General features: G+C 42.4%; 12 protein-coding genes and 1 long non-coding RNA gene across 29 annotated transcripts in view; 7 read left to right on the top strand and 6 right to left on the bottom strand.

Annotated features, from left to right (window-relative positions):
• Positions 1-3010: 3010 nt before the first annotated feature.
• Positions 3011-5732, top strand: mul3 (mitochondrial E3 ubiquitin protein ligase 3). 4 transcript variants are annotated; one of them, XM_005475948.4, is made up of 5 exons: positions 3011-3121; positions 3543-3667; positions 3743-3830; positions 3918-4038; positions 4116-5732. In XM_005475948.4, exons 2-5 carry the CDS (start codon positions 3551-3553, stop codon positions 4606-4608), a joined length of 819 nt encoding a protein of 272 aa, XP_005476005.1. In that variant the 5' UTR covers positions 3011-3121; positions 3543-3550; the 3' UTR covers positions 4609-5732. The 4 variants fall into 4 exon arrangements, with proteins under 4 accessions (XP_005476005.1, XP_025755906.1, XP_003457463.1 ...); XM_025900121.1 differs by having other exon boundaries at positions 3030-3447; positions 3549-3667; XM_003457415.5 differs by having other exon boundaries at positions 3031-3447.
• Positions 5733-6243: 511 nt separating this feature from the next.
• On the bottom strand, positions 6244-12557 carry eif2b5 (eukaryotic translation initiation factor 2B, subunit 5 epsilon). Its single transcript, XM_003457441.5, has 16 exons — positions 12176-12557; positions 11827-11951; positions 11555-11740; positions 11290-11467; positions 11122-11202; positions 10959-11036; positions 10554-10866; positions 10316-10461; positions 9373-9517; positions 9126-9227; positions 8936-9037; positions 8305-8395; positions 8083-8206; positions 7838-7963; positions 7601-7711; positions 6244-6499 (listed from the first exon to the last, which is right to left on the bottom strand). Exons 1-16 carry the CDS (start codon positions 12332-12334, stop codon positions 6437-6439), a joined length of 2130 nt encoding a protein of 709 aa, XP_003457489.1. The 5' UTR covers positions 12335-12557; the 3' UTR covers positions 6244-6436.
• A 1382-nt stretch (positions 12558-13939) lies between these two features.
• Positions 13940-18267, bottom strand: LOC100690235 (crystallin J1A). Of its 3 annotated transcripts, none has more exons than XM_013265513.3 (10): positions 18111-18267; positions 17427-17493; positions 16564-16740; positions 16072-16170; positions 15906-15998; positions 15669-15825; positions 15165-15280; positions 14868-14945; positions 14578-14717; positions 13940-14494 (listed from the first exon to the last, which is right to left on the bottom strand). In XM_013265513.3, exons 2-10 carry the CDS (start codon positions 17491-17493, stop codon positions 14393-14395), a joined length of 1029 nt encoding a protein of 342 aa, XP_013120967.1. In that variant the 5' UTR covers positions 18111-18267; the 3' UTR covers positions 13940-14392. The 3 variants fall into 3 exon arrangements, with proteins under 3 accessions (XP_013120967.1, XP_005476007.2, XP_025755905.1); XM_005475950.4 differs by having other exon boundaries at positions 18144-18233; XM_025900120.1 differs by lacking the exon at positions 18111-18267 and adding an exon at positions 17759-17782.
• Positions 18268-19698: 1431 nt separating this feature from the next.
• LOC112842731 (uncharacterized) lies at positions 19699-22152 on the top strand. The gene is made up of 3 exons (XR_003214731.1): positions 19699-19826; positions 20245-20302; positions 21504-22152. It is a non-coding gene; the product is annotated as an uncharacterized LOC112842731 (long non-coding RNA).
• A 5300-nt stretch (positions 22153-27452) lies between these two features.
• casq1a (calsequestrin 1a) lies at positions 27453-37081 on the top strand. Its single transcript, XM_003457440.5, has 11 exons — positions 27453-27920; positions 31107-31200; positions 31363-31463; positions 31629-31740; positions 31991-32064; positions 33038-33168; positions 33274-33319; positions 33425-33479; positions 33625-33725; positions 33851-33925; positions 36033-37081. Exons 1-11 carry the CDS (start codon positions 27684-27686, stop codon positions 36390-36392), a joined length of 1386 nt encoding a protein of 461 aa, XP_003457488.1. The 5' UTR covers positions 27453-27683; the 3' UTR covers positions 36393-37081.
• Positions 37082-44193: 7112 nt separating this feature from the next.
• Positions 44194-50913, top strand: si:rp71-1g18.1 (zinc finger protein 629). Its single transcript, XM_005475951.4, has 4 exons — positions 44194-44573; positions 44826-44965; positions 45147-45228; positions 48752-50913. The coding sequence occupies exons 1-4, from the start codon at positions 44330-44332 to the stop codon at positions 49693-49695; spliced, it is 1410 nt and encodes a 469-aa protein (XP_005476008.1). The 5' UTR covers positions 44194-44329; the 3' UTR covers positions 49696-50913.
• A 5425-nt stretch (positions 50914-56338) lies between these two features.
• Positions 56339-60635, top strand: LOC100696759 (E3 ubiquitin/ISG15 ligase TRIM25). Its single transcript, XM_003457439.5, has 8 exons — positions 56339-56492; positions 56664-56937; positions 57052-57369; positions 57663-57755; positions 57844-57925; positions 58015-58104; positions 58434-58490; positions 59137-60635. The coding sequence occupies exons 2-8, from the start codon at positions 56674-56676 to the stop codon at positions 59667-59669; spliced, it is 1437 nt and encodes a 478-aa protein (XP_003457487.1). The 5' UTR covers positions 56339-56492; positions 56664-56673; the 3' UTR covers positions 59670-60635.
• Positions 60636-60653: 18 nt separating this feature from the next.
• Positions 60654-67576, bottom strand: tox4a (TOX high mobility group box family member 4 a). 2 transcript variants are annotated; one of them, XM_005475953.4, is made up of 9 exons: positions 67065-67576; positions 66874-66939; positions 66461-66757; positions 66118-66363; positions 64589-64927; positions 64350-64430; positions 63537-64256; positions 61474-61616; positions 60654-61388 (listed from the first exon to the last, which is right to left on the bottom strand). In XM_005475953.4, exons 1-9 carry the CDS (start codon positions 67167-67169, stop codon positions 61331-61333), a joined length of 2055 nt encoding a protein of 684 aa, XP_005476010.1. In that variant the 5' UTR covers positions 67170-67576; the 3' UTR covers positions 60654-61330. The 2 variants fall into 2 exon arrangements, with proteins under 2 accessions (XP_005476010.1, XP_005476009.1); XM_005475952.4 differs by having other exon boundaries at positions 66461-66760; positions 67065-67575.
• A 1029-nt stretch (positions 67577-68605) lies between these two features.
• chd8 (chromodomain helicase DNA binding protein 8) lies at positions 68606-88684 on the bottom strand. Of its 5 annotated transcripts, none has more exons than XM_013265501.3 (40): positions 88529-88684; positions 86692-87494; positions 86353-86583; positions 85910-86236; positions 84425-84538; positions 83783-84285; positions 83554-83665; positions 82882-83088; positions 82659-82727; positions 82507-82562; positions 82267-82384; positions 82082-82165; positions 81824-81961; positions 81040-81161; positions 80670-80913; positions 80390-80566; positions 79962-80105; positions 79744-79842; positions 79434-79593; positions 78922-79132; positions 78571-78766; positions 78220-78390; positions 77800-78090; positions 77413-77633; positions 77116-77318; positions 75554-75710; positions 75382-75471; positions 75187-75290; positions 74952-75075; positions 74674-74749; positions 74303-74577; positions 73833-74062; positions 73042-73719; positions 72849-72952; positions 72538-72759; positions 72280-72375; positions 72068-72181; positions 71860-71961; positions 71660-71764; positions 70656-71036 (listed from the first exon to the last, which is right to left on the bottom strand). In XM_013265501.3, the coding sequence occupies exons 2-40, from the start codon at positions 87391-87393 to the stop codon at positions 70656-70658; spliced, it is 7758 nt and encodes a 2585-aa protein (XP_013120955.1). In that variant the 5' UTR covers positions 87394-87494; positions 88529-88684. The 5 variants fall into 5 exon arrangements, with proteins under 5 accessions (XP_005476011.1, XP_019203474.1, XP_013120957.1 ...); XM_013265502.3 differs by having other exon boundaries at positions 86353-86580; XM_005475954.4 differs by having other exon boundaries at positions 68606-71036; positions 86353-87494.
• Positions 88685-90279: 1595 nt separating this feature from the next.
• Positions 90280-93011, bottom strand: cbln12 (cerebellin 12). Its single transcript, XM_003457414.5, has 4 exons — positions 92848-93011; positions 91565-92225; positions 91067-91186; positions 90280-90986 (listed from the first exon to the last, which is right to left on the bottom strand). Exons 2-4 carry the CDS (start codon positions 91844-91846, stop codon positions 90789-90791), a joined length of 600 nt encoding a protein of 199 aa, XP_003457462.1. The 5' UTR covers positions 91847-92225; positions 92848-93011; the 3' UTR covers positions 90280-90788.
• A 3949-nt stretch (positions 93012-96960) lies between these two features.
• On the bottom strand, positions 96961-99580 carry trim110 (tripartite motif containing 110). Of its 2 annotated transcripts, none has more exons than XR_003215021.1 (5): positions 99466-99580; positions 98209-98719; positions 98032-98127; positions 97274-97890; positions 96961-97085 (listed from the first exon to the last, which is right to left on the bottom strand). XR_003215021.1 is itself a non-coding variant. In XM_005475955.3 (5 exons), the coding sequence occupies exons 2-5, from the start codon at positions 98695-98697 to the stop codon at positions 97074-97076; spliced, it is 831 nt and encodes a 276-aa protein (XP_005476012.1). In that variant the 5' UTR covers positions 98698-98719; positions 99466-99580; the 3' UTR covers positions 96968-97073. The 2 variants fall into 2 exon arrangements, 1 of the variants encoding a protein (XP_005476012.1); XM_005475955.3 differs by having other exon boundaries at positions 96968-97085; positions 97657-97890.
• A 4901-nt stretch (positions 99581-104481) lies between these two features.
• On the top strand, positions 104482-114332 carry sall2 (spalt-like transcription factor 2). 6 transcript variants are annotated; one of them, XM_005475956.3, is made up of 4 exons: positions 104482-105075; positions 106623-106769; positions 108375-112240; positions 112981-114332. In XM_005475956.3, exons 2-4 carry the CDS (start codon positions 106694-106696, stop codon positions 113281-113283), a joined length of 4245 nt encoding a protein of 1414 aa, XP_005476013.1. In that variant the 5' UTR covers positions 104482-105075; positions 106623-106693; the 3' UTR covers positions 113284-114332. The 6 variants fall into 6 exon arrangements, with proteins under 6 accessions (XP_005476013.1, XP_013120976.1, XP_019203944.1 ...); XM_019348399.2 differs by lacking the exon at positions 104482-105075 and adding an exon at positions 105116-106081; XM_019348400.1 differs by lacking the exon at positions 104482-105075 and adding an exon at positions 106088-106223.
• A 1586-nt stretch (positions 114333-115918) lies between these two features.
• The window catches only part of mmp14b (matrix metallopeptidase 14b (membrane-inserted)), an 11887-nt gene continuing 5909 nt past the window's right edge, over positions 115919-121896 (top strand). Inside the window, exon 1 of the mRNA XM_003457436.5 lies at positions 115919-116520. Within this exon, the coding sequence (XP_003457484.1) occupies positions 116422-116520 (99 nt within the window). The 5' untranslated portion in view covers positions 115919-116421. The remainder of the gene's footprint in view (positions 116521-121896) is intronic.

The following is a 121896-nucleotide window of genomic DNA, read 5'->3' as shown; positions in this document are numbered from 1 at the left end:
CAACAGATTTGAGTTAATGTCACTATATAGTAGAATTATTATCAGTACTAATTGGACACTTTATTAGGTACACCTTACTAGCACTAGGTTGAACTGCCTTCAGAACAGCCTTAATTCTTAATTCTTAAGATTAAAAAAGAAGCTTCAAACATAATGAGAATAAAAAGGATTCTTCTTCTTCTCGTGTGTGTGTGTGTGTGTGTGTGTGTGTATTCTGCATGGCAAATGAGTTGGACCCAGTAAGGCCTTTCCCAGCAAGCTACAACCGATAGAAAAAGTGATTTCTGTGATGGCTGGTGCTAGGGCATCTATTTCAAGACTGCTGCACCTGCACCTGTGCATGTGATATATAACTGTGACTTGTAGCCTGGGTTTAGTTTTTAGTTTTTAAAATCCCCTGGGATTGTCTTATTGTAAATAAATTATTTTATTTGCTACTCTTGACTTATTGCCTACCACCACCCTTTGATTTGTTTAAAAACTCCTCTCCACCTGATGGAAAAGGACCTCCCTCTTCTTTCTCCTTTTCCCTCATTACACATTTTGTCCATATCTACATGATAGAATCACACAATTTCTGCAGATTTAGCTTGAGATCATCTGAGGTTTGTGATATGGTGTGTTATCCTATTTATCCTACCTATCAGAAGATGGGTACACTGTGGTAAAAAAGAGATGAACATGACCAGCAACAATACTCAGGTAGGCTGTGTGCTCTCTTGGTAAATAGGGGCCCAAAGTTTGCCAAGAAAATATCTCCCACACCACAACCAGCAGCCTGAACCACTGATTCAAAGCAGCCTGGATCTGCGTTTTCATGTTGTTTACTCCAAATTCTGACCCTACCATGCAAATGTCATCAGGCAACATTTTTCCAATCCCATGTGAACTGCAGCCTCTGTTTCCTGAGTGGTGTCCGATGTGGTCTTCTGTTGCTGTACCCCATCTGCTTCATGGTTCAACAAGTGTGTTCAGAGATGCTTTTCTTCATACCTCATACTTGGTAAAAGTACAGACAGTCTGTACTTAAGTTGAAGTGTAAATACTACTGTTAAAAAATACTCCACTAAAATTTGAAATATTGATCCATATTTTTTAGTCAAGTAAAAATAAAAAAGTACCGGCATCATTTTGGAGGGTGACTTTGCCTATAAACAGAAAATTGTGTACAGTCAGGGGTTAAACAGGGATTTATCATGTGGGGAACCCTAAAATCGGTTGTAATGGCTCAGTGTGGGAAAAGAAACATAAGTCACAATAAATTCTACTGAGAGCTCCAGCAGATTTTCATAGTTTACAGGCTGTGATGAGCAGACCTGCTGCTCTCTGTGGATGTGCACAACTTCAACCAGATGTGAGCAGATGTTTCATGAGTTGTCCTGGCTGATTTCCATCCTCTACACTGACAGTACACCGTTTACGCTGGCTTTTTTCTAGAAGATATAAAGTTGGTATGAAGGTGGAATTCAGTCAATGGATCTAAGCATCATCAGCTAAAATCTATATGAATCTCTGCTACAGCTCATGTAACCTAACTCTGTTCTTTACTTTAAACCCATCACAGTACAGCAAACTAATCTGTTTATACTGCACTAGCCTCCTGAGGATTTTCATGCAGCCTTTAAATAACACATCAGTCTACCTCCGTTTGTTTTGCAGCAGGTTTCACACCATAAAAAACAGACCTAATGTTGATTTATAAACAAGGAAGACTTAGAGCTTACTTAGTGCCTTACTTATGTAAGCTTAGCTTAAATTTTCCAGTTAATCAAACACCACTGATCAGTCCTTATCTTTAAAACTAACCTCTCTTCTTCCTCTCCTGCCCCCTTTCTTATCTTTCTCCATCTCTGAGTGAAGTTAGCTCTCTGTCTTTTCTCTCCCTGTGAAATACAGCAGCTGCACCTTTAGCTAGCAACACACTGAGACAAACCACACACAAACAGTTTATGTGTTTTCTGATGTTTGCTGATTTCTATGTTGCCCATAGAAATGTTGCATTTGAAATTTGCTGACACTTAAAAAACAAGTAATCAGAAAAAAACTACTCAAGTACAGATACCTGAAAACTAAACTTAAGAACAGTAAGTATTTGTAATTCATTACTTCCCACCTCTGTACCTTGGCTGGTTACAAGTGGTTATTTGAGTTGCTATTTCCTTCTTGTCAACTCGAAACAGTCTGGCCATTCTCCACTGAGGGATCACTGAATATTTGGTCTTTTTCCAAACATTCTCTGTAAACCCTAGAGATGATTATACAGCAAAATCCCAGTAGATCAGCAGTTTATAAAATCCAGAGACCAGGCCTTCTGACAACAGCCACCACGCCACATTCAAAGTACTTAAAACACCTTTCCTCCCCACTCTGATGCTTGGCTTCAACTTCAGCAGGTGATCTTAACTATGTCTGCACACCTAAATCCACTGGGTTGCTGCTATGTGTTTGGCTGATGTTAATGAGCACTTGTACAACTGTACCTAGCAAAATGTAGTTTTAATGACACAGGAGAGCTTTGATAGGTGGATGGCATGTACATCTGATTTTCTTTTTTTTCAAAGCTCTCAACAATAACGATGTAGAACAAAATATAAATCATACAAGCAACAGTAAAAAATGCTCAAAAAATACACAAGTAATAAGTAAATAAAAAAAAATATAAAAAACCTTTCAGTCACAGGTGAAGCTGCTACATGTATCTGTGTACAGCTATAACACTGCGAGGTTTTTTGGACCCCAGGAAGAATAATGCTGTGTTTAACTAATATGATTACATGTAAATTTTCCACGAAGGTTTGAAAAACGTTAAATTTAATAGAATCAAATGAAATTTACCTGATTGGTATAAAGTTTATACCAAGCATACCAATCCTTTGATTTTATATATTTCAGTTTTGTTTTGTTTTTTGTTTTTTTAAGCCTAATAAACTAACCACATATGCCGTGCTGCCACGAAGTGGTCAAACGGCGTGATTGCAAAAAAAATCTGCTCACATTCTATTGGTTAATTAAACGTGACGTAACCCGGTAAAAACGGAAGTGTAGGAGAAGTAACTGACAGCTTTTGTTTTCTGTTCCTTCGGTAGGCAAGTGTGGCTCTTTTACTTGGTAGTTTTAACAGGTAAGCTTTGTGTTACTTCTCCGCAATTTCATGTAATGACAGTGCAGCATTACAAGATATCTATAGGCATAAGGCGAAGGCAGAGACGTCATAAGAGAGAGACATGACAGTCAAGCAGCACTGAACTGAACTCCGTGGAGTAATCCTGTAGCAGCAAAGATGCTGATAAAATGATATCTCGCAGTGGGGCTTTAAAGGGGTTTTAAAACCAAAGTCACCGAACATTTTCAGAGGTTTTGACAGGTGGATCTGTACGTGCTGTTTATTTTTTCTGTGTTGACGAACTTTACGACCTCGAAATAACTTCCCGGACCCGTTTCGTTAAGGTGGGGGTTGCCATGTGCAACAGTGACACTGCTCATCACTGGTTCACTTGAATCTGTTTCCTTTCCACTCAGCTGTGTGTGTTTTCTCCTCACAGCTACAGATATGAGCGACCTTCCCGTGAACCCTCTGGTTCTGATTGGTATCGGGTCCACCTTTGGCTTCTCCGGCCTGTTTTATCACCTGTACAAAGAGAAGAAGAAAGAGTTGAAAGCGCTAAAGGTAAGTGACATGTCTGCTGTAAATCTTACATAAAGTCTGACCTTTATCATTCAAATCAATCGTCTCCATTTTTAGGAAATCCCTGTTTTCAGACCAGATGAAGATTTGGTCAGGGTGCTGAATGCCTCTCCCCACAGGCGGCTCCAGTATGTTGCTGTTGAAGGTAGAAATATGTCAACACACTGAATGAGCTCAGTCCTGGAGAGATAGTTTTAAGAAGACTTATGATTTCCTACATATCTGGTTTAAGGTCAGGTCCAGGCAGATGGGGAGCCTCTGACCAGCCAGTTCATCCCACGATGCTACGGTGTGATTCAGAAGCTTGTTGCAGTGGAGCATTGGCAATACTGGGACTCCAGTGCTGCGAAATGGTGAATACCACTAAATAATACACCACAAATGTCTGTTTATTAATCTTCTGCTCCATTGAGAATGCATTCTCTTACAGGAACTCCCGGACAGGGTACAAAAAAGAGAGCAACAACTCTGTGCCCTTCAGTCTGATCAGCCCAGGCGCCTACATCTCTGATGCAAGTGTGAGGGTGCACAACCCTTTGGAGGCCTCCGGCTGCTTTCTGGAAAGGGTTTATTACAAAATGAGAAATGCTGAGGAGGACCTTGTGAACTCATTGCTGCAAACCGTGGGTGGGGAGAAACCAGTGTCGAAGGAGGAGACGGAGGAGATGCTGCGCGTGGGGACCACCATGACGGGGTTCGGCGAGGTTGTGCTGGAGCGAGGCCAGGTGATGAGGCTACAGGCCCCGAGGGATGGCCGCAAATACATCCTCGTGCCCACTGACTACAATAGCTATTTGAACAGCCACAGGTCGTCAGCCACCATGTGGAAGACGCTGTCTGCCTTTACTGGGATAACTGGAACTGCAGTTCTAGCCTGTGTCATTCATAGCATGATGGATAAACGAGACAAACGATCAAATTAGAGCAGAAGACGAAGGGTTTGGTGCAGGTTTTACTGGTTGCTAAAGTTGTGTTATGCTGACATAATTCTCTTGCATATTTTGAGCAGTTTCCTGTCATGTTCCAAGGCAAGCTTAGGGATTTCCAGTCATGACCATGGGGGTGAAAAATTAGAAACGCTGGTGCGAATTAAACTTTTCTCAATACACATAAACAAAACTGTAAATGTGACAACAGTAAAACAAAAAAAGAAGCCAAATTCATAATAGTTTTGCATCTTAAAATGCATTGGTTTTATATTTTGAAGTAGATCTGCTAAATGAAAATTGTAATAAGTGTTCTCTAGGTTAATTAGATAAAGATTCAGTTCAAAAGCGTGTAAACATGCTTAAAGAGGAGTTAAAGACTGGTTTGGTTTGTTACAGGCAGGCTGAAACCTGTGCGCTACTGTGATTTTTTTTTTTCTTCACTTTTCATGTAACAATTTAATCAAACTTGATGCTTTATTTTTGTCATTAAATTTTATTTTTCTAATTAGTTGAGATTAAAGTAGGTTTAATTTTACTCTTGGGTTGTTAACACACACTGTACATTCAAGCTGTTATTTGTAATCATTTCTAATGATTTTAGTTTATGCTTTACTTTTACTGTTGGTGGATTCCTTATGCAAACGCTGTCCTCTCCTGACCATGAAATCATTCCACCTCCACCATAAAGAGGCTTCAAGTATCTTTAATACAGCTTATGGTCCAAAGTAAAGAGGGGTGTCCTTCCATGCGCCTTTTACATCCTCGCATAGAGTAGCCAAGATGGAAGGAAGCAAGGAAGCATGTTCGCATAAAGAGAAGCATTCTCCGAATATGCCCAGAGAATTAATGAAATGTTTAATTTTTGTCAAACGTTATTAAGCTTGAAATCTTATTGTACTACAATCTCCTACCTCTTGGATTCTTTCCTTCTGCTCTGTTTTTAAAGTGAACAATCAGTTTCATTAACTTAAAAAAAAAAATGCACACAAACTTTAAAATGATTTTAGTTTTGTAACATCAGAGTTTAGAAATGTCTGTTTGATTTTGAGTGACACATGTGGGATTATAATATTACCTTATGCCATGTTATACCCCTAATTAAAGATTGTGAAGTATTATGTAGTTTTAGTTTGCATTATTCTCCTGAATTAGAAGGTGATAACTATTACATTTGTTAAACTGATTTGCATTACATTAGACTGCTGATTTATTGTGAATGGATGATATTGTTTTATGATGCATTATACAGCTGAGTTATAAGAAATACTGTTTTCAGAGAGTTTTGATCTTATTTGTCTGATTAGAAGAGAACAGAACATACCGGAGAGGTTTTCTGCCCCATCTCAGCAGGAGCAGATAAACAGGGAGCCAAGGTCATAGCTTAGGCGCCGTGTGAGAGAAAGAATGTGAATGTTTAAGCTTTTATGACTAGGTGGGGGCCACTAGAGGCTATAAGAGTTTGAGCAATGCTCCACCATTTTGAGATCTGATGCTGTCTGCATGCAGTGTCCCATCTCCCACACGTGTGTTCATTAAAATCATCGTTTGACTCAACCCGGCCGGACCAGTATTGTTATTTTGGTTTTCCTCTTGTATCCATCTCCAATACTTTGAACTCATAACACACACTTGTTTGTTAAAACCCTTTATTCCAAGCAGACCACAGGTCCTTTATTTGGATACTGACATTCACACCAGCCTTTACACGGCGTGGCATAATGTGATTAAAATATGTCCACTTCAGCTGTACAGAGCACGTCCGGATGGTAACTAGATGCAGAAGGGTAAGAGTTGACCTTGTCATAACTTAAACTGCTCCTCATTACTCTCCATCCTCCTCTGAAGACTCCTCAGCCTCTTCCAACCACTGGATGAACTTCTGCAGCTGTTGGAGAGAAACGGATAAATGGTTGTTAGAAACCATGAAACTGCTGCAGAGGCAGTGAATATAAAGCTATATTCACTGCAGAGGCAGTGAATATAAAGCTATACTCGTGCTCAGGTGTGAGTAAATGAGGAGTTTATAGGCTGTTTCTTAAACACAGATACAGCACCCCTTTGTTCTGTTCACTATCAAGATGATCCCACACTGCTTCAATAATGTTAGATGTGGGCTCTGGGGAGGCCAGTCCATGATAATGATAGTGTTTCACTGCATGTTTTTGTCTCCAGGTGTGGATACAGCATAGTCACAGGTGTGTTTTTACTGCTTGGGTAGCGTATTTGGGATCATTATCATGCTGAAAGATGAAGTTGTTGCCTATCAGATGCTACTGTATTAGGAATCAAAATCTGAGAGTACCAATTTTGACAAGATCTCCAACACCACTGGGAGCAATGCATCTCCAAACCATGAATGAGCCTCCACAGTGTAATACAGATGACTGCAGACACTGACTGTTGTACCTCTCTCTTGACCTGCATACATACTATCAACAATGTGAACCAGAAAGTTTCAAATTTGCTTTCATCAGTCTGTAAGATCTGTCACCAATAATTTTCAGAGCACTTCTTGTGTAATTTGCAAACCTCAGACTTGTCTCCCTGTTTCACTTCCTTAAGAGTGGCTTCTTGACAGCCACTCTTCTACTGACACAGGTTCTTATGAGGCTTCATGAACAGTAGATGGATCGACTAAAGGAGGTTGGTGTTAAGTGGCTTAACAGACAAAACAGATTCCTCTGAAAAAGATCAGGTACAAGGACTGGACTAAAAGTGAGTGAAAAAGCAGCCAATGTCCGAAGAAAGACTGAAAGATTTTCAGAAAGCCTGGACAATTAAAATATTACAGGAATGTCTGGCTCTCTTGGAAACAAAATATAAAAAAATTGGGGGTAGCTCAACTGTACATTTGCACAGTACTGTAATTCCTTTCTTTATATATACATAAATTTACACTAAACTTGTTCATAACGTGAATACTGAGCTTAAACTCTGTTGCTGCTCTGTGCTGTCTCCTGTAGACTGTAGTTCACACTGTACTTACCCCTTGGTTTTTGCGGAGCTGTCTGCTTTTGTCACCGGTGGCTCCCTGAGAGAACCAGCGCAGTATCATTTCCTCCTCCAAGATTTCCAGCTCGTACATATTCATGAGAACCTGAGTTACAAACAAATCAGCATATTCATCCTCATCCTAACAGGCTGGATAAAGACACAGCAAACAATTCAAACAATTAATTTTAACAATGCAGTTTTGCACGTATCAGTGCTAATTGCTCCTGACCTTGACCATAGCAGCCCAGTGGCTCTCCTGCTCCAGGAAGTGTTCCTCAAAGGCAGACAGGCAGTCTAGATGGTCCTGTGCTCTCTTCACATAATTCTTAAACACCGGCGCCCATTTCTTCAAAAGCTGACAGCCGCACAAAGAAAAAAGAAGAAAAAAAGAAGGAAAATAATTAAGAGTTTTTCGTTTTTTTTCTGAGCTTCTGTTTTGTCATATTAAAAGTAATAGACCTATATCTTATTCACCGGCAGAAGCAGAGCAACGTATTGTGAAGGGGTGAGATGTGAGCCCTGCTGCTGGAAAGGGTACTCCAGTACCACTCGGGTTAAAATCTGCATCACCTCTTTCAGACTGATATTGTAGGCATACCTGGAAAAGGAGGGGTTGGAGGGGGAGTGGGAAATGTCAAACTAAGCAACAATCACTGCAAAGAGGAGCAACACAGGTGTGAGTCAATTCCCCCTTACTTTAGAGAGTTGATCTCAAGTACGAGGTTGTCACAGCTGATGTTCTCCTCCAAACCTCTCTGCAGGGTCCCGAGCACCTCCATGTGGAAGACTACATAAGGGAAAAAAAATGTATTAGTATTATTATTGGTTTTGCAGTTTGTGTTGTCATTTCGGGCCAGTAGGGGGCAGTATTATAGTTTCACATGCAGGCTAGCTAAATGAGGCATGATCTGATATCGTCGTGTTGGTGTTGTTCCCAGAACATCATACTAAATGTTGTTCCAGGATCAACATTGCAAGTGACCAATCAGAATGCTGTGACGTCATAGTTTTGGGACTTCGGGAAAAACCGCTGTAAAACAAAAAACTGTACTTAGGCTGCGAGAAACCGCCTCTGTCCACCGATCAACGGACCCTGACCCTAATCCTAACCCTAACCCTTTAATAAACGGCAAGCAGAATTGATATTGTCCTTGCAACATTTGAATTTCATAAATGCACGAATGGCTTGGCGCGCAAAAGAATAACGTCACAACATTCTGATTGGTCACTTGCAATGTTGATCCTGGAACAACACTTTCATGATGATCTGGGAACAACACCAACACGACGATATCAGATCATCCCTAAATGAGACATGCCCTCTCACCTTTGACATCGTCCATCTCAGGGGAAGGAATCACCGGGTCATCAGGCCCATCAGTCTCACTATCTTCACTATCACTCTCAGGGTCTGGGTTCAACACCAAGCCTGGGAACACACGAAAAGAAGCATGCTGGGACTTCAGCTGAAGCATCATGGGAAATGCCAGTTCCATGACGATGAACTGCTGCTCTACCCCAGAGACACTGCGACAGCTCCTCTTCCTCTGTGTCATCCAGACTGCTGGCCTTCCAGATGTAGCCTTTTCCTTCTGCTCCAACTTCTGCAGGATTGAAAACTGGAAGACAGGAGAACATTCACATCAAGCAGCTTGATAACATATAAACTGATCTAATACAGACTTAATAAGATAAGATAAGATAAGATAAGATAACCTTTATTAGTCCCACACGTGGGAAATTTGTTTTGTCAATAATACACACCTTTCTGTTTGGTTTTGTCCGATCTATGGCCAACCTCAGCGTCATCACTGAGGAATTCATCGTCATCCTCCTCCTCCTCCTCCTCTGGATGGTGCATAGACACCACGGTGCCTTCTGGTAGAGAGATGTTTGGTCCAATTACCACCTGTAAAACAGTTCATAGAAACATTCAAATATGCAGATACTGCAAATATGACTTCATATCTGATGACGTTTTACAAGACGATCACTGAACGCACGTCCCTGATTTCATGCATTGAACTAAGCACGTGTACCAATAGCTATATATTTGTAGTACTACTGTGGGTAATTACTTCTCTTTTGCAGCAGGAAGGTGCAAAGGAGCAACAGCCAGCAGACTGTGAGCCAAATCTGAAACCCTGTTTCCAGTTGGATTAAGACTAGTAAAATCATTCTCTTTTAGTGTAAATCAAAGCTACTTTTGGACATAAAAAAGAGCACAGAAGACTAAATATGAAGGAAACAGGCAACCAACTGGTTGGCTGAACTTTGCACAGACACTAAAACCAAAATTCTTCTATCAGTATTGCTCAATATCTGACATAGTGTGGCATTGCAGTGGATATATGTCAGATTATTTTTTGCCCATTTGCCCAGATTTGTGGCATCTCTACTAGACTCCAGAGTGTCACAGCTACTACACAAAATCCAGTTAAGAACCAGATATTTGCTGTGGTTATATTTCTGTAATAACAAGCCATTTTAGATCCTTTAAAAGTTTTTGTCAAATCTGCAGATGTTTTCTCTAAAAAAAGAGCAAAAAAATGTCAAGAAAAATGGAAAATTTGCCAGTCTTGATGGCAAAATGCAATATCCTTAAAATCTATGCAAAATTGCTATAACGCCTTTAAAATGCAACATCAATTTGACACCAGAGAGAGTTTGCTTTGCAATTGGATATAAAAGATGATGTGGAGCTTACATCGTATGCTAGAACACACTGTTTCTTAAGAGTCACGCCCTCTTTGACCTCCGCCTTGTCGCAGATGACAGACTGGATGATCTCCACATTACTGGCAATGTGAACATGATTCCAGATGTAGGCATGATCCAGGACTACATTGTCACCTATTGCAGTGAACCAATAAAAGAAAAATGTTAACTACACTTCTATAACTTAAAAATTGAAGCACTTTGAGTGGTGCTGCCAGAGAGTTCACCTATGATGCAGTTGTCACCGATGACACTGTTCGAGATGTAACAGTTGGCACCGATGCTGGTATCGCAGCTGATAAGAACGTTCTCCTCCATCTGGCTGCCATGGCCCAGGCTGACACCAGATGCCCTGTAGACATTGTGGCGAGAGTATGTGCAGCTATGTCCCTCCTGGTCTGTGAAGTTGGCCTCGGGGGTCAGGGGATAGACCCACCGCCGCACGAGGTCAGACGACACTGAGTCATACATTAGAAGGTTCGACACTCGGACACCGTAACCGTCCTTTGTGACATGCACGTGGATCTGGTTGCCCAGAATCTAAACAAAGAAAATGAACAAGGGTCAGAAATGCTCTAAATATTTTTTTGTGCCATTATTCAAATTTCAACATAATAATGCTTCCATAGTACCTCTTCATTGACCAAAAGCCCTCTAACAAAGTCATCTCTAGTTTGGTAGTCAAAATTGTCAGTGAAAAGCTCAGCAACCTAAAAGAAAGGACACCAAAAACAAAAATGTTACTGCAGCCAACAATGACAGTTAAATATTTCCCCTGTGTGGCCCAAAACCGACCTGCGGGGAGCAGATACTGATGTGGCTGTCCAGGAGGTCATGTCTGATTTCAAATTCATCGCTTCCACTGTGGAAAATATTCTGCAAGTAAGACAAAAACTCAAAAAGTCAATCAAACCCCAAAATGCATCAAAGATATAACAGACTGCCAAAGATACAACTGTTTACCATTGGAAACTGTAGCTTCTTGAGCCCTTGTGTCTTCTGATAGTGTAAAATCTGCTGGCTCTTGCTGTCCACGGCCACAATTACATCGTCCTCCTCACAACGAGACCTGTGACCCGGCGACGATTCTTTAAAGATCATGGTCATCACTGAGATGTTCTTGTCCATCTTTCGGCGATGCCTAAAGTGCGCAAAAACTCAGCCTTGTGGAAACACTTAGATCAACACCATTTCTCATGTAGAAAAAGGCTGGCCGGTGGACTTTTACCTGTGCTCCTGCAGAGCCTGGCTGATATCAATATTGGATACCACATCTCCGTAAACCAATACAAAGTCTGAGCGCACCAGGGACTTTGCATCAACATCCCGTAGCACATCCCCAAGGGAGCGGTACAGGTCCGAAGTAATGATGTGGACAGTGTTTGGAGAACTGGGTCGACACCACTTTGATTTCCTGTCAGACACAATATTCATAAGTTTTCATACAGTAAGCCTCAGAAAACAAAAGCTCACACACACAGCAGCAGCAGGGAAACTCACTGCAAGTGCGCCTTGATTTTACTGGCCATCCAGCAGCAGAAGACAAATGTTTCCTGCACTCCAGTAGAAGTGAGGAATTCCAAGGTGTAGTCGATCATGGCAACGTTACCCAGCGGCAGCAGCGCCTGTCATCAATGAAAATGTGACAGTTAACTGGAGCTAAACAATCACGAGACTCGCGTGATTCTCTCATTTTATCAACTACTGTACAGACAGCAACAAGCACGAGTTCAAGTGTCGTTTGATTAAATGCTTTCATCATCCGTGTGAGTGATGCACTGTCACTGTTTACAGCATGGACACAAGCTAGCCTCCATTAGCATTCCGGTTAGCTTAGCTCACTGCCTACCCGCGGCTGGTCTTTGGTCACTGGGAAAAACCTCCGGTTGAAGCTGTCAGCGACTAAAACCGCCTGCAGCGGCTGGTCCTCTTCCTCCTGGTCTCCTGCACCTTTTCTGCCTGAAAGGCCAGACGCCGACCGACTTTGTTTCCCCCCCTTACTAGCCATGTTTGACTCCCAGGTAGTAGGTACTAAACGCTTTCGTCAGACACAGCTACGGCAGCTGCAGCGGGACAATTTTATTAACAGTATTATTGCGCTGGCACGCAAAGTGGCAGACAATCCCCGCGAGAGCGTTTGCGTGAAGAAAATTACAGTTTAAATTTTGTTGGCCACATACACTGCGCCTAGTTTTATCTCATGTTGTCGCACAGGTAAAACCACTGCGTAACAACGCATGTATGATAACAGTGCCAAATCGCAAAGTTGAAACAACACCACTTCCACATATATATATATGTTAGATTTAATGAGCGATCCATCTATGCGTTGTTGGGGGGGGTTTCCTATTCAGTGTACTCACTACATTAACATTACAATTTACAGTTTACAGCGAAAAGCCACAAAGTGTGTGTGTGAAGTATATGTGAAATAAATATAGCACCGCCATCACCGCACCAGGGACATCAGCGCATTTCCTTAATGATTTCAATCAGGCCTGTCCACGGTGCTCACCGCTTCTCGCCCTAAGGTAGCAGAGTTCCGTTGATGGAACCAGATGTACAGCCTACCAGTTCCAGATGCACTAATACACCCTCATAGACCTGATCGGAGAATCAGGTTTTTGAACTGAGTACTGTTTTCTTTTCCAAAAAGAACTTCGAGATTTCGATTAGTCTGACCACAAAACAGTTTTTTACTATGTCTCACTCAATTTCAAAGGAGCTGTGGCCCCAAGAAGACAGCATTTTAACCTATGTTTGTGGATGGTACAGTGAGCTGTGTTCACAGTGATTTCCATGACAGAATCATGCCTGTTTTTATTGCAGTGCCACCGGCTCAGAGCGCAGTCACACAATTCAAGACAGTTTCTTGATCATATTATGAGTTGTAGATGCTGAGATATTCAAAGCCATTGGGATGAAAATTATAATGAAACCGTTTCACAATTTAAAATTGTTTTTTTACATAGTGGTGAACCTCTGCCCACCTTTACTTGAGAAGCTTTGCCTCTCTAAGATGCTCTTTTTATTTCCAGTCCTGTTAATGACCTGTTCCCAGCTAACTTAATTAGTTCCAAAATGTTCCTCTACCCGTTTCTTTTCAGTGCCACCTACTTTTCCAGTCTTTTGTTGTCCTCATGCTTGTGTCATCAAATTTAAAACAACCTTATTTTTGTCTTAAAATGGTACATCCTCTCAGTTTAAACATTTCATGTTCTCTGTGTTCTGTGAATAAAATGTGGGTTTATGCAGTTTGCAAATCAGTGCATTCTGTGTTCAATTACATTTCACACAGCGTCCTGTTTTATTAACTAATTTGGTGTGGTTATAGATTTTGAAAGAGATTACAAAATATTCATCTGGTGTAAATGAAAATCACTCTTGAGCTGCTGAAAGTTTAAAATGACATAAAAGAAAAATGTGACCTCCATGTGGAACATGGAATCTCAGTATACTCATACAATCAGCTCCTGTTAATGTTTTATTAATGTTATGATACTGGCACTGGAAGGCCAAGTGCAGCAGTTTATTACAGCTTCAAAGAAAATTTTCATTCACTACTAAAAGGAAAGACAGATGTGTGAGTTATAAAAGCACACTGTAAAATAAATAAAGGCAGGTATTATTTTTCTTTTTATTGATAGCCTTTACATCTCTGATGTGCTTCCTGCAGTTTATGGGCTCTTGATACAACCTGTGGCTACATAAATGCAGTACTGGATATTGGAAAAATATCATTTGCAATAACTGTGGTGCATGGAGTCTTTTTCTCTAAACTCCTATATTTTGTGTTGGACCACAAATCACACTGTCAGTATGAATAATGCTTAAATGACATATACAGAGCCCAGAAATAGTAGTTACAATAGTAATTCATTTTTATAATAATGATGATCTTTACCATATCTTGTCACAGAACATGTGAACCAACCTGTTTTACTTTAACAGAAACAAAAACATCTGGCTCCTGCCGTCCAAACGTTTAAACAGGAACCATCATTCGCTGTTCTGTCAAAGCTCGACAGTTTGTCACACTGTTCTCTCTAAGCCTTCTTAAAAGGCATTACGCCGACAGGTGTTTGGTTATCTTCTTGGCATGCTCCAACACCAAGTCGTATTGCAGGGTCTTGGACTTCCAGGACTCCGGGATTCCCTCAAGTCCGACCTAGAAGAATGAGAACAGAACATTTAATAAATCAAACTTAAAACATGTGCACGTGAATATATTAGATTAACAGGCAGCCCCACCTGAGCCCCAAGACAGGCTCCTATGAAGGATCCTCTGCTGCAGGTGCATCCCCCGCAGCTCATGGTGTCTTTGACAGCCGTCTCATAGCGAGTGGCTGTCAGGACTCCGTGCAGCGCGGCTTGGAACGCACCCGGCAAACCTGAAACATCAGAGGCAGATGTGAATGGCATGAAGGCATTTTTCCTGGTTTGTCTCACAGCTATCCAAATTACACATAGTGCTCTTATACCACATGTTACTGTTAAGGACTACACTGATGTCAGAGGTTGAGGGAGCTTATCAAAGATACCTCATGCATTTGTGAAGACAGAGGGGATCAGCTTTTGCGGAGTTTTGGATAAATTCTCCTTCACCTGGTGGATGTGTCCTGAAATCAGGCAGAGAGGGTGCAGTAGTGAGTCAAACATAAGATGAGATGTTAACAGAAATACTAAACATAACTCTCTGCATATCTCTTTATCCTATCATCGTTATGTCACATTGGAACTGAACCTTCAGAGAATAAGGTAAAATAAACTCTTTGATCACATGAGTCGGTCTCATGACTTTAACACAGGGAAGGAAATATGCTGCTGGCCTCACGTACCGATGACTGCTTTGTCTAAATCTTGAGGCTGCTTTCTGTTTGGGTCATTAAGCTGATTGAGCACCGCGTCCAAGGCTTTTGGATCTGGACCATTCAGGATGAAATGTTCCAGAAACCTGGGAAAAGAAGTCAGTGTGGAACATTTCCGTTTTATGTTTTTCTTTATACATCTTTGTAGAACAGTATTAAATATGCGTTCTGATTTTGCCTCACTACAGAGAAAGATGTAATCAACCATGCAGCCAAACTGGAACGATCTTTAGAGACAATCAGCTTTCATGTGGCTGATCAGTTTATTAAAATGTGAAACGTGTTCTCTTCCCTATTTTTATACTCTCTGCTCCAAATACTTCTTATTATGCCCAATTTTAATTACCAGATCTAATAGTCTATTGTGGTTTCCAGGTTAAAAACAAAGTTGTTATTAATAACCCTTAATTAGCCAATTCTCACATCCAATATGTGTAAACAAGTGAAACTGGTGTGCCTGGAAGATGTCCTGACCTCGCTGCTGCTAGAGTCTCCGCCACACATTCATCATTGTTCTGGGTGACACGGATGGCCTGTTCCACCTTCTCCAGCATGTCAGGCTGTCCTGCATAAAAAGCCACTATAGGAGCCAGTTTGGCTATTCCATCAATCTGACAGTCGTTCTCACAGCCTGAAGGAAAGCAGCACAGGTTTAGGTTAGAGATATTTCTCTTCATAATGTCAAGCTGTGAATAAGTTCAGAAACTTTACCCGTCTCCTCTTTGCCTGCATCCACATTCTTCAGGAAGCTCTTTAAACTTGCATGTCTCCACGGCCCATCGATGGGCAGCTGAGGTCTTGGCCCTGCACAAGTCCAAATTGCATATTTTGTCAAAAAGGTAACGGACCTCAGGGATATCTCCAAGATTTCTCTTACCTCCCCTCTCTCTGTAAGGATCATTGACGGGCGTGTCATACTCTGATCCTGGCCCAAAAACTTTCAGTGTGCGCTGCTTCAGGTCATCAACGTTTAGACCTGGTCAGAGAGATCAGGCATCTTAGACAGTGTGTGAAAATTCCCTACACACTGCACGAACCCAGTCCCTGCATGCAGAATATGTGGATCTAGAGTAACGTGTAATATTTCTTTGAGGACAGCCCACTTTCTTATATTTTCCTTATATCACTTGTAAAGATATGAGGCAATTTCATGGGTCCAGTTGTAGTTAATCCCTTTATGTTGGACCAAGTGCTACTTCTGGTAGAATTTAAAGCAAATCCATCCATAACTTTATCAATAATTCTATTGACAACAAACTGAATCAACTGCATAACTTCGCTTGCTGTAAATAGTAGTAATCTGAAACCTACTATGACCTCTAGAAATGTAAGTTTAGTTTAATTTTAGTGATAAAGTCAGCAGCACTACCTCCACATTCAGACAGGGACTCCAGCAGGACATATGCCTGGTCTCCATAGCAACTCTGCTTGCCAGTCTCCCTCCTGTAAAAAGGGTTAGCGGACTCAGGGTGGAATTCCGGGTTTGGATTCAGAGCCAGGATCCCCTTTAACTTCTGGAGGTCGTACACCCAGTGGAGAGGCTGTGCTGCAAGAGACAAGATAATTACACTCTGAACCTTGACATTACTCAAAACCTAAGGAGATGTGTTAAAAATAAGAAAGGACTGAAAATCCACTTCCACTCGTACAACCTGAAGATCTGTGTACTCAACTCAAACCAGGAAGCTCTCACCTCAGCTGAAAGATACCTGCTAACCTTATGACAGCTCAAAAGTTATAGTCTTGACAGTTTTGACAGGCAACAGAGTTTATCAATCTCTCACATTGTTGTGGAAGAAATCTGCCCCACTCTTCTTTACAACATTGATTTAGTTCATTGATGTCTGTTTTCATTTATGCACAGCTCTCTTAAGGTCCCATAATCGAATTGCAATCAGGGTGAGGTCTGGACTTTGACTGGCCCATCGCAACACGTTGATTCTTTTATTTTTCCAGCGATTTTTTTTTTTTTAAAGAGATTTGCTGCTGTCCTTGGATCATTGTCTTGTTGCATGATCCAGTTTTGAGGTGCCTGAGGTGCTCACACTTGTGATGATCAATTAATCAGGTGCACCACTAAACTAACCCTGCCATGGAAGTAGTATGGTGGTATTGAGTGTTTCACAGGACGGCATTTTAGTCCCCTATAAAGACTGTCTTTCCAGTTATTTAACACAAGCATGATTACTTTCATAGATCATCAATGTAAAATTAGTGTGACACTATTAATACCTGCAGCATCTGCCACTGCTGATCCCACGATGGCTCCTATTGCCCTGTTAGCCAGAGCTGAAGCCATCTGCAAAAATGTACAAAGAATTAAATACATTCAAAAAAAAGAAATTTTAAATAAAATGAACAGTTAATTTCATTATTTTGGAAGAGTGGACTGTTTAAATTTTTTTAAATTAACAACTCTTAAAATTAACATTTTCTGTTTCCCGCTTTTGTAATGTGGCTAAAAATTATTTTCTATTGCTCACTATTTTATAATGACAAACCATTATTCCGTTATTCAAAAGCTTGAGCTTTGAGCAAACATAAGAGAGTTAGTGACCGCTCACAGGGAATTTCTTTCATTATATTTCCCAGCAGTCGGTTTTCTATGGAAGAAATATAGTATCATCAACTCTCCAGCTGATAAGCGGTCATATCGATTTCATCTGCCCTCGACTACCTTTCCTAATCACCTGACAAATCGAGCACAGCTTGGCGGAGCTTTCACCAACTTGTAGCCTGCTAAATGATTAGAAGCTTGGCAGCTACTCACAGAAATATAGCACTGTTTGTACTCGTTCAAGCTACAGCCAGGACCCTAGCAACCACAACAGCAGAGTGCTAGCTAACATACTCTTAGCTAGCATAAACTAGCGAGTTGTTTAGGCATAAATAAAGGTTCACAAAGAAAAGTCTGACCTTAGCCCCTGTTTACTGTAGTCCACAGCGTACCGTAATTCGTTTAAAGTCTTTTACACCAGCAGTACGTTCACCACAACACACTCTGATTATGAAACTTGTTACGAAAACTTCGGCACCGCCCACAATGAAATGTCTCAATAACCCGGGCCCTCCTCCTGCGGACTGAATGGAGATAATGTGGAGATTGCAAAAATGAAATAAAACATTTCTTTTTAGTGTAACAGTAATAATTCAATTCAATTCAATTCAATTTTATTTATATAGCGCCAAATCACAACAAAAGTCGCCTCAAGGCGCTTTATATTGTACAGTAGATAGCACAATAATAAATACAGAGAAAAACCCAACAATCATATGACCCCCTATGAGCAAGCACTTTGGCGACAGTGGGAAGGAAAAACTCCCTTTTAACAGGAAGAAACCTCCGGCAGAACCAGGCTCAGGGAGGGGCGGCCATCTGCTGCGACCGGTTGGGGTGAAAGAAGGAAAACAGGATGAAAGACATGCTGTGGAAGAGAGACAGAGATTAATAACAGATATGATTCGATGCAGAGAGGTCTATTAGCACATAGTGAGTGAGAAAGGTGACTGGAAGGGAAAAACTCAATGCATCATGGGAATCCCCGGCAGCCTACGTCTATTGCAGCATAACTAAGGGAGGATTCAGGGTCACCTGGTCCAGCCCTAACTATATGCTTTAGCAAAAAGGAAAGTTTTAAGCCTAATCTTGAAAGTAGAGATAGTGTCTGTCTCCCGAATCCAAACTGGAAGTTGGTTCCACAGAAGAGGGGCCTGAAAACTGAAGGCTCTGCCTCCCATTCTACTTTTAAATACTCTAGGAACAACAAGTAGGCCTGCAGTGCAAGAGCGAAGTGCTCTAATAGGGTGATATGGTACTACAAGGTCATTAAGATAAGATGGGGCCTGATTATTTAAGACCTTGTATGTGAGGAGCAGGATTTTGAAATCAATTCTGGATTTAACAGGAAGCCAATGAAGGGAAGCCAAAACAGGAGAAATATGCTCTCTCTTTCTAGTCCCTGTCAGTACTCTTGCTGCAGCATTTTGGATTAGCTGAAGGCTTCTCAGCGAGTTTTTAGGACTTCCTGATAATAGTGAATTACAGTAGTCCAGCCTGGAAGTAATAAATGCATGAACTAGTTTTTCAGCATCACTCTGAGACAGGATATTTCTAATTTTAGAGATGTTGCGCAAATGGAAGAAAGCAGTCTTACATATTTGTTTAATATGTGCATTGAAGGACATGTCCTGGTCAAAAATGACTCCAAGGTTTCTCACAGTGTTACTGGAGGCCAAGGTAATGCCATCCAGAGTAAGAATCTGCTTAGATACCATATTTCTAAGATTTTCAGGGCCGAGTACAATAACCTCAGTTTTATCTGAATTAAGAAGCAGAAAGTTAGCGGCCATCCAGGTCTTTATGTCTTTAAGACATTCCTGCAGTTTAACTAATTGGTGTGTGTTACCTGGCTTCATGGATAGATAGAGCTGCGTGTCATCTGCATAGCAGTGAAAATTTATGCTATGTCTTCTAATGATGTTGCCTAGGGGATTGTGCTAATTGTGCTGCATATTAGAGAGAATGTATAGAGAAGGTCAGAAGGAGTTGCACTGTGTCATTGTGGACCCAGAGAAAGCGTATGAGAGGAACTGTGGTCCTGCATGAGGAAGTCAGGAGTAAAAGAGAGGAGTGTGAGGGCGATGAAAGACACGAATGATGACAGCAGGAGCTACTGGTAGAAGGTTCAAGCGTGATGTGTCATTACATAAGGAGCCCTGAGCCCCTTCTTGTTTGCAGTGGTGATGGACAGACTCCTGGTCTGGCAGGAGTCTTGATAGTCTATGATGATTTTTCAGATGACACTGTAATCTGAGGTGGAGGTAGGTGCTCTAGAGAGAAGAGGCATGAAGGTCAATAAAAACCAGACAGAATACATGTGTATTTTGTACAGGTGTTTGGCCAAACTTTGTGGTTTTAATGCTTTTTAAAAAACCATTAATTCACCAGTTCATAAAAATGAAGATGGATAACTGAAATTCATAATGACAATTCATAATGGTCTTTTTGCATTTAATGATAGTTTTTCAATGTGCTTTTCACTGTTATCAGAGCCGATGTTGTGCCAAAAAGGGATCGCTGTCCAAAAAGTGATTTACGGTATTTAAAGGTATGAAGTATTAGTCTTTGAAGAACACAGGTCTTTACCATTAGGCTTCCTGCTGTTGTGTAATGAAAAATTCTGAGTGCAAGTGTAACCCAGGTTATTTTCCGAAGTATGAGATTTGTGATCATTTGGCCTCCATTGAACGCATCACAGTGCCGTGAGCATAGGAGGCTAATGGTGTGTTCTTCCAAGCTAGCTGACTTACTACTGGTGTAAAAGACTTTAAACAAATTACAGTGCTATATATCTGTGTGTAGCTACCAAGCTTCTAATCATTTAGCATTATACAGTCGTTGGGTTATACCCAGGCAAAAAATGTGTTCTCATTTGTGCCCAAGATGAATGTTCACTGCAATTTAAAGGTTTTGCAGGTTTTAGAACACATTTAAATAGTTCTCATAGTACTTCTGGAGATGATACATGTAATGTTCAAAATGCACATCAGTCAGCTGTTACTGAACGTGGATCCCAGTTCAAATTAATGTGGGAGTGCAACATGATTCAAAGAGAAGCGAATCATCTGCTTTATACGAGCAAGTTTCAGTAAATGACACTTTCATTTATGTACCTCTTTTGAAAGAGTTGATTTTCAAAAATGCATAAGTTTCACAACACATGAATAAACCAGCTACTGTATGTGTGAGGCTTTATGTGATGGCAGATGTTACAGACATCAACCATTAGTCTCAAAATCCAATGGCGCACTGCAAATTTAAGTTTTTCATGAGGACTTTGAAACATCAAATCCCCCTAGAGTCTTAACAAAGCCTCCAGAAGCTTGGATGTCTGGATGTGTGCAATTTACCACCAAGTCTGAATTCCTCATTGATGAACATCCATCTCATTTCTTTGTTTCATTCCCAAAATGCAAAGAAACATGGCACTGACAAAATACTCGCTCCATTTGCTGATGATGTTGGGTATTAGAAAACCGTGGTATGAAAGTGTCATTGACTGAACAACTTGTCTATGGCACGATTGCACAAGTAACTGGTGATAACTGAGGTTTGAACTCAATTCTTGGTTATGATGAATCATTCTCTAATTTTATAACTTCGCAAGTAATTTTAGTTGTTCCACTGGCAGAATTCTTTTACTTACAACAAACCAGAAACAAACTGAAGTAAGGGTTTTCATAATGTTCAGGTGTAATATGACATCAGATATGCAGCTTTTGTTCTTGATGTTTGTTTTTCAATCTTAGGTTCATCTCCATCGTCTGCAGAGCAGAGGACCGGGTCAACACAGGTGCACTGCACTGTGAGCTATTCCAAACTCCTACAATCCTTCCATGGCACAAGAAAGACTGAGTGGACTGGCAGTAATTAGTATTAACAACAAAGTTGGCCATCACATTTCTTGCAATGATGTAATAAATGATTTTGCCTCCAGAAAAGCTGGGAAACAAAGGTGTTAAGATGGAGTGTTGAGGAAAAACAAAAAGGTCAAATGTTTGGAGTCCAATCATTCATTTTGAAACTGTAGCTCTCACAGCTCAGGACAAGCAGACACCTGATGACCACTGAATGGAAGTGAAACAAGAATTCATAATTATGTTTGTGTCTCATGAACACATGATGATAAAACTCTGCATATGCAGTCAGGAGACTGATGACCTGTGAAATGAGCTGTTAGAATTGTGCAGATATCTGTAAACATTATATGTAGCAAAACTTCTGGCCTACAGGAAATGACGACATCGGATATCAAAACAAGAAATCTGTCATATGATAAAAATGAACAAGTTGGGTTTCCAACTTTAAAACATCTTCGTGTCTGCTGCACTTTAACTCAAGATTAATCCCATTAAATGTATGAGAACCTTTAATCACATCCTCTCTGTAGTGAAATAGCTGATGACTCGTTAAACCTTTCCATGTATTTTATCCACAGTGAAAAATATTCACTTTGCTGGACTCCAAAATCACATGTGTTCAATTCATTTCATTAGACACTAGCAGTACTATTAAACTGGACCTCGTCATTATCATAGAGCATTAAATGTGAAACAAAGTCATAGCATAACAATCTATATATGTAAGATGTGTTTGCCTGAATCATGCACCACAAACAGAAAGAGGACATGTGAGCTGCTGTCTGAGTATCAATGCAAATACACACCAGAAATAGTTCAGTAAATACAAATTTAATAAGCGAAAGCTGGTGAGAGGGCCTTTAACGTTTCCCTTTGGATCATCCATCCATCCATCCATCCATCCATCCATCCATCCATCCATCCATCCATCCATCCAGCTCCTTCTGTTTATCCAATTCAAGGTTGGAGCCATCCCAGCTGTTACGGGGCCAGAGGCGGGGGTACAACCTGGACAGGTGGCCAGTCTAACACAGAGAAACAGACAAACAACCACACTCACATTCAACCTAACTGCATCTCTCTGGACTGTGGGATGAAGCCAGAGTACCACAAAGGGAACCACCACAAAGGCACCAGGCCTAGTGACACTGCTAGTGTCTAATGAAATGAATTGAACACATGTGATTTTGGGGTCCAGCAAAAGTGAATATTTTTCACTGTGGATAAAATACATGGAAAGGTTTAATGAGTCATCAGCTATGTCTGTGAAGGTTCTCAGTCATCCAGGTCATCGTAGTCTAAGGAGCTTGGAAAGAAAAGCATCTGGACTTCTTTAGGTTGCTTGAAGACGTTTCACCTCTCATCCGAGAAGCTTCTTCAGTTCTAGGGTAAAATGGTGGAGAGTCCCAGATTTAAACTCTGTGGGAGTGTCCCCCCAAAGAGGGACAAAAGGACCCCCTGATGATCCTCTACCTAATCACATGAGCCAAGGTGTGAAAACGGGTGTGGGTCACAATCAGCCAGGGTTTCGGGTGAGCTCATTGTGAAACCTGGCCCCACCCTATCATGTGATTTCCTGAGGTCAGATGGCCCAGGGTGTGAGTGGGCGTTAAGGCGTCTGGGAAGGGATCTCAAAACTGGATTATAGATGGCAGACAGTTGGTGTCGTAAGCCACCGCCTCTGTTCAAAGATGGTCGCTCACAGTGGACATAAATGGCTTCTTTCACTCCTCTTTCAAACCATTTGTGGATGACAAATCAAAAGATTTAATCCTAGGTCCCTTGTCCACGTGTTTCATGGAAAGACTAAGAAAAACTTACACTTGATCAGTTATTGATATTTACTGTTCCTCATTGATGGTGTTACACACTACTTAAAAATTCAGCTGGAAGTGTGGCCTGGTGTTGACTTACACTTATTCAAAGTGATGAAGCACCAACAGATACTGAATGTCACAGGCTGAAACACCTCAACTGCTTTATTATTTCTAGTTTTAAATAAACTGTAAGAGTATTGTGCAACAATGAAGTACTACAAAAAATAGAAATACAACAAAAACCCCTTAAATAAAACAGTACCTAGTTAATGTTTTAAGTGAAAATAAATGAAAATCTACAAAACAAAGTATTAAATAAAATAAAAAATATCAGAGAAATGTTTAAATATTGTAAATTCATAGAGGTAGGTGAAACAAGGGAACATGATTTATAAATCAAATCCAAAGTTGAATGATTTGTTCTTAAAACTATGTAAAACTGTGTAAACACTTGGGTAAAAATAGGAAGAACTACAGTTTCAAAATGAATGATTGGACTCCAAACATTTGACCTTTTTGTTTTTCCTCAACACTCCATCTTAACACCTTTGTTTCCCAGCTTTTCTGGAGGCAAAATCATTTATTACATCATTGCAAGAAATGTGATGGCCAACTTTGTTGTTAATACTAATTACTGCCAGTCCACTCAGTCTTTCTTGTGCCATGGAAGGATTGTAGGAGTTTGGAATAGCTCACAGTGCAGTGCACCTGTGTTGACTGTTAACTTAAATTTGCAGTGCGCCATTGGATTTTGAGACTAATGGTTGATGTCTGTAACATCTGCCATCACATAAAGCCTCACACATACAGTAGCTGGTTTATTCATGTGTTGTGAAACTTATGCATTTTTGAAAATCAACTCTTTCAAAAGAGGTACATAAATGAAAGTGTCATTTACTGAAACTTGCTCGTATAAAGCAGATGATTCGCTTCTCTTTGAATCATGTTGCACTCCCAAATTAATTTGAACTGGGATCCACGTTCAGTAACATCTGACTGATGTGCATTTTGAACATTACATGTATCATCTCCAGAAGTACTATGAGAACTATTTAAATGTGTTCTAAAACCTGCAAAACCTTTAAACTGCAGTGAACATTCATCTTGGGCACAAATGAGAACACATTTTTTGCCTGGGTATAACCCAATGACTGTATAATGCTAAATGATTAGAAGCTTGGTAGCTACACACAGATATATAGCACTGTAATTTGTTTAAAGTCTTTTACACCAGCAGTACGTTCACCACGACACACTTTGATTCCGAAACTTGTTACGAAAACTTCGGCACCGCCCACAATGAAATGTCTCAATAACCCGGGTCCTCCTCCTGCAGACTGAATGGAGATTATGTGGAGATTGCAAAAATGAAATAAAACATTTCTTTTTAGTGTAACAGTAATAATTGTGCTGCATATTAGAGAGAATGTATAGAGAAGGTCAGGAGTTGCACTGTGTCATTGTGGACCCAGAAGGAGGGTATGAGAGGAACTGTGGTCCTGCATGAGGAAGTCAGGAGTAAAAGAGAAGAGTGTGAGGGCGATGAAAGACACGAATGATGACAGCAAGACAGTGGTGAGGTCTGTGGTAGCAGCTACTGGTAGAAGGTTCAAGCGTGATGTGTCATTACATAAGGGGCCCTGAGCCCCTTCTTGTTTGCAGTGGTGATGGACAAATGAGGAAATGAGGATCACAGGTTAAGGGTGAGTTTGGGGCAGATGATCTGCTGTGGTGACCTCTAACAGGAACAGTCAAAGGAAAGAGATTAAATATTCTTAGGGTTTGAGGAATCTATCCAGAAACTGGAAGCTGCAGACTCTACAGTACACAATCTGTAGTTACAGTAGATCAGAGAGTGCCATCTCCTGGTCAGCAGCGGTAACTTCTACAGACATGAAGAAACTGGATGAACGTCATTCTCCCTCTGTCAAAATATTACATTATTAGTATTAGAAGTGTTCTATTACAAATTAGCCTGCAATCGTGGGTATAAATGCAAATAAGCAAATAATAATTCTGAAAAAGAAAAAAACATCAGCTAGCTATTGTTTGGACTGCAAACCAAATAAACAACAAGTAAAAGTCTTTATTTAACCAGATTCCAGGAGACCTGCAGAGACCAGAAGAAGCTTAATTATTTAGCAGTATGTCTAAAGTCCATGAGACAGTGTATTATACACATCAGTTCTACAGTAGATAAACTAGAGGTTTAAAAACTTACAAGTTATAAGCTTTTGATTGCATATGTGTGTCATAAAATGAATAGTAGTATGAATTTAACAATCTTGCATGTGTGTCCTGTCCATCAAAGGATAAATGATCCATAAAATAGAGAACTAAATGATAGCAAATTGGTTTTGCTTTTTTGAGCATACCTTAATCCAGGATTGGGCAATTCATTTTCCCAAGGGGCTCTATGAGAAACTGGAACACACAGGCACAGCACCACAGTTCCAGTTTCTCATGTGGCCCCTTGGGAAAATTAATATTCCAACCCTGCCTTAATCAGTGCTGGCACAGTTCATGCTCTTATCACCATTGTCAATAAAAGACTGAAAGTGATATCACTGACTGAATTATGGCCAGAGGAGTGAGATGCTGATAGCAGAGGTGCAGAGATTGTGGATGAAGAACTTAATGACAGTTATGTGCTATAAAGCAAAGTAGTTTGTAGGCTGAGTTGACACTAGTAACCATAAGCATACAGCACATTTTATGCCTCTGTTCACAGGTGTGGATTTGGAGTAGGGCCCACAAAATTAGTTGAGATCTAAGCAGGACACCTGCTTAGATCTCAACTTAATGTGCTCAAACATTAGAGGCACCCATTGCGCTTCTCATTCAATCAAGCCACGCATGCTCGAGCTGACTGTCACTTTTTCACGTTTAGGGCTATTAATGTAATCAGGACTTCAAACTGTTATGCAAGCTGTCGCTGCATGGTTTGCGAAGGAAGCACACTTGAAACCAACTCTCGCATATCATTTTATTAGGTGTTTACAGTAACACAGCCGACCACAGTTCAGCTCGATGTTCTACAGTTAAGCCACACGCAGACGCGCATGGTGCACCTTCTAAACCGTTTGATTAGACAAAAAAAAATGTCTGCGTTAATGCTGTAAGCTTGCATGTCTTGTTACAGAAAAGAGGGGGTGTGTTACCTAAGTGTGAGTGTTGAGCGCTGGATGAAGTATTACGATAGCCTGTATTTATTTATAGCTTACCTCTTCCCTTTCAATTCGTAAAGTAATATGACAGGCAACCATCTCAAGCATACATGCAAACGCTGCACAGGACACATGTGTTCAGTGTGTATCAGTGTCAGATTCACAAAGATTCCAATAAAGCTTCCACATGCATGCCCAGCCCCTGTAAAATGCTATGTTTCACTTTCTTCTTGAGTCAGGGCTAAGTGACACCTGTGCACCGCCCTCTCCTCTCCTCTCCTCTCTCTCTCGCTCCAGCGTCATGTCCCCGAGTGACCCAGCTCCACATTCTAGCACTGCACGGGTGCCAGCAGCAGCAAATTAGACACCAGCACCCCCTCCTGATATGTACTTCTCTGTCCTACATCCATTATTTTTAGCTGGGATCCAAGCCTTCATCTTCACTTAATAAGGGAAAAGAATCCCTCATATTTGTACCCACCCCTAAATCCATCATATCAAAGTTCTTCTTCATCTGGCACAAAACGGACACACTCACACACCTATGTCCTATTCTATATGACGCCTTCTTTCTTTGCTCACATACCTTCTCCTTCCATCTCCACAACTGTCTGTGTATGTTCTGTGTTGCATGCGGAGAGCAAGTTGGTCATCTCCCCCTCACTCCACCCTCTTTAACTGGTTCCTAACATACACTCAAGCACACGCACACACACACATACACACACACACACACACACACACACACACACACACACACACACACACACACACACAGAAAGCTGTCACCCCAGCAACTGCCCCAGCCCTGCCTCATCTTCTCTATGCTTAATTACGTGCCACATAGGACCACGGTCACACCTATGTCAGACTAAGCCCAACCCCTCTTGCACCCTGAGCCCACTGCCAGTTGCCCATGTGGGGTTTTTAATAAGGTGGATGCAGGAGGCTGTCTTGCTCTCTTCTGGGTGACGCGGATTGGAAGGGGTTCTCCATACTTTCACCAAACTTTTTTTTTTCTAATATTTTTCGCCCCTTTCATTTACTTTCTAAAACTGTAAATACATCCACATTAGAGAGGAGCCATGAAGTGGACCTGGGTGCTTGTAGTAGTCTTGCTGTCTTTTGGGAGCATTTCACTGGGCAAGGACAGCTTGGACTTCCCTGAGTACGATGGCAAGGACCGCGTTCATGACCTCAACGCCAAGAACTATAAGTCCGTGATGAAGAAGTATGACATTATGGTGGTGTACTACCATGACCATCCCGGATCCAGCCGCGCCGCCCAGAGACAGTTCGAGATCGAGGAGTTGGCCCTTGAGGTGGGTTAAGATAAGAACTGTGGATAGATGGTGATGAGGAAGCTGTAATATTGGTACTTTATTCATGAGCACACAGATGCTTTCAGCATATTTGAAACTGCTGTTAAGACTTCTCACTTAGGTCTGCAGATTCAAAATCATGCAGATGTAAAATATGTGGTGCTTGTGCTGGTTTACCAGTTTTAACATAATGGATAAGTTCATAAAATACATTCTTTTTGCAGCAAAAGTCTAACTGTGGTTTAAAAAAATGGACAGAATAAAGTCCTCTCCTGTCAGTGACGTACACAGAGGAAGTTATTATGGAGAAAAGGAGATAAGGCGGTAGAAAATAGCTTTGCTGGATTCAGAAGTGCTGAGAAGTGAAGTCCCAAAAATGTGTCACAAGCCTACGGTGTGTCGTCATGTCGACCACCCCGAGGCAAAGAGCTGAGCTGTGAGGACCCAAGGTATCATTTATTTTGGCAAAGGCTGAGCCTGTGTAGAGGATGTGTGTCTGTTTGTGTGTGTCTTTGTGTGCTACTGTGTGTGAGGCAAGCAGTTGATGCACTTAACACTCCCCCATCTGATTGCTCATCAGGCCTCACGCCAGCCTGGTTCACATTCCCTATAAAAACACACTGCATCCTTTTCCACACAAACCTTTCACTTGTTTACCATAAGTAAAATGTAACCACATCCCATTTCCCAAGAAAAGTTCGATTTGTCACTTCAAGCAGCTGACTCCATGTTTGCAGACATGCTGATTATTTATACAGAGAGCAAAATTCATTTTTACACTATAACGATCACAGACACAATGCAGAACTAAGAGGTCCTCAGAGAGCATTTGAAGACACACTTGATATTGTTTAAAGAAGCAGTTATTTGAGAACTGCACTGAACATTGCAGTTCTGAGAAACCGGGTTGATTTCTGATTCATGGCCTGCACTAGATCACGTAGCAACAGTATTTTATGGCATTTGGCATAGCTAATGTACAGTGTAATGTCAAGACTGCTACCCCATATGCTAGTTGCATTATTGTAATTTGCAAGCCTGGTTTGTTGACTCCTGTTTAATTTTTTATTTTTTTTAATGACAACTCAAGGTCAAAAAGGATCATATAAGGAACTCTTAACAGCCCCTAAAAATAAAAATTGTGACAAATATTCTAAGTTTGCCTAAACAAATATAGCAGAAATTGTGTGCAACAGATCTCATCAGTAACCAAATCTCATGTGAACAAGACAAATGAAAAAGGATGAAGGGCTAAAAAAAAACTAGTAATGAATAGCAGTAATGAGGAAAATATAATTAACAAATCAGACAGAAAGAGCGGGAGAGTGAGCGATACGAGAGAGGCTGCTCTCTCACATCAAGACCCTCTGGTGTCTGCGTATAGGGCACTGTTGCTCAGCCTTGGGGCTCCAGGCCAGCGCTTGAGGTACTGGCTCCAGTAGTGCCAGCTCAGCTCTGCGCTGTGATTGACACTTGCAGTACTGTACTTGTCAGCGGATCCCAGAGTACTGAGCATCAATGCCATCTCACCAAAATAGTCCCTGGGGCTGGTGTGGCTTCTGGCGCTATATTTATCCTGAGCTGCTTTTGTGGTGGGTTCAGCTCCGATGGCTTGTGTTTCTCCTTCTGAATGTATTATGATTTACATTTAATGAAGCTTTATTTATAGTAAGAGGCAACTGCAAAAGGTGCAAACATTTCAGAGGTCAAGGAGCCCTGTGGGGGTTAGTGAAAGTCAAATGAAACATGACATTGTGATGGTGATAATTAAGTGCTTTCATCCATGCCATTTGAACTTGGTTGATTTTGTTATTAAAGTGACCTCTCAGGTCTGTTACGAATGCTTTGTCAAGGGAGGTGCTGTAGACCAATGTAAGGAAAAGCACCTGCATTCTCCAGACAGATTGCAGGTGCTTTTACACTTAGACACTGATTGGCATACATGAAGGTGTACATGTCTTTCTTTGTTAATCTTCTCATCAAAATGAGCAGATACAGTCAGGTGCTGCACCAGCAGAATATCACTGCAGTTCGTAACATCTCAGCCAAGAACAAAAACTGAAAGAAATGTACAGCTGCAGTGCACGCAGACATGAAGCTATGACATCCCACCCCAGATACTGAGCTTGCTGGTTTAACTTTACATGTAGTCGGGGAGGTTCAATTACTCTGACCAAATGATCTCATCCATGTCACATCAAATACACATTCAGAACACCCAAGCTCCACAACCAACTTTGCATGTTTCAGATTAGGAGGAGCAGGCAGACACAGTTTGCTTTTGCTTTACATACTTTAACTGAAAGAAATTTTCAAAAGAAATGTATCTAGGTAAAAATAATAATTTGCTTTATTCAAATGGACATTTGGTGAAATTCACTACTAGGTACTACCAAAAAAAAAATGTACATATATATTTTTTAAATATGTTTATGTAAATATGTTTATAGACTAAATATAGCCTGTAAATATATGCAACAAAGTAAATGTGATATATACAAGCATGAAGCATTAATCCCTTTTGCCTGTAGGAAGTTTTATTTTAGTCTGTGTAAATGCCAAAAGGGCACAGTCTGCAAAAAGGTATAGTGCAATGAAGGGAATAAGTGTGTGTGATGTGTAACTTAAAACTAAGCTACAAAATTTAAACTGTTTCACTGTGCCCCACTCATCTGAAACTCCAGTCAGGTTAAAAGAAATTCAGAGAATTATCTGCACAACAAACTGCAGGACAGCCTGGTTGGTCTAACTATTTATGCCAGTAAAGCAGCTGCTCAAGATTTCTGACACCAGTGTGCATGTATGTGCGCGCGTGTGTGTCTGCGAGAGTTTGTGTGCACTGTTTACCCTTCAAATGCACTGAGACAGCTCTCAAACCACTTCCTCGATGCAGCTGAGCTGCAAGTGTGACACTGTCATTGGTGGACCCAACTGTCAGTCACGAGGTTCAAGTTTCATACAGATTTAGAAAGTGCATAAGCGGCGCTCTGAAAAGCAGGCTTTTATGGTAATGAAACTACTGAGTGAGACAACTTTGTCAAAAGGTGTAAATAATAGTGTAGGCGTGTAATAGTGTAGCCTTCCAAATGAGTAAAACACACTTGCACAGCCCTGTATCCCACCACCCCACCCTTTTTTGTGTTGAACTAACAAATTGTTTAATTATTTATGTGCAATGTTTTACAGCTTGCAGCCCAGGTCCTGGATGAGTTTGACGATGAAGATATTGGAGTTGGTCTCATTGATGCAAAGCACGACAAGGCTGTTGCAAAGAAATTAGGTAAATACAGCTGCAGGCAGTTGGTACATGGCTTATTGTGCAAAAATCAGACTAGCCAAACTATCACAGTTAAGTTACTGTAACACAAGTTAGCGAAAATATAATCTGAGCTAACCTGTCCAAAAGCCGCGTGGTTAAACACAAAATGTTCTTTCCCCTTAGGCCTTGACGAGTCTGACAGCATCTTCGTCTTCACAGAGGATGAAGTCATAGAATACGATGGCGAGCTTGCAGCTGACACTCTTGTGGAGTTCATCTATGATGTTCGTGAGGATATAATCTCCCAGTTAATAGCCTGCCTTATTTTAGCAATAAAAACTCTCTAAATACTCATTTTGCTTCCTTTGAAGATGACCCACAGAGCTTTATTTCAGTTTATTCTCCTCTCTGTTATCTCTGTTGTCTCTCCCTTTTCTCCTCTTCCACAGGTTCTCGAGGACCCTGTTGAAATAATTGACAATAGTAAGGAACTAAAAGGCTTTAAAAACATCGAAGAGGACATCAAATTGGTGGGCTACTTTAAGAGTCACAAGTCAGAACGTAAGAATCCTGTGATGCTGTGATGGCATGAGAACCTGTATTGTTTTTAGATAATTCCACATCAAGCAAATTAAACAGCATCCTAACTCTAGGAATATTATCAGAATGTTTTCATTACAGTTGCTACTATTTGATTTAAGTGAGCACACAAAAACACCAGTAATGATGAGAACAAGAAGTCTACATTCTTAGATATTTCATACATGGAGCAATCTACTGAAATAACTTGATGGATGCCTTTAAATTTCAGATTTTGAGGCTTTTGCTGATGCTGCTGAAGAGTTCCATCCACACATCCTGTTCTATGCCACATTCAATCCCAAGGTGAGTAATCAAAGTAAGTTACTTGAGGCAACTATGTGATTAGTCTAGTTTCAGCTTTAGTAATAGTACAACTGGTAAAGCTAAAGAGTCTTTTGAGCACTATGGATATGGGGATTGTTTTTGTAATGATGATCAGACTCCAAAATTTAACTAAAACATAGAAAGATTAAAAATGAATTTCTTGGAAGCTGTATATTTGCTTGCTTGTTTTAATGAGCTGAAAACATTTTTTAAAAAGCAAAAAAAAAAAAAAAATGTAGCAGAGGGCCCAAGATTGAACTGTGAGGAACTCCATATTTTATGTATCCAGTTTTTATGTGCAACTGTAAATACAAAAGCTTACTAAAAAATATTTTAAACAAGAATTTTAGATGCATCTTAAATTGCATTGTTTTGAAGATTAAAGTTATGCTTACATTATTATTTGTCTATCATGTGATCATCACACAAGAAATAAAAACACTGTGTGATTACCAGTATTTGTGAAGCTGTAATTGTAATACCGTTGAATCAGGGGGAGAGCCTTTCCAAGGTATCCTTAATCAATTCATTCAAGTTAGTGAGGCCTAAGTGATCTTTCATATATCTAAATATCAGACAGATCTTCCACTAAGATGTTAAGTATATGTTAAGTAAAGCATTTTACACTGTTGTTTCTCCTCCACCCATCGTACACTCACAGATCAGTGGTGGTGAAAAGCGCAGAGTAAGGTACTAGCTGAACTGCTAAATGGAGTGACTTAGGCTTGCAGTGTTTTGCTCAAGTACATTTTAACATATGGATTGAACCATCAACCCTGCAATTAGTCACAAACCTTGACTAACTTACTAAAAACAAATATACAAAAAAACAAAAAACAAAGTTAATAACACTTTTCTTTTTTCTTAAGCAAAAACAAATAATAAATAATACACCATTAGTATATCCTTTATTGTCAGATGAGGCTTTGAGTTCTTTGGCCCTGTCTTACAGGTCGCCAAGGCTCTGGACCTGAAGCTCAATGAGGTGGACTTCTATGAACCATTTATGGATGAACCAGTTGTTGTCCCAGGAAAACCTTACTCTGAGGAGGAACTGGTGAAATTCATTGAAGATCACGACAGGTAAGTCCTATTTTTGCCACATTGGAAGGATCTTAAGAGCTACAAGCTTCATGATCTGAGTTCCAAGTAAAGGGCATTAAGATTTGAGTAATCTTTGCTTGTTAGACCAACCCTGAGGAAGCTGCAGCCCCACAACATGTACGAGATCTGGGTGAGAAATGTTAAACTTGAATTATATTTCCTAGACATAACTTTAATAAGATTGCAACCTACTGTTTTACAGTTTCCCTGAAATTCCGGCCTTTTTTTCCCACAGGAAGATGATGTTGATGGTGAACATATTATTGCCTTTGCAGAGGAGTCTGACCCAGGTGAAGGAATCTTAAATGAAGTATAAAAACATATCTATGAGCATCTGTAATGACAGTTATTTCTGATCATCCTGTAATGCTGTTTAGTTTTTGTTATTTAGATAGCTGTTTAGCTTAGACTGCGATGTGCTTCTCCACTACTCAGACGGTTTCGAGTTCCTGGAGATTCTAAAGCAAGTTGCCGAGGATAACACTGACAACCCCGACCTCAGCATTGTCTGGATCGACCCTGATGACTTCCCTCTGGTAACAATATGAAGCACTGTAATATGCTCTTTAGAAACAAGAGGCTGTGATGCACTCTGCACAGTTTTACTGACAGCAGTTGGGTTGATAACAGCAACTAATCTTTTGCTTACTTTCCCCTGCAGCTCCTGCCACACTGGGAAAAGACTTTTGGAATTGACCTGTCACACCCACAGATTGGTGTTGTTGAAGCTGATGATGTAAGTAATATTTTGAGTATGAACTTTCTTTATACACGCTGTTAAAAGAAAAATCCTAGAAAAACAGTAATATTCCGGCAGCTGGGGCGCCAAAATAATACCAGAAAATAACAGAAAATAACTTTCTCAAAAAAATACTGTTATTTTCAGTAATGACAATACAGTTTGTTGCCCTAATTTTACATGGGATTTTGCCTTTTTTAAGTGCTTTTAAACATTAAATTAGGAACATTTTAATGTGATTAAACAATGAAATTACCTATAAACAAGGTCAATGAACGTGGCAATATGAATAATAATACTTAAATGTACAGAAATATACAGTTAACAGTTGGTTTAAATAATAATGGATTGCATGCCCTGGGACAGAGGCAAGGCTATAGTTCACTATAGTACGATAGGCTATCGTACTATCCGCCCCTCTGGCCATCACCAGTAGGCGAAGTGTCTTGACCAAGGACACAACAACCGAGAGTGTCCGAGCCGGGGCTCGAACCGGCAACCTTCTGATTACAAGGCGAACTGCCAACGCTTGAGCCACGATCGCCCTAAATAGCAATAATAGTAATAATTATTTGATGTTAAAAAAGTTTATAAGAATCATTTTATATATTTTTCCATAGCATTACATTTGAATTTAACAGTTCAATCTTTAAAATAACGGACACATATTTGTGAAATCATGATACATTTGTGAATGTATTTTAACAATCTAAATATGCATATGTACAGACAAATACATTTAAAAAAACAAGAAAATTATGTTTTATTACATTACAGTGATTTTACGTTAATTTACATTTGAAATGTGAAATCACAGTCTATTTATGTAAATTTAATGATATTCTAGAAGAACAGAACAAAACTGTGAAATACACAGTAAAATACTTTTATATTACGACTTTTTCTTACAGTGCAGCACCAAATTACAATAGCCATCGCCTATTATTATAGGTGCTTTATATTGTAAGTTAACGACCCTACAGTAATATAGAGAAAACCCCAACAATCAAACAACCCCCTATGAGCAAGCACTTGGCAACAGTGGGAAGAAAAAACTCCCTTTTAACAGGAAGAAACTTCCAACACAAACAGGCTAGGGGAAGGGCAGCCATCTGCCATGACCAATGAGGAGAGATGAGTTATTAATTATTGAACTTGCTCATTTTCAATTTAATATTTTTATTCTTGGACTCTAGGTCATCCTTATGTCAGATACACTTTAACTATGAACTTTCTCAGTTAATGGTGTATCTGATACAAGCTATTTTAGTTTCATTTTTGGAAAGGTTAGTATTTATTGAACCTTTTGACATAAAAAAATGTATCCATTTATTGCTTTAAAATGTTTATTGACGTTTTTTGTGGGAGAAAATTACAATGATGATGAAAACTTACAAAAACTCGCGTATCAAATATGGTGCACTTGGCATTAAGGCCACCAACCTAAGCTTACTTTGTTTGGCTCTCACAAAGTGAAAGACCTGAGAGCCAGCGGGAGGGGTTGTGGTCAGAGTCAGTGGTATCTGTCTCAGATAACCAAATAAGCAAATCCTCTCTTTGACATCACACAGAGCCAAGACTAGAAAAAAATGTCTGAAACTGAGGGTTTGGAGCAGTATGAAGCTGAGATTTTGGCTTACATGGATTACAATGGTCATTTTTATTGTTAGTGTCCACTGTGGCACACCACTGACGGACCTGACCATATAGTTCGCTCAGTACACTTTTTAATTGGTTGCTGGTTCTTTCTACACACGGCCACAGCTTTTCAGCTGTGTCCCACACACACACAACAACCCCACCCTCAGGTCCCGGCTCGTGTTATGCAGGGGAGGCGTGATGAACTGATGGAGCTCTGGTGTGTCAGCCTCCCCTGCAGCCGCACCACAAACCACGCCCAGCCACATCCACTAATGTAATAGCTTACACTTGACAGAAAAAAGGAAAGCATATGGCCATGATTCATTCAATCTTAGGCTCATCGTGTCTTTAAAGGTACCCTGAAAGACAGTGTTCCACTGGACCGTAAAACCACTGGTTCGCAGACTTTCACCTTTTCAAAGAATCCACAACAAAGCAGTTATTGTTGGGTTTTTGCTCCCAGGCTGACAGCGTGTGGCTGGACATGGATGACGGTGAGGACCTGCCCTCTGCAGATGAGCTGGAGGACTGGCTCGAGGATGTTCTGTCAGGTGAAATCGATCCTGATGATGATGACGATGATGATGACGATGATGACGACGATGATGATGACGACGATGATGACGACGATGACGACGATGACGATGATGACGACGACGATGATGACGACGATGATGATGATGACGATGACGACGATGATGACGATGATGACGACGATGACGACGACGATGATGATGATGACGACGATGACGACGACGATGATGATGATGACGACGACGATGACGATGATGACGATGACGACGACGACGATGATGATTATTAAACAATTAAGTCATAAATTACTTTTCCAGTCTGACCAATGCAGTTTCAAGACTCAGCGTCACTAACTCTGTCATATCATCCTTTCTTGAAACTAGTTCTTACTTTGAACTCGTCAGTTCATGTTGATATCTCATCTTCTCATCACCCTCCCTCTGCATCACATCAGAACATTATTCCAGTAATCATTTGACCCTCTCACCTCCATATCCTCTAATCCTCCATGTAACAAAGTACTAAGATGCCACAGTGCCTTTATCCCCACATGTAACAATAAAAAAAAATGATTTGAAACCTTGCAATCTACTTCTATTGATTTTTATACTATTAAAGTGTTTATTTTCCTAATACTGGAAGGGTTGCATTGTTTTATGCATTATGTCTGAATCCATCTATGGAGTCTGTTGCGGTCTGAATGTGTATTATTTATGTTCACTTATTTTCTTGTTTTCCCCACAACCGAAACGACTGAGGTCAGATCCAAGGGTGCTAACAAGCTTTTGTTACAGGTCTTGAATATCACCAGCCTACTCTGTAAAATCAATGTAATGCTGTACACTGAATGTGCTGTACATCATATGGATGTTTTCTACGATGATGAATTATGACAACAGCCATATTCTATTTTTGTAACAAGAGGAATTTAACGTACTGTGAAGTCTTAAATAAATGACAGCTTGGACGGAAACCTCACTACTGTATAGTTTTTAAAGATGTGTATGTGTGTGCATGTGTGAAATATACACGATAGCAAGTCATGAATTCTCATCAAAAAACAATCTGAGGAGTTCTTCATCTCATCAAGTGTGCTAAGACTAAATAGGTACAAAGCAGGCAGAAATCACTTTCAGCACTTAAAGCTACTTTGTGTAAGAAAAAGGACATGTCTTCAGCCTCACCCAGTGTTAAAATATTACTAAAGAAGATACATTTTTGATACTTGCCACTTCATTAGGTACACTTCGATGTTGACATGATAGCATCATGCAGTTGCTGCGGATTTGTTGGCTGCACATCCATGATCCAAATCTACCACTCCTCTACATTGCAGAGGTGCTCTATTGGACTGAAATCTAGTGACTGTGGCCATTTGAGTACAATGAACTCACTGTCATGTTCAAAGAACCAGTTTGAAATGACCTGAGCTTTGTGACATGGCACATTATTCTCGAAGCAACCTTCAGATGAGTACACTGTGGTCATAATATGGTCACCAACAATACTCAGGTAGGTTGTCGTGTTTAAATGATTCTCAGCTGGTACCAAGCGGCAGAAATTTTGCCATGATAATACCAGACCTCCCTCTCTCCAGCCACCTCCTCCAGCTTGTCAAGCCAAGAGATATAATCTCTCCAGTGTGCACTGGGTCTACCCCGGGGCCTCCTCCTGGTGGGACATGCCCGGAACACCTCACCCAGGAGGCACCCAGGAGGCATCCTTATCAGATGCCCAAACCACCTCAACTGGCTCCTTCTGATGTGGAGGAGCAGCGGCTCTACTCTGAGTCCTTCCTGGATGGCCGAACCTCTCACCCTATCTCTAAGGGAGAGGCCAGCCACCCTTCGGAGGAAGCTCATTTCTGCCTTCGAATGGATCAAATGGCCCGTAGCAATGGGCCAGACACCCCATACTCCCGAAGCACCTCCCACAGGACACTCCGAGGGACACGGTGGAATACCTTCTCCAAGTCCACAAAACACATGTAGACTGGTTGGGCAATCTCCCATGCACCCTCAAGTATCCTTGAGAGGACAAAGAGCTGGTCCAGTTTTCCACAACCAGGACTAAAAACCGCATTGTTCCTCCTGTATCCGAGGTTTGTATAACGGACGGACTCTCCTTTCCAGCACCCTGGCTGAGACTTTCCCAGGGAGGCTGAGGATTGTGATCCCCCTAGAGTTGGAACACACCCTCCAGTCTCCCTTCTTAAAGCTGGGAACCACCACCCAGTCTACCAATCCAGAGGTACACCCCTGATCTCGTGTTCAGATCCAAGAGGTCGTTCCTTCCAATCACACCCCTCCAGCTCTCACTATCATTGCCCACATAAGCGTTGAAATCTCCCAGTAGGACAACAGAGTCCCCAGGCGGAGCACCCTCAAGCACCCTGCCCGGGGACTCCAAGAAGGCTGGGTACTCTGAACCGTCACTCGGAGCATAAGCACAGACGACAGTCAGGACCCATTCCCCAACCCCAAAGGCGCAGGGAACAAATCCTAATCCTAGGGAACAGGCAGCAAGCCGAGGGGATACTAGGATACCCAGCCCAGCCTGCCGCCTCTCACCAAGGGCAACTCCAGACTGAGACAGAGTCCCTCCCCTCTCCAGGAGACTGGTTCCAGAGCCCAAGCAGTGCATTGAGGTGACCCCAACTATATCTAGTGGGTACCTCTCGACCTCAAGCACTAACTCGGGCTCCTTCCCCACCAGAGAGGTGACATTTCATGTCCCAATTGCTAGTCTTGGTACCCGGGGATCGGTCTGCCAGGGCCTCCGCTTCTGGCCCCGGTAACCCTATCCCAGGCAGGGTGAACTGTTCCCTTGATGTTCTACTCATAGGGCTCTTCGTCTGGTCCCTCACCCAGGACCAGGACACAGCCCCTGGGATCCCTGGGACACACAAACACCTCCACCACAATAAGGTAGCGATTTGCAGAGGTGGGATAGAAAAATATTTTGGGGGAATTCAAAGGGTTGAGGGGATTAAATTTTCTTTGAGGATTTTCAGCTTGATTCTCTGTGGGAATATTAGAGGTCAAGCCACTGAAAAGATATCCCCAGTGATGAAGAGGTAGACTTCCATCCATCCATCCATCCATTCGCTTCCGCTTATCCTTTCCAGGGTCGCGGGGGACGCTGGAGCCTATCCCAGCTGTCATAGGGCGAGAGGCGGGGTACACCCTGGACAGGTCGCCAGTCTGTCGCAGGGCCAACACACAGGGACAGACAAGAGGTAGACTTGATAAGTTTAAATATATTGATGGATTCTATTTTGGCCCCTTTTTTTTTGTATTTCCTATTTCCTGTGCTTCTGTGAAGAGTCAGTGTAAACTAGAAAAAGCTTTTTTCAAGAATGAAAACATAGCGTTACTCTGGGATGGTGGCTGTACTAAAAGATAAAACCAGAGTGAATTATGTTTATGATAAGCACTAATTACTGTCAGGGTCCTGGGTCTGAGCGACCCAGGGACCCTGAGCAGTTTTGGACTAATATTATAATATATGTATTTTGTATTGCTGTCCCTTGTTCTCCCTGCATATGTGTGTGTGGGTGGGTGTGGCCCTGGCAGGTGATTGGCCACACCTGAAGACCATGTCACACCTGCAGCTGATCAGGCCTCGTCGGAGGAGCTACTTGAGAGTGTGGTGGAGCTCTCTCCGACGCTGGATCATTGCGTGGCTTCACGTTAGTCTCTCGACCAGTTCTTAGTTTGAGTCTCCTGCATTATTGTGTGTCTGACAGCTGCCTCTCTCTTATGTCCCCAGGAGTAGCGAGAGACGAGAGGGCAGCAAGCACGGGGTGCTCATCACGGAGAAGCGGAGACAGGAGCACTAACACCGGGAAGAGGACACGTCACGGGAGTCGGGAGAGCACGGGATTTATTGTCATGTTTTTCCATCAATGTAAATAAACACACTGCTTGTACTAAGAGCACCGTGCCTGGGTCCTCCATTCCCCATATCCCCACGGTCTGCCATGTCAAACCGTGACAGAATGATCCAGCCAGACATGGACCCAGTAGTCTCTGAGGAGAGGCTCAGGAGGAAGGTAATGGACAACGTTTACAGACTCTGTGAGTTATGGTGGGAGAAGCCCGCGGAAGGGTTGCGTCATGCCGTGGAGAGGCGGCTGCAGGAGACGCTGTTTAAATTCCCCTGGCTGGCGGACTCCCTTAATTCAGTAGTCCTGGACTTCCTGCTTTCTACCCTCTACCTCCACTCTCCTATTCAGGCTGCCCACCAGCTCGGCGAGCTGGGGGATTCGCAGCCTGACACGCCGGCCCCGACGTCTACCCGGAAACGACGTTCGCGCCGCCAGCGTTCCTCACCGCAGCCTAATCCACGGACATCTCAAGAGCCGGCTGTGGTGAGTAGTACGGACAATTTTCCATTTCCCTCACCATTTGTGTTTGTGTCTGCAGTGGACAAGCCGACAGCGCAGGTAACATCACCTCGGTCAGAGGTCTCCATACCACTCGCGGCTTCACCATCTGCCGTGGCTGTTCCACCATCCTCTCATCTGCCTGCAACCACCTTTCTGCCATCTTCTTCACCACCTGCTACGACGTCGCCCAGACCTGCTCGGCCCGAGCCGGAGGAGCTAGCACTGCCCGAGCAGGAGCTCAGCGTGCCGGAGGAGCTGGCGCTGCCCGAGCAGGAGCTCAGCGAGCAGGAGCCGGAGCTGGAGCAGCTCAGCGAGCAGGAGCTGGGGCTCAGTGGGCCAGAGGAGCTTGCGCCGCCTGACCAGGACCTCAGTGAGCCGAAGCTGGAGGTCAGCGAGCCGGAGGGATCTCCACATCTAGCGCGTCCTCCACGCCATCCACGTCCAGTGCGTCCACGTCAGCAACCAGCGCGTTACACTGCTGCTCGCTGTTGCTCATCGGAGCAGCGTCGTTGCCGTCGGACCCGGGGCAGGCCGCCGGAGGAGCAGCGCCGCCGCCGCCGCCACTGGACCCAGGGCAAGCCGCCGGAGGGGCAGCAGCGCCTCCGCCGCCGCCACTGGACCCGGGCCAAGCCGCCGGAGGGGCAGCGGTGCCACCGCCACTGGATCAGTGGCAGGCCCCCAGAACCGTTTCGCCGCTGCTGCTGGACCCGTGGCCGCCCGCCGGAGCTGCAGCGCTTCCACCAAGGGGTTAGAGGTAGGCCACCTGAACTGTTTTGCCGCCACTGCCTAACCCACAGCAGGTCCCGCTGGTCTTGCCGTGCTCCGGGTCGGCCTCCAGAACTGTGTTTGCTGCCACTGGACCGGGGGTTGGACTATCGAACTGTGTTTTTCTTTTGTTGTTTTGTGGTGGCTGTTTGACGGAGAGGTTTTGGGGCCCTCCGTCCTGGACCCCCCGTCGCCCGCCCTGGGTTGGTTGTACTGTGATTTTTTGGTTTTTGTGTGTTTGTTTTAGGGTCGTCGGGAGCCGACCCTTAGAGGGGGGGTACTGTCAGGGTCCTGGGTCTGAGCGACCCAGGGACCCTGAGCAGTTTTGGACTAATATTATAATATATGTATTTTGTATTGCTGTCCCTCGTTCTCCCTGCATATGTGTGTGTGGGTGGGTGTGGCCCTGGCAGGTGATTGGCCACACCTGAAGACCATGTCACACCTGCAGCTGATCAGGCCTCGTCAGAGGAGCTACTTGAGAGTGTGGTGGAGCTCTCTCCGATGCTGGATCATTGCGTGGCTTCACGTTAGTCTCTCGACCAGTTCTTAGTTTGAGTCTCCTGCATTATTGTGTGTCTGACAGCTGCCTCTCTCTCAGGAGTAGCGAGAGACGAGAGGGCAGCAAGCACGGGGTGCTCATCACGGAGAAGCGGAGACAGGAGCACTAACACTGGGAAGAGGACACGTCACGGGAGTCGGGAGAGCACGGGATTTATTGTCATGTTTTTCCATCAATGTAAATAAACACACTGCTTGTACTAAGAGCACCGCGCCTGGGTCCTCCATTCCCCATATCCCCACGGTCTGCCATGTCAAACCGTGACAATTACACTGTGGTAGCGAACCAGAAACATTGCCATAATATTTTAATACTCCAGCCTACCTGTTTGTGCAAGGGCAGAAGGTCTTTAAGAGCTTACACCCTGTGTATCCTGTTTTGACTGGTGGGAGGGATGAAGGTGGGACAGGAAAATTACTTTTTTATATATATATGAGAGTCCTGGGTGTGTCTAAAAGCTGTAATAAAACTCTGAAACACAACTGTTTTCCCAGAATTTAGTTTATTTCTGAAATTCCCCTTACAGGAACAGCATGGAGAGCCACTTTAAAACTATAAGCTCTAAGCCACAATGTTATAACCACCTACCTATCAATGTTAAGGTCCCTAAAGTGCAGTGAATCCTTTGGATCAGGCTTATTTTGTCACATCCCACAGAAGCAGAATCAGGTCAGAACCTGAGGAGTTTTGAGGCATGGGTGAACACTTCCTGCTCCTTTTCGGGTTCCTCGAGCCATTCCTAAACAGTTATTGTCTTGTGTTAGTATGCAGTATCCTGTTGCCAGAAGCCACATTGCCACAGTGAATGTTGACCTTTTAGTGGCTTTAATCTTGTGGCTGATCAGTGTATATATTAGAGTTGTTCTGAAGCTGATTATGGATAGTCACTTTATTAAACACCATCAAAAAGAAGAAGCAAGAAGGTTGGACATAATCCAGGATGAAGTTTTGAGATGTGATGTACTGACAAAGCTGTTCCAGAATTCTTTCTTTCTAAGTTTTATTTAACTAAGTAAAATTTTGGTTATCAAAACCGACCATTATCTGTCAATCACCTCTCTTGTGTCTGAGCTTAGCTCATGGAAACAGTATATGCAAATCATATTAACAAGTAAGGCAATGTTGAGATTCAAAATAAAAATGAAATTGAATATGGACACAAAAAACAGAAAAGGGTGGGATAACTAGGGAAAATGCGGAACATTTAATGTAGAATTCAAACGAATGAGAGGAATACAGAACATTAGCTTTGATTATGAATAGATATACCAGGGGAATACTGCAGTATTTTCACATTACATCCGCAAAAAAGGAAGATACTCAGATATTTTTAGGGGAAATCACATACAGTTTTCCCCAATTGTTTACACACATTTCCTGAAAGCATGCCTCATATTGTCAGAACTCTACACACAAATAAAAAAACCACACACACAAAACGGGCAAAACCCTTCAATTCTCCTGTAAATGAAACGCTACATTCAAAACGATGTAATTTCTTGTCAAAATGGCATTTTGTTTTCAAATGACACACACAAACCATCACATGAATAGACATTTATAAGAACCAGTTGAACACTGATGTGCTTAATGTAAAACACTATGAGAACTTCTTCTCCAGCTGACTTGCTGTAAGCCTTTTTTTGTTCAGAGTATGATTACTGTACAGTACTGTAATTTATACAGTGTTGGGAGTATGCATCAATTGTGGGATTGTGTGGGACTTACTTGCATATAGTTGTATAGCAATTCTTTGATTCGTTCTGAATTGCGTTCAAATGGCACCCTGGTTCATCCTCAGATTATTTCTGTGCAAGAGACGGTCCAGTGTTGATAAGATGACTCTATCAATATTTTGAAATATGTTGTTGTCTTCTATTATTTTTCTTTATATTTGCTGTACTGTTATGACGTTTTTTTTTTTCTAGAAACCATGTTTATGATTCTGTCTCCTGTTCAGGAGACCACCTCATGTTGGTAAGCTTTCAGCTCTGCAATACAAACAGTATACTGTAAAATACTGTGAATAGGCCTACTATGTAGGAATACAAAGTAGGAGTACATTTCCCAAATACGTGAAACATACTTTACAGTATTTTCTGGTTTTTTAAAAAGTGTGTTTTAAAAAAGCAGGAATCGTGCTTGCAGTTTAGCAGAATTGGTTCAGGGGATTAGTGCATCAGTTACATGTTGTAGCCATTGTGTTTGAAGTACAAGTAATTGTGTGTAAACAATTGGGAAAAACTGTAACTTAGATTATAGAAGTAGGGCTTCGACAGTAACCACGCTAATCCACAAGGTGGCGGTAATGCACCTTAAACGTCTTTGCCGGCTGCCAATTAGCAAACAGAAAGAAGAGGAAGGCCGTCCCTTTGGCCACTCCTCCCCCACTAGTAGACACGCCTCTTCCCTCTGCAAACCATGTGGCTATATGGTTGGTAAATAAATACTTCTTCTAAATTTTAACTTCCTTTACGGTGTGAACTTCTGCACGGCAGGAACAGGCAGCATGTCGACGGTGGTCGTGAGCCTCCAGGCGCAGGTGGAGTCGGTGCTAGGCTCGCTGGTTAAAGCGGCCTCGGTGGAGTTGATCAAACTGTTCGAGAGCAGATACCGAGCATCCGAGGTGGACCTGGGCCGCGGTGAGGACGGGAAGGGAAGTGAAACCTCGGATGTTTTATCGAGCGGGGACACAAAACGGAGCATCGGAGTGCAAGTGGGCGACAGCGCAGAGGAGCCGTCGCTGTTTAACGGTTCGTGTTTCTGAGGCTTTAAACGCTACTTCCTGTTTGTGTCCACAGCTCTGCTGCAGCTCCTGGTGCACGAGTGGGGCTTTAAGCTCCAGTTACAAAAAAAAAAAAAAACGTTTGAAAGTTATTCTAACAGAGTTCTGTGACGTCGATTAAGAAATAGTTTGATGCATGTTTGGATATCACCAAGCAATCTTGCACGAAGCTGAAGTGTAGTTGCCAGCGTTAACCCTCCCTCCCCCCTCTACTCCGTAGGGCTCACTTTTGTCTCGGATAGCGATTATGTGAGGGAGTGCAAGGAGGTGGTGATGGAGGGTTGCCTCATTCCGCCAGAAATCCTCTTGGCTGAAGATAATGGGCCTGCTGACCCCGAGTGGTCATCCCTGAAGGATCCGGTCAGTGAGAATTTACAGGGGCTGTAAATCACCTGTGGAATGAAGAACAGGCACTTTATGAAGCCTTGTCTGCTTTTCTCTGTTGCCCGTTTTTTTTTTTTTATTACTGCGACGCTTCAGGTCTGTATTGCACTTGCCATGATGCATGCATGCAAATGTGTCTTGTTACTTCTTTTATCAGGTTGTGGATATGGTGGAGTTGCGCGTCCATGGAGCAGAGTCTCCATCTGACTGTGGTGCTCAGACAGAAGTTGATTTGCATGGTAAGAACTACGTGTTACACTGACACAGTGGAAGCATAAACACATTATGAATGCTAGATACACACCATGCATACTACATAAAAAAAGACAGATTAAACAGAATGCTCTGGGACCAACATGGAGTCAGTGTACAATTGATCTGGTTGCATAACTCATTTGTTTAGTTTAGTTTAGTTTTTTGTTGTTTTTTTAATCTTGAAAAGGGGCAAGGGACATGGGGCTAGCTTCTGAATGTGCGAAGACCCCAAAATGCTGTAAAATGATTCATAAATAATTGATGCAAAGTAGAATGGGCAGTATTCTGATCTGCCCTGTGTACAGTTCTGTTTGGAAATGACCCATTCATCATAAGCAGGGGCGATTTTAGCCCATTTTTGGGGGTGCTTCAGCACCCCCAAAATGAATCAAAGCACCCCCAAAGATTTCTTACTTTTTTTGACAATATTTGCTGTTTGTGCGACACACTGCTAAAAATATAAAAAGCATACAGTGCTTGGTTGAGACATAACATTTTAACAACAAAAGTATAGATACCCCCCTCCCTCCCAAAATGGTTTGTTCCAGCTCAGCTAGTCTGGCTCTAGCGCCGTTGCGTTGCTGTCAGAGCGATAGTGGCTGAGACGCAGCGGAGCGGATGTGTTAGTGCCTGGCTTAAAACAGGACATGTTAGCTGCATTTAACCTTCAGTTACTCTTTATATAGTTAGGTAGGAGTCAGGCCATGTTTCTTTTTAGCTGAAAAACATTACACCCAGGTAACCTGCAGTGTTGAAAACTTGTTTTCCGGCGATGTTTGCTACCCTACAATCCGTCCTGCTCTGTAGTAAAATCAGCGACATCTGACCGTCCTGTTGCTCCCATTGAAATGTATACAGCCTATTTAAAATCTAAAACTTAAAATTGTCCCTAGCCTACTGTTGTTACCACTGTCCTGTTTTAAATGGATACTAACTAGCTAACTGACCGAATGCTCATTAACCTTATAACAACTGTTGTGTGTGTGTGTGTGTGTGTGTGTGTTTGTACAGAGAGACAGCCAGGTTCATAATAGATAAAAGGAAGTTTTTTCAAAAAAAGGAGCCACATTCAGGTAAAAGTGTAAGATCAAATGATCCGTCAATCAAGAATAATGTTGGATTAGTATTTCAATATTTAAATCTTTTATTAGATGTTCATGTGGTTTGGTTATTTTCCTTTTGGTTGAAAGTAAACTGAGAGAGGACTTTTTGTTAGTGATCTTAATAGTATTTTTTCATATTAATGTAATTTTTCATCTAATTGAATACAATCTATTTGTGTATGATTGTCAGTCCAAAGAGGGAGAGAGGAAAGAGGGGAATGTGAGGAGAAAGTACAAGGTCAGGAAGAACCAGGTAAGAAAACAGACAGGGAACAGTGACAGGCAAAACAAACTGTTAAACTGGCAAAGAGAAAAAACCTGATTTTACTCACACAATCAGGAAGTTGTGTTCTCCCTATATTAAAGCTGCTATACAGAATCTGCAAAACAAACTGGGTTGAAACACTTTTGACCCTCTTTAACAACATTCCAACATAACATTATCATTGATTGGGGAGATTAAAATTAATGATATATTTTTATGTGGTTCAGCCACAACTCTACTAAAACCTCAGCCAGTAATAGGTAGGCTAACCTTTGGACCGTCCAGTTGTCTGTATGACTGCTGCAGTACGTGCACCACATTTGTGCACTATCAGAAAGTGCCAAACAGCCCTGGTGGAGTGAGGAGCTGTAAAGAGACGCAGAGTGCTCTGTTTATATTCTAAAAATGTTTTAAGCTGGCTTGTTTCAAAGATTCTGTACTGCAGCTTTAAATGTTTTCCAAAAGCACACATACACTTATCAGTGTTTCTCAAACTTTTTACAGTGTGTACCACCTGATAAAAATGTCAAGTCTCCCAAGTACCACTATGAAAGCATGAACCCGATTAAATATTACAACACAAAATTAGTATTATTAAATTAGTAAATTTAGTATCTGCAGTAAAGATTTTTATTTGTAATAATTTATTCTGTTTTGGGAGTGTTTTTTTTATGTATCTGTATTATATTATACATACACATTAAAAGTGAATCTCTGTCCAAAAAATGCACTCAGTTTACTTTTTACTCACTATGAGCATCATTCATTATCCTCCCCCAGTAATTAAGGTTAGGATATGTATTTTTTTTTTATTCCAATCCATTCTTCTTTTGCAGCATTTAAATAACCTTTATCTTTGATTTGATGGTTTTGTTACAGACTTTTCAAAAAAGTGTTTTGCTTTTCTTTCACAAATATGGGGATTAAATTGTGTTAAAATGTACAAAACAGTGATGTCATGTTTTGAGACGAGGACCCAGGCACAGAGAGACTTGTTGAATTTAAGAATCATATGATTTAAGAAAGAAATTTGCAGACTTGCACAGAGATGGTAAAATTATGATGACTGATAACGGAGACGAAGACAACAGACGATAAGGACAGGGAGGAACAGGGTTTAAATGCACCAAGGAGACAGTCATAGAGAACTCGGGACAACTGGAGACATTTAAGGATGCAGGGACTCACAGACACAGGGAAGATGTCTCATCGTGACGAATAAAGTTTATCTTGCCTGGCTGGGCAGCTCTCTGGGTGCTCAGATGTTAAGTGTCATCAGTAAAGCTGTGGCTTTTTGCTCCCTCAGACCAGTAAACCGCAACATTGAGAAACCTGTGTGTTTTCCTCTATGATGCAGGATGTGTATCGCACGCAAGTTGTAATGCGGCGTTATTCTTGCAGATATCGTTTTTTAGCACCACGCAATAGTTTAATAATGTGGTGGACCAAGTTAGGCTTAGGCTAAATGCTTTTTTTATACACAGAGTAGCAATACAAAAGTTTGACTCAATTTTATTTATACAGCACCAAATCACAACAACTGTTGCCTCAAGGTGCTTTATATTGTAAGGTAGACCTTACAATAGTACAACAGTGTATAATGAGAGTGTGCTGTGCTAACACTTGGAAATGCTTTGTTGTGTTGCTGCCATCTGGTGCTAACAGCAGCGATACTTGACCATTTCACTTCACAGCTACATGAATTAGCAAGAACACTAGCTCCGCTCGTCACTGATTGCACTCTGTCGCCTGTCTTTAATAATTACTGTGGTTAAAGTTTGATAAATTTCAGACCTTCGTGCTTCCATCAGTACACTGTACTGCAACGTTTGACTGCCAGTGTCACGCTGTTGCATTTTGTGAGCATTTTTAAATTTTATGGTTTCAAATAATGTCAAATTCTTCAGTTGTGAAGATTATTTAACATACAAAAACAAGGTGTGGACACGTGTAATGACAGTGTTTTAAATACTGTATCTGCCCCTGTTATTTGATGGTTCCTGTTCTATTATTTTGCATGCATAGCAGCCACTGAGAGATGCAGAGCCATTTTGTAAGAGAGTGAAGGGGTTTGGGAAGCTTCATGAAAGGATGGTGAAAATGTTCAGTGTCATTAAAGATGCATGTGATCTGTTTCAGTCTCCACAGAGACACGGACAGAGACGCCAGCTGAGCAGAGGCCTCTTGTAATTCAGCCTGACACGAACAACTCTGCTTCTGGGGAGAAGGTGAAGTTTGTTTGCCCGCTGATCCTTAAGCTGGAGTCTCCAACACCCAAAGTTGATAAATCAGAGAAGCCTGCTCAAGCCGAGCCTCAGCAGGCCAGTGTCAGCACAGCTAAAGGCACTGCCTATAGTCCATCCCCATCTGATGGCGCTGCGACTCCTGCACAGATTGGAGTGTGGGAGTGGGTCCACTCTCAGAAGGAAGCAAAGAACCATCTCCAGATGAAATTGAAACTCACATCTCCAGATCCAAAGCTGCTGCGTCCCTGCGCAGTGCAGCTGGTAAATGTTCTCACGATGCCTGAATCAGAGATTCAGGGCGACACTGCCAAAGCTCACAGCGTTGACCTCAATAACGGTTGGCCTGTGCCGAAAGATCTCCGCCGTCATCAAGGTCTTCACACCGGCCATCGCCTGTGCTGCTTCACCAGATGCGCAAATGACATTTGGCGCCTCCAAACGGTCATCAGCCGCTCCCGAGATGGATACTCTTGCAGCATCTGCGGGAAAACATTCAGCCGGAGGAAGATCCTCCGGCGGCACAAGCGCTTCCACACCGGAGAAAAGCCGTACTCGTGTTCTGTGTGCTCTAAAACGTTTGCCCTGCGAAAGAGTCTCCGCCGCCACTCGAGGTTCCACACGGGGGAGAGGCCACACACCTGCACGCAGTGCGGTAAAAGCTTTCGGCTGCGAGACAACCTAAAAGCGCACTTGAGGTTTCACACCGGAGAGAAGCCTTTCAGCTGTGCCACGTGCGGCAAGACGTTCAGGATCATGAGGAATCTAGAGAAGCACAAACTGAGCCACTGTGAATTCTTCGTTCCTTCATTCAGAACGATCGCCGGCTTGAAGCTGTAGGAACAACTGTGAGCGGCTGGCTGCTGCTGCTGCCGCACGGATGTCTACCTCACACTAAAAACACTATAAACGAAGCTGTCCCGAGAAACTTAAAGAAGAGAAGTGAAGTCATAAGAGTGCTTATGTTGATTGTTTATTTGGAGTCGTCCTAAAATGACTTGGGTTGTAATTGGATCTTAGGAGCTTGAGAAAAGAAGGCAGCTGGACTTCTTTAAGTTTGGAAAGACGTTTCTCATCCAAGAAGATGTCCCAGGTATTGAAACCATAGTGGGGGTTGTCGTGGGTCATTAAGGGTGAAACCACCTCCCAGGGCCAGTAACCCCACTATGGTTTGAAATACCTGAGGCTCTCCACCTTCTTGTTTCTGAAACCAAATCATCTTTTTGGATGAGAAACATCTTTCCAAACTTAAAGAAGTCCAGCTGCCTTTTTTTTTTTTTCTTTTTCTGTCCAACCTCCTATGACGACCATGACCCGAATGACTGAGAACCTACACAGACATGTTGTGGTTGGCTGTTGACATTTTTTTTTTGGCGGGGGGGTGTCTTGTACTACTAATTTTTTTTTTTTTCTTTTTTTTCTTTTTTTTACTGTAATTTGTGTGTTTAGTTCATGCCATAGTTTTACTTTTTGTGATTGTGGGTTATTAATGGGGCTGCGAGACTGCGAGAGTACTACTACACATGTTTTGGCATTAAACCTCCTGAGAAACGCACGATCAAACTGCAGGGAAACCCACCCACCACTGCACAGTTCACCAGCTTACAAATGCTCTGGTGCTCCTCGGAGATGGACATTTTATAAATATCTTGAAACACAGCATTAATGGGTAGACCTTTGGAAAGCCTAGGGTTCTCCACCTCAACATTTCCTGTTAAATGATGTGCTTTTATACACTCTTACCTTTTATATAGTTGTTTTTCAAGTCTATGTTTTTGTTTTTTACTTAACACTTATGTCACTTATTACTGACTCTTTGACTTTGTAGCACGTTACTATCATTCGTTGTCTGTAGATGTCTTGCTCTCCATGACCTGTATGTTTCATGGTGACTTTAAGTTAAAACGTAAGAAATATGCTCTCGTCTTCATTTGACAGACGAGTTGTTTTCTTTTTTTTTAACTACATGTGCATTGAATAACATCTTGCTTTCAGTGTTTTTAATAAGTTTTTCTGATGAAGATTTGTCTCTTGTATCAATAAAAAAAAAAAAGTTTATTTTGTCTGTGCAGATCAAAGCCTTTGTGATATTCAATTCAATTCAATTTTATTTATATAGCGCCAAATCACAACAAAAGTCGCCTCAAGGCGCTTTATATTGTACAGTAGATAGCACAATAATAAATACAGAGAAAAACCCAACAATCATATGACCCCCTATCAGCAAGCACTTTGGCGACAGTGGGAAGGAAAAACTCCCTTTTAACAGGAAGAAACCTCCGGCAGAACCAGGCTCAGGGAGGGGCGGCCATCTGCTGCGACCGGTTGGGGTGAGAGAAGGAAGACAGGATAAAGACATGCTGTGGAAGAGAGACAGAGATTAATAACAGATATGATTCGATGCAGAGAGGTCTATTAACACATAGTGAGTGAGAAAGGTGACTGGAAGGGAAAAACTCAATGCATCATGGGAATCCCCGGCAGCCTACGTCTATTGCAGCATAACTAAGGGAGGATTCAGGGTCACCTGGTCCAGCCCTAACTATATGCTTTAGCAAAAAGGAAAGTTTTAAGCCTAATCTTGAAAGTAGAGATAGTGTCTGTCTCCCGAATCCAAACTGGAAGCTGGTTCCACAGAAGAGGGGCCTGAAAACTGAAGGCTCTCCCTCCCATTCTACTTTTAAATACTCTAGGGACAACAAGTAGGCCTGCAGAGCGAGAGCGAAGTGCTCTAATAGGGTGATATGGTACTACAAGGTCATTAAGATAAGATGGGGCCTGATTATTAAGACCTTGTATGTGAGGAGCAGGATTTTGAATTCAGTTCTGGATTTAACAGGAAGCCAATGAAGGGAAGCCAAAACAGGAGAAATATGCTCTCTCTTTCTAGTCCCTGTCAGTACTCTTGCTGCAGCATTTTGGATCAGCTGAAGGCTTTTCAGCGAGTTTTTAGGACATCCTGATAATAAAGAATTACAGTAGTCCAGCCTGGAAGTAATGAATGCATGAACTAGTTTTTCAGCGTCACTCTGAGACAGGATATTTCTAATTTTAGAGATGTTGCGCAAATGGAAGAAAGCAGTCTTACATATTTGTTTAATATGTGCGTTAAAGGACATGTCCTGGTCAAAAATGACTCCAAGGTTCCTCACAGCATTACTGGAGGCCAAGGTAATGCCATCCAGAGTAAGAATCTGCTTAGATACCATATTTCTAAGATTTTCAGGGCCGAGTACAATAACCTCAGTTTTATCTGAATTAAGAAGCAGAAAGTTAGCGGCCATCCAGGTCTTTATGTCTTTAAGACATTCCTGCAGTTTAACTAATTGGTGTGTGTTACCTGGCTTCATGGATAGATAGAGCTGCGTGTCATCTGCATAGCAGTGAAAATTTATGCTATGTCTTCTAATGATGCTGCCTAAGGGAAGCATGTATAATGTAAATAGAATTGGTCCTAGCACTGAACCCTGTGGAACACCATAATTGACCTTAGTGTGTGAAGAGGACTCTCCATTTACATGTACAAATTGGAGTCTATTAGATAGATATGATACAAACCACTGCAGCGCAGTACCTGTAATACCTACAGCATGTTCTAATCGCTCTAATAGGATATTATGGTCAACAGTATCAAATGCAGCACTGAGGTCTAGCAGGACAAGCACAGAGATGAGTCCACTGTCAGAGGCCATAAGAAGATCATTTGTAACCTTCACTAAAGCTGTTTCTGTGCTGTGATGAGCTCTGAAACCTGACTGAAACGCTTCAAATAAGCCATTCCTCTGCAGATGATCAGTTAGCTGTTTGACAACTACTCTTTCAAGGATTTTTGATATGAAAGGAAGGTTGGAGATTGGCCTATAATTAGCTAAGACAGCTGGGTCTAGAGATGGCTTTTTAAGTAAAGGTTTAACTACAGCCAGCTTGAAGGCCTGTGGTACATAGCCGATTATTAGAGATAGGTTGATCATATTTAAGATCGAAGAATTCATTAATGGCAGGACTTCTTTGAGCAGTTTTGTAGGAATGGGGCCTAAAAGACACGTTGATGGTTTGGAGGAAGTAATTATTGAAGTTAACTCAGAAAGATCAATTGGAGAAAAAGAGTCTAACTTAACATTGATGGTACTAAAAGTAGCTGTAGACGATATTACATCTGTGGGATGATTATTGGTAATTTTTTCTCTAATGATAAAAATTTTATTTGTGAAGAAGTTCATGAAGTCATTACTAGTTAACGTTAAAGGGATTGTTGGCTCAGTAGAGCTCTGACTGTTTGTCAGCCTGGCTACAGTGCTGAAGAGAAACCTGGGGTTGTTCTTATTTTCTTCAATCAGTGACGAATAGTAAGATGTTCTGGCTTTGCGGAGGGCTTTCTTATAAAGCAGCAAACTATTTCTCCAGGCTAAATGATGATCCTCTAAATTTGTGACACGCCATTTCCTCTCCAGCTTACGAGTTATCTGCTTTAGGCTACGTGTTTGAGAATTATACCATGGAGTCAGGTACTTCGGATTTGAGGCCTTAGTTTTCACAGGAGCTACAGTATCCAGAGTCGTACATAGTGAGGAGGTAAAATTATTAACAAGATAATCGACCTCTGTTGGAGTAGCGTTCAGGTAGCTGCTCTGCTCTATGTTGGTACAGGGCATTGAAGATGATAACAGTGGGTGGATTATATTCTTAAACTTAGTTACAGCACTTTCAGAAAGACATCTACTTTGATAAAGTCTACTCTCCACTGCTGTGTAATCAATTATTGTAAATGTAAATGTTATCAGGAAATGATCAGACAGCAGAGGGTTTTCAGGAAACACTGTTAAATGTTCAGTTTCTATGCCATATGTTAAAACAAGATTGTGATTAAAGTGGTGGGTGGGTTCTTTTACATTTTTGAGAGAAGCCAATTGAGTCTAATAACAGATTAAATGCCATGTTGAGGCTGTCATTTTTAGCATCTACATGGATGTTAAAATCACCCACAATAATTATTTTATCTGAGCTGAGCACTAAATCAGATAAAAAGTCTGAGAAATCAGAGAGAAACTCTGTGTAAGGTCCAGGTGGACGAGATGATAACAAGTAAGACTGGTTTCTGAGTTTTACAGCTGGGGTGGACGAGGCTAAGCATCAGGCTTTCAAATGAGTTAAAAGTCTGTCTTGGTCTTTCGTTGATTAATAGGCTGGTGTGAAAAATTGCTACCACACCGCCCCCTCGGCCTGTGCTTCGAGGTTTCTGGTAGTTAGAATGACTCGGGGGTGTTGATTCATTTAAACTAACATACTCATCCTGCTGCAACCAGGTTTCTGTAAGGCAGAGTAAATCGATTTGTTGATCAATTATTAAGTCATGTACTAACAGAGACTTGGAGGAGAGAGACCTAATATTTAATAATCCACATTTCACTGTTTTACTCTTTGGTTCAGATGTGGATACTGTATTGTTCTTTCTTTGTGATTTTTTACGTTTAAGTTGTTTATTGCTGGTTTTTGGTTTGTTTTTTGTCTGTTTGGGAGCTGACACAGTCTCAATGGAGATGGGTTTTTGGGGGGGTAGCAGGAGGAGAGAAGCTGCAGAGAGGCGTGTAAGACTGCAACTCTGCTTCCTGGTCCCAACTCTGGATAGTCATATTTTGGGGGGTTTAATAAATTGGTCCATATTTCTAGAAATGAGAGCTGCTCCATCCAAAGTGGGATGGATGCCGTCTCTCCTAACAAGACCAGGTTTCCTCCAGAAGGTTTGCCAATTATCTATGAAGCCCACATCGTTTCTGGGACACCACTCAGACAGCCAGCAATTTAAGGAGAACATGTGGCTAAACATGTCACTCCTGGTCTGATTGGGGATAGCAGGCAATGAGGTTTTTAGATGGCAGTGGAGGAACTCTTGTTTGTATAATTAATTTAAGTCAGCCACATTGGAGGGGTTTTGAGTATGAACAGCCTGTTTAAGGTCAAAACATTGCAAACTGATGCTTTTCAATATTTGGGTCATTCAGAGGTGGACTTGCTGATGTGTTTTTTTTGGTAGAGAGCAAAATTCATTGTTTCATTAATTACAGCAAAGCAGCCCCAGACCGTCACACTACCACCACCATGTTTGATTGTTGGTATGATGTTATCTTTATGATGTGCTGTGCTGGTTTTATGTTAGATGTAACTAACATAGGGACTTAAACCTTCCAAAACGTCTTTTGTCAGTCCACAGAATATTTTGCCGTTGACAGATGTAAGACGATCCTTTGTGTTCTTTTTAGTCAGCAGTGGTTTTCTCTCCAATGGATACCATTTTTGCCCAGTCTGTTTCTTATTGTTGCATCATGAACACTGACCTTCACTGACACTGTAATTCTTTCATCACCCACAATCAGTCATGACACATGGTCGCCCTCCCTGAGCCCGGATCTGCTGGAGGTTTCTTCCTGTTAAATTTGAGTTTTTCTTTCCCACTGTTGCCAGGTGCTTGCTCATAGGGTTTTGTTTTTTATTGTTGAGGTCTCTATTATCTCAGGGTCTTTACCTTATAATATGAAGTGCCGTAAGGTGACCTGTGATTTGACACTACATAAATAGAATAGAATGGAGCTCGCAGTGAAAGTGAGGTTTGCAGTTATTTTTGTGTTTTTTGTGACCACCTGGACAAGGCATTGATGTGTTTTTGGAGTAATTTTGGAAAGCCAGCCACTCCCAGGAAGGTTCACCACTGTTCCAAGTTTTCTCCATTTGTGGATAATGTCTCTCCCCTGATTCACTGGAGTCCCAAAGCATTAGAAACAGCTTTGTAACCCTTTCCAGACTTATTGTCACTGAGTTTGCTTCTCAGAAAAAAAGAGAAAAAAAATCAGAAAGTGTGAAATTTCTTTTTTTCTTATCTCAGTTATTTATAAGACACTTTTAGGTCACAGGGTTATTACATGACTCGGAGAGGATATCTGCGTGTTTAACCGGCATGTTCTCTACAGAGTTCCTCTGAAAACAACTGAAATTTCCCTGACAGCGGAGGACAAGCGCTGACATGAAAACCAGACGAGTAGAACAAAGTGGAGGGATGACATGGCTTTCAAAGAAAGCAGCAGGACCCTGTCCTTCAGTGTGCACGGTTTTAATCTAAATATATACTCCCTTTTATTAATCAATTAGAGGTAACGTGAAATTACCTATGACCACTATTTCAGTTCATTCAGCGGGTTTAGTGAGTAAAATGTACCATTTTCTTCATTTTCTTGTTCGTGCTTTTTTTCTTCCCACTAAGTGTAACTGAGCTCATGGACATGTCGGTAATTAATTGAGTCAGCACAACTGACTGATGCTTTTAGTTTGACTGGGTTAATTATCTGAAAAGTGTAAAAACACAGTGGTAGTGCCGCTTACAAGTTGGCGATAAGCACGCACAGTACCTGGAAATATTTTACTGACATTTTAAAATCTAGCAATGACATTAACAGAGTGTAACTCGGTATTTTAAAAAATAAGGCTACGTTGACGCAACCGGAAGCACGTAACGAATAGTCCACCTAAGCCCCGCCCACCAGGAACATGAAACATAACACTGAGGTGCTTTCACTTTTAGGAATGTATGTAGCGAAGACAGAAAACGAATAATACCGACAAGCCTGCGACAGCTTTTGGATAACGAGGTAGGGATTAAATCTTCGTGTGCCTTCATGCTGAGGTTGATGGTTTATTCAAAACAAACTCAACAGGAAGTGTTTAGACCCACAGTAGTGTGACGCTGGAAAAAGTTTGCATGTCACGCCTTCCTTCTTGCTCTTTCCACGCTCGCTGTCACTCTTATTTTTTCTTTTCAGAGATTCAAGGATGGAAGATGCAGAGGAAAGCCGGATGGTGGAGATGCTCATGTGTCCAGTGTGCCGGGACATATTCAAGGATCCTCGGCAGCTGCCCTGTGGACACAGCATGTGTATGACCTGCCTGGAAGGCCTGATGGCTCACTCCTCAGACTCAGACGTCCCCTTCAAGTGCCCAGACTGTAGGGAGCATTTTAGTCAGGTTGTTACAGTGCAGAAGAGCTACGCGCTGGCCAGGATAGCAGAGGACTTCAGGCTGAGCAGGAGGACCAGGGTACCCACTAGATGCACTTTTTAAAATCTGTTTGCCAGTCTTAAAAAGTGTAAACCACTCTGCGTGACTGCAATACATCATTCTTCATGTCAATATCTGACATTTTCTCCCCAGGAAAAGCAGACAAAATGTGTGTACTGCGACTACTGCCCAGAGAAAAACATCTTGGCTGTCAAGACATGTACGAAGTGTGAGGTGTCGCTGTGCAAAGAGCACGTCAAGGACCACCAGGAGCTGCCGGTGTTCACTGGGCACCCTCTGGTGGGACCGCTGAGCGACCTCGCAGAGAGGAGGTGCCCACAGCATGAGGATGAGGTGCTGAGGTACAACTGCAAGTCATCCAGACGCTACATCTGCAGCATTTGCACACTGGAGGGCAAGCAGCTTAACGTGGCCACTGAGGCCTCCACTGTCCTACGGAGACAGCTGACGGTGAGTTTAATTACCATCCATGTTGCACAATCAGGTCATCTTGATTCATTTATTCATTGACCTCTTAAAATCCACCTGGTCACGGGCAACCAGTCTGGGGTTAGGGGTAGGATCATTTCCAGCCAGACAGCTGTACTGTTAAAATGAATGTATGAGACTAACAACTTCATATCTACAAATATATCTGTTTAATACGTGAGTAAAACAAAATGAAAATCTGAATCACAGCCTAAGACTGATTGCTATTTATAGATGTTAAGGCAATTTAAGGTAATATTGTGTGCATTCAACAGGAATACATGGACCAGCACTTTAAAATGCTCATGGATCAAATCACAGAATCCAGCAACACTGTAAGAAAACTGCAAGAAGACATTCATCATAACGTGAGTCCTGTTTCCTGACATCTTAATATCTCATTTCAGGGTGTTTACAGTTTGTTCCCGTGGCTAATGTCCTTTTCTTTGAACCCAGAAACAGAAAATGAACCCCGCTAGCTCCATCAACGGTGTCACCATAGTCCTGCTTTTTCTCTGGTTCATAGTTCTCTATTACGGTAATAGAACCCCGAGCCCCTTGTTCTTGTGTTTCTTTTGTGTCTATGTGTAAATTCACTCACGTCCATCTTTTCTTTCTTTCAACCAGCCTACAACTTCTCTGTGGAGAACCAGACACTAACAGAAGCGCTGGACGAGCAACAGAACCGCGTGCATGACATCTATTCCACCATCGCAGGTAATGAGGGTTCAAGTGTGCAATTTATGCAGTGCAAATCTTTCTTTGTCAGCCCTGCATTGTTTGCTGGGTGCTAATCTAGAAGCTACCCCTGCTTCCAGTCTTTATACTAAGCCAGGCTAACTTTCTTCTGAGTGTAAAGTATCTTTTTTATGTATCACAGCAGCTTTCATATCCATCTACTGGCTCCTTAAAGTCAAAACGTTCATGTCTGTGTGGTAATGCAGAGCTGAACAAATCTTTTATCTGCTTTTTTGTAAACTATAATTACTAAACTCTAATTCTGTTCCACTCAGAAGTCTGAATGACATTTATGTATCCCTCCATAGAAAGTTTGGTTTATCATCCCATGAAAAGCTACAGACCTAAAGAAACAGAAGATCAAGGTAGGACTCGTATGAGGTTATTTTTTTGGTAGCATTTGCGTGTGTGTGATTCTTTCTGTTTAACTTGATGGCTCGAAAAGTTTTGAATGAATTCTGATAAAGCTTTGCAGGGGTGTACAATTTGTTTGGCTTGCATCCATCAAGGTTTTCAGGGTCAACTTACTGATTTATTGGATGAAAATTGACAAAATGTGTTATAACTTAGAAACTATGGATCTTACAAGTGTGGTGTGTATTGTCAAGATATATAAAGTACCATATAATGGTTTATTAAAGTCATTCAATTCAGTTTCACTTATATGGTGCTAAATCACAACAACTGTCACATTTGACCTCTGATCTCACTTTTACATTTGCATTGTATTGCTTGTGTTGAGACAACTGTCAGTGTGGCAGAAGGAGGAGAAACATGAATATTGGGATTGAGTGATTGAAAGTAAGACTGCAACATTTATTGAACAAAAAACAAGATTGAGAATTAGAGGGAAAAGGGCAGGTAGGTCATTTGGTGACTTCCTAATGGTTAGCTAGCTTTAGCTACAAAGCCAAGGTAATTGCTAAGTCTTAATAGACTTTGATTTTAAAACAGGTGTAGCAACAAAACACTGTATGTAAATTTACTTATAGTCGTGTGTCTGTTTGTCAGGAGCTGTCATGTTGGACCTCGACACTGTCAATCACGTCCTTGGAGTCTCTGCTGATCTCAAAACAGCTGAGAGAGTGAAGGCAAAGCTGGATTATCCCAACAGTAACAGCCGTTTCGATGAAGCCCCGCAGGTCCTCTCCTCCCAGTGCTTCTCCTCTGGTGTCCATGTCTGGGAGGTGGAGGCTGAGGGGCACTGGGACATCGCTGTATCCTACAAGAGCATCCAACGAAAGTGCAAGGAAACCAGTGCCTTCGGAAACAACACCGAGTCCTGGAGTCTTGTGCACAAAGGCAAAGGGAACCTGTTTGCCTGCCATAACAAAACCAAAACTCCTGTATCTCGTGCCTTGCAGAGCAGCCGAATAGCAGTGGTGGTTAATTTTGAGGAGGGCAGCATCTCATTCAGCGCTGTAGATTCCACTGTCACACAGCTGCACGAATTCAAGGCTGAACTGAGGCAGCCAGTGTGTCTGGGTTTGGGGCTTCATCACGTGGATCCACCCAGCCGAGCGTCCATTGTCAAAGCTTCCTGAATAATACCGCACACTGTCCCAACATTCAGACAACACTGTGTGCAAACTGCCTCCAGTTCAGTGGCCTAAACCAAAGAGAAGATGCCTCAAAGCCAAATCACACCTCAGGAATTTATTTTTATATGACATGTAAATTATGTTAAATATTTGATTTTCTGGTTGTAGATACTTATTTTTAATATAAATCTTGTTACAAGTCTTGAATAGCTTCCAGATATAAAAATTGAAAGAATTTTAACAACTGACAATTCATGGTGCCACTTTTGCAACAAATATGCACCATAACCCCATCACAATTTTAAGTACTGGATTATCGCTATATTTAAAAATACACAAAATTAAAACAAAAAAAGCTGCAAGAACATGATTGAAAACCTTTGAACTGATTACTTGTAAAATGCAGTTTGATCGATATCTGAGAGATATAGGGGAACCAGAATAGATGACTTCTTAGAAACCTGCAAGAAATCCATAAGAGTTTCGATCTCAGCTTTCACTTGCCATGTCAGCTCACATTTGACGTGACTGAACATGCACGATGAAGAGTTTTGCAGCTTTTGTTGAGAAAATGAGCTCAAAACAACCTGAATCTGTAACCTTTTCTGAATAAAAGCCATGACAGGATAACTGTGAAAGCCAAAGTGTAGTTTGTCTTGGCACAATTAGATCAGAGCGAAAAGTCAACACAAGCTAGAACAGTCAACTTAGGGCAACAGCACCAAAAACTGCATGTGCGTCTAAGTCAGCTGTGTATTTTTGCCTGCTCCCTTTAGGGGTGGCCACAGCAGATCACCTGCCTCCATCTCATCCTGTCCCTAGCATCCTCACCTGTCACACCACATCCATGAAGCTCCTCTGAGGTCTTCCTCTTTTCCTCCTGCTCTGCAGCCATGGTGTGTAATTTACAAGCAGGAGAGTTAAATGTTCCTAAATAAAAGCCTTTGTACGCTGGAATTGGGGGGAAAATATGGACAGAAACAGAGGTTTGAGCAATTTGTCTCATTTATTAACAAAACATGGAGATAGACAGTTGTTCAAGAATGCTCAGATTATTTTTGAAGAAAAAAAAAAAAAAGGCAACAATCAGCCTGGAAGGCCACTGTCCTCCGTACAAAACAGGTTATACAGTGATACAAACATTTTCTGCTAACAAAACAAGATTCCATTCAGTTACAGTTTCTCTCTCTTCATACAAAAGGAATTAAACACTTAAAAATGCCAAACCATTGATTTTAAACCTTGATGTAGAAAATCAGTGAGCACCGAACGAGTTGTTTTTGTCCTCTTTTGATCGTCAACAACTTGTAATAAACAACTAGAAACTAAGAGAGAGAATATTATTGTCTTGACCATATCTCACACTAGCTGCCGTAAGGCCCCTTGGTGCCTCACTAAAAATGGCACACATACTCATATCATTACACATTTATCTACACTGCATACATGCCTTTAGTATCAAGGTTAACACTACTGTGCTGTGCCATTACAGCAATACCAGCTGTCCTGAAAAACAACTGTCAGACCTATGCTTCGTGTACAAATCATGAAATGTGAAATGTATTTCTCTAACGCACCAGTTCTGCATCCACCCTACAGCTATCAACACATGTTCCTTACGAAAATGAAGAAGTCTGTTGATGTGATGGACAGCAGCAGCTGTGTTACTTCACTGTTCCCATGTTCTGATTCTTTATCGAGCACCACGCCTTAAATACATCTCTGAAAGACAGAAAATATCATGTAAAAGAAAGTTTCTCTACATGTTGCTGAAAACAAAACAACTTCAGCTTTCACCTCTACACACCTGCAGTGAGTGGCCACACATTCATTACTGCAGTATTCTTTGTCCCAGTCTTCACTCTCTACTGCTGGGTTGTTGCAGCCTGCCCTTACGCACACAGTCTTCACTGCAACGGCGTCCCGCGACGCACTCACCTCCATCTCCTCCTGAAGAAAAAAGGGGATTAATATCAGCAGATTGTACGCAGGTCTAGGTTTGCCACAGCTGTTTTTTCTCCATGTTATAATATGTTAAAAACAGAAGTGAGAATATATCTTTAATTTTGTTGGTTTTCTAAAGAAAACTCTTGTGTCAAAGTCAGCAAACTCGCTGATATACACTACCAGTCAAAAGTTTGGACACATGTTCTCATTTAATGGTTCTTCTTTCTTTTCATGACTATTTACATTGTAGATTCTCTCTGAAGGCATCAAAAACTATGAATGAACACAGGATGCTGTGGTAGCCATGCTGGTCTAGTTTTGAATAAATCCCCAACAGAGTCGCCAGCAAAGCACCCCCACACCATCACACCTCCTCCTCCATGCTTCAAGGTGGAAACCATGCATGTAGAAACCATCCATTCACCTTTTCTGCATCGTGGGCGGAACCAACGATCTTAGATTTGGACTCATCAGACCAAAGCACAGATTTCCTCTGGTCTAATGCCCATTCCTTGTGTTTCTTGGCCCACACAAATCTCTTCTGCTTGTTGCTTTTCCTTAATAGTGGTTTCTTAGCAGCTGTCTAATCATAAAGGCCTGATTTGCACAATCTCCTCTGAACAGTTGATGTAGAGATGCGTCTGCTACTGGAGCTCTGTGTGCCATTTATCTGGGCTCTAATCTGAGGTGATGTTAACTTCACTGGCTGGTGACTCGGATGAATTTATCCTCAGCAGCAGAGGTGACTCTTGCTATTCCTTTCCTGGGGCGGTCCTCATTTTAGCCAGTTTCATCGTAGCACTTGATGGTTTTTGCGCCTGAACTTGGAGAGCCATTCATAGTTTTAGCAATTTTCCGGACTGACTGACCTTCAGTTCTTAAAGTAATGATGTACTGTCGTTTCTCTTTACTTAGCTGATTGGTTCTTGCCATAATATGAATTCTAACAGTTGTCAAATAGGGCTGTCAGCTGTGTACCAAACTGACTTCTGCACAACACAACTGATGATCCCAACCCCATTAAAAAGGCAAGAAACTCCACAAATAAACCCCAATAAGGCACACCTGTGAATTGAAAACCATCTCAGGTGACTGCATCATGAAGCTCATTGAGAGAGGGCCAAGGGTTTGTCAACAAAGCAAAGGGTGGCTACTTTAAGAAATATAAAATATAAGACATATTTAGAGTTATTTATCATTTTTTCTTTGCTTCATAATTCCATATATCTTGCTTCATACATTTGATGTAGATAAATACACCCCCCGACCAATTTTATGAAATTACTCAAGCAATGCAAATCTGCATAGACTGATAAATCAAACAGGAATTTGTACTTTCCCCAAGTTGTGTGTGCTGTATTACTGAGGAGGTCAAACACAAGGTGAAAATCAGCAAACAGTTGTTGAAGAGTCTTCCACTGTTCTCCAAATATTGAGGGGAACGCTCCATTATTTACATTTTTTATTCATTCGTTTAAAAATATGTCCAACTCAAATTCTGTGTGAAACATTGCAGAGTTTTAAATATTTTTGGAAATTCCTGCATTTTGTCGGGTATTTCTATCAATTTGTAACAATAATAATAATAATAATGATAATAATAATAATAATGATAATGGATATTTAGATAGATATTTAACCAGAGTAAAGAAATGTAAAAACTTATGATGCCATTTCTGTTTGCAAAACAATAGGCAGAATAAATGAACAGAATATTTGAATAATTAGAATATTTGATATTAAAACATTAATTACAGTATTTGTTGTTCATTCCAATGAACTATACTCACTGAAGGGATATTATACCCTTAAAAACTGAAACATATCTGTTAATTAAATCAACACAAATTAGTCGGATGTGCTAACACCTGTAAAAGAGGATAACCCCCAAGTTTACTGAACCTTAAAAAGAACTAGCTTTACCTCTTCTGAAGGCAGCACTTCTGTAACATCGTCGTCGTCGTCGTCTGCATGGCCTGACGTCTCAGCAGAATCCTCCTCTTGCAGCAGTGACACGACAGGTGGAGCCTGGGCAGATGTGGTTTCAGTAGATGATGAGGCTGCTGTGCTGGGGACAATAATTGGCAGTGCCTGTTTGCCCTGAATGGGGGCAGGAACTATTTTTATCTGAAGTGGAGGAGGCGGTGTAGCTGTGACGGACACAGGATGGCCTGGTGTTCCCTCGCGGGGTTTGGCCTGTAAAGGTGGGGGCGCTGGTGCCATCTGCTGGAGCCGGGGTGGCGGCGGGGCATTCTGCATCTGCAGCAATGGAGGCGGCTGACGCGAGGCGTTCGATACCACGAGGGTAGGCTGCAAGGCACGGACCCCTCCAGGCAACACGGTCACCACCTGCCCGCCGCCCTGCAGAATGTGCTTGGGGATTATGATCTTGGTGATGGTCTGGGTCGGGGCGACTGAAGCTGCTGGAGCAGAAACTTTGTTTGCCCCCGTGCGGGAACGTGTGGTCACCTCTGGGACGTCCAGGATGATGTTGGAGGCACAGATGTTAGTAATGGTGTTCTCTTCCATGGTGCTGTTTGCCACACGGGTTCCCTGGTGACCAGCAGAGGGAAGGGCAGCAGGAATCGAGTTAACCACAGGTGGAGGTGGCGAGGGGGCAGTTTCCATCTCCTCGGTAACAGGCTAGAATGAGGCCATATTAAACACACGAGAAAAGTAAGTCGCAAGAAGCACAGCAATGGACTGGTTTTCTTTCAGAGGACAACATGACGTTACCTGTGAGAGCTGGTTGGCTCTGTAAGCTGCAAGCGCTTTCAAATACTCTTTTTTGGCTGCTTCTGTCTTTCTCTTGTACACCTTATAAAAAAGAAAAAAGTTTGCTTGTGTTATAATGATGCATTTTTTTCTAAAATATTATTATTATGCTGACATGCTAAAAAGGAATCACTTTAAAAGGGGGGATTCTACATATTCCTTCTTTGTTTGTCAGTAAAGGCATAACTATACGCACACACCTGTTTCTGTTCCTCAGCCAGGCTGTCCCACATGGAGGCCACGATCTTCGATACCTCTCCGAAAGAAGCATTGGGGTTCTGGCCTTTAATTGCTGCCTGGGTGTCTCTAAAGAAGAGCGCGTAAGCTGAAACCGGCTTTTGGGGCTCATTGGGGTCTTTCTTCTTCCTTCCTTTTTTCGCTCCAGCAACCACATTCGCTGATGCTAGTGTGGCAGGTTTACCCCCACCCCTCCGGGCTGTAGCAGGAGAAATGGATGATGGAGGAGCCGGGTGAGACGAAATGTTGGGGAGACCAGAGGAAGAGGAGAGAGACAACGGAGAGTCCACCAGAACACTCTTCTGAGAAGGGAGAGATTCGGTTGGAGAGACGGGAGAGCACGCATTAGCTTCATCATCTCCAACACAGCAGTGACTGTTATTCACAGTGTAGGTAAATTTTCCACCTTCTCCCAATTTCTTCATGTAACTCTTACTAAATGTACTATGTCAGATGTTCAAAGAAATTAAGCGATAAATGTATGTCAAGAAAAAAAACCTACATCACTGAAGCTAAGGAGTAATTGCCAGCCCCCAAACTTATGAGCGAAATGTGGCACATTAAGCATCAACAACAGCAATCAAATGCTTTCAATAACTACAGATCAGTCTGACATTGTTACTCTTCTTTGCATGATTGCATTATTGAAGCCACATTGGAGAGTCTGTCAGTCTGAGCTGCTCTTCTCAGGTCAGAAACTAACTGTGGGTATTGTTCCTGTGTGAAACCAGCATATTATTTTCAATCTTAAAGAAAATCAGATGGGGTTTGGTCAGGTTAAAAGTAAATTGGAAAAAAATATATTAGTCATGTGATTTCCTTCCTCTTTGGTGCTAAAAGAGGCCACCCAAACATGTGCGATACCAATGGAAAGCCCAGGATGTCCTCTATTTAGTATATCAGGACTTAAATGGGGGCTGAAATAAGTCAAAAGATACAGACCAAAAACTGAGGAGATAAATGATTGGGCTGGTTCTCAGGAGGATATAACAAGCCTCTCTGGCAGATGAACTTCTCTTATGTATGGTCTTTTTGCAAAGTTGTGAAGCCATAGCATCATTAAAAGGTGATCGGTTCATTCCAAGAATGGTCCTGGAGCAGTACTGATTATGATGTTTATGTTACCAACAGGCCAAGATCAGATTTTGCACCACCTTCTTATCCTGGAGTGCTACTAGCAAGATCTCCTTCTGGAAACAGATTAATCAAGTGCTAGCCAGGCCTGGGTGTTTTTATTCTAGCTGCAACCAATTATCTCAATATCCTTTTGTTTAATAGGACTTATTAATGGGACACTTTTTGTTCTTTTAAACTGGACTTAGTGTTTAATCAAGTTACCTTGTTTGATTTTGTGTTAAGATAAACACAAAATTTTATATGTTTACTTCACTGTAAAAGTTGGATTATAACTAGTATGCAAATAGTTTGTAATCTAAACTACAGTTCCAATAATACACTGGTGTTGCAAAACGATACAGGTGTTTCTTATTACCTTGAAGTCATCCATGTCCTCGTCCTGTAAGGAACCTGCTGGGGATGGTGTTGCTGACAGAGGCTGCTTGGGCGCCTCTGAAGGGTGGCCAATGTTTTCACCTCCCAGACCCAGTGAAAGCTCAGACTGGTTAATAGTAGTAAGGTGACCACTTCCCAAAAGACTATGACCAATGTCACAGAGCTGAACATCAATGGTCATGGGGGAAGAACTGCTGAAATGTGAACCACCAGAGTTGCCCAGTTCCTGTGGAGAAATTAGAACACACAAAATACTGTAAATAAACCTTTACAGCATTCAACAAACAGTATCGTGTGTGCGAGTTCACAGGTAAGGTACTTACCAGGGCTGAAGAGCTCATCAGGGCTCCTCCTCCTGACTGGCCCATTCCCCCGAGGCTCTGCTGCTCCAGGCTTTGAGAGCCAGAGTTTACAAAGGTGGAAGCAAAAGAAGGGTCATTGGCTTCTACCACAAGGTTGCTAACAAGGCTACGGGAGCCCGAAGGTCCCCCGGTTCCCTCTGACCCATCTGACAGCTCAAAGTGGGCCACCGCATCACCGATGCCCAGCGATGGATCTGGATCAAGGGAAATCGGGGGGATCTCGAAAACTTCATCCCCCAGACTAGGAGTATGAAATGTCTGCTGTATGTGCAAGAGAAGAGGTAATGAGTTAGTAATTAATGGAGTGACGAAGGTTCGGTATAACCAAAACGTGTGACACTGTACCATCATGCAGTTTCATGCAACCCACTCACCTCTGAAGACAAAAAGGGGTGTCCTGCTCCACTGATGGTGAGATAACTGTCACTGCCTTCCGAAAACTTAAAAAACAAACAAACAAACAAACAAGCAAAAAAAAACCCCACAGATAGTTAGCTCCAAACTGGCGGTTCGATACCGTTACTCCAATAAACCTTTCATTAAAACACCGGTGTCGGTAAGTTACCTTATTTCCTTGGGAGTATCCACCATATGCTTGGGGGTCCAAAAACTCTGAGTCAACATTTTGAGCACAACCGTCCGAGAGCTCAGAGTAGAAATTGAGGTCCATTGTGAAATAAATTATTAGGTAAAACTACCGCACACACTGTTCAATTTGTTTAAAATGGGATATTTCTTTTAAACTCACACCAATTTAGAGCAGCTAAGCGTGTGGTAACTAAAGGTGCTAGCCGCTAGCTAGCTAAACACTGCTGGCTAACATCACGTTGAGTTCGAAGAGATGTACCTTCGTCGTGAAGCCCGGGGGAAACTAGGATAAGGGGAGTGATTCAAGGTTCGTAGGAACCAAAAACTCGCATATTAGTTAAATATTATGTGTTATATTGTAGCCTCGCAAGGCAGAGTTTACCGGAGGCCCAAAACACACCCATTCAAACACCGGAGACCTACTGCTACTGCTTTGACTAGCGCCCCCTCCTAACCGACAGCAGTATGTCGTGCTAGATTCACGGGCCGTGGGAAAAATTGTAACTGTCACGTGTAGCCGTGCCTGTGTTTTGTGTTTTGTTTTGTTTTGTTGCAACTTGACAGCTATGAACGAATACCACATGAGCTTGTTCAGAAAACGAAAGTAGAACAGGTGTTTCGCTTTTTTTTGTTCTGCTTATAGATTTTTTGGCCTAGAGGAAAGCACTCAAATGTCCAATGTCCATATTTCTATACTTGCATGGAGTCTTTACCCATACCTCACACCCGATGTCCCTCCTCAGACTTGTCCAATATAAAAATGATATATCAGGATTATTATAAGGTAGTATTTTGTAGGTATTACATGTAGTGATTTAAAATTAGTTCAAAAGTCACAACCAATGATCCACTTCAGTTTCTCCCACAAAACGCTACGTCCAGATGAACAGATTCAACTTTTGGAGATTTACTTTCCTGGATGATTGAGAATGCATCAAGATACTTTAGTGCTTGTTTGCTTTCATTTTATTGGCTCGGTTGTAATAATTCATGAGCCCTTTATTTCATGTGTGTATTTCACCTTTCTTTACAAATTTAGAAAAAGACCAATTCAGACTGAAATCATCACAAATGTAAAATTTGTCTAAAACAAATGCATGTATCCCAATCTTATTTTTAGAGATGCAATTGTCTGCTCTAAACACAAAACCTACATTTACTTTCTTGGTGCTATTGCTCATCTTTAAGCTTTTGTGAATATCAATATACTTCTCAGTTCTAGCCTACTTATAAAACCATGGTACATATTCCAACATAATGGACAGTAAAAACAACTGAGAAATGCAGAAAGTTTTAATCACCCCTCACCTATTTTGTAGTTTTTCTCCAAGTCAGCAGCAACAACTTGAAAGATCCCCATTAACCACTTTAAACATTACTGGCGTTGGCTAAACTTATGTGATTTCTATACGCAAAAAATATGTCCATAAAGCAGCTAATCAAATTTGGATATTTGCTTGATTCCAAGTTCTTTTATGGTGGTGTGAGTCATAGAGGTGGGAATCACCAGACAGCCCACAATATGATATCACATGTAATTCAGGATACAATATTGCAGTTAACATTTTGCAATACGCCAAGTGTTGCGCTAACATATATTGCAATCTATCACTTTTTTTGAAATTGCAAATTATGTCCTCAAAGTTAAACTTTGTCAATATCTATTTTATCCACTAGGATAAATTTCAGTTATTTTTTTTGACTGTCAAACATTCCAACACTGTCACTAAAACCGGCCATAAACGTTGCCATAAGCCAGACTCAGCCTGCAGTTAGAGTGGTAATTACATGCAATCTGTTTCTGACAATACAGCAATTATCTGTGAGAAATCAAGGAAATATTACAGTTGTCGTCTAAATAGACAGAAATTCACATTTAACCACTACATTTGTACTCAGCAACCTTTGTTTTATAGGAATATAACCAGCTGAGTTGAGCTTGTTGACAAAGACCCATTCAGACTGATGGCAACACGTTGGCAATCAGTCTGCATTTTTAAATCAAACAGTAATTATGTGCAATCCTTTAACAATCTGAGTGTGACAGCAGCCAGTGCAAGTCACACTGTGACTGTTTGCATAAAAGTTGCATCCTATCAGGCGAGATGAGGCCTCGTTTGTAATGTTCCCAGAGTATTTTAATGTATTTTACAAAACATTCCCGTATTGATACAATATTACGATACCACGCTGTATCGACTCTTTTCCCCTCCACCAGTGAATAGTGTGTACAATAACACTACGGGGACCAAAAACAAAACTTAACCATTAATCTCGCTTCCCACCACTATCAGCATTTACTGAATGTAATTATTCCCCTTTTAGCGAAGGATTTTAATGAACCAATTTTATCAAATCCGAGTTATTTCTCAGGCTTCCTGTCCCAACTTAAGGCTTTCAGCAGGATTTCCTCACGCTGCTCTGTTATGTAAACCTGAATCGCAGCCCAATCCTCAGAAACACCTGTATCCTAAAAACACAGTAAGCTCAAGTTGCACCAAATATAGTGTTCGCACATCCGTGTTACATCATTATTTTCACACATTTAGCCTCAGAGAACTCGAGACAGAGTAAACTTCACAATAAATACTACTTTAGTTTCCAATATAGCTTAATAACTGCATAACATATCTCGGTTCACGGAAAACGGGAATAATTGGAGCTCTTATGCATCATCGTCTGCTGTAATCAGGGCATGACTATTAAACAGTTCAGGAGGACATTATGTGTACAGACAGCAATCTTCCTTATTGCTTCAGCTGAGTGGAAATCGCAATAACACACACAAACGTGCTTTCACTGTAGATTGCTGTTATTCATATCACAGATACAGTCAGGTCATAAAACAAGAATAGTAACTCAATGCCGTCATCTTTGCACCATAGTACACAATTGACCAGCTCTACATTGTACAATACACCCATCCTCCTATTACTTTTCAGTAACTAATAACGCCACTTTCCCCTCTCCCTCCCTCCCTCTCTACCCCTAACCCTCCCATAGAGTGAAAACACTAACAGTACATCCATAAACTGGATCCCCTTTAAAGTTCACAGACTCGTCTGGACAGAACGAGATCCAGGGGAGATTGTGGGATCTGGCTCTGTTCAGTACACGTCCAGTTTCATGTAGCGCTAGAGGACCAGCTTTGAGGTTCTTAGATAAGAAAAGTGTATCTGTACAGCAGGGGTCCCCTTTTGGTCACGGTTGGGAATGTGATGGGAATTCATAGGCTTTAGGAGGAAGTGGAGGACAATGACCAGTTGACAGGTAAGAAAGCTCAGCTTTTTGCCGTTTTATCAGAGGTTAGAGAGGAAGATTGAGGAGAATAAGGACTGGACACGATTGTGTTGGGAAAAAAACAAAAAATAAATTGATGGGTGCAAATCTGCTCCTCATATGGAAAAAAATCCTATGTAAAACAAATGAAAAGATGTAGCAACAAATAAACCCCGAAACAAATTAATCCATAATTTGATACATAATGGTAAAAATAAATGATTAGGAATAACATGATTTGTTTTGGAAAAGGGGACTAAGTCAGATGTGTTTGGAGAGGAGGGTTCAGTCAATCCTCTGAGCTTGATGAGGAGTCAGAGTCTTTCTGTGCTATGATAACATCGTCCAATAGCGCTTCCTGATCCGAGCTGTCATAGTCCCCTTGGGAAAGGCTGTCTCCTCCTTCCATTTTAACATCAAAGTCTGGACTGGTGAGGAAGTGATGAGAGGACTCCAGGTCCTCCTCATCCATCATGTAGGCTCCATCTGACACCAGAGTCTCCTCTTCAACTCCGTCCAGGTTGGGGTCTTCGGGGGTAGGCTCTGGAGTGTGGTGGTGGTGGTGGTGGTGGTGATGGTGGTGGTGGTGATGATGACGGCGACGGCTTTTCTTCGGGATCTCCGAGTGCTCTGTTAGCAGTCGGTGGAACAGGGTCTCCGGCAGAAAGCCCTGTGAGAAAAAGCAAAGAATCAATATTATCTGAATTAATACGAATAATCCATCGAGTCAGCACAAAATCAGAGTGAAAAATTATCTGATACATTGAAATTTATCATACAACTGTTGTGAGAGGCAATTTACTGCCATCTGGGTCATGATCTGACGCCGTCATTTGTGCTTAACCATAGCATCAAGATCAGTTTTAAGCACAGCACCGCTGCATATCCACACCTGCAAGTGTGGTGCAAAAGCTTTGGCTTTGTCCTGAAGGTGGTCAGCAAAATCAAATGTGTATGCTTTAGCCTTAGACTGCTTTATTTCCGACAAGCTGTGCCTGTGTTGCTAGTAGATGACTCGCACTCTCTGGTTTGCTCATTTGCAGTGCTCTGCATGGATTACATTTTTTATTACTGTAACAAAATGACTGAATTAGTCTTCATAAATTGGCACAATGAGCACAGAGCTTTCCACCTCCATTGGTGCCTCTTTGCAATTGCAGCATCACACTAATATGCCCTACTTTGTTATGAATAATTAATAATGAAGTCTACCCAATGATGTATTAGAATTATCAATAAAGATGTCATCTAATCACAAGAGTCATGTAAAATTATAGCATCTTTAATACATACAGAATTCCGAACTGTTTCGGACCACTCCGGTGCTACAGCGTTGTCGGGATTCTCCTCCAGATATTCTCTCAGGTCTTGCAACATTGGACAGAAAGCAGCTCCAACCTACAGAGAAACATTTAAATGCTTGTTAGCGTGGGGCAGCATAAAGCCTAAACATAAACATCTCCAGTCTACGCTTGTGTGCAACTGCGCCCCACCTTCTTTCCTGTCCTCATGTTGATGAGTTTGACCTTTTCACTGCCTGTGATGGCTTTATCTGCCCTCCTCCTTCTCTTCCTCTTGCTCCGGTTCACAAGAAGCTGAAGAAACGAGATATGATGAAACATAGTCCCGTACCCGTTTCGCTACAAACTATCACCAGGGTTTGTTTATGAACCAGGACATGAATAAGAGTCATGAATTTACCTCCAGCATGTCTCCCTCCACTTCGTAATCTGGGTTTTCCTTCAGCCACGTGGGCGGGTCCCTGCGACGAGGCATCCGCTCCAACGGATCGTGGAGTCCATCCATGTCAGAAAACTAAAAGAAAGGAAGAGATATGATGATAAAATTATCAAGTGATATCAAACACAGCTTGATTTCTGTTGCAGAGGAACATGTAAACCTGACTCTTGTACCTCTTGCTCCTTGCGCTTCTTCCGGCCACTGGCTTCTCCCCCTGACCCATTGGGCATCAAGGCCTGCTTGGAGAATGTGAGCTTCAGACCCTCCTCCTGGCAGAGTGAGAGGAGGGGGTTTATATTTTTAGTCACAGACTACACATCACAGTCAACAATATTTTAGCAGACATGCATTAACAGACTCCTTCAGGTAAGCTGAACAGAATTTGCCAGTGTATCCCTACAACAATTCAAATTTCTCAACCTTATTCTCACCTTGAGGAGTTTTACAGTAAATTCGCCATCTTCTCCATCTGCCCCTGGGACGGCAGGCATGATGGGGGGTTTACGCATCACCCGCGTGTAAGCCATCTCATCTCCCACCAGCTCCGAGTTCGGGTTGAGCTGAGCTTCAGACACGTAACGCCGGCCCGAGGGCCACTGACCGGTCAGCACGAGCGTGCACAAACTGTCCAGGCGGTTGATCAACACACGGTCCTGCAACAAAAATAATCCCATGAGTGAGTCTTTTACCGTGACAAAACCCCACACACTGTTGTAGTTTCACACATGTATAGATAAATTACCTTGGGCCAGTCAACTCTGAGAGGATCAGGAGGAGGAATGCCATCCTGAGACATAGTCATGGAGAGTAAACTATTATCTTCATCCACATCACACACCTTCATTCCTGTATAGATGGAAAAGAGTAACTTAGCACACAGATCATTTTCATCTTCTGCCCCACTCAGCATTTTTTCTTTTAAACTACCAGCTCACCTCCTTCTACCTCCGCCTCACTCTCTCCACTATCATCGCTGCTACTTGATCGATCTGAGGACGACGAGCCCGAATCAGAGTCTGAATCCGAGTCAGACGCTCCCTCCCCCTTCCTTCCCCCTTCCGTTTTCTCTGCCCGCACCTTGCTCCTCTTGAAGCTCCAGCCCTGACCTCGCATTTTGCCGTCATGGTGACTCAAGGGCGTACTCTGCAATCCAGCGCCGATTTCACCTGCAAGCAACCCAATATTCTCATCGGTTCCCTCCTGCTTCACCCCAAGCATGTGCTCCTCAGTCTTGGGCTGGCTGAGTGTCATGATGGGTGGTGCCTGGGGTGGTGGAGGTGGAGGAGGGGGTGGTGGAGGAGGTGGGGCCTGCTGGTTCTGGATGAACTCTTCGCGGGCCTGGCTGAAAGTGAACTGTGGGTCTGCGAAGATGGAGAGCTCAGTGCGGCTGACGCCGTGCAGTGATGCGCCCAGCATTAGCTGGCGATCGTGCTCTCGAATATTCCACCAAGCAGGGAGCTCGGAGGTGGGTGGAGCCAGAGCGAGACGTTCCTCCAGGCAGGGGTGAGGGAGGACTCGCTCACGAAGGCGACGCAGGAGGCTGATACGGTAAAGAGTACGGGAAGCGCGTTCTTCAGTGATGGGAGCCACAGTCTGGGTAACCTCTGCTGGATCTGAGTAAGGTGAGAGTGAAATATGTTAAATTAAGTGTTAGATATGGTAGGACACTGACTACAGGAGGAGAGAAAAAAAAGAAGAGGCCAAGCATCAATCAATTAGTAATTACCTTCACGGCCTGGGCGCAAGTGGCACACCCTCCGGCACATGGCAACAAAGGAACGGAAGTATCGACTGAGGCTCTCATCGGTTTTTTTATCTAGACGGGCAAAAGTACGGAAACGGGTCCAGTCAAATTCTGGCTCTCCTCCTTCAGGAAGACCGGGCTCCTTTTTAATTTTCTCCACACCGAAAGTTGACACCACGCGGTAGAAATCACATTCTTCCCTACGTGTCCACCTGGAAGAAACAGAAGAGAAAGGGGTCAGGATGACGACGGCATTTTGTATAACCGATTCTGAACTAAAATGGAAAATACTTAAATCTCTTTACGTGTTCATAATGTGATACGGTAACTCAGCATTTCACCTGTAAAAGGTAATATTTCCAAAATCTTAAGCAAGATTTACAAAATAGTGATTTGGTGGGATTAAAGCTTTTACTACTGTGTGTTGAGACAGTAATATAGCAGCAGTATACCTTTGCTGTCGCTCCTGCCGTGCAATTTCCTTCAGCTTGCTGGCCTGTTCGCACCGCCTGCGCCTGCGGTCACCCTTCGCTTCAGCTTCAATCTTCAGCTGCTCTTGTCTGTAGCTGCGCTGGTAAGCTGTGATCAACCGCCGCAGCCGTGCTGTGAGCGATGAGCTTGAGGGCCATTCGCAGACACCGCTATGGCTAGCTGAATTTTCTATGATCACTGGTGGAGGTGCCTTATCTTCCACAGAAATCTCCTCGTCCACATTCATGGACTCGGGCTGGAGGACAAAATAAAAATTTGTTAGTGCCATCATCCAAATCTATGACATTAGAACAGTGCTGCCACATCCAAATGTGACGGGTCTGATATGTACCTCCTCAAAAAGATCTTTGGTGTGTCTTGATGCAGGCTTAAACTCTGGGTCTTCCGAGTACTTATCGTAGTCACCCCTGCATTTAAAAAAAAAAAAGGAAGAAAAGAAAGTAAACAATGCAATTATGCAGTGATCTAATTTAACTTAAAGACAGACATTTGAAACTTTCAAAACTGACAGAAATGTGAAACTGAAAGCTCACAGTTAATTTGAAAATCTGCTACAAATCTATAAGCAAATAACTTCTAAAATCGGCCCAGTTTGCCAACGACACTCACTCGTCTCCCAGTTCAGCATCACCAGTGTGCTGCTCGGCATCAATGGCCTTGTCGTCAGGCCGGCCGACTCTCTCCAGGAAGCAGAGGCAAGGATCAGCGCGCATGGTGGTGTACATCTCATAACCTAAGAGCAGGGAAAAGTCGAGGCTGTTAAACGCTAAATCTTAGACCACCACCACAGAGCAAGAACTGAGCCTGTCTTTAAACCACAATAAGATCCTCACACTGAACCCACCGTGCTTGAATACACCAGCCAGCAGTGAGCGGTCTGCGTCAGAGTCCCACCATCCTGCAGGCACCTCTTGCTGCTCCATCTCAGGCATCCAGATATCAACATCCCTGTGAAGAAAAAGAAAACAACGTATGGTATATGGCCAGGACTGGGTGCTGTTTGTGTTTGTGTGCGCACTTGTCTATATATATTAGATACCTGATATCAGCTCCTTTCAGGACAGAATCAGAATGTTCACCAATAACTTCCTGTTTCAGGTAGTATAGCATACGCACCCTCAGCAACACCCTGACAAGGGAGAATAGAGGTTTATATCCATGGTAAATAATCTATACAAATATACATACACACAGCTGACTGGTTCACTAACTTGTTGCACTGATGTTTGAGGTGCTTGCGGTAGCTGTCATCAAGCAGCAGGGTATCAGGGTTGTACTTGCGGATCCACTCCACCTTCTGAACATCAAATGTACTCTGGGCTTTTACCCTCTTGCCCTTTCTGCCTCTTGGGACAGGAATAGAAAGGCCTAGACACAAAAAAAAGAATAAATATTGCTATTCAGCTTTGACACAGATTAACAGATTACACAGTTAGGTCCATAAATATGTGGACAGAGAACATTTTTCTAAATTTGGTTCTGTTCATTACCACATGAAACAACTCAGATGCAGGTGAAGCGCACCTGAGTTGTAGTTTAGCTTTAATTCAGTGGGCTGAACAAAAAGATTGCATAAAAATGTGAGGAGCTAAAGCATTTTTTTAATAACACAATCCCTTCATTTCAGTAAAAAGTACTGGGCAAGTTAAATAATTGGAAATAAAATGTTCATTTCTAATACTTGGTTGAAAACCCTTTGTTAGCAATGACAGCCTGAAGTCTTGAACTCATGGACATGACCAGATGCTGGGTGTCCTCCGTTTTAATACTCCTCCAGGCCTTTACTGCAGCAGCTTTCAGTTGCTGTTTGTTTGTTTGCTTTCTGTCTCAAGTTTAGTCTTCAACAAGTGAAACGCATGTTCAATTGGGTTGAGGCCAGGTGAGTGACTTGTCCATTCAAGAACATTCCACTTCTTTGCTTTAATAAACTCCTGGGTTGCTTTGGCTGTATGTTTTGGTTAATTGTCCACCTATATTATAAAATGCCACACAATTAATTTGACTGCATTTAGCTGGATTTGAGCGGACAGTAAGTCTTTGAACACCTCAGCATTCATTCAGCTACTTTGTCCTGTGTCACATCATTAATAAACACTAGTGTCCCTGACTTGGGTATTGACATACCTACCACCTGAAGAGTGTTGTTCTCTTGGTTTAATGTGGTGAAGCCATTTCTCTTTACCATGGATATGATTCTGCGATCATCCACCACTGTTGTCTTCCGTGGACGTCCAGGTCTTTTTGCGTACCTGAGCTCACCAGCGCCTTCTTTCTCAGGATGTACCAAACTGTAGAATTTTCTATTTGTAATATTGTATCAACTTCTGATGTTTTCCCCCCCCCCGCAGCTTAAGAATGGTTCATTTCTCCTGCACGGAGAGCTTCTTTGACTTCATGTTGTCTGTTCACAGCAAAATCTTCCAAATGCAAGCACCACACCTCAAATCGGCTCCAGGCCTTTTATCTGCTTAACTGATAATGATTTAATGAAGGAGTTGCCCAAACCTACTCCTGAAACAGTCTTTGAGTCAATTGTCCAATTACTTTTTGTCCCTTTAAAAAGAGGGTGCATGTTAAGGAGCCAAACTCCTAAACCCTTGTGGATACCCTCAAATGAAAGTTCAGCCTACACATTATATCCATTATATACTATAACTGGAATATGTTTCAATAAACGGGTAAAAAACAAAAAACAAAACCTGTGTCAGTGTTCAAATATCTATGCACCTAACTGTATGAGGGATAAATGGGAATGCTAAGTGCAGCTCCATACCCGAGTGGTTGAGTAGCGTTTGTGGTTCACGCCCATTCTCTGGTGGCGTGATGAGCTCCCAGATGAAACTCTTGATGTTCTCATCTCCACGATAGTGAAGCAGACAGAAGACCAGAATAACGCGACAGATCGTCTCCACATCACGCTCGCTCAGACGCCGCTTACACCTGGCATGGGATAAGATGTCCCTCCAGCGACCCCAACTGAAAAAGACGAACACAGGTAGAAGAGTGAAAATAAAAGACAAATCCAATTAAAAAGGAAAAAATATTTATACAGGAAATGCACTCTTCGCACCCATAGACGAGAAGGTGTTTCTCCACCCGGAAACAGTCAGTGCGGCCGTAACCACCTCCGCTGTGGCGGTCAGACCGCCGAGAAGCACGTGAGTGCCTGGAATTGGAAGGTGGGTACTCTTCATCACTGTCTAGATCGGACAGGTCTCCACCTTCACCTCGTAGACTGGAGAACTGACGGGTCTGCTTGCGAACTCTTGGAGTGTCGATCACAAGAGTGTTCTGTGAAGGGAAACACATTATATTAAGATGAACACTATAAACAAATCAAACTTGGTGTATGAGAGGATAGGTGCTTTTAAATAAATCTAATACAAATTGACACCATTTAGCTTTACAATTCTCATATGAATTTCTTTACCAAAAGAATAAAACAGCATAGCTTTACCTTCCTATTGATTGTGTCCATGTCTATGTCTGCTTTCTTGGCCCACTTCTGCCAGAACTCAGGGTCATCGAGGGCGATGTCAGTACGGTTCTCAGAGGCCACAAAGCTGGCTTTGGAGAAAGTGGAACCTTTTCCCTCACTCTCAATGGTGATGGTAGTGGCTCTTCGCTGAAGGATCTGGTCAATATCTTCCTCACAGAACCGACTACCCTCGTCGTTCTCATCCATGATGGCAGCATAGGCCCCCTTCCTAAGCAGATCTTCTATCTCCTTCTTGGAGAACTGTTGGATCTGTCGAAAGACATTTACAAGTTACCCAGACTGGATTTCAAAAGGCTAGTTTTGAAAAAGAAATGTACAAAATATACTACAACTGATCAATAATGTGGCACGGCAGTCTGAGTCTGTGACTTTTCTCACCCCATTGACGTTGCTGTCTTTGTTGCCACTCATGCTTTGCAGGACTGCACGGTCTAGACCTAGTTTCAGACTTGCTTTATCAAGCATCTCCCGCTCATAGGAATTTCTAGTGATGAGTCGGTAGACTTTGACAGCCTTTGACTGGCCAATACGATGACATCGGGCTTGGGCCTAAAATAGCCATTTAAAAAAAACAAAAACAAACAAACAAACAAAGGGGTCAAGAGAGCAGAACTTGCACAAAAATGAGGAGACAGTACAAAGTTTGAACAGTTTGCTTAAAAGTAAGCACAAAATATTTTAAGATTGTTTGATCTTTTGTTTATATTCATGCCACTTTATGTCTTGTACCTGCAGGTCATTTTGAGGGTTCCAGTCAGAGTCAAATATAACACAAGTGTCAGCAGCAGTTAGGTTAATACCCAGGCCACCAGCGCGGGTACACAGCAGGAAGACAAAGCGGTCTGAGTCAGGTTTGCTGAAACGATCGATGGCAGCCTGTCGCAAGTTCCCACGCACTCTACCATCAATTCGCTCATAAAGGTATCTGTAAAAACAAATTACATTAACCTACCACACAGCATTCTGCAAGCACTAAAAAAATATTTCAAAAAGGTTTTTAATGATGGCTGACTTAGCATGCATTTAACTTTTATTTATCATTTTAGAAAAACTGCAACATATACATTGCGGCCATCATACCTCTTGTTGATGAGGTAGTCCTCCAGAATGTCTAAGCAGCGCACCATCTGGGAGAAGATGAGCACTTTGTGGCCACCAGCCTTGAGGCGAGGCAGCAGCTTGTCCAGTAGCACCAGCTTTCCGGCCGACCGAATCAGAGCCTGCAAATGGAAGTCAGGGGCCAGGGGGTCGTACACCTCCCGCAACTCTGCTACGATCTTCTCCTCCGCACCTGAACATAACAACGAGAACATATTGATTTTAAATAAATATGGTACCTGCTGGCAAAACCTGCAGTGCTGCTGCTGTATTTTAGAAACATCACATGCTAACAATATCTGCCAAATATATATTGATTATATGAACTACATGGCACAATTTATGTGCTATGAGCCTGAATGTACCAAAGGTACAAAGAGCTAAAAAACTTCGACCTAATGTTGTTTATCAATGCCAGAGGATAAACTCTGATAAACAAGCTGTCTCCACTAGAGGGGAAAAAAAAACAAAACTCGTTAAGAGTCATGTAATACCATTGATGAGGTAGGGGTGGTTGCAGCACTTGCGGAGCTCCATCATAGTGTTGAGCAGATTGGGGACATTGCTGTTACTGCTTGCTCCTAAACTGAGGAAACTGAAGTTTCTCTCCAGAATGGCCCGGTAGTACTTCTTCTGGATATCTGTCAGTTCAACCTGAGAGGAAAAAATTGCACGTTATGCTTTTTCCCCCCTTTAAGCTCACCAGTGATGATATGGCAACCATCGAGATCCTTTTTTTTTTTTTGGGGGGGGGGGGTCTTGTGAAAAGAAACTGTCTTGCATTAAGATTTTATTCCATCTAACCTCAATGATGGTCTCCTGTTTGGGTGCCAAGTTCTTCTCAACATCCTCCTTGAGCCTTCGAAGCATCATGGGTTTCAAGATTGCTTGTAGCTTCTGAACCTAAAGGACCAAAACAAATAATCTGCTCAATAGCGGGCAAGAGAGCAGGTGCGTATATGTAACAATGACAAACAGAATAGGGTTATCGATGCTAACGCCAATATTTAGGCACGTCGCACCTGTTCCTCTGTTTTCAAGTCTCCAAAGTCTCTGAGAAATTCAGTTTCAGAGGGGAACTGGGCAGGCTCCAGGAAATGAAGCAGACTAAAGAGCTCCTCCACAGTGTTTTGGAGGGGAGTGCCAGTCAACAACACTTTGTGTTCCTGAAAGAAACCACAAGACACAAAATGTGAGATGGAAGAAAAAAGAAGGGCGAGTTTAAAACCGTGTGGTGATAAACCAGGGACGGTGCAGAAGCAACAAGATCCCCCCAAAAAACGGATTAGCTGAAGTCTGAAAGTTTTTTAAAACCATTTGGGGTGCAAATGAAAACAATTTAAATTTAATTAAAACTGTGCTGGGCACCATTATGTCAGTATTCCTGTTATTCTCTGCACATCTGATTAGATCTAGAGCTACAAAGCAACATAAGCTGTGGTCCACTCACCAGGTCCAGCATCTTTAAACTATCCAAAAGCTTGCAATTACGATTTTTGAGACGGTGAGCCTCGTCAATGATGACGCAACGCCAGGCGATCTCCCTCAACTCTGGGCAGTCAGATAGCACCATCTCAAAGGTTGTGATGAGAGCATCGAACTTGTACGCACCCGGGATTAAATGCTCCTGCACACAAAATCATGATTTTCATTATACATGTTATGAATATATTACAAAAAAAACACACACACACAAAAAAATTGCTGGCGATCATAACCAATAACTCTACCTTATCATCTTTGCAGTACATCTCATACTGCTGTATCATCTGTCGGCTGGCCAGGCTGCCGTGATAGACGATGGCATTCATGTTGGTCCACGTAGAGAACTCCCGCTCCCAGTTGGTGATGGTGGAGAGGGGAGCAATGACCAGAAATGGGCCCTGGACACCAGCAGCATAAACCTCAGATAGGAGTGCAATAGACTGGATGGTCTTCCCCAGACCCATCTCATCTGCCAGGATACAGTTCTGCCTAAAATAAAGAAACATCGTTTGAGTGCAAAACGCGGTGGTATGTTCACACTGTCTGAAACTAGTTTGAAGGTTAAAATATGTTTCTGACCATGGTGTTAAGCAAAAGAGTGTGTGGGATAAATACCTGTTGTACCAGTTGAAGAGCAGCCAGTTGACTCCTTCCAGCTGATACTCTCTGAGTGTGTTACCATTCTTGTACTCTCTGGTCTCCTCCAGCTTTTTCCAAGAACTGGCAGGAGGCCGTGCCTAAATAGAAGAGAGAAGAGAAAAAATAGATGGAAAACTCACAAGAAACATTGTTGTTCCTTTACATAAGTTCTCATTTTTTCCATTAAGCCAAGTTTTGAAGGAAGGAAGGAGATAAAGGTAAAAAAAAAGAAATTCAAAGAAGCATTTCTGCATCTTGATGCAGAGAAGATTAATTCTGTTGGACCAACTGAGGATTTTCTAAAGTTTGGTTCACAGTGAATGGTAACCTGCACTGAAAATGCAGAGAAGTAGCTTTGATTTGTGCACTGGGGGTTGTGTCAGTTTGTTTCTGTTACACATAAAGCGTCTCTCTAAACTGTTTACGTTAAACATTTAACAGAGAAACACAGGGATAAACTTAAAGTTACATCTTCCTCCCACCATTGTTTAATTTAAGTGTAGTTTGGGATTCTAAAACACGGATGCTGGATACACATCTTCATCCAAGCCAGCATCTTCACAATCACGTGCTCTTCCACATTTTACAGTCACCAATACTATTTCTGGGCTTATGGCCTGACAATTTCACGTCAGTGGCTGTGATCATCACTGTAATATTGTGTTCAACAGAATACATGGTTGTACTATCAGACGCCACAACATAATGCCTCCAACATTACACACAGATATATTTCTATATCTTTTACATGACTGCTCACCGCTCTCTTAAGGCGAGGTTGTCTGTTTTGGATCTTGCCGAATTCTTCAACCTTGCCTTCGTCCACATCCTCCTTCAGCTCCCAAGTAGCATCTTCATATGGCAGAGAGCACCACTTCACCAAGTAGTAGATAACAGGCTGACAGGACGAGAGAGAATGGGAATTAACACAAGTAATTTGCAATTTTGCAAAGGGAGGTCAAAAGAACCATGTCCAAAATTAGGCCACATAGCCAAAGGTTAATGCCTCATCTCTCACCTCGCCGTTGTCCTTGTCCACACTGTGGGACACATCCAGGATCCTGTCCACCTCCACGTAGTCTGGATTAAAAGGCTCCTCGTCCTAAAGAAAACAATAGCATTAGCCACAGACAGCATGAGGATAAGTGCATCTAACTGAGATACACCCGAACTGACAGGTTTCAGCGTGTGCTTCCCGCTCACCTCCTGGAACAAATGCCTCATCTGAGCTTGCTTGGTCTTGAACCTCTTAATCTTTTGATGGATCCTCTTGTCTTTCTCCAGCTGCTCCAAAGTGGCCCACTCGCAGTGCAAGTATGAACTGAAAACCAGAGTGTGCAGTTGTACTCATTTTTACTCACTCACCCATCTCCTCAAGCAATAAAAAAAAAAAAAGTGTCACGTGCCAGAGTCAAAGATGCTCAGAGAGACACTGCAACTTACTAGTTTTTGTATTTCACAAAGAATTCTTCAATATTTGTATACTGGCCTGGAGACACCTTAAAAATAAAAGAGCAAATTTGAAGCCATCATGCCCGCAACAACTTAAATTACATTAAGTAATTTAATCATTATAATTAATTAAGTGAACATACTTCCTTCTTGGTTAATCTCAGGGAGAGAATTTTGTCTACAATGGCAGCATCTTCTTCACTTGGGTTTTCCTGTAAAATATATACATGTAAAAAACTTACACTACAAACATCACAAATAGCCATACATATATGTGAATAAAAACAAACAAACAGCCCAAAATACACACAACTAGCATCCGTCTCATCGTGACAATAAGAAGAAATGGTATTGTTCCACACTCACCACAAAGAACTGCATACTGGGCAATCCATCACCATCCAGCTCCACTTCCTGTTTGAGCTGCACTGGTGCCCCACTGCTGATGGAAGCCACAGCTGCCGCGGTTGTAGTAACATCTACATCTTCCTGCTCGTCCTCATCATCCGTTATCTTGATATCTAGATCCTCGGTGTACTTCTTTCTCTTCACCACACGATTGGAGCGTCTCTTCTGATGAGAGAGGGGCGCAATTTAAACGTGTATTCTGTGCAGCAGGATCCGAGTGTCATTAGACAGTTTTTATTCAGAATTCATTATATTTCTGTGGTATCTTGACTTATATGCCCCCTTTTTCCAAATCGGTTCATAACTGGGACGTCCCAGCACATAACTGGATGTGTGTCAACCACCTGAGTCAGGAAGGGAGGCTACTCATCTGCAACTACCAGGTGGTTTTATTAGGACAAGTCTTTACTGTGGAAGTACTCCACATATTCCTAATCTTCTGTTTATTTTATGTGGCAATTATTATCACAAAGACATCAAATCAGAGCAATGTACTGTCAACAATTGCTACCAACAAACCGTACGATTATGAAGTGTTCACAGTGGGGCAAAAAAAAGAAAAAAAAGGATGGCTCAACACTATTTGTTGTGTCTAGTTGTATGATTTTATGAGCATGCATGTGCTTGTACCGTAATCATGTCATCTTCCAGCGCAGCAGGTGACGCAGGACTCAACTCCCCGTCAGAGTGGTCTGAGGACGCATTTCTCTTTCTTTTCTTTGCTCCAACTAGAGTAATAGTACTGTAGGATGGGGGTGGGGGTGGGGGGTGGGGGTTAAATATGGTTTTCTTCAAAGCTGCATTTCTAAATGTACAGAAATAAGCTGTGCATTTAAATGAGACATCTTCATTTGCTTACTTTGCCTTAGCTTTGCTTTTGCTCTTGTTCGCAGCACTGGGTATTACTGTGCCTCCCGCCACTATAGTTGTTCCCCCTGGTGCCTTGACTTTTCCCTTTTTGTCAGGCCCTCCTGCGGTTTTGGGTGCCGTTCCTCCAGACACAGGGCTTTTCTTCTTACTTCCTCCACTGCTGGTTTTCTTCTTAGCACTTGACACCACCGTCACGGTACCCCCCATTTCTGGGGAAGACTGCGTAGCTGGAAGCTCATCCTGGTTAAGGACTCTGGGTAGGTTCTTCTCACCACGAGCTTTGGCCCGAGCTATAGCCTCAGCCACTATACGGTTAGCTTTCTCTTGCTTGCAGAGAATCTCCACTCGCCGCACAGAGGCAGGCTCTCCAGGCGCCTTGGTAATGCGGATGGCCTGGGATGGAGTGGTAGTTGTAGAAGACGGTCCTGCTGCTGAAGTGTTGATGACCTTCACAACAGAGACGGTGCCGCCAGTGGATGAGGCTGCACTTGTCTGAGTTAAAGAGAAGGTTAAAAATACATTACATTTTTACAAAATTAAAATACATTTTTCTCTGTAATTTCTCTGAGTTCACAATAAAAGCCCCACTTTAACGTAGAGAATAAATGAAATCTGCAGATTAGAGGTCTACCTGTGGCTGCAGAAGCATTTTGAGTGGTACTGCCACTCGCTGCCCTCCTTGGCCTTGGGATATTTGCAACACCTGAGGGCCGCCGGTATTCCCAGCTCCTGAAACCAGCTGGTACTGCGCACATGAACGAGACACATCAAGTTACAGATTGATCAGACTGATTTAAAAACAAACAAACAAACTGAGTATTAGATTAAAAGAAAACATAACAAGGCACTTCCTAAAAATTAAGATGTTTTTAAATGTAAGTTTCCGAGAATAAGTTGTATTAACAAGTTTTTAAAACTGGATGGCATACGAATTGTAAAAGCAACCTCTAGCACATGGATGAGACTTCCTTCTGACTCCAAAATTTGCTTTAAGCTAGGTGGTGTTTCCCACCCATACAGACTTTGAGTGGGCTACATCATAAATACACGCACACACGCCTGAAAAATAAAAATAAATAAACAATGCCTTTATGTTATCAGTTTACTAGTAGACAGTTTGCTCTGTCTTATTGTGAAAGTTCAAATGCTTGAGATAAACTAGCATGAGTCCTTCCTGTTTCATGGTTTGCCTGTTGGGTTGCTACTGTAGTGATCGTTCACAGTGCCACGCACGCACGCACGCACGCACACGCACACACAGCAAAGGTATTTCAAAATTTTGCTGTCATGTTGCTTTAAACTGGTTTAAAAAAACTCAAAACAAACAAAAATAAAAAACCCACAATGACCATGTAAAATTGCTAATAACTTGACAGAAAGACGAACACATTGATTAGACACAGATTAGACACACATGTGTGTCTAATCTGATTATTTGGAGTAATAATAAACTTAACATTCCTATTAAAAGACCTAAATTTGCTGGTTTTTCAACCTGAAGCCATTAAATATCACATAACAAAGACATGGGGAGAATGTCAATATATTTAAAATGCAACGTCCTTTATCTCCAAGCTTGCCAGTCCCTCCACATCACATACCACAAAGTGCATTTCAAAACAATCAATGCTCTTCAGCTGTTCAGAGAAACTACCTCTGAATACTAACTGATACCGGTCAGTGGAGCCAAGATGGTGATTAATCTGGTCTGATCTGTCCTGGCTAAAAGACATTTCCAAAGCCAAGGTGTTTTGCCTTGTCACCTCATATTACACAGAACATTACATTTGTACATCTGAAGCACTGTGTATTCTGGTACACATGTTGAACTAAAATATTAGTTACACAGTGACACCTTTGAGGAGGAGCAAACTTTCACAGATTTCAGGACTATAGTACTTGGGAATGGTGGAAATTAAAAGCAGACCGGTATTCAAGATGATGGGCAAGGAAACAACAACAACAACAAAAAGACCTTCAAGGCCCCACTTACTTGAAACAACAGAAATTAAGAGCAATTTGAATGATTTTCCCAAAAACATGCCATCAAAACTCAAACTTATTAACACTGTTAAACAAGCAGAGACCTCTAACTCCTACAGCACTCGTTTCTCACCTTAACACCACCTTGCTGATTGGGCTGTTGTTGCACCTGTAGCTGAATTGTGAGAACTTTGGGCTGCCCTCCAGCCTGGCCTGCAGCTCGTGCCTGGGTCAGGGCTGCTAGCTGGCTCCCCTGGAGCACCAGTTTTCCCCCGGGGAGCTGACCCAGAACCAGTTTAGTTGGGGCCTGGGTCTGCTGAGGTTGGCCTCCTTGTGCCGTCTGAACTTGCTGGACTTGGGTGACCTGCTGTTGGGCTGCAACAGCTTGACCTGCTTGAGTTGCAGAGCCAGCCTGGGAGGGCTGCTGAAGAACCAAGGTGATGCGTTTCGCTTCTCCACCCTAGAATGAGAAATGCAGAAGGACATTTATAACTGAACTAATTAAAAAACATGAAATCAGCAGTTATCCTGATGGTATAACAAATGTCACCTGGTGACACTTTGTAGTCTGCTTACCTGCGTCTGGGCCTGCATAGCTGGCTGGAGCTGCACTTGGCCCTGTGCCTGGACCTGGATCTGAGCTGCCTGGGGTTGGACTTGGATCTGAGCAGCTTGGTTTTGGAGCTGCACTTGGCCCTGTGCCTGGACCTGAATCTGGGCAGCCTGGGGTTGGACTTGGCCTTGAGTTATCTGTGCTGTTGCTGGAATCTGCACTTGAACTGGCTGGCCTTGTGTCTGCTGCACCTGCTGGGGCATGGACGTGAGCAACACCTGTTTCACTGGTCCATTAGGAGACTGCAGCAGCCTCTGCACTCCTGCACCACCCACCTTCACTTGTGTTTGTCCTGGGCCTACCTGATTCAAGACTGTTCCGCCCTGCAGGATGGACATGCCGGGTTTGAGTGGTGTGCCAGACACTACACGGATGACCTTTCCACCAGTCTGACCCGTGGCTCCTGATACAGTCTGTAGCACCTGTGCTTGACCCTGGGGACCTTTGAGAATGACAATTTTGCCACCAGCCTGTTGCGTAATGGCAGCTAACTGCTGGGGAGTAAGCTGGTGGGTTATCTGTGTGAGCTGCTGGGTGGTGGCGGTGGTTGTAGATGGAGAGCTAGAAACAGTCAGAGGCGAGCTCAACAGGACAGTGCTACTGGTGGCCCCACTGGCATTGCTGGCAATTGGTATGGTGGTCTGGGCCTGTATCTGATTCACAGTATCAGTAGGAGTAGGGGCAGGGCCAGGAGCAGGGGTCATAGGAGGCGCTACAGCTATGGAAATGGTCTGAGGAGTTGCCACTTGCACTGGCTGCTGTGTGGGGACTTGAACAGGGGCTGGATCCGGAACGGCTGGAGCTTCTACAGGAACACAGAGGCTCGTGTTAGATGCGAGCTCAGGAGCAGGCTCAGACTCTGGTGTTGGATCCACCTGGCCCAGAGCGAGCTTGAACGCTTCCTCAACCGGGTCCGAGGAGCCCTGAGAAAAGGAGTCGTCCTGTAGGGCATCCAAGTTAAACAGGGGTGTGTCCTCAAAGAGGTCCATAATGGGATCTGCCATCTTGCCCACTCCACACAGGGAGATGGGCACAATGTTAAAAAGACTCCGAGATGGAAACTAAATAGTTGTTGTCCAGTTCTTCTCAATTTTTAGATAATCAGCTGTGAAGGGAAAGGAAACAACAGTTAGACACAATTTTCTTACTGACTTTGTTCAAAGAAATGCTGCACTATTTATTACAGCATAACGTCTCTCAGACCTGTGAAGTGACGGCTCCAATGGTTAGTACAAGGGTTCTTAAGTTAAGGAGGGGGGAAGCAAAGAAATATACTCATTGTACTTTTTTATTTTGGTTTTCTGGTGGATATGAAGATCATAATTAGTGGAAATCTCTTAAGGGTTAAAAGGACATGAACAGTTTACTAAAACAAGGATCACTTTATGTAAACACGCTTTTATTTATCTTAGTGGCTGTGGTGGAAATTATCCGGTTAGTACTGTTAATGGACCGCATAAAAAAATAAAATAAAATAAAATAATGTTAGAAGGATGTAGCAGCTTGTAAACTAGAGACGAAACATTAAAAGTATAGTTTTTGAATTCATCCTCCAACTCGTGGCCACACCGTCCAGAAACGCTTTCAAAGTGAAATTAAAAGCTTTGAAAACACAAAAACAGTGCTCGTCGGCTTAAGTGTTAACATATAAAGAGAAAGTACGCAGATAACATTTAGTGAATGAAAATAGCGAGCAGTGAAGTCATACGATTAGGTCAGTGATGCTGGAAAGACAGGATGCTTTCCTCTCAGGTCGTATTGCAGTCTTTCTCACAAAACCGTCGGCTAGCATTAGCTTCTACCGCTACAAAAATGTGCCTGTTACAAAGGCGTGTGTGGCACCGTAAACACATTCAGACTCAAAAACACGATGAATTGTGTCCTCTTCGCCGTTAGTTCGCTTTCCAGTCATTTACTATCAACCATTCAGTCCACCGGACTCCTTCAATATCATCAACAAACCGGACCAAACCAAAGCAACGTGCCACAATAACCATTGCCCGTCAACGTTCAGACACAGGTTAGGCCGCATTGCTGTTTCGGCTGGCCTGCGTCTATTTTCGGCAAAAATACGTGAAAATAACCATCATATCTACTGCCCCAACTCTCACAGTAATAATTTCAGGGTGCTAAATTTACCTTTGCGTCGACACACATGGCTTTCTGAGTCTCACAACACTGTACGATTACAGGAAACGGCCAGGAGAGAGCAGGAACTAACATTCTTGCCAGAGAAAGCTCAGAAAGCGTGCCCCTCTGGTGCCGTGAAACGATCATTGGTTAGCCTCCTCCCGAGCCGGCAGCATACGGCAATTTCATTGGCTCGACTAGCTGTCCATCAGACGTACTGCCGCTACCGGGCGGGATGAGAGTCATAGTTTGGTTGAAGTAACACTAAATGCGGCCTAGTTGGGATCGTTTGGCTCGGTGATCTTCAACATTGCTGTCTCGCTGTTGTAGATGCTCGAAATAGGAAGCGCAGCAGTTTTAGAGCTGGCTGGAAAAAAATAGACATTGTTTTAATAAACTGAAGTGTTCATGGACTGCACGGTCAAAAGACCTGTTTGTTAATGGCACACCATCAATTTTTTTCAGCGGTTTATTACACTGGCCATAGCCCAGAAATCAGCTTACATCATTAAATGAATGAAGACCTGTTGTCATATCGGTCTGTTAGTTTCTAGATATATATAACCAGACGACGAGGGCGTATTATATATTTCCCAAGGTTACTGGTACACCTGGAACATTAATATTAGCTTCCTCTGGGTATTAATGTAATGGTCTGGCGCTTTCATAAGCGATTCAGTTTTTTTTAAATTAAGCTTTGGTGCCCTCTAGTGGCCTAACATTAAAATATAATTACTAGCTTTCAGTCTGTTATGTATGCAGTTTTCAGGGCACTGGGACAGAAAAGGGCTCTTATTACCCCAGATTCCTTTTTTTTTCTTTTTCTTTTTTTTGTCAGTTTCCTTAATCACAAATTAATTAGACCATATAAGTGTAAACTAAGCTTAAATAATCTCATACTTAGATTTCTACATAGGGCCCTCTGAGGTCAGATCACAGGAATGCCACACAGATACAATTATATTTGAGTGGAGCAAATCTTGAAGTAAATGAATTGCCAATGGCTTTGAAGACAGTTTGTTGTATTTGCAGGTCCTTGTGGGGCTGGGGGCACAACGGAGGTTATCCACTCTACGTGGCTGAAGAGTGAACCAATCAGTACAGTGGCCTTTAGGTGTAAAGTATAAAAAAGAAAAGCACTTTAACATTTGCGCAAACACTGCAAGATTTCATTGTGTTTTCTGAGATTTATTTAGAAAGGCCATTATTTCCTGCATAGGACTTGAGGTTAATATTATAAGAGATTCTTCATTGGGAGCATTAATATGACAGCGTGAATTAATATCTAGGCTTTTTCCATTTTTATGAATTTTTTACTCATCATCTTAATTTCATAAATGTATAATTCTGTTAACGCAAGGATGAAAATGACAAAGGAAGTCAGAGAGAGAGAGAGAGAGATGGTGGGCATGAACCACGGAAGCGTAAGTGACTACATGTGACAGCACACCACACTTTATCCATGGCAGCCCTGCAGAGATGAGCTTGCCTGTTCGACAGAGCCTCCATCTGTCTGCGGCCCTGTAAGGAGCATCCACCGTACACCACACTTCATACCGGGTCCCACGCTGGTCCCTTCGGTCCATGCCAACGCCAACTCTGCTGGTGGGATCTATATTTACAAACAGCTGCCATGGCATTGGGTAGGGTACAATGGAAGGGATGCCTTGTATAAGCAGATTAAACCGTCGCAGTCTTGGTGATTCATCAGATATTGTCTGAAAGCATTCCTGCTTGCATACTCAAAGTGAAATACTGAGCCAGATTTAGACTATTTTATTTGGTCTTTGATAGAAATTTCTTTGTAAATAAACATTTGTTGCATTATACTAACAGGCATATAGGGGAACACCAGTCATACAGCACACAAGAATAAAGAGATTTTTTCAAACATTGACAGGATGGCATGTGGAGCACAGCAGTGTTGAAACACTTAAGAACAGAAGCTTTTAGGTACTCTAGCACAGAAGCCCACGTTTTAAATGGCTACTTTAGAATTTTGCCACAAAGTATCTCCTATAACAAGCATTTAGACATTAAAAAACACCCAAAACAAAACAGAGCAAATGAATTCCTCAGAGAAATTGTTTGACGTCTACTCTCATTTTCTTTTTGGTCCATTTGAACAATCATCTCATTTTTGCATAAAAGCCATCTTTTCATGCACTATATAAGGTTACAGATTGAAGCCTTTCTTTTTCCCCACCACCTCTTCCCCTTTTTTCTCTTAATCATTCTCACTTTGCAGCGCTTCAACCCTCTATCTTTCTCACAAGGGGAAAACCAGGAAGCCTGAGAATGTGGAGTACTTCCAGCCTCCCATCAGGTTGCCTCTCTCCAGTCTGAGGTAGGCCTTGTCGCCCTTCTCCATAATCACCAGGCCGGCATTGGTGGCGGCTTCTCTGGTCACGTCCTGGTCCCCAGCGAAAGCTGAAATCATTGGCCAGCCGTTCACCATCAGGCTAACCTAAGAGATGGGAACCAGCGAGATTAAGAGAGTGATCCACTGGAACGACAGCTATAAGTCTCAGAGTCGAGTGGGCGTACCTGAATAGTTTGTCTATTGTAGGCCTTCACCACATGGAAGTTGAAGCTGTACACCCCCCTCCTTGGTGCCAGGAACACACTACTTTCTTGGTCAAAATGAGTGCCCACGTTAACCAAAATCTGAGAGGACAGCAGGAAAAAGAGGGGGGATGATAAAGTCACGACATGGGTCATTCTTTTCATCTGTTCAGATCGCTTACTTCCAAACTACTGAGACCTATTTTCATACATCCCTCCCTCCCCCTAAAATGTCCATGGACATGCAGCTTGTGCAGCATAATACAACCATGTTGTCATTATGTGGCTTCACTACAGGTTCAAAAGTTTAGCAATCAGCTCATTATCACACCCAGTGGGAGAAGACACCTGACCAATGATAGCACAGAGGCTTTTGTGTGTGTTAATTTGCCCATTCTGTACTGTAAAGAGTAAACCTATCACAATTTGCCACAGTATGTTACAAATGGGCATAATAAACACAGATATCTGATAACTCACATTATCAAAGTAGATGATCATGGTGCGGTTGCTCATGTCTGTCGGCTCGTGGTTAGTCTGGCGGCTGGCGGAGAAGGCCACCCGACCCGAGCCAGAGCGCACCGACATGCCCAGGGCGTTTCCGGCAGGCTCGGACGAAGGCGTGGAGTCACACACTACCAAACATTTCCCCTCGAGGATGATGGGCTCTGTGTCATTCTGGCCCCTGGATCCCAAAGGTCCCCACAACAGGAGCATGCCCAGGAGGAGCAGGATGTCAGGGTGGACTGACCCGAGGTGCATGACTGAACCTGAGATTTTTTTTTTTTTAACTCAAATATCTCTAATTTCTAAGGACAATAGTCACTCTGGGCAATCTGCAGAATAAATAGACATGCTATGGCTAAAGAAACACTCTATATCAGAACAGAAAGAGAAAGAAAACCTGTTTTTCTTTTAAATTTAGTCTATGTTTTTCAGGCAGTTTTAACTCAGATTGGTTTGCTGGTCATATCTGTCAGTCTTTTCTTTCAAGTTTCCCCCTTTTTGACCCCCACACAAATCCCCAAATCTCTTCAGTGTCCTTTGTGCTGTGTCAACAGGGTCCAGAATGACACTCAGAAAAAAAATCTCTTGATATTTTCAAGTTGATGTCGTCAGCAAAAAATAAGCAGAGATGTAGCTGAGGAAGGGAAGAGAGGGAGAGACAGAAAAAAGATAAGGGGCGGAACGGTGAGTGAAGATCCAAGTCCGGGCTGAAGACGAGGATGGAAAAGGTGTGGAAGAGAGGGAAAAAAAAAAGATGAGGTAAGACTTTGGAGAGGTGACAGGGGGAGGATGTAGGACCCAGAGGGAAAGCAGAGAGAGAGAGATGGGGAACAACTCCACTGAGTGACCATCTGTCTGCCACACACACTCGCTCTTTCTCCCACTTGTGCCTCTTGTTGCGCACACTCATACACGCTGCAGCCGCACGTACACACGTTCATCTTCTCTGCAGGTTCGAAAGACTTTCTGTTGGTTCAGCTCACTGAAATGAGTAAAATGCAAAGCCCCCTGCCTCCAATGCCATTTCAAAGTGTAGCATTTTTGAAATAACATCCATTCATCTCTGCAAAATCAGCAACAGGGTGAAAACGTTTCCTTCTAAGCTTCAACAAAGTTATTCAGAGACAAATGCAACATGCTTCCTCATTCAAGGTATTACACAATTCATTGTGCTATTCATCAAAAGTGACTAAACATGATCTGACTACAAAATTATGAGATTATGAAAATAATAAAAGTAATAAACAGAAGATCACCTGTTCCCGTGCAAAGGATTGTGTATTCCATATCTGAAGGACTGAAATATCCTTGTTGTTCCGCTCCTCTGTCACATTAATTCACAGCATGGCTGATCGCAACCAAGATAGAGACTGCTCTCATCTCTCTGTCTATCTCCCTGTTCCTTCCCTTCTCTCTCTCTATCTCTCTCCCTCCTTTCCATCTGCTTCGTTCTCACCCTTTATGCTGCATCCGCCCACTCACCTTTACAGTAATATAAAAGATAAATAAGTGTGAGCAGCTTCAAAGAGCAAAGTTAGAAAGTGAGTGGCAGTTGTTTTCTCCTCTTTTTCCCCCTGTAATTCCCAAACAAAACATCGATCTCCTCACAAGAATCAAAAGATCCTTCGCTATCTTCAAGACAGCGAGATTTATTTCCAGGTCTTTATGCATGTGGTAAATAGAGCTGGATTCCTGGATCCGCAGCACCGTTTGATCCATAAAGATGCTGCTTTTGTGCTTTTCTTTGATCATGCACTAAATGTCTAGACACTCCTAGATACAGACAGGAAATCACAAACCAGAGGTAGAGCTTCAGGGATGTTTAAGAAAGGCTGGAGTGAGAAAAAGGCTCAAGTTTATCTTATTAATATCAGCCAAACAAATTTCCAGCTTTTCTACAACTACATTACTTTATACACAACAGTCATCCTTATTTCTAATCACTGTGGAATCAAAGTGCTGAACAATGTTGCAGCCTGATCTAAAGCTAATTTGTATCTTTTTTAAAGGGGACCTAATATGCTTTTCCTTGTTTTCTGTCACATCCATTGCTACAAGGCTGGATTATTAAAAATGACTAAAGTTTCAAACAATGACACCAACATATGTGCGTCTATACAGTACAGTTCAACATATAATATAAAAATATTTAGTTGAAAATGAACATAATTGGTCCCCTTTAAAATGAGCCTTTCCATCTAGTGTTTAGGGAAGTATCAAATTCCCTTTGAGTGTCTTCTGGAAATGTTTTCACATGTCAGCTGATCGCAGCTTTAGAAGACACAGTTTTGTCTCTTTGGTGAGGAAGAGGTAAAGCTCTGTTTTAGAGCAGGGAGCAGAGAAACAGCAGCTCATGGCAAAGGCTCCAACAGAGGTTTATGTAAGTTACACAGACGGGAAAAAACAACAGCACTTTATTTTGGAATGGCCAAAACAGCACAGAGTTCATCATCATCATCCTCCCGGCTGTCCTTCTCATCACATCAGACTTTAACAATAGTGATCCGACTGTTGAGCTCAGCTTTGTAGAGACCAAAGCCCAGGCACACCGGCTGAGTAAAGGTGGTGGAGAAAGTGTGGAGGTGGATCAGGTTGTTAGACGGTCCCACCTCTGAGTAGGTGATGGTGCCTGAGCTGTAGTCCACGGCTACAGCAACGCGGTTCCCAGTCATTTGGTATGTGAGGCGGGTCTTCCTGCGGTTGTGCCAGGCGGCTAGCTTTTTGTCGTGCTGCTGTGTCAAGCTCCATGAAACCTACAAGGGGTTTAATCAAGGAAGATGTTGTTATGTCAGCTGAAACTTTACTATCAAACAATTACTGATGTGGGGAAAATTGATCTGGCGATAATTTTAGTAACTGATTTATATTTTAAATTGAGCACAAATCACTGCAGCGTTCCAAGGAAGTATTGGCTTTATCTTTAATTGCATGTGGTTGACAAGGACATGTATCACTGTAAATGTTCTCATCCTTCTGCAAAATATGCTTTGATCACTGACGGTTAAATCAGGGCAGTGATTTTAGGAAAAAACCTAAACATAAAATTAAACGTACACATAAGAATAGACGAGGAAAGAATAGAACTGGAATACAATTGTTGAACTGCTTTAGTGCACCAGAGGAAAATAGAAAGAAGGTTCACTTTTGACTGAATGAATGATGTGGTGTTCAAAGCAAAAAATCATCTTTTTCACTGATGCCAAACAGACTGAGAGATGTCAGGGACAGACATCAAACAGAGGCTCCTGCTCATTCTATTAGTTAGCAAAGAAAACACAAAATCTAACACTGGAATGAGCGTGATCAACCACTGTGGCTCTGCGGCACACGTGTACCTTGTTGTTCCCAAATGCATTGCCTTCTTTGCCCTTTCGTCCAATACTTCGGTAGCAGACGCCCACATCCCAGAATCCCTCGGCTTCCAGCTCCCAGTAGTGAGTCCCAGAGGAGAAGGTCTGGACGGTGAGGACCTGCGGCCAGTGGTCGAAACGTTCGGGATGAGCAGCGCAGGGCAGGCGGTTTTTAACTCGTGTAACTGAGCGCAGGTCATCTGAGATGCTCAACAGAGGATGAGCTGTGTTTGTGTCCAGACTCAAGGGACTGGTTACTGTAAGGAGAGAGAAAAATCTTAGTTACTTTCCTCGTAGTACTTAAACTTGTTCGCCCGTTTCTATGGAGCAAAACAGAACTTTTAAAATGCAAAACAGAGATTTATAAATGTATGCTTTTGAGCCACACCTACATCCTCAATTGCTGTCAGCTTCATTTTGTCCCCACTGCGTTACATCTGAATAAATATATTTAAACTTAAGCATTACAAACATGATGCTTCCAACTTCATTACCCAAAGAAGAAAATTCAGGTCATTAAACTCGTGCTTTTTAACATAAACATCATCTGCTATTTATTCAACACATTCATAGATGGTTAATCATGGTTTTAACTCCATTGATGATGCTTTCTTTATTTAGCTCAATGCAAACATATTCAGAGTTGAACTGACTCTGATTTGCTATTCTGGACTCAAAACTGAGTTTCTCTTCTCGGGATTAGAGGTCAGCATTAGACTCAGAGTTTGTTAAACAGATTGCTGGTGTATTCAGCTTCATGTCTCTACCTTTGTATTTGTCTGTGCTCCTCTGTTCTCTGCCTTTGTTGATCACTATGTTTGTCTTCCTGTTTTTAGTGCCAGCTTAGATTTTGTGTCCTTATTTGGGATTTTGTTGTCTGCTGCTTTTGAATTTGCGTAGACTCTTGTAAGTTACCAGCAGCATCTTATTAAAGCTTTTGTTTTGTTTGCTCAAGCTGTCAGTCTCTGAGTGTCGGCAAGTGTGTCCTCCAGTGAACCATAGAAACCAACTGAGAAATATTTGCAAATGACATCTACGTGTTAATGAAAGCACCCACAAACACATTCTTTAGGTTTTATCAGACATGAACTCCAAACAATGTCAAGAAAAATCAGGTCCAAAGTTGTGCTTTCTTACACGGAGCACACAACAGGAGATCATCTCACTGGCTCGCTGTGAGTTCATAGGGCAATCACCTGCACTGCTCTTACCTGGACCCAATGTGGAACACTGCACATGAACTTATATACTACAGAGGTGTTACATAGTTACATACATAGAAAACTGCTTACAGTCCTTCATCATACCAAAGATGCCATTGGTCCTATCTATCTATCTATCTATCTATCTATCTATCTATCTATCTATCTATCTATCTATCTATCTATCTATCTATCTATCTATCTATTCAGTATCTTGCCCAGTATCTAATAGTGTGGGCAATATTTTCTTGGTACACTTTGGGCCCCTTAATACCAACTAATGCTACTTTTGGCTGTTCTCTTGCTACAGCAGGTAGCACTGGATGTTTGGCTTGGTAGATTGTTAAGGGGGACGCAACCTCAGAGGGATGTAACTCTGCCTGGAATTGAAAGGATCAGGGACCTTTCACTTCTAAGTTGAATATGTAAATGACTGCACTCTGGAGCCTCAGCTTAAGACCAACTGAGCATTATTTAAACACCACAGCGTTCCTGAATATTGTTGCTGGTCATGTCTACTCCTTTATGGCCACGTTTTATGATGTCTGCTTACAGCAGGATGACGTACCATGTCACTCAGAACTTAGATCATCTCAAACTGGTTTCTTGAACATTACACTGGAATTCAAATGGCCTCCACAGTCACCAGATCTCAGTCCAGCAGAGCACCTCTGACATGTGGGTTAAGCTCTGAAGTTCAACAAGAAAGCTAACAAGCTTCATTCCCCAAAATGTCTAGCTATTTCTTTAAAATCATTAGCGGGGCAGGTAAGTGTCACGCATTCATTCCACTCACAGAGTTCCCTTTTGAGTTCACTGAGACAGCGGAGGGTAGCAGTGATGAACTCGCGGTACTTGCTCTCGATGTCCTCCAGAATGTGCTTCCTGTCTGCGCTGATGGGATCAGGGATGTAAAGTGGACTGTTCAGCTCAGCTAATAACCTACAAATCAAAAGCACAAATGAAATAACACCTTTATTATTTTGTGTCTTTCATTGTTTCTCTATCTTTCTTTTCTCTCAAGCTTCCAGTATAAAAATACTCCCTAACATGACAACCCCAACACACATCAACATAACACAGCTCAGGACGAGTCCTAATACAGTCTGACTAGTTTGTTCTGGACTTACTTTGTGTCATCTGACTGAAAGGCCTGCGAAAAGAAAAGTCAAGGACAGCTGAGAAAAATGCACCAACAGAATGAAAAGCAGCTGTCTGTGTGAATGCGCTCAGGTAGAGTTTTTCTATAAATTCCTACATTTCTACATTTTCGCATTTTCAAATTCCCCTAATATGTAGCCATGCCAAATGTGTGATCTGCTGTGAAGCTTCACTCTCCGGCCACTGTGAATATATGTACAGTATTGCAGCATATTCTGCGGTCGCACAACAGTTAATCTCCCAATCAGAGATTGGACTGGATCGTTACTGGAAACTGGTGCATCCTGTCTTAAGCCATAATTTAGTTTCGTTTGCATGACCTAGTTCTCGAAAAACCTAATGCTGCACTCACCCAGATGAGCAGGAAAGGATCTGTCTCTGACAGCAATAAGGCCAGATAGTGCTGGATTCTTAGGGTCTGGTGCATGTGGTCCCTCACTTTGAAGCAGTCTTCATGGACACGATCCATGACCTGCCGCCTCTCCCTCTTGGTGATGTCTCTCAGTGCCACCACTAGCTTGTTGACCTGGACCTGCAGGTCTGAGCCCAGCTGCTCCACCTGGGCATCGTCCTGCCTCAGAGAGTCCTGGAACCAATGAGGACAGAATACTGGATTGCTGGCAGATCAGTGATTGAGACACAATCAAACCACATGACCTGTGATTTTGGTACAAACAGCTTTGTGAGTCATTAGATTTCCTTTGCACAGATAAATATGTGGACTCACTGCCATGGTGGAATCGATGTTCTCATGCTCTTTGAGGATTCGCTCTCCATCTTTCAGTTTTTCCTCTGCTTTTATAAGCAGTGTCTGAAGAATGACCTGTAAAATCACCCAGTAGGTATTACAGCAACCACACGTTAACATAAAAACATACATTAATTGATTATCCATCCAGCACACCTTCAGATCGTCCTCCACGTGCCTCAGTGCTTTCACTTTGTGCTGAGCGTGGCCTCCTTCCAGCAGACAGTCGCCACACACGTACACTCTCTCGTCAGCACAGTAGTAGCGGAACAGCTCTGTGTGCGCAGGGCACCTTCGCTGGGACAGATCGCCCAGCGGATCCACCAAAAGGTGGGTGCTAAACACCGGTCTCTCAAGATGAGGCCGGAGATGTTCGGCACACAGCGACACTTCACACCTCAGGCAGGTCTTAACTGCCAACGGCGGTTGTCCTTTCTCTGCCTCGGGAGGGCAGCAGTCGCACAGCACTTCACCGTGCTCCTCCTGACACTGGGGACAGGTGAAGCGACCTTTTCCTTCACCCTGGCTGCTCCAGGCCTCCCGGACACAGGCAGGACAGAAGCTGTGACCACAGGGCAGGGGCTGGGATTGGCTGAAGGTGTCTCGGCACACAGAACAGGTCAGCTCTTCATCCATGGAGCCCATCGTGACAAGGATACTATAAACACTGGTTTCATACAACAGGACGAAAACAAATAAGCACATTGATTAAGTGGCAAACACACAAAACGTACAAATATCAACAACTGTACACACTAACATGTTTGTGTGATGTACAAGAAAGACTAAGACAAGACAGAACCACACACAAGACACAGGCAGCACTGAAATGGTGACAAGCTGGGAATGCTTGTTTCACTCCAACTGTGCACTCAGACTAGTAATCCTGTCTACTGGGCTTTTGCCTACTGTGCTCTATGAATAGATACTTCACAAAGTAAGCAGTTTTACTGAGAAAACATGCTGAAAGTGTACAAAAATATCAGAAAGGCCTCATCCACTTTTGTCAGGGAATATATCAGCACAACTAAAAGTGCTAGAAATGACATAGAATACCACAAAACCCTTCTTTCTTTCTTTTTTACAATAATATAAACTATCAGATATTTAAAACATTATCAAATGAAACAAAGCAATTAATCAAATAAATCTAGGTGTAATATATAGTGGTTCCTTTTCTTTAAAATAATAGCAAAGGTGTTGTAACACTGACTGTAGACGAGCATTAACTGCACTTAGACTCAAGCTGTTGCAGTGGAGGGATCAGGAGATCATCTGAGACAGATGGCTGGCTCAGTTTCCTTCACATGTGCTCTTCTTTTCTGCATTTCCCCCAAAACTTTAATGATTTAACTAACAACTATGTATCATTAGAAATCACAAAAAAAACCCCTCAGAAGTGTCATTCCTTACCCGTTAGTTTCCTAGTGTTTGCAGACTAAAGCCATCTGTGAGTGCGTGAGCTGTGTGCGATCAGACTGCCGATTGGAGGCTAATCCCGACAGATTCACTGCACTCAGAGAGGTCAGCTGATCCTGAGATGGGAGGAAGGGCAACAGTGGATGGAGTGGGGCAGGGAAATTGATTAGGTAACTCTGAAGACGCAAGGTTTAGGGTTAGATCTTACATCATGTCCCTGCACAATTTAAAACATGTCAGCGTCGCAGCAGCTATAAAGGCTTTCCTCTCTAGCTGTCCTACACCATGTGTGTCCCACATGTCGAATGCTTTCCATACGCTTGTTTTTTGTCATTCAGAAGCATGACTGCAGCTTTCAATGAGCTTTGCTTTACCTGACTTTGTCGGGCCAGTGAACTTATAACTGAGGTTTGTATAAGAGAGTAGTATTTGCCCAACACAATTAAAACTATCAACGTGAACCATTCAGTCAGTGATACTGGGGACAAAGCAACAATATATGCAGCAAGCTCAGAAGGGCGAGGTATTTACCTCTATATTTAATTTTTCATTTTGTTTTAAGGAATACAAATATATGTGTGTTATTTGCTCTTAAACACAGGTCTTCAGCTTTACATAAAGTAATTTTGTTTTCTTTCTGCCAACATTTCCATGCACAGATATGAGAAAGAAGACCTTGGGGTTTTTTTCTTTTCTTCCCCAAGCCTTTTTTTACATTTAAAAACACAACCTTCAGAATATTCAGTATAAAATTGGATTGGGTTGGATTTCGGCAGGTTGAAATGTGCGCACAAAGATGCGGTGCACAAGGCTGTACACAGAAAAGCAAATAATCACAGAACTTTTGTCAAGGGAACATTTTTGCAATTTTTCTCCTGGCATCTCTCATGAGAAATCTAAACATTTGGAGGAAGCATCCTTTATTGAGATCTTACTCTAATTTTCATGCTTTAACAGACACCTCTAAGACGTGTGAACTTACAAGAGCTGATGACATCCATTATTTTTTCATTATATTAAAGGTTCAAAATTTCAAAGACCTGCCACATCCATTCAAGAAACACGAGCCACAGTCAGATACAAAAGCCAATTAGCTCCTGAAATATTCAGATGTTGTTGTTTTTTTTAATGACAATGTAACTTCATAGAATTAGGCATGAAGCTAAAAGTTAATAAATAACAAGAAAACCTCTTTTGTTATTTATTAATTGACTTAACAGTATGAGTAATTTGAAAGTATAATATCCTGGACTCTTCAATCAGTAATGTTGCCTAAGGTCATAGGATGTTTTGGGTCTTAAAACCATCAGATGGGTGATAATGATCGTGCCCATGTGGTGCTACCATAACTGCGACTATTCTCTGGACCCGTGGTTAAAACAAATTCTGGCCTCAGTGATATCCAGCATGTAGTAGGTTCTGAGCAGCAGAGGCCTTAAACCGACCCTAATAAGTCTGGGTTCTCTGCTGCGGCTTGCCAGGCTTCCATGGTTGCCGGGATGGATAGTGTGTCTCTCAGGCTGCAAACACTTTTCCTTCACTTGTTTGTGGTTTGAAACTGGCTGTAGGTGTGAATGTGAGCCTGAATGGTTGTCTATCTAGTGGGTTAGCCTTGTGATAGACTGGTGGCCCATTGGGGTGTACCCTGCTTTTCATCCACTGCCAGGTAGGATAATTTTCAGCACCCTGGAAAAGTGGTTTGGATGGATGGATGGATGGATGGATGGATGGATGGATGGATGGATGGATGGATGGATGGATGGATGGATGGATGGATGGATGGATGGATGGATGGATCATAAAGGGCTCTTTATTCACTAGACTCTTAAGAGTAAAGTGGTGCATCCAAAACTCACTTTTTTAACGTAAGTCTCAATGACAAGGCAAGAGGATCAGAGTGAGGTTGTTAGAGTAGTCAAGCATAATCCCTGAACTATGGTAGCACTCATTGTCTCTTTACCTTTATTTGAGTAAGGACATGTAGGTATTTACGAGGTCCAGCCAGACCACCATTGTCCCATTTTCCTTCTTTTTGGAGAGTGGTATGAATGTAATGGTGTCAGGACGATGCTCAATCGGGCCCCTAACAACAATAAAAACAAATATCTTCCCCTTAACACTGAGTACTGCGCTCACTTTACAAACTAAGGTAAAATGCAATCTAGATAACAGGAAGTGATGTGAGCAACACAAGGCACTGTGTAGCAAATGAAATTTGATGATTCTATTTTTCAACTTTGTATCATTCAACACACTGGAACAGTGAATGCCTGCAGTTGTTGAACTAGAAAAATGAAATATTTGCAGCACGTGCAACACTGTCATTGTTATAAATGTAAGCTGTACAGGTGTGGACGTTCGCTACCACAGGTTGCAACCAAGCAGAGAACCGTCATTAACGAGCTTCATTAGAATAGATAGAATAGAATAATCATTTAATTGTCCCACAGGGGGAAATTTGGTTGTACAGACAATTACAGACAAGAAGAAAATAATCACACTGACTAATAATCTAATCCTCCTCGTGTGTGTTTTTAATACCAACATGTTTTCTAGCTGTGGACAAGTGGAGGAAAGAAAACTCAGCAGATATTCACATTGCCCTTCCGTTGTGACCACTAACAGCTATCGTGTACGGTATGTCTTTTGTTGAGTTTGATTTCCAGAATTTATTCCTGCTCCACAGCCAAATATGCATACAATAACACTTAACATAATTCCCAATATTCATTTTGTATTTAAGTTTTTATGAAAGGCTTTGTATGTTTCCATTGAAAAGGATAAACCACGGATGCACAGGTGAGTAATTCAATAAAAGAAATGGACCCTCTTTATAAGTTTGTACAATAGATCCTCAGCTTGTGTTTTGTCACTTAAACCTAAATCATATCACAGCTGTACTTACTAGACTTTTATGGATATTTCTCCTAGTATTTAGTTAATTTCTTGGTGTAATAGTAGGATTTTGACTCTGCAGATAACTCATTTGTTTTGGGGGGATTTTTTTGGATTTTCTCAGGCGTCACACTCTGCAACATGTGAGATGCACTGCCTGAAAGCTTCATGGCCTGCCATGCTTGCTTGTGTCTAATAAAAAAAGAAGACATAGCAGTTCTGATCTTTGCCATAAAACTGCTCCTGTCAGATGTCATTCAGGTCAGGACCACAACTGTCTTCATCATAAGCAGAATTTTTAATAGCGCACACTGGTCTGACCTCCAGTTTGGTTTTCATGCTACTGATTTCTGCAGAGAAGTATTTCCATGGCCTGCCCAGTGTGGGACTGCACAAAAACTGCAATGGTATCCACCCTCATCTCATTTTCCACTTGGATATTCACTGGCCTACTTGACTCTGGATTATGTCTTTTTGACCAAATTAGTTTCTAGTTGTCACCGTCCTCTGTTATCTGCCTTGCAGGCTTATTTGTAGCCAGATAGAGAGTCTTTGACAGAAGTGAAGCCATAGGGGGTTATAGGTTTGGTGGTGGCAGCAGACACAATTTTGTTCTTTGCCTACCATTTCACAATCTACTACTACTCTCACAAAGGGGACACAGCCTCAGAATCAATAGGCTATGTGAATGATTCCTCTGGTGGTTTGACCTGCACTCCAGTCACCTTTCACCTCTCACAGACTTTGTAATCTATATTACGATGATGCTACGATGCTACCACCACCATGGTTCACTGTAGGGATGGTATTGGCCAATTGATGAGCAGTGCTTGGTTTCCTCCACACACGAGGCTTGTGTAACTAATGTCCTTCTACCCCAGTTGCTCAGACTGGCCAGGCAGCCAGCTCTATGAAGAGTCCTGCTGGTTCCCAACGTCTTCCATTTACAGATGATAGAGGCCACAGTGCTCACTGGGACCTCCTGTTGCAGATCTACCCTTCCCCAAATCTTTGCCTCAATACAATCCTGTCTTGAAGATCCACAGACAAGTCTCTGGACGTCATGGTTCAGATTGAGCTCTGACGTGCACTGTCAACTATGGGACCTTGTATAGATGTGTGCCTTTCCATTGTCCAATCAACTGAGTTTACCACAGGTAGACTTGTAGAAACTGACAGAAGATCAGTGGAAACAGGATGCACCTGAACTCAATTTTGAGTGTTTGTTTGTTTTTGTTTTGTTTTTTTGTTTTTTTTAAATACATATGCAAGAATTTCAAGCCAGTTACTTTCACTTTCTTACTACGGAGTATTGTGTGTAGAGTTTTGAGTTGGATTTTCTTGCATTCCTTTTACTGACCACTTTGGTAGTTAATGTTATGTTTAAAGAGATATTCTAAACTCGTTCAGTATCTAATTACGTAGTACCGGTATTCTTTTTTAACACGCCACTCATTTTTGTCTTTGAGAGACACCTAGTGGCTTTATTGCTGTAGCACACAAACCACCGCACCTGTCTGCTTATAGGGAGATATTCTTATGAGTTCAGATAAGACAAAAATCAATATCATGACAGTAATACTAATAAAAAATGAGGCTGCTGGCACAACAGACATCATTAGCTGACAAAATAAGTGTTGTATTGCACAAAGAAACTCACAGCAGAAGCTTTTCACACTGTTTAGCGTTACTACAAGCGGTGCATGAACAGACCGGGGAATTATTCATATTTTCTCATAGGGGTCACCAAAGAAAGATAAATTACCTGTAAATACTCTGGAGGAGACTAGAATTTTTCTTTATATCATCACTTACTTCTACGGATTTTCACATTATTGTCTCCAAAATGAACGAAATATAATGATAGAGTGGCTCAAGTGGGCTGCTCACTTTTTCTTTTCTTTTCTTTTTTTTTTTTTTTGATAATTCAATACAACATTAGTCTGTGGACTACATCTACAGAGATATCTAACCTTTAAAAAGAAAAAAAAGAAATCATTATTAATATGAGTCAATAGTGGTTGTTATTTTCATCAATGGGAACCTCTGTCACCCGCACAAATCTTAAATCCTACATGGATTCATGTCTGGATCAGAGGTGTGCGCGCTCCCGGGCCTGCACTCCTATGTGACATGCACACTGAGAGCCAATGTGGAGGTAACCGTGGTCACAGTTTTCCTAAGGACCGTCTGGCGGCGAGGGCCATTAATTATAAGAGACAGGGAGACAGACACCGAGCCAGCTTAGCAGACAGACAGACAGCACCGCAGCTAGCGCAGACAGGCCGGACAGGAGCAGGCCCCGACAAATACAAAGAGGGGAGGAAGAGCGGCACGTAATCTACGGCTAAGGGGGGAAAAAAACATAATCCTCCCCTTGTAGCGAGCAGGCTACGGCTATCTGCACCGGTCCTGCTTTCGCTCCTGACCCTGGACTCTGGGTGAACACACTCAGGCATAATAACCCTTTGTCATAAGAGAAAGAACGCGGTTTTCTACGGAGATAAATAATTGAAAAAAATGCGGCTGTGTGACTGCGCATCCCTGGCAGTGAATAGGAAAATGCTGCGCCAGTGTCCCGGCTGAGAGACGGAGCCGATCTTTCCCAACACAAGCTCCCCGGCTTCCCCACTCTCTCTCCCTCTCTCTCTCTCTCTCTCTCCTGTCATTACACAATATCGCTGCCAAAAATTCATCGTTTCGAACATGGTAAGTTTTCTTTGTGTTATATTTAACGGGCTTGTGTCGGCGACGCGCGGCCTGTGGGGGAAATGCACATCCGGGACTGCATTTTCTTTTCCGGAGAAGTCATAATATTTATGAATCATAACTTGTTATGATGTAGGAACGCGCGTGGCGTGCAACAGGTCGCCGTACAGTAGCGGGGACGCGCATCTCAGGGCCAGATTTTGAGCTTGGTTTCCAAACACTGGTGCCCACATACACATACAGCGCGCGCGTTCAGCCTTTGTATACGCGATCAAACTGGCGAGATGGCACGAAAATCATACTAATATTAAGAAGAATAAGAAGGCCTTGTTGGAATGATGATAATATCATCCCAGGTTAAAAGGGATGAGATTATCCGCTTCGACTGTTTGTCTGCTATTAGAGTTATGGCTTCATTCTCTTTTACAAAACACCAGCGATTACACAATGACGCGTAGGTTATTAGCCAAATGATTTCCTTTTTAATCCCTACAATATTCCGAAATCACTGCCTGGTTTGGACAGAGAGCCTTTTGCCCAATATAATATTGCTGTTAAGAACGTCAGACTAATGGATGGTTATCACTCGTATTAATTACTGATTTAGAATTTTGGCTCCATTATTATTCTGCCCAAGCCCCAGTAAGAGAGGGAAGAAGGTGGATGCTCTTGGGTGGGGGACTGTCACGGGGCCCAAGTGGAAAATGTATTTTTCTCCTCACCATGGCTGTTTTTTTCCAACTCCACGTGCTAAGCAGCCGTGATAAGGTTTAAAAAGGGAGCATTGTGTCTCCAGTCAGTGGCCTTATGTGTTGGAGAGGCTCGGAGAGGGTGATGTTCACTCAGCTGCGCTCCCTCGACGTCATTGTTGCAAATTTCACCTGATTTCAGGCACTCTGTTTCACCGAGCTCACGCGGGAGGCTGTTTGTGGAGGCGTCGGGAGGGGGGAACACAGCCCACGCACACTTTGAAGTGTCGGTGTTCGACAAGACGCCCCGTGACAGGGTGCGTTTGATTTATAGTCTCGGGAAGCAAGATTTTAGCGGATATGAATTTCTTCCTTCCTTGCGCTCTATTACCTTTTACTCGTTTTAATAATCGACAGCTCGGGGAGGACTCATAATGTGACGAACTTGTGCGTAAATGTGTAAGGGTTTACCGAACAGAAGCAGTGGACTCTCGGCTCAAAAGATGGGGTGTTCACTCGCCATTTGAATGCAAAGTAGTGGATGAACAAGTGAGCTGTGTGTATGCGTGTGTGGGAGTGTGTGTGTGTCTGTGTGTGTCCAGAGAAGGAGGGCCAACGCCGTGTTTTCAGAACAGAAAGACTTGTTGAGAGAAACTGTCACACATGCCTTTTTGGTTCTTGTATTCCCCCCTCTTCTCCACAATGCCACCAACGTGGAGCCACTTTATTAAGTCTAATCGAACCGGATCACCCGGTGTCAGATTTTTGGAAGCCATGCTGTAGTTTGTCTTTATTTATTTAATTCTTTTTTTTCTTTCATTTTTTTGTCTAAGTAATTTAGTTACCTGCTTTTTTCAGTGCGCAGGGAGACAGAGTAAAAGTTGTGTGTTGGCCAATGCGCCCCTGCGTCGGTCCCATCCTGTTGAAGCATGTCCCGTCGGAAACAGAAACGACCCCAGCAGCTTATGAGCCCGACCCTGGGTGCCTGTCGGAAACTTGAGCATGGTGAGACATAGACTATATAAATCAATAGAACAATGATCAATAATAACTAAGACGATATTCACATTGGATGCCGTAGTATAGAAGACGTAACCTTTTCTTAGCATGTGGTTTGTGCCTTTTAATAGTGGACAAGTGCAAGTACATAAAAGTGTAGTGCTTATTTAGGAGGTATATTTACAGTTTGAATTAAAATGACTATTATCTCCTTTGGGACTTCAAATATGTTTTTATTGTTTATATTTTAAGTTTTGTTGACTGAGATGTAATCATTTACCCTTAATCAGCCTTTAATTAATTCAGTTTAAGTGTTTAAATTGAGTTCATTTGCGCTAAAAGTTTAACCAAAGTTAAATGTGCATGTTATAGCGGTGTGCTAAGAAAATGGCTTGCTGGAATAATTTGAGTGCAGACGCTTTAATTCCTTCTGTGCAGGTTTCAGCCTTAAGCTGCTTCCTTGGCCCCATTAAACCCAAGTATCTTCCCTCCTCTCACACTGCCAGTTTCAAAGACACAGACCACCCACATTTCAGAAAAACACAATAAATCGAAAGCAGTATCACTGAAAAACAATGCAAGGTGAATCTGAAGGCGTGTGCTACGAAAAGGATTAGGGTTTGAAGCAAAGACATGAGCACGAGAAGGTCAAGGAAAAGGAAACTTTGTGGGGCACTGTATAAGGTGTTCTAACTGCAACAGCCCATTGTCCCCATTCAGCTTTGTTGCTAGCCACTGAAGCATGAACATACCCACGAAGACGTGTATGTGAAGGCGCGCGTGTGTGTCTGTACACACAGTTGTGTGTATTTGTGTTCGCTTGTCCACTTCAGTTACAGGAATAGGGACCCCATTGTGTCACAAAATTGTAGCTGTTGAGCTAACAGCAGGAAGTTCTGTATGCATTTGGGTGCACGTGAGTATACAAAGTGTTACCTTTTTTCTACCTGTGTGTCATGAATTGACAGGTAAGCTTTGTGTTTTGCAAGTTCAGGCTGAGTTTGCTTGCAGAACATATTTGCTGAGTCGTCATGTCTGTCATGGCCTTTTTGTTTTGTTTGCACGACAAACTCTTCCTCTGGCTGGCCTATCAGGAATGGGACCCCCAACTGTTTAAAGTCAGTTTTACTAGCCAGTCAGATACCCTGCAAAGTGTTTAGTACTTGACTAAGAACTAGCTCTTGACACCCCTACTGGGCCAATGGGGGATGGGCTCTTCAGTAAGACAGACTGAATGGAGGAAAAAAGAAAGAAAAAAAGCCATAGATGAAAGAGTGCCTTAGGATGCGTCTTATTTTTTATTAGGGAAGTGGAGGTGGGGAGAGTAGAGTCCATTGTCTTGTGTGTGTTTCCCTGGAAACAAGGTGGTCTCCTCTGCGGGTGAGTAGTATATTCTGAGTGCATGTGTGTGTTTGTGTGCAAGCATGTGTGTCTGTGTGCAGACAGCAGTAAAGAAGCAGCACAAAGAGAACAGGAGAAAACATTTAGTTTAGTTGGCTGGAAATTAACCCTTGAGGCTAAAAGTCACCTCCTACAGACCATTTAATTTTTTCATTCCCTTCACGTTAAGTAGCCACCTAAATTTCTTTTCCTTTTTTTCAATACCTGCAGATGACACCTCGGCACTGAAGTCACACTTCTTTTCATTTATCACGGATTCTACTTTGTGCTCTTTGTCTTCTCCTCAAAGCTCCCAGCTGCCCCTTACGCTCTGTTCATCTCTCAAGGGCTCTCAGATCGCCTCTCAACTTACTGAGGGTCAATCACTACCTTGTTCACCGATAAAGCCGCACCAGCAGCCTCTCAAAGACCTACAGCCCTCCCTTTCATCAGACTTCCCTTACTCCCCTCTCGCATCCCACATACAATTCTCACCTGGCTTTAAGTTGTTTGCCAGCAATTCCGCAGCTTTTGTAAGTGCTGTTACGTACCCTCCTAGAAGCTCACAAATGGCCTCTCCCAAGCTGGGACTATCAGCCACCACCACAACCTCTTCCTCCTCCTCCTCCTCCTCTGCTTCTCTATGTCCTCCACCACACCCTGGAAGCCCCAGTCGTGTGCCCGAAGGCCCTCCGAGTCCTGTTACACCTACCCCAAGCCCTGGAGTGTCATCTGCCTCGGGCGCACCTTCTAGGACCCAGCTGAGCATAGCTTTGATCCTGGAGGAGCTTCGGGTGTTGCAGCAAAGACAAATTCACCAGATGCAGATAACAGAGGAGATCTGTAGACAGGTCCTACGCCTTGGTGGAGCCTCCTATAGCATAGACGCACCTGCCCAACATCTTCTCCCTTCTGTGTCTCAGCTCTGCCTGGAAGGCAGTAAAAGGGCATCTAGTCCAATAACCCAGCCAACTGCATCTCAGCCTTCCACCTCTATGGCTCCTCTTCTAGCATGCTTCTCCTCCCTGCTTCCCTCCCAAGCAGTCAACAAGCCCACACAGCAATGCACCTCCTTGTCTCAAATCCTGCAGCCTCACAAGGTGCAGATGGAGGAAACAGGTGGGGCAGCTGGTGCTCATGGATTCACAAGGGTGAGCTCTCGCTCATCAGCTCCCTTGAATTCTTCCTCTGTTGCCACCACAGTGGCTTCCTCCACCTATCCACTAGCACTGTCATTAGCTCTACCCAGTCGGTATCTTCATGAGAAGTCTCCAAATACTACTTCAGTGAGCGGGCACAGTGGTCTCTCCTTCCTTAACACACCGCTCCCCACATCAGTACCTATAGTCCCAAACTCACAACATGCTCTGCAATCTGCTTCTAATGGAGGAGAATCTTCTTCTGCATCCAGTTCCAACAACACTGGCGGCCGTCTCCAGCATGCCTGTCGCTTTTGTGGAAAAATGTTCAGCAGTGATTCAGCCCTGCAGATACATCTCCGCTCACACACGGGGGAACGACCCTACCAGTGCCCAGTCTGCCTCAGCCGCTTCACTACACGAGGCAACCTCAAAGTTCATTTCCTGCGGCACAGAGAACAAAACCCTGAGCTTTCGCTCTCACTTCTGCCACCGTCTTTGTTTGGGATTGCATTAGGGACTACTGGGGGATCGGATATGGGACAAAACATGAGCAGCGGTAGCAGTAGTAGTGCCATGAATACGATACAGAAGAAGCGAAAAAATAGGGCTGAGGATGAAACAGCTGGAGACAGTTTGGAAATCAGTGGTTCTAGTACTGGGCTACCACTAGGGGCTTCTGGAGGATCGACCCCATCTTCCCTACCCCTGCCCCCGAGTGTTGATCTAGCATTGATTTCCCACTCTCTCCTGCAGCTTAATAGAGCTGCAGTGGTAGCTGCTGCAGCATCTATCACAACTGGCTCATCCAACTCATCCTCCTCATCGTCTTCCTCCACCTCATCTCTCGCAACCTCCCTTCTCTCAAACCCTTCCTTGTCCTCATCTTCTGCCATCACAGGATTATTCAAGGGTGCCAAGCAGCATCACTTTGATGAAAACACTCCTCCTCATGCCCCGGTGCTTTCCCCTGCTGCCTATTCCCAGCTAGCCCACCTACCTAAGCTTCTTTTCCCAAATGTCTCCACACCTTCTTCTACCCCAGCTGCACACTCATCCCTCTACAACCATCCAGCTTTGGGCTTGCTCCGCACCCCTCTACCTTCTGCTCCAGGCTCCCACCAACATGCTTCTTCAAGCCATTCCCAGCTTTCCTTTCCTTTCTCCTCTTTTCCTAAAGTCACAGGTCCACCCACAACTACCAATGCATCTTCCCTGCCTTCCTCCATAGCCCCCACTCCTACATCCGAAACCTCTAAGCTGCAAAGGCTGGTCGAGAAGCTAGAGAAGGCCCCTCGACCTTCCTCTTCTCCATGGAGTTCTTCCAATACTTCCAATTCTGTGATGGAAATGTTATCTGGCAGTACCACTACCTCTTTAGCAACTTCAGCAAACAGTAGTTTCACAAATGCCAGCAATTCTACCACATATGTCATGGCATCTCCACTGTCTTCTAGCCTTGTTACTACTTCGGTTTCAAACTTCACTCGCGAAATGGTAGCTGCCCTAGGCATGGGTGCCAATGGAGCAAGTGCCATGGCAGGAGGCATGTTACCATCACTGATTACAGATCCAGCTGGTAACCTTACATCCAATCAGTGTGGGGTGTGTCTACGAGTGCTGAGCTGCCCCAGAGCATTGCGGCTGCACCAGGCCACACACCTTGGAGAACGGCCTTTTCCATGTAAGATATGTGGACGATCCTTCTCTACCAAAGGCAGTCTGCGATCCCATATTGCCACCCATCATGCCCGGCCCCCCAATGCACGTGTACAGAACTCTTGCCCACTGTGCCAACGTAAGTTCACTAATGCTCTCGTGCTTCAGCACCACATCCGTATGCACCTTGGTGGACAATTGCCTCCAGATGGCACAGAGGATTCTGCACATGAGATGCCAGCTGAATCTAAAGCCATATCCTTGGTACAATCTCAGTCCCAGTGCACTGACCCAAATGCTACTTCAAGTAATACACCTCCCCTAGCAGGCCATTCAAAGAGCATAGTTTCAACTCAACAAGTTAATACTGCAACAGTTGCCTCTGTTCCAGCCTCTGACAGTATGAAATCAGCTGAGTTCACTCAAAATCCAGGCAAGTCTGCACCCTCCAGCCCAGACCACATTCCCCCCTCTGACCTTAGCCCTGACCCCTTTATGAATCCCACCACACAGACTTCACCACCAGGCAGTGCAGACCCCCCTGTGCTTACTGTCAGTGTCCCTTTGCCAGCATCCCAGCAGACAGATCAAGCTTCACCAACTGGCGAAGACAACCAAGTCCCACAAGCCACTGTTGGTTTCAATCTTCCAAAATCTACCCCTTCACCATTTACTTCCAGTGTTACCAAAACCACAGAATCACCTACTGCTACTGAGATGGACTGTGGAGAGGATGAAGTATCTACCTCTTCCGATGCCTTCCTTGGCTCTAAATCAAACGTAGAGGACTTGCAAAGCACACCTGCTCTCGATGATCCCTTTTCCTACACCTGTCCCAGCACCACCTCTAACCCCAATCTTTGTGACGGTAATACAACAACAACCTTGGAATCAGACCCACTCTCTCCAAGGCCCCAATCACCAGAGCCCATAAATAAAGATAAAGAGCTCTCATCTCCACCCCCAACACCAAAGCAAGACCAAGCAACTGTGCCAGAAGGAGAACCCAAGCTGACGTCAGCTTTGGAGGATACAGACACCACTGGCGCTGAAGTAAGAGGCGAACCCCAGAAAACAGCCACTTTTGTAAGAGAGACACGTCAAAGCTTTCATTTTAGTTCATATGGGAGGGAAGAACGGGCAGATGGCATAAGTGGATTCGGCTCAAGTTCAATACTGGATGCTTCTGGCCCCATCAACCTTGCTCCAACCCTCCCGTCTCCGATGTCTCGTCCTGAGAAGAAGACCTACTGCTGTGCTGAGTGTGGAAAAGAGTACGCCAGTCGCAGTGGGCTGAAGGTAAGGAACAAGTTCTCCAAATTTTGCATCAGCCACAATTTTGCATCACTTTTGTTTTCTTGTCCTGTGGGGTGATCGTGGCTCAAGAGTTGGCAGTTCGTCTTGTAATCGGAAGTTACAAGATGAACTGCCAACTCCATGGGGACCTCAAAGGCCTGAGACCATCGCCTCATTTGGAAGAAGATGCCAGAAAGGGGAACTTCTGTGTCTGCATTTATCTCTTAAAGTTGATCATTGTCTGCAAAAGAGGCAAATAATGTTCTTAAGATGCAAATTATGTGCTTGTAAACGCAAGAGGGGGCGTTATAATACCCTGATGATATAAAAGCAATCTGAAGTGTATTTTGGGCGGAGATCCATGCTGATTGTGTGCAGTAATTATCTCCCCGCGCGTGTGTTCAAATAAAATCATTGTTTTGTACTCTTCCTCAATATTTGAATTCGCAACAATGTGTAGTTATGTTTGCACAATTACTGTGTTGAACAAAGCATTTTGTCCTAGACAAAAGAGATTTTTTCATTCCCACTGTCACCAAGTGCTTTACCGTACAATATAAAGCACACTGAGGTGACTGGTGTTGCGATTTGGCACTAAATAAATTGAATTAAACTGAATTGAATTAAGCTGGACTCTAAAATTACCTCTGCTGTGCAATTTTAGCCTACCCAAATCTTATCAAGATTTGTCTTAACAAGATGATGATTATAAATAAAAATCTTTCAACTCCATTCATTCTTAGGGTCACATGAAGCATCACGGCGTGGTATCCAAAACATCACGTCCGTCAGCCCGGAGTCGTCGTTCCTCCACTGACCAACTTCCTTCTTCTACATCTATGACTTCCTCAAACATTCCAGCCACTAGGAGCTCAGCAGGCTTCTGGAACCAGTATCAAGCATTCCTCAACACCAGTGCTGAGCCAACTGATGACCCAACCACTGCAGGCCGAGGAGAAAATGAATCGTCAAAATCTCCTGTTTTGTCACAGATGGATCCAAGAGCCCACGAGGAAGCTGGGGAAGAGTCCAGCGAAGGGTCATAACTCGCATAGCCGTAACTGGCTGGTAAATGTTACGGTGTTTTTGATTGTTGTTTACGTCTTGGTGTAACTGTACGGGCATATCATTAGTACTGCTTCCTTAACACATTTCAGGTTGCCTGTCAATGATAGTCAGAATAATATCTTTGTATATTTAAAGTTGTGAGTCAATCAGCTTGGTCCTGTTGTATTAAAAAAGAGACAGCTGTAGTGCAAATAAAAAAAGCATATATTCAAAGTAACAAAATTAGCCCAGTTATTGCTGGATTTGTTAAAAAGTGAAACTACCATTGTCTGTCTGAAGTTCTTAACAGAGTAAAATTTGAAATGTTTGGTTATTAAAAAAGAGTATGGGTCATGATTCATATTACGTTTAAACATCCCAACAGGCTCAGATAGATAAATCTGATATTACTGGCTTTGAGTCATTGGAAATGAAGCTACAATAACCAGTTTAAACCATTTTTGGTAGTGTTGTAAACATGTAAACACTTTTGTTCTGTTGTGGCATGTACCAAATCTCATCCATCTGGCACCAAAGGAGACTTGAGCCAACCAAAAGAAAATATTTTGGAAAATACTACAGCCAACCCATGTATGTTTCATATGAAGATGATCCTTTTGCTGATAAGGATGAGCAAACAAATTACTGGATCTAAACTACATCTTGCTTTGTAAAAGTCAACAAGGTGAACAATATGAATGTGTTACTGGGGGGAGGGGGGGTGTATATGGAGTCTTTTGTCCCCGTCCTGTGGCTCTTAAAACTAGTTGCTCCTGCTGTGATTTCCTTTTTACTACCTTGTCCTGTCAAACCAGAAGCACACCTGCAGTTTTTGTGAGCCCAGTGGGGGCGCGATCCTTTGTGTGACCTTTGCCCTTCAGCTTTGTGAGTATTATGATTGTCGTTTGGTCCAAAAGTACTATCTGTAAAACCCTTTCAGTTGCTAAAGTTACTAAAACTTTAAGTTTGTGTATAGAATCTATAAGAAATCTATGTCTGTTTGTTGTACGCTGTTATTTCAGTATCTCCACATTAAAAACTAATTTGGGAAAAAATATATATTGTTCAGTCTTGTTGTATGTAGTCGGTTCAGTTTTTCTGTTTGTTAGCACTCTAGCCTCCACAGTCTTCAACATGTCATTTTCAAATTTTGTATGATGGTAGAGATCAATAACATCTCCAGCTGATTTAATTTAGGTGAAAACTGGGTCAAAGTCAACTTCACATTAAATGTTGAAAATCAGTAAAAAGTTTCTATAAAACACAACTTTTTTATGGATCATCTTCAAACTTCACAACAATATTTGACCTTCACCTTCATTGCTAGCACCCAAGGTCAAAGTTAACCTTGAAAATAAATTTCAAGAATCCATATTGAGTAATATACGATATGAAAGAGCATGGGTAGAGCCATACAACACACTTTATATTTTTTCAATTCCTACAACGTCACAGTGACACCATAATGTTTCATACACTATATCATAAAATTTCAGGTCTTTACAGCTTTTAGAAGCCAAAGATTTCAGCTAGTTCTGCTCCAGTCATGAGGAAAAAGATAACAAAATACACCATTTTAGTATGTAATGCGTCATGGTCATAGGCGGAAGGTCAGGGTCACATGAATTAGGAAAATGCTTTAGTTTCCATAGAATCATTTCCGAACTTTAAAGCAATATATTAACTACAAGCACTTTCTTTGTTTGAGCTGTTTAAAACGTTATTTTTTCAGCACAATGTTACACATTTCACAATGACACAAAATGATTTATATGCGAAACTAGATTTTCATATTAACAATACTGACATCAGCACAAATGATCTGTGAAACAATACAGATGACATTATTGGGGATTTCCATATTACCAGTGCTGACATCAGCCTAAAACATCAAAGTTTTAGTAAAGCCCTTAATCCGTCTGAGGGCTCCTGTTTAATTATTGTATTTTTATCTTATATGAACGCCAAGAAAAACCAGAGGAATTTAACACATGCACACTAAACAAGACTGCAGTTATGGAAAGAAACAAAAGCAACACTCTTTGGAAGACAGAGGACAAAGAAAAAGAAACGAGAAAAGCATGCAAGACAAAAGGCACACATTTGGATGTGTACAAGTAGCGCACTGGAGGGCGCAATTCCCCCCTTTTTTAGCACAGTTTGCTGCTTAGTGTAGCTAAATTATTAAATGATGTCTACAGTGCATTTGAGAACTTTTCTAACACCCTTAATAAAAATCTGAAAAAATTAATTTGTTAAAGATTAAAAGACTTTAAAAACAGCAACATAATAGTCTACTATCTTCGGCTTGAAACGAGATTTTAGGGAAAAGGCTGCTTTTGGCTGAAGAGATGGCTTTATAGATGATGGGTTATTATCACATATATTCATGGAAGCAGATGACTGTACTGACAGATCACACTAAAATAACTAAAATCTTGAATACATTCCCAGATAAACTTTTGTATTTTGTCCTTATTTGGAACAGCTTGAGCTGCTCGCTTCTGCAAACAACAACAGTTTCCTACAGTTTAGGGCGCATTAACGCTTTAGTCCCAGTGAGGAGCCGTGCCAAGTTCGATGGGTCATCCGGTTGATTCTGAAGGGGCGGGCTTATTTCGGAGGGGGGTGGTTCACATCGCTTTACTTTCCAACTAAAGTAGGCTATCAACTACCACGTCTGCAGAGGAGAGAGGGGGTCAAAATAAACCGACAAGAAAGATAGGACAGGAGGAGTAAAGACGGTTCCATCAAAGTCGGCTGCAACATCGGAGCAGACCGCAAGCTGAATTTGGACATAAAGTACGCACCGCTTGCGGCTCCAGAGCCCCTTTACACAGTTCTCGCTTCCAGTAACGTCCGATTGTAATCTTGCCAATTCACTAAAACACGAGAAGAAAGTACATGCTGGAGAAACAAGTCTAATAGTTTAAATCGTCCTGGCAACCGGTTGCACAGGGAAACAGTTTTTTGTGTGTTTTGCGCGAAGTTGATCTCGCTGACGTCCAAAGTTTTGCCCATGGGATGCTTCCCTCCCCCACACAGATAATGTTCTGACAAAAGAGAGAGAGAGAGAGAATCGCGCAACCTTCCCGAGGACATCATCTTCGTTTGTTAAGTTTTTTGAGAATTGACTGATGGCACCAAAGCTGAAATCGGTAGCCCGGCTGCTGCTGCTGGCGGTGGTGTGGGAGCTGAGCGCGCAAGGAGCGACGGAGCGACAGTTGAATCCAGAGGTGAGTAAAACATGCAGAATGCAGGACTAAAGCCACATAATGTTTGAATGCGCATTAAACGATTAAAGTTCGATAAATATAAACAGGATTAAAATTGGATGAATACTCCATAAAGGCATAGCTAATGTACACTTGGAACATATATATCTCCAATAAATACACTCAGAGTTGAGAAATTAAGCAAAACAGTTAATAATGTTAGACAGATGTGACATATAATTAAATTTAAGGAGATCTGTTTCTATCTATGAGTTAATAATACATAGCATATTTTCTTTATTATTATATTCATCTTTCAAATTTGTGTGGAGCTTGTTTTTTTATGGCTCCTATACAGAATTTGTTAGAACTTTGCATCTTGATAATAATTTCTGCAGCTGACTGTTGTTGGCACAGGGATATGGGAAATTGGCTCTGACCCTGGGTTAGAGGAAGTAGCCCTTAATGATGATAACGCTCGTGAAAACACAGAAATGCTGAGAGGGCAAAAGCAGCGGAGCCAGAACAAAAGAAATGCATTAGATTGTATTGTGGTCGCTGCAGAGACTGAGGCAATTTGAGAGTTGTGGGTGTAATTTTATTCAAAGGGATGGGGAGATGTAATTGTTGACATCTGTCCTGAGTTATGTCTGAGTACAGCACCAATGGTGGGGGGGTTAGTTACAGAAAGAAAGAGGTTCTGCAGCATCTCACCCTTTCTCATCTGTGGAAAAATACAAAAGACTGAGCACTAAACGTTTTCCAATTTCTTCCAATAACAGCGCTGGCTACTAATCAAGAAAGATGCAGCTGAGATTTTTTTTTTTTCCCTGCTGTTCACATCTGTTCCTTTCTCCTCTCCTTCTCTATTGTTCTGATCTCATTTGTCTGTTCAGATCTGTTTTTCTTGCAGAATCAGCAGCTCTCAAATCCCATAGCCAGAGCAAAGTTAGGAAGTCCTGTGTTAATGTTCCAGGAAGTGACTTTGTGATGATACTCCTACACACCTGCTTCCTTCAGTGCCATTAGAAAAATACGGCGAGGTCTTGCTCACACAGGACATCAAAGAATTCATATTTTGTTACATACAGTGGCGCCTGAAGTATCCTGCCTGTGGCCGATGCAGTTATAGCTCAGCTTTATGCCAGTGGAAGAAAATGGAGCAAAGTTACTCAATTGACCTACATTTAGACCAGAGACTGCAAAGCACCATCTGCTAAAAATGTAAACAATGTGTCGCCTACATAATTCATAATTTAACTTTCATTCCACACACACACACACACGCTGTGCAGCAGTAAATCTAAGTGATTAATATTTTCTTATTCTGGGAAAGATTTGATTAGATTTTGTCAAGATGGGCTTGCGGTTAAGTCAACTCTTTTCAGGCAAGCAAATTTCAAGGAATTTTTACATATCAGCACATTTTAACAACCAGTACTCTACAGTGCAGAATTTTCTCATAAAAAAGTGCATTAGCTACCGGTGTGAACCACAAGTATGATAAAGGCCAGATAAAAAGTGGATATTTGACCTGATAATTTCAAAATACTAGTATGATGGTTGATTTTCAACTCCATATTTTATTTTGGGACTTTTGTAACTTTGCACGACTGAGAGTTTAAAATAATTCTCATTCTCAATCTTATTTGTCACCCAGTTCATCTGCTAGCTGAAAAAACATCACTTTTAGCTCCTCGCACTTTAAGGGCTCTGTCCTGTTCAGTCAGCTTTCTTCTGATTGACTAACTTTCCCAGGCAGAGCTGTGTATCTGAAATGCCCATATTAGGGATATCCCATCAATTACATCATAAAGAACCATGAGGAGAAAACAGATTTGAAACCCAGTATTTAGAACAGTCTGAGCTTTTGCTCAACTGGGATTACTTGTGTAAACACTGACCTCATCATTTGAAACTTTGGCCTTGTTAAATATGAGTATGCACTGCTATAACAGGATAAAATAAATAAATAAGGAAGAGCATAATAAGCCTCTTTAATTAAAGCGAGTAATGCTGCAGATCATCTGGGCTTCGGTGAAGAACTTCAATTAATTAGATGAACATGTCTTGCCTATTTTATTTCTTTGGAAAATAATAAGTCATGCAAAACCAAAAATACCCAAAACCCTTTTCTGTCATTACATTTATTAAGAATAGCATCAGTCAACAATGTGCAATCAAATAAGGAAGTTAATGAGGATGATAAACATGTGAAATGTCTGCACCGCAGGAAGTGGGGCTTTCCATCGCTAGTTAAGTTATGGTCAAAAAGTGCTTTTTTTTTTCTTTTTCTTTTCTTTTCTTTTTTTTTAAACATAAGACCAAACTCTCCATACAGCTGAAGAAATCTCCAGCCTCCACAAACCCACAAGTCAGCAGGATTTTTTTTATTTACTTTTTTATTAACAATAAATAAAATTAGATCAGTGGTTACGTGTTGGTCAGTGGGTCTGTTTTGTGAGATAGAGGTTGAGTGGACACAATTCATTTCCTGTGGTGTGTGGTAGAGACAGGAAGTGGGCAGCTTGGTGTGTCAGCAACCACCTGCCTATCACACACACATCTTTTTTTTCCCCCTGTGCTCGAATTTGCAGAAATGGTTACAAGCCGAGGTCATTCAGTACAAAGAATGACTTCAGCTCGTAGCTAATTGTCATGAAATTGTCATGAAATGAGATGATGAAAACGAGGCAGGGAGGACACTGAGGAGCCTGTCGCAGACCAGAAAGGGGGCTATTGTGGAGATGGGAGTGATGCAATCTTTTCGGAAAAGACGGAAAATGAAGCAACTGTCCAACTGTACGAGACAAGATGCAGATCATAGTTGTCATGCACACATCCTGTGTGAGTGTACTGGATGTCACACTCCCTCTGTTCCCAAAGAGAACAGTTAAACAGGTAACTTTATACTAGTCCCATGCTGGACTAGTCTTGTTAGTCGTTTTGAGGAAGTAGGAGTGCAGTTTTCCCAGGAAGCCATTGTTTTAATAATCAGCAGTTAGTTGTGTTTGGGCAGTTTCCTTGAGGAAAGGTGTAAACTGAAAATAAGGTAATGCTCAAAGTCATCATCTCATTTCCTGTTCCTGAAACAAAGAGGCCAATTTATTTTAGGATAAAATTCTTCCTTTTTCCTGGGATTGACTGACTCCTTAAATGACACTGGCAGAGATGAATTTTTCCACTCTTGTGTCATCGGTTCTTACTGGTGTTGGCTAGAGAGAGGTTGTTTAATAGACACCAGCTGGGGGATTACACACAACCAAAGGGGTTTCTGCTTGTGTGTGCGCAGGAGCTGTTGGCCAGAGGGGTCAGAGAGGTTGTAAATGCCGTCCTGAATCAAGAGCATAGCAGGCAAATGCCTATAAAGTAGAGGGAAAAAAAAGAAAAAGTTAATAAAGTGTTGGAGGGATCCTACCCACAATAAACTCCCTGAAGTACACACGGGTGCACGCAAAAGGCCCGTAACCTGCTGTTGCACGTAAAGTGGGAGTCATAATTTCATACATTTAAGACATGTGACAGAATATCACAGCTTTCTGGATGGAGTGGGTGGATATGTAATGATGAGCTCTCTTGCCCTGTGTGTGCGCTGTATACTGAGCATGCCTCAGTTGGACTCCCATCGCTGTTGACCAGAGTTTCTTTCCATTGGCCTTCAGCAAACGGAACAACTGACTCGCTATGCCTTCTTCTTCTCCTCCTCCTTTTCTCATCCTATGCAAAATGAGCACACTGCCTAGAAACATCCACAGCAAACATTGTCTGCTTCTTGTAGGTCTTCCATTAAACAATAAAGTAAGTCACTGCACATGAGTGAGCTTTACATCAAAGTGCTGGACTGGCAAGGTTCCTTTGCGCCCTACTTTTTTAAGTCTGTGCACGGGTAAATATCAAGGGGTGATGACTACATTTAACACAAGTGCTTCCAGGCATCAGTTTAAAGTGTTGCTCATCACTCAAATTGTAGTTAAATCTATTAAAATGGACAGCCTAACACTAAGTCAGTTGTCACACCTCCATGTTTTTCCATAGTTAACAACAACTAAAGGAACAGGAAACATGATATCATTTGAGCTTTGAAATCATTGGTAGTAAATAAGTTGTGTGTGTGTGTGGGGGAAGAACAGCTGGAAACCACTGCTTCATATCAAAAGACTGTATTAGTTTGGACTATCCTTTCTTCTTCTTCTCTAAATACTCACCACTTCCTCTTCCTCCACTTATTACCGTGGGCAAAAATAGCGTGGTGCGACAGTGAATAAGACTTTGTCAGAGTCACCTGTGGGACCCATGAATGAGGCGTGGGAGCCTTAAAGTTAAAACAAGTGTTCAGTGTCATTCAACAACAGTCTTTTGACTGAGCCGAGGGCAAAATTGGGCCTTTTGTAGAAAAGAAAACAGGGAATGTGTGAACTGGAAGAATATGGTTTCCAGCTCAAATCAGGCCTTAAAATCTCTTACATTTGTGGCAAATTATCCAAGTTGCTAATGGTTGTAATGGTTGTATTTGACTCTGGTACAAGCAAAACCTTTATTTGTTTATCCCAGCAAACTGCAGGCGTTTCATTATGGCCGTTAATTACAACCTCTAAATCCCACTAGCCTTCATCTTTCCTTCCTTGTGCTCCTCTTTTTCCCGCTCATGCGGCCGTGCTGTAACAGTGACTCTTTATGTGTCCACTGGAGCTCCATGGGTGAGTCAAGACGAGAAAGGGCTCATTCAGGAGTAAAGTCTAAACACGTAGACCTCCATGTCTCTCTAGGACAGACAGAGAGGCAGAGATCAGACTTTCAAGGGCCTCCAAAGCTGCCATTCAGCTCAGGGCTAAGCTGAATGAACGTCAGGGGCGTCAATACCGACCTAAAGCCCAGAGTCGGACAACCACGTCAGCACATTCACTTACTGTACATTTTCAGTGGAAAACTCTAAAATAAGGGAGTAGATTTATTTCGCTTTAACTGTGTTTAACATCCATTAGCAGCAGCAGATAGGCATTAACAACAATAATCGAGCGGCTCAGGGTGTGGTTGTTCATGAGTATTTACCCTCAAGTCTGTGGGTTTTCCATAAGAGAGGGATGAGGCAGAGGAGAAGGGGTGGAGTGAAAAGGCAAAGACAGAGACACGAACGTGGGGGGAAGAGTTTGACTTTGAGGTTTGGATGCGACGAGGAAGAAATTCCCAGTTAAATTACTGACTGACTTTACTGCTTGACTGGAGACCTCGACTGAGGTTGCCCAAGGCCTGAGTCTCACCCTGGGACACTCCCTATCTTTTTCTCTTCTGTTTTCCCAATGTCCTTCTCTGCACATATTCTACAGCAACTACGCCTGTAATTCTGAATCCAGATGAAATAATAGATCCTGCTAAGCTGCAAAGTCACGTCAAGCTGTG

This window comes from Oreochromis niloticus, linkage group LG18, assembly GCF_001858045.2.
Source record: "Oreochromis niloticus isolate F11D_XX linkage group LG18, O_niloticus_UMD_NMBU, whole genome shotgun sequence".
In the NCBI taxonomy this organism is placed as follows: Eukaryota; Metazoa; Chordata; class Actinopteri; order Cichliformes; family Cichlidae; genus Oreochromis; species Oreochromis niloticus.
This window is presented reverse-complemented; position numbering and strand designations above follow the sequence as displayed.

Bases quoted from the DNA above. Each gene is read 5' to 3' on its own strand.
- mul3 (XM_005475948.4), top strand. From the start codon at position 3,551: ATGAGCGACCTTCCCGTGAACCCTCTGGTTCTGATTGGTATCGGGTCC. The intron at 3,668-3,742 runs GTAAGTGACATG...CTCCATTTTTAG, and splicing joins AAGAGTTGAAAGCGCTAAAG to GAAATCCCTGTTTTCAGACC. The intron at 4,039-4,115 runs GTGAATACCACT...ATTCTCTTACAG, and splicing joins GACTCCAGTGCTGCGAAATG to GAACTCCCGGACAGGGTACA.
- eif2b5 (XM_003457441.5), bottom strand. From the start codon at position 12,334: ATGGCTAGTAAGGGGGGGAAACAAAGTCGGTCGGCGTCTGGCCTTTCA. The intron at 11,037-11,121 runs GTCGGTTTTGGG...CCTTTCTTTTAG, and splicing joins TCAGTATCTGCTCCCCGCAG to GTTGCTGAGCTTTTCACTGA. The intron at 9,038-9,125 runs GTAGAGCAGCAG...GTGTGTTCCCAG, and splicing joins GCTGTCGCAGTGTCTCTGGG to GCTTGGTGTTGAACCCAGAC.
- casq1a (XM_003457440.5), top strand. From the start codon at position 27,684: ATGAAGTGGACCTGGGTGCTTGTAGTAGTCTTGCTGTCTTTTGGGAGC. The intron at 31,201-31,362 runs GTAAATACAGCT...CTTTCCCCTTAG, and splicing joins GGCTGTTGCAAAGAAATTAG to GCCTTGACGAGTCTGACAGC. The intron at 31,741-31,990 runs GTAAGAATCCTG...TTTAAATTTCAG, and splicing joins TAAGAGTCACAAGTCAGAAC to ATTTTGAGGCTTTTGCTGAT.
- si:rp71-1g18.1 (XM_005475951.4), top strand. From the start codon at position 44,330: ATGTCGACGGTGGTCGTGAGCCTCCAGGCGCAGGTGGAGTCGGTGCTA. The intron at 44,574-44,825 runs GTTCGTGTTTCT...TCTACTCCGTAG, and splicing joins GGAGCCGTCGCTGTTTAACG to GGCTCACTTTTGTCTCGGAT. The intron at 45,229-48,751 runs GTAAGAACTACG...GATCTGTTTCAG, and splicing joins GACAGAAGTTGATTTGCATG to TCTCCACAGAGACACGGACA.
- LOC100696759 (XM_003457439.5), top strand. From the start codon at position 56,674: ATGGAAGATGCAGAGGAAAGCCGGATGGTGGAGATGCTCATGTGTCCA. The intron at 56,938-57,051 runs GTACCCACTAGA...TTTTCTCCCCAG, and splicing joins GGCTGAGCAGGAGGACCAGG to GAAAAGCAGACAAAATGTGT. The intron at 57,370-57,662 runs GTGAGTTTAATT...TGCATTCAACAG, and splicing joins TCCTACGGAGACAGCTGACG to GAATACATGGACCAGCACTT.
- tox4a (XM_005475952.4), bottom strand. From the start codon at position 67,169: ATGGACCTCAATTTCTACTCTGAGCTCTCGGACGGTTGTGCTCAAAAT. The intron at 64,431-64,588 runs GTGTGTGCGTAT...CTTTTTTATAAG, and splicing joins TGGCTGAGGAACAGAAACAG to GTGTACAAGAGAAAGACAGA. The intron at 61,389-61,473 runs GTGTGTAGAGGT...TCTGTCTTTCAG, and splicing joins TGTGTGGCCACTCACTGCAG to AGATGTATTTAAGGCGTGGT.
- chd8 (XM_005475954.4), bottom strand. From the start codon at position 87,393: ATGGCAGATCCCATTATGGACCTCTTTGAGGACACACCCCTGTTTAAC. The intron at 72,182-72,279 runs GTACAAGAGTCA...CCTTTCTTTTAG, and splicing joins AGAAGCGCAAGGAGCAAGAG to TTTTCTGACATGGATGGACT. The intron at 71,037-71,659 runs GTATGTATTAAA...TTTTTCTCACAG, and splicing joins CCGAAACAGTTCGGAATTCT to GGCTTTCTGCCGGAGACCCT.
- cbln12 (XM_003457414.5), bottom strand. From the start codon at position 91,846: ATGCACCTCGGGTCAGTCCACCCTGACATCCTGCTCCTCCTGGGCATG. The intron at 91,187-91,564 runs GTGAGTTATCAG...CTGTCCTCTCAG, and splicing joins TGATCATCTACTTTGATAAT to ATTTTGGTTAACGTGGGCAC. The intron at 90,987-91,066 runs GTACGCCCACTC...CCCATCTCTTAG, and splicing joins ACAATAGACAAACTATTCAG to GTTAGCCTGATGGTGAACGG.
- trim110 (XM_005475955.3), bottom strand. From the start codon at position 98,697: ATGGGCTCCATGGATGAAGAGCTGACCTGTTCTGTGTGCCGAGACACC. The intron at 98,128-98,208 runs GTGTGCTGGATG...GTGATTTTACAG, and splicing joins ACGTGGAGGACGATCTGAAG to GTCATTCTTCAGACACTGCT. The intron at 97,891-98,031 runs GTGAGTCCACAT...CATTGGTTCCAG, and splicing joins ACATCGATTCCACCATGGCA to GACTCTCTGAGGCAGGACGA.
- sall2 (XM_005475956.3), top strand. From the start codon at position 106,694: ATGTCCCGTCGGAAACAGAAACGACCCCAGCAGCTTATGAGCCCGACC. The intron at 106,770-108,374 runs GTGAGACATAGA...CAATACCTGCAG, and splicing joins CTGTCGGAAACTTGAGCATG to ATGACACCTCGGCACTGAAG. The intron at 112,241-112,980 runs GTAAGGAACAAG...ATTCATTCTTAG, and splicing joins CCAGTCGCAGTGGGCTGAAG to GGTCACATGAAGCATCACGG.